Source organism: Oncorhynchus mykiss, chromosome 9 (assembly GCF_013265735.2).
Source record: "Oncorhynchus mykiss isolate Arlee chromosome 9, USDA_OmykA_1.1, whole genome shotgun sequence".
NCBI lineage: Eukaryota > Metazoa > Chordata > Actinopteri > Salmoniformes > Salmonidae > Oncorhynchus > Oncorhynchus mykiss.
In genome coordinates this window covers 8,538,877-8,656,376 of record NC_048573.1, presented here as the reverse complement: position 1 = coordinate 8,656,376, position 117,500 = coordinate 8,538,877, and the positions used below count along the sequence as shown (strand labels likewise).

General features: G+C 45.0%; 4 protein-coding genes across 7 annotated transcripts in view; 2 read left to right on the top strand and 2 right to left on the bottom strand.

Moving 5' to 3' along the window:
* Positions 1–16,878, top strand: part of LOC110532904 (meiosis 1 associated protein) — a 45,473-nt gene extending 28,595 nt beyond the window's left edge. For all 3 annotated transcript variants that reach the window (XM_036987252.1, XM_036987251.1, XM_036987250.1), the window contains 2 exons: positions 13,866–14,051; positions 16,596–16,878. In XM_036987252.1, coding sequence (XP_036843147.1) covers positions 13,866–14,051; positions 16,596–16,759 — 350 coding nt within the window. In that variant the 3' untranslated portion in view covers positions 16,760–16,878. The remainder of the gene's footprint in view (positions 1–13,865; positions 14,052–16,595) is intronic.
* A 26,298-nt stretch (positions 16,879–43,176) lies between these two features.
* On the bottom strand, positions 43,177–74,832 carry dok1b (docking protein 1b). The gene is made up of 7 exons (XM_036987249.1): positions 74,366–74,832; positions 59,151–59,276; positions 54,207–54,377; positions 53,211–53,304; positions 51,694–51,866; positions 45,053–45,494; positions 43,177–44,773 (listed from the first exon to the last, which is right to left on the bottom strand). Exons 1-7 carry the CDS (start codon positions 74,420–74,422, stop codon positions 43,839–43,841), a joined length of 1,998 nt encoding a protein of 665 aa, XP_036843144.1. The 5' UTR covers positions 74,423–74,832; the 3' UTR covers positions 43,177–43,838.
* Positions 74,833–75,800: 968 nt separating this feature from the next.
* Positions 75,801–89,821, top strand: nagk (N-acetylglucosamine kinase). The gene is made up of 10 exons (XM_036987248.1): positions 75,801–75,956; positions 76,283–76,367; positions 77,615–77,713; positions 81,222–81,363; positions 81,596–81,706; positions 81,919–82,031; positions 84,657–84,744; positions 86,151–86,248; positions 88,117–88,195; positions 89,246–89,821. The coding sequence occupies exons 1-10, from the start codon at positions 75,928–75,930 to the stop codon at positions 89,452–89,454; spliced, it is 1,053 nt and encodes a 350-aa protein (XP_036843143.1). The 5' UTR covers positions 75,801–75,927; the 3' UTR covers positions 89,455–89,821.
* A 13,847-nt stretch (positions 89,822–103,668) lies between these two features.
* Positions 103,669–111,950, bottom strand: LOC110531407 (polyadenylate-binding protein-interacting protein 2B). 2 transcript variants are annotated; one of them, XM_021614604.2, is made up of 4 exons: positions 111,696–111,950; positions 108,579–108,751; positions 107,054–107,230; positions 103,669–106,881 (listed from the first exon to the last, which is right to left on the bottom strand). In XM_021614604.2, exons 2-4 carry the CDS (start codon positions 108,738–108,740, stop codon positions 106,825–106,827), a joined length of 396 nt encoding a protein of 131 aa, XP_021470279.1. In that variant the 5' UTR covers positions 108,741–108,751; positions 111,696–111,950; the 3' UTR covers positions 103,669–106,824. The 2 variants fall into 2 exon arrangements, with proteins under 2 accessions (XP_021470279.1, XP_021470278.1); XM_021614603.2 differs by lacking the exon at positions 111,696–111,950 and adding an exon at positions 111,150–111,305.
* Between the last annotated feature and the right edge of the window lie 5,550 nt (positions 111,951–117,500).

The window sequence follows — 117,500 nt, the reverse complement described above, 5'->3', positions numbered from 1 at the left end:
TACCTCTCTTTCTACCTCTACCTCTCTCTCTACCTCTACCTCTCTCTCTCTACCTCTACCTCTCTCCCTAACTCTTTCTCTACCTCTCTCTCTACCTCTACCTCTCTCTACCTCTACCCCCCCCTCTCTCTCTCTCTCTTTCTACCTCTACCTCTCTTTCTACCTCTACCTCTCTCTCTACCTCTACCTCTCTCTCCCTAACTCTCTCTCTACCTCTCTCTCTACCTCTACCTCTCTCTACCTCTACCCCCCTCTCTCTCTTGCTCTCTCTCCCTCTCTCCCTCTCTACCTCTCTACCTCTCTACCTCTATTGTCATGGGAAATAGATATGAGAGAGAGAGGAGGGAGATGTGTGGAACCAGACCTCTCTCTCGACCTCTCCTTCTTTTTTGATAATTTTCCACCAGGCTCAGTGTGTGTAGAATAATAGGAAACACCACCCAAACTCAGGCCTCTCACAGTGTATGACGTACGGCAACAGATGTGGAACCAGACAGACAGGGCAGGTGACTGTCTCTCACTCACTCACAAACACACACACACACACACACACACGTCAGGTGACTATCACTCCACACAGTGTGATATGGAAACTGTATTAACATTTCACAGTACTGACAGACAAAGCACTTGTTCATTTGTTCCTACCGCACCTCTCTCACTCCCTCTCTTTCTCTCTCTTTCTCTCCCTCTCTCTCCTGTCTCTCTCTCTCGCTCTCTTTCTCTCTTCTCTTGCGCTTTTTCTCTCCCTCTCTCTCCTGTCTCTCTCTCCCTCTCTTTCTCTCTTCTCTCGCTCTCTTTCTCTCTTCTCTCGCTCTCTTTCTCTCCCTCTCTCTCTCTTTCTCCCTCTCTCCTGTCTCGCTTTCTCTCCCTCTCTCCTGTCTCTCTTCTCTTTCTCTCCCTCTCTCCTGTCTCTCTTTCTTTCCCTCTCTCCTGTCTCTCTTTCTTTCTCTCCCTCTCTCCTGTCTCTCTCTTCTCTCTTTCTCTCCCTCTCTCTCCTGTCTCTCTCTTTCTCTCCCTCTCTCTCCTGTCTCTATCTTTCTCTCCCTCTCTCCTGTCTGTCTCTTCTCTCTCTCTTTCTCTCCCTCTCTCTTTCTCTATCTTTCTCTCCCTCTCTCCTGTCTGTCTCTTCTCTCTCTCTCTTTCTCTCCCTCTCTATCCTGTCTCTCTCTCTCTCTCTCTCTCTCTCTCATTTTCTCCCTCTCCTTTTCTCTCTGGTTCCATCCATTTATCTCACTCTGTCCGCCCTCTCTCCTCTCTCTTTTTTGTCTGTCCATTTAAGTCACTCCTTTAGGCCGAGGTATGTATAGTTTTTGTGTGCTCTAGGGTAACGGTGTCTAGATGGAATTGATATACGTGGTCCTGGCGACTGGACCTTTATTTTGCTCTTACTGAGATTTACTGTCAGGGCCCAGGTCTGGCAGAATCTGTGCAGAAGATCTAGGTGCTGCTGTCGGCCCTCCTTGGTTGGGGACAGAAGCACTTTTTCATCAGCAAACAGTAGACATTTGATTTCAGATTCTAGTAGGGTGAGGCCGGGTGCTGCAGACTTTTCTAGTGCCCGCGCCAATTCGTTGATATATATGTTGAAGAGGGTGGGGCTTAAGCTGCATCCCTGTCTAACCCCACGGCCCCGTGGAAAGAAATGTGTGTGTTTTTTGCCAATTTTAATCACACACTTGTTGTTTGTGTACATGGATTTTATAATGTTGTATGTTTTTCCCCCAACACCACTTTCCATCAATTTGTATAGCAGACCCTCATGCCAAATTGAGTCGAATGCTTTGTTTGAAATCAACAAAGCATGAGAAGACTTTGCCTTTGTTTTGGTTTGTTTGTTTGTCAATTAGAGTGTGAAGGGTGAATACATGGTCTGTTGTACGGTCATTTGGAAGAAAGCCAATTTGACATTTGCTCACTAAATTGTTTTTACTGAGGAAATGTCTGCTGTTAATGATAATGCAGAGGATTTCCCCAAGGTTGCTGTTGATACATATCCTACGGTACTTATTGGGGTCAAATTTGTCTCCACTTTTGTGGATTGGGGTGATCAGTTCCTTGGTTCCAAATATTGGGGAAGATGCCAGAGCTGAGGATCATGTTAAATAGTTTAAGTATAGCCAATTGTAATTTATGGTCTGTATATTTTTATAATTTCATTGAGGATACCATCAACACCACAGGACTCTCTCTCTCCATCCTTGTCTCTCTCTCTCTCTCTTCCTGACTCTCCATCCTTGTCTCTCTCTCTCTCTCTCTTCCTGACTCTCCATCCTTGTCTCTCTCTCTCTCTCTTCCTGACTCTCTCCATCATTGTCTCTTCTCTCTCTGTCTCTCTCTCTTCCTGACTCTCTCCATCCTTGTCTCTCTCTCTCTCTTCCTGACTCTCTCCATCCTTGTCTCTTCTCTCTCTGTCTCTCTCTCTTCCTGACTCTCCATCCTTGTCTCTCTCTCTCTCTCTTCCTGACTCTCTCCATCCTTGTCTCTTCTCTCTCTCTCTTCCTGACTCTCTCTCCATCCTTGTCTCCTCTCTCTCTCCTAGTGTTGCACGGTATACCAGTACCACGGTAATATCATGGTATCAAAACATCATAATACTATGGAGCACTGTAGCACCATTTCATATGACACTACCAACTTTTTCAGCTCTACCGATCTAAAGAATCAGTTGAATTTAAGCAACCGCTTGTGTGTGTGTTGTGTGAGCCGGTCCAATGATATCCACTTCACATTCATATCATGTGTGGCAGCTGTAATCAGCCAGCCGCATCCCCTACCAGCCGTCACTCACCTGCTTCTCTCAGCATCTCCTACCAGCCCTCACTCACCTGCTTCTCTCAGCATCTCCTACCAGCCCTCACTCACCACATTCTCTCAGCATCTCCTACCAGCCCTCACTCACCTGCTTCTCTCAGCATCTCCTACCAGCCCTCACTCACCTGCTTCTCTCAGCACCTCCTACCAGCCTTCACTCACCTGCTTCTCTCAGCATCTCCTACCAGCCGTCACTCACCTGCTTCTCTCAGCATCTCCTACCAGCCCTCACTCACCTGCTTCTCTCAGCATCTCCTACCAGCCTTCACTCACCTGCTTCTCTCAGCACCTCCTACCAGCCTTCACTCACCTGCTTCTCTCAGCATCTCCTACCAGCCCTCACTCACCACATTCTCTCAGCATCTCCTACCAGCCCTCACTCACCACATTCTCTCAGCATCTCCTACCAGCCTTCACTCACCTGCTTCTCTCAGCATCTCCTACCAGCCCTCACTCACCACATTCTCTCAGCATCTCCTACCAGCCTTCACTCACCTGCTTCTCTCAGCATCTCCTACCAGCCTTCACTCACCTGCTTCTCTCAGCATCTCCTACCAGCCTTCACTCACCTGCTTCATACAGATCATTATGCAGTGTTTATTCCTTCCTCCCATTCCTCCAGTCAAAGTAGACCTTTTCAAATATTAGCGATATAAGCCATTTTATTTAGTATTCTATTCTATTATACTGTATTCTATTATACTGTATTCTATTATACTGTATTCTATTATACTGTATTCTATTATACTGTATTCTATTATACTGTATTCTATTATACTGTATTCTATTATACTGTATTCTATTATACTGTACACTGAACAATGTGAAGTTAAATTCAATGTGTTGTATTGAGTAGAAGTGTGAATTTCAGAGACAGGTTTTTGGAAATCGTGTCCGGGGGCGAACAGGATGCTAGGTGGGGATTTTAACAAGGCTAATCTGAAAACAAGACTCCCCAAATTTTATCAGCATATCGATTGCGCAACCAGGGGAGGAAAGACCTTGGACCATTGTTACTCTAACTTCCGCGACGCATATAAGGCCCTGCCCCGCCCCCCTTTCGGAAAAGCTGACCACGACTCCATTTTGTTGATCCCTGCCTACAGACAGAAACTAAAACAAGAGGCTCCCACGCTGAGGTCTGTCCAACGCTGGTCCGACCAAGCTGACTCCACACTCCAAGACTGCTTCCATCACGTGGACTGGGAGATGTTTCGTATTGCGTCAGATAACAACATTGACGAATACGCTGATTCGGTGTGCGAGTTCATTAGAACGTGCGTTGAAGATGTCGTTCCCATAGCAACGATTAAAACATTCCCTAACCAGAAACCGTGGATTGATGGCAGCATTCGTGTGAAACTGAAAGCGCGAACCACTGCTTTTAATCAGGGCAAGGTGTCTGGTAACATGACCGAATACAAACAGTGCAGCTATTCCCTCCGCAAGGCTATCAAACAAGCTAAGCGCCAGTACAGAGACAAAGTAGAATCTCAATTCAACGGCTCAGACACAAGAGGCATGTGGCAGGGTCTACAGTCAATCACGGACTACAGGAAGAAATCCAGCCCAGTCACGGACCAGGATGTCTTGCTCCCAGGCAGACTAAATAACTTTTTTGCCCGCTTTGAGGACAATACAGTGCCACTGACACGGCCTGCAACGAAAACATGCGGTCTCTCCTTCACTGCAGCCGAGGTGAGTAAGACATTTAAACGTGTTAACCCTCGCAAGGCTGCAGGCCCAGATGGCATCCCCAGCCGCGCCCTCAGAGCATGCGCAGACCAGTTGGCCGGTGTGTTTACGGATATATTCAATCAATCCCTATACCAGTCTGCTGTTTGCTGTCTGCTGTTCCCACATGCTTCAAGAGGGCCACCATTGTTCCTGTTCCCAAGAAAGCTAAGGTAACTGAGCTAAATGACTACCGCCCCGTAGCACTCACATCCGTCATCATGAAGTGCTTTGAGAGACTAGTCAAGGACCATATCACCTCCACCCTACCTGACACCCTAGACCCACTCCAATTTGCTTACCGCCCAAATAGGTCCACAGACGATGCAATCTCAACCACACTGCACACTGCCCTAACCCATCTGGACAAGAGGAATACCTATGTGAGAATGCTGTTCATCGACTACAGCTCGGCATTCAACACCATAGTACCCTCCAAGCTCGTCATCAAGCTCGAGACCCTGGGTCTCAACCCCGCCCTGTGCAACTGGGTACTGGACTTCCTGACGGGCCGCCCCCAGGTGGTGAGGGTAGGCAACAACATCTCCTCCCCGCTGATCCTCAACACTGGGGCCCCACAAGGTTGCGTTCTGAGCCCTCTCCTGTACTCCCTGTTCACCCACGACTGCGTGGCCACGCACGCCTCCAACTCAATCATCAAGTTTGCGGACGACACAACAGTGGTAGGCTTGATTACCAACAACGATGAGACGGCCTACAGGGAGGAGGTGAGGGCCCTCGGAGTGTGGTGTCAGGAAAACAACCTCACACTCAACGTCAACAAAACTAAGGAGATGATTGTGGACTTCAGGAAACAGCAGAGGGAACACCCCCCTATCCACATCGATGGAACAGTAGTGGAGAGGGTAGCAAGTTTTAAGTTCCTCGGCATACACATCACAGACAAACTGAATTGGTCCACTCACACAGATAGCATTGTGAAGAAGGCGCAGCAGCGCCTCTTCAACCTCAGGAGGCTGAAGAAATTCGGCTTGTCACCAAAAGCACTCACAAACTTCTACAGATGCACAATCGAGAGCATCCTGGCGGGCTGTATCACCGCCTGGTATGGCAACTGCACCGCCCTCAACCGTAAGGCTCTCCAGAGGGTAGTGAGGTCTGCACAACGCATCACCGGGGGCAAACTACCTGCCCTCCAGGACACCTACACCACCCGATGTTACAGGAAGGCCATAAAGATCATCAAGGACATCAACCACCCGAGCCACTGCCTGTTCACCCCGCTATCATCCAGAAGGCGAGGTCAGTACAGGTGCATCAAAGCTGGGACCGAGAGACTGAAAAACAGCTTCTATCTCAAGGCCATCAGACTGTTAAACAGCCACCACTAACACTGAGTGGCTGCTGCCAACACACTGACACTGACTCAACTCCAGCCACTTTAATAATGGGAATTGATGGGAAATGATGTAAATATATCACTAGCCACTTTAAACAATGCTACCTTATATAAATGTTACTTACCCTACATTATTCATCTCATATGCATACGTATATACTGTACTCTATATCATCGACGGTATCCTTATGTAATACATGTATCACTAGCCACTTTATACTATACTATGCCACTTTGTTTACATACTCATCTCATTTGTACATACTGTACCCGATACCATCTACTGTATCTTGCCTATGCTGCTCTGCACCATCACTCATTCATATATCCTTATGTACATATTCTTTATCCCCTTACACTGTGTACAAGACAGTAGTTTTGGAATTGTTAGTTAGATTACTTGTTATTACTGCATTGTCGGAACTAGAAGCACAAGCATTTCGCTACACTCGCATTAACATCTGCTAACCATGTGTATGTGACAAATAAAATTTGATTTGATTTGATTTAGTGGTATTGTATCCTTGGTAAAACGTTGATATCGTGACATTGTATCGTTGGTATCGTGATATTGTATGATACCGGTATTGTATCGTTGGTATCGTGATATTGTATGATAGTGGTATTGTATCCTTGGTAAAATGTTGGTATCGTGATATTGTACGATAGTGGTATTGTATCCTTGGTAAAACGTTGGTATCGTGATATTGGTATTGTATCGTTGGTAAAACGTTGGTATCGTGATAGTGGCATTGTATCGTTGATAAAACGTCGGTATCGTGATATTGTATGATAGTGGTATTGTATCCTTGGTAAAACGTTGGTATCGTGACATTGTATGATACCGGTAGTGTATCGTTGGTATCGTGATATTGTATGATACCGGTATTGTATCGTGATATTGTATTATAGTGGTACTGTATCGTTGGTAAAACGTTGGTATCGTGATATTGTATGATAGTGGTATTGTATCCTTGGTAAAACGTTGGTATCGTGATATTGTATGATACCGGTAGTGTATCGTTGGTATCGTGATATTGTATGATAGTGGTATTGTATCCTTGGTAAAACGTTGGTATCGTGACAACACTACTCTCTTTGCTCCAGCCCTCCTCTCTCTCACTCTCTCTCCAACAGAATTAACTAAATAACCCTACATGTTGACCCCTTGTTAAACGGCAGCCATTTTCCTGTTCAGTGTTATTATCCAGCCACTCTCTTCATGGCTCCTTTGTGCTATTAGCCCCAAGGCAAAAATTCACTCTGATGACTGTGAGGTTCTCTTTCCTGTCGCTGCCTCGTGTGGTGAATCTCTCAGTAAGAGGACTCAAAGGTTTCTTCTTAGAAACGATCAATGATCTATTCATCTTTTCAGAGAAGATTACCCCCTCCCTGCTTTTATGACATGCATGGACAAACACACACACACACACACACCTCTCATTCTTGTTGAGCAACCGGACAGTGTTGAGTGCTGTTCATCGATCACTCGATCGTATTTTCAAAAGGTTGAAAAGTCTACAGTTTTTAGTATGTGTTATTTTAGCGTGCATGCTGTTAGACAGTTGAGTCTACACGCACAACACACACACAACACGCATAACACACACACAACACACACATACACACTCACACACACACATACACAACACACACACAAAACACACATTCTGTTTGGTAGAGGAAGCTTTTGCATGTCATAAAAGCAGGCTGAGAGTCGTTCTTCCTCCTATCCAGACGGAGATGGGAGGATGTTGTGGTGGATGAGCACTTAAACTTCTCTAACGCAAAATAGAGAGGAAAGGACTGATGGCGGGGAGGGAGGGAGAGAGAGAGATGCTATTTAGAAAGGCCGCTGTAGGCAGACCTGGCTCTCAAGAGAAGACAGGCTATGTGCACACTGCCAACAAAATGAGGTGGAAACTGAGCTGCACTTCCTAACCTCTTTCCAAATGTATGACCATGTTTGAGACACATATTTCCCTCAGATTACACAGACCCACAACGATTTTGAAAACAAATCAATTTTTGATAAACTCCCATATCTACTGGGTGAAATACCACATTGTGCCATCACAGCAGCAAGATTTGTGACCTGTTGCCACGAGAAAAGGGTAACCAGTGAAGAACAAACAACATTGTAAATACAACATATATGTACAGTACATATATATGTGAAGTTTGGACACACCTACTCATTTAAGGGTTATTCTTCATTTTTGCTATTTTCTTCATAGAATAGAATAATAATACTTGTTTTGGTTACTGCATGATTCCATATATGTTATTTCATAGTTTTGTTGTCTTCACTCTTCTATTCATCCTCTCTACATCCTCTCTACATCCTCCACATCCTCTCTTCACCCTCTCTTCATCCTCTACATCCTCTCCACATCCTTTCTTCATCCTCTACATCTTCTACATCCTCTCTACATCCTCTCTACATCCTCTCTACATCCTCTACATCCTCTCTTCATCCTCTCTACATCCTCTACATCCTCTACATCCTCTCTACATCCTCTTCATCCTCTCTACACCATCTCTACATCCTCTACATCCTCTCTACATCTTCTACATCCTCTCTACATCCTCTACATTCTCTACATCCTCTACATCCTCTCTTCATCCTCTACATCCTCTCTTCATCCTCTACATCCTCTCTACATTCTCTACATCCTCTCTTCATCCTCTACATCCTCTCTTCATCCTCTACATCCTCTCTTCATCCTCTACATCCTCTCTACATCCTCTCTTCATCCTCTACATCCTTTCTTCATCCTCTCTACATTCTCTACATCCTCTTCATCCTCTCTACATCCTCTACACTTGCCATCACACACGCACACACACACACACACACACACACACACACACACACACACACACACACACACACACACACAAGTGTACTAATTGTAGATCATGCCTATTGATCTTTAACTGTATTGATTAGGCCTAGTACATAAACAGAAGTGATGACAGGCAGTATTGGGAACCTCCTGTTGTTATTGCGTCGTTGTGGTTCAATAAAGATGTTGCTTATCCAATCATCAATCAATCAGTTGTCGATACATTTATACAGCCCTTTTCACAGACATCTATTTGTTTGCGGTAGTGCCTGTTCAGCAATCTGGGCACAACCCATTTAACCCCTGAAGAGCAAACAGAGACAAATCAGATTCCTGTGATGTATCCCAGCTGGCGCTCTACCCTTCTATAAAGGACACTTCTTTTTGACCACAGCCCAATAGACCTTGCTTGTGCAGGAATCGGGTGCCATTTGGGACGTAGCCCGTCAGACGTGTGGGTACATATAATATAGTATGTGTGTGTCCTCCAGTCAGCACCTCTGTCACGGTCGATCCTGACAAGAGGAGCGCTTTCGAAGGGATATCCGACGTGTGTGAATCCGTAGGGAGGGTCAACGACATAGGCTTGCATCTCAAAGGGCACCTTGCTCGTGTCCCAAATCTGGCACCCTGTTCCCTATTTATGACACCTTGCTCGTGTCCCAAATCTGGCACCCTGTTCCCTATTTATGACACCATGCTCGTGTCCCAAATCTGGCACCCTGTTCCCTATTTATGACACCTTGCTCGTGTCCCAAATCTGGCACCCTGTTCCCTATTTATGACATCTTGCTCGTGTCCCAAATCTGGTACCCTGTTCCCTATTTATGACACCTTGCTCGTGTCCCAAATCTGGCACCCTGTTCCCTATTTATGACACCCTGCTCGTGTCCCAAATCTGGCACCCTGTTCCCTATTTTTGGCACCCTATTCCCTATAGAGCCCCTGGTTAAAAGTAGTGCACTACTATAGGGTACTATTTAAGATTCCACCAGTATCCCCTATTCTATACATTAGGGCTCTCTAGACTAACATTAGAAGAGACACACACAGACGTTTCAGAAGGCTATTAGACTTGTCGATCGGGTAGGGAGAGTCACATTAGTCAATGACATCTTTTGGGCCAGAAACACGCATAGGGATTTCTCATATGATCTCTAGCCCATACTTTCCTGTTGCCCTGAGTAAGGTGTGTGTGTCTGTGTGTGTGTGTGTGTGTGTGTGTGTGTGGGGAGCACTGAGTGCAGATACATTATGGTAGCCCGTCAATCAGTGTCGTAGCAGGCTAAGTCCCTAACACACACACACACCTAAATATTGAATGCCTCTCTGTAGAGAATACATGGAAGAGAGAGAAGGGGGGGCAGAGATAGGGAGGGGGAGAGAGAGAAGGGGGGGGGGCAGAGATAGGGAGGGGGAGAGAGAGAAGGGGGGGCAGAGATAGGGGGGGGGGGCAGAGAGAGAAGGGGGGGAAGAGATAGGGAGGGGGAGAGAGAGAAGGGGGGGCAGAGATAGGGAGGGGGAGAGAGAGAAGGGGGGGCAGAGATAGGGAGGGGGAGAGAGAGAAGGGGGGGGCAGAGATGAGAAGGGGGGGGGCAGAGATAGGGGGGGGGGGGCAGAGATAGGGAGTGGGAGAGAGAGAAGGGGGGAGGCAGAGATAGGGAGGGGAGAGAGAGAAGGGGGGGCAGAGATAGGGAGGGGGAGAGAGAGAAGGGGGGGTCAGAGATAGGGGGGGGCAGAGAGAGAAGGGGGGGGCAGAGATAGGGAGGGGGAGAGAGAAGGGGGGGGGCGACAGGAAAAGAGAAACCAGAATGGAGAACTGAACGAGAGAAAAGGGAAATTGGACGGGAGAACTTACCAGTCAGACCTGAATGTACCTGGGTATTGCTCTCTACAGAATATCAGTCTCAAACTGCATCTTATGTCCTATGTAGTGCACTGCTTTCAGCCAGAGGAGCACAAAAAACTGGGTGGTTCGAGCCCTGAATGCTGATTGGCTGACAGCCGTGGTATATCAGAACGTATACCACGGGTATGACAAAACATGTATTTGTACTGTTCTGTTTACATTGGTAACAAGTTTATAATAGCAATAAGGCACCTCGGGAGGCTTGCGGTATATGGCCAATATACCCTGGCTAAGGGCTGTATCCAGGCACTCCGCGTTGTGTCGTGCTTACGTCGTGGTTTCTTGGCCATAATGTAAGTCAGCCTTTTGGAGACTCTTCAGTGTATGTCTGTTGGCCATTCTCTATAGTACACTATATCCTGTATGATCATCTCCATGGTGATCTCTGAACCCTCTGTTGGCCATTCTCTATAGTACACTATATCCTGTATGATCATCTCCATGGTGATCTCTGAACCCTCTGTTGGCTAACTCAACTCATGCTCTGTTGGCTAACTCAGCTCATGCTCTGTTGGCTAACTCAACTCATGCTCTGTTGGCTAACTCAACTCATGCTCTGTTGGCTAACTCAACCCATGATCTGTTGGCTAACTCAACCCATGATCTGTTGGCTAACTCAACTCGTGATCTGTTGGCTAACTCAGCTCATGCTCTGTTGGCTAACTCAGCTCATGCTCTGTTGGCTAACTCAGCTCATGCTCAGCTCAGCTCCCTCTGTTGGCTAACTCAACTCATGCTATGTTGGCTAACTCAACTCATGCTCTGTTGGCTAACTCAACTCATGCTCTGTTGGCTAACTCAACTCATGCTCTGTTGGCTAACTCAGCTCATGCTCTGTTGGCTAACTCAGCTCATGATCTGTTGGCTAACTCAACTCATGATCTGTTGGCTAACTCAGCTCATGTAATCCGGCTCAGGGTTGCGAAATTCCTGGAACTTTCAACAAATCCCTGTTTTGGCTGCAAAAGCTGGGTTTTACTGCCCTCTAGTTGTTAGGCGATGCAAATGCTAAATCTGTTTTAAACAGAGCCCTGAAAACGACCTGCAGGAGATACTGTTCTCTATCTATTGTTCTATTCATCCCTCCCCCTCTCTCTCTCTCTCTCTCTCTCTCCCCCCATCTCCATATTTCCCCCTCTCTCTCTTTCTCTCCCCCTGTCTCCATCCCTCTCTCTTTCTCTCCCCCGTCTCCATCCCTCTCTCTTTCTCTCCCCCTGTCTCCATCCCTCTCTCTCTTTCTCTCCCCCCATCTCCATATTCACCCCTCTCTCTCTTTCTCTCCCCCGTCTCCATCCCTCTCTCTCTTTCTCTCCCCCTGTCTCCATCCCTCTCTCTCTTTCTCTCCCCGTCTCCATCCCTCTCTCTCTTTCTCTCCCCCATCTCCATCCCTCTCTCTTTCTCTCCCCCTGTCTCCATCCCTCTCTCTCTTTCTCTCCCCCTGTCTCCATCCCTCTCTCTCTTTCTCTCCCCCTGTCTCCATCCCTCTCTCTTTCTCTCCCCCGTCTCCATCCCTCTCTCTTTCTCTCCCCCTGTCTCCATCCCTCTCTCTTTCTCTCCCCCGTCTCCATATTCACCCCTCTCTCTCTCTCTCCCCCGTCTCCATCCCTCTCTCTCTTTCTCTCCCAGTCTCCACCCCTCTCTCTCTTTCTCTCCCCCATCTCCATATTTCCCCCTCTCTCTCTTTCTCTCCCCCATCTCCATCCCTCTCTCTTTCTCTCCCCCTGTCTCCATCCCTCTCTCCCCCTGTCTCCATCCCTCTCTCTCTTTCTCTCCCCCTGTCTCCATCCCTCTCTCTTTCTCTCCCCCGTCTCCATCCCTCTCTCTTTCTCTCCCCCTGTCTCCATCCCTCTCTCTCTTTCTCTCCCCCCATCTCCATATTCACCCCTCTCTCTCTTTCTCTCCCCCGTCTCCATCCCCCTCTCTCTTTCTCCCCCCATCTCCATATTTCCCCCTCTCTCTCTTTCTCTCCCCGTCTCCATCCCTCTCTCTCTTTCTCTCCCCCATCTCCATCCCTCTCTCTTTCTCTCCCCCTGTCTCCATCCCTCTCTCTCTTTCTCTCCCCCTGTCTCCATCCCTCTCTCTTTCTCTCCCCCTGTCTCCATCCCTCTCTCTTTCTCTCCCCCGTCTCCATCCCTCTCTCTTTCTCTCCCCCTGTCTCCATCCCTCTCTCTTTCTCTCCCCGTCTCCATCCCTCTCTCTTTCTCTCCCCCGTCTCCATATTCACCCCTCTCTCTCTTTCTCTCCCCCGTCTCCATCCCTCGCTCTCTTTCTCTCCCCATCTCCATATTTCCCCCTCTCTCTTTCTCTCCCCCTGTCTCCACCCCTCTCTCTCTTTCTCTCCCCCATCCTCATATTTCCCCCTCTCTCTTTCTCTCCCCCATCTCCATCCCTCTCTCTTTCTCTCCCCCGTCTCCATATTCACCCCCCTCTCTTTCTCTCCCCCATCTCCATATTCAACCCTCTCTCTCTTTCTCTCCCCCCATCCTCATATTCTCCCCTCTCTCTCTTTCTCTCCCCCGTCTCCATCCCTCTCTTTCTCTTTCTCCCCCATCTCCATATTCACCCCTCTCTCTCTTTCTCTCCCCCGTCTCCATCCCTCTCTCTCTTTCTCTCCCCCGTCTCCATCCCTCTCTCTCTTTCTCTCCCCCTGTCTCCATCCTTCTCTCTCTTTCGCTCCCCCATCTCCATCCCTCTCTTTCTCTTTCTCCCCATCTCCATATTTCCCCCTCTCTCTCTTTCTCTCCCCGTCTCCATCCCTCTCTCTCTTTCTCTCCCCCCATCCTCATATTCTCCCCTCTCTCTCTTTCTCTCCCCCCATCTCCATATTCACCCCTCTCTCTCTTTCTCTCCCCCGTCTCCATCCCTCTCTCTCTTTCTCTCCCCCTGTCTCCATCCCTCTCTCTCTTTCTCTCCCCCGTCTCCATCCCTCTCTCTCTTTCTCTCCCCCTGTCTCCATCCCTCTCTCTCTTTCTCTCCCCCTGTCTCCATCCCTCTCTCTCTTTCTCTCCCCCTGTCTCCATATTCACCTCTCTCTCTTTCTCTCCCCCTGTCTCCATCCCTCTCTCTTTCTCTCCCCCTGTCTCCATCCCTCTCTCTCTTTCTCTCCCCCTGTCTCCATCCCTCTCTCTTTCTCTCTCCCGTCTCCATATTCACCCCTCTCTCTCTCTCTCCCCACCGTCTCCCTCCCTCCCTCCCCCAGCCAGTCTGATGTTAGGTACAGAGATCGACCTGCAGCATGTAGAGAACAGTGTGATTGCCATGGAGATGGTGTTGAAGGCGTGGCTTCATGACCAGGGCGGGAAAAAGGAACAACTCCACCTGTTGTTACCACCTGGACTACAGGGAGAGATTACTACACCTAGTCATGGACAGAGAGCTAGTCCAGGTAGTAGTCTGTCTATTTCCTCTTGTCTCTCTGTCCGTTTCCTCTTGTCTCTGTCTGTTTCTCTCTGTCTATTTCCTCTTGTCTCTCTGTCTGTTTCCTCTTGTCTCTCTGTCTGTTTCCTCTTGTCTCTCTGTCTGTTTCCTCTTGTCTCTGTCTGTTTCTCTCTGTCTATTTCCTCTTGTCTCTCTGTCTGTTTCCTCTTGTCTCTCTGTCTGTTTCTCTCTGTCTATTTCCTCTTGTCTCTCTGTCTGTTTCCTCTTGTCTCTCTGTCTGTTTCCTCTTGTCTCTGTCTATTTCCTCTTGTCTCTGTCTGTTTCCTTGTGTCTCTCTGTCTGTTTCCTCTTGTCTCTGTCTATTTCCTCTTGTCTCTGTCTGTTTCCTTGTGTCTCTCTGTCTGTTTCCTCGTGTCTCTCTGTCTGTTTCCTTGTGTCTCTCTGTCTGTTTCCTCTTGTCTATGTCTGTTTCCTCTTGTCTCTGTCTGTTTCCTTTTGTCTCTCTGTCTGTTTCCTTTGGTCTCTCTGTCTGTTTCCTCATGTCTCTCTGTCTGTTTCCTCGTGTCTCTCTGTCTGTTTCCTCGTGTCTCTCTGTCTGTTTCCTCTTGTCCCTGTCTGTTTCCTCTTGTCTCTGTCTGTTTCCTTTTGTCTCTCTGTCTGTTTCCTCTTGTCTCTCTGTCTGTTTCCTCTTGTCTCTCTGTCTGTTTCATTTTGTATCTCTGTCTGTTTCCTCGTGTCTCTCTGTCTGTTTCCTTTTGTCTCTCTGTCTGTTTCCTTTGGTCTCTCTGTCTGTTTCCTTTGGTCTCTCTGTCTGTTTCCTTTTGTCTCTCTGTCTGTTTCCTCGTGTCTCTCTGTCTGTTTCCTCGTGTCTCTCTGTCTGTTTCCTCGTGTCTCTCTGTCTGTTTCCTCGTGTCTCTCTGTCTGTTTCCTCTTGTCTCTGTCTGTTTCCTCTTGTCTCTGTCTGTTTCCTTTTGTCTCTCTGTCTGTTTCCTTTTGTCTCTCTGTCTGTTTCCTTTGGTCTCTCTGTCTGTTTCCTTTTGTCTCTGTCTGTTTCCTCTTGTCTCTCTGTCTGTTTCATTTTGTATCTCTGTCTGTTTCCTCGTGTCTCTCTGTCTGTTTCCTTTTGTCTCTCTGTCTGTTTCCTTTTGTCTCTCTGTCTGTTTCCTTTGGTCTCTGTCTGTTTCCTTTTGTCTCTCTGTCTGTTTCCTCTTGTCTCGGTCTGTTTCCTCTTGTCTCTGTCTGTTTCCTCTTGTCTCTGTCTGTTTCCTTTTGTCTCTCTGTCAGTTTCCTTTGGTCTCTCTGTCTGTTTCCTCGTGTCTCTCTGTCTGTTTCCTCTTGTCTCTCTGTCTGTTTCATTTTGTATCTCTGTCTGTTTCCTCGTGTCTCTCTGTCTGTTTCCTTTTGTCTCTCTGTCTGTTTCCTTTGGTCTCTGTCTGTTTCCTCTTGTCTCTGTCTGTTTCCTTTGGTCTCTCTGTCTGTTTCCTCGTGTCTCTCTGTCTGTTTCCTCGTGTCTCTCTGTCTGTTTCCTCTTGTCTCTGTCTGTTTCCTTTTGTCTCTCTGTCTGTTTCCTCTTGTCTCTCTGTCTGTTTCCTTTTGTCTCTCTGTCTGTTTCCTCGTGTCTCTCTGTCTGTTTCCTATTGTCTCTGTCTGTTTCCTTTTGTCTCTCTGTCTGTTTCCTCTTGTCTCTCTGTCTGTTTCCTTTGGTCTCTCTGTCTGTTTCCTCTTGTCTCTCTGTCTGTTTCCTTGTGTCTCTCTGTCTGTTTCCTCTTGTCTCTCTGTCTGTTTCATTTTGTATCTCTGTCTGTTTCCTTGTGTCTCTCTGTCTGTTTCCTCTTGTCTCTGTCTGTTTCCTCTTGTCCCTGTCTGTTTCCTCGTGTCTCTCTGTCTGTTTCCTCTTGTCTCTCTGTCTGTGTCTCTCTGTCTGCTTCCTCTTGTCTTTCTGTCTGTTTCCTCTTGTCTCTGTCTCTCTGTCTGTTTCTTCTTGTCTCTGTCTGTTTCCTCTTCTCTCTGTCTGTTTCCTCTCTCTGTTTCTTCTTGTCTCTCTGTCTGTTTCCTCTTGTCTCTGCCGGTTTCTCTCTGTCTGTTCCCTCTTGGGTCTGTTTCCTCTTGTCTCTGCCTGTTTCTCTCTTGTCTCTCTGTCTGTTTCCTCTTGTCTTGCTGTCTGTTTCCTTTTGTCTCTCTGTCTGTTTCCTCTTGTCTCTCTGTCTGTTTCCTCATGTCTCTGTTTCCTCTTGTCTCTCTGTCTGTTTCCTTTTGTCTCTCTGTCTGTTTCCACTTGTCTCTCTGTCTGTTTCCTCTTGTCTCTCTGTCTGTTTCCTCTTGTCTCTCTGTCTGTTTCCTCTTGTCTCTGTTTCCTCTTGTCTCTCTGTCTGTTTCCTCTTGCTTCTCTCTGTTTCCTCTTGTCTCCCTCTGTTTCTCTCTGTCTTTCTTCTTCTGTCTCTATCCCCTCTTTTTCTCCACTTTCTCCCCATCACTCATACCTCTCTCTCTCTCTTCCCCCCCCCCCCCCCTCTCTCTCTTTCTCTCTCTGTCCATCTGTCCCTGTCTGCAGTGTGTGTGAAGTGTGACATGCAGGAGCGTCTCCTAAGCCCCGCCCTCTTACCTCTGACCCCTGACCTTGGGGTCAAGACGGAGAGCACCAAGGACTTCCTGGTGTCAGGCAAGGGCTTGGCCAATCAGAGCCCTCCGCCTCAGAGACTCAGAGTCATCAAGTAAGAGAGAGAGAGAGACTGACAGAGAGAGAGAGGGAGAGACAGAGAGAGAGGGAGAGACAGAGAGAGAGGGAGAGACAGAGAGAGAGGGAGAGACAGACAGAGAGGGAGAGAGAGACTGACAGAGAGGGAGAGACAGAGAGAGAGAGACACAGAGAGAGAGACACAGAGAGAGACACAGAGAGAGACACGGAGAGAGACACAGAGAGAGACACGGAGAGAGACAGGGGGAGAGACAGAGGGAGAGACAGAGGGAGAGACAGAGGGAGAGACAGAGGGAGAGACAGAGGGAGAGACACAGGGAGAGACAGAGGGAGGGATAGAGAGCGTTGCAGCCTAAAATCATGACACACACAGACATGTTAAAGTGTCCATTTCTGCCCCATTAAAACATAGCGATGAACACATCTCACTGTGTCTTCAGAACAAAGCAGACTTTGATGTGATTGGTCGGCCTGGGCATTCCAGAACTACAAAGAATGGACTCATTCATAACCAGACATGGATACATGGCCTAGGGCTGAGGGACACACACACACACTCACACAGCGAACACACTCATGCACACACACAGTTTTACTCGTTTTGAAATGTAATGCTTATCGCTATCCCAATGTAATTAAACCATTTAAATTTAGCCTCATTTGTAGAGTGGCTTTGAAATGTTTGGATCTATGTGGAACCATGCTCATTACTCACATAGAACACGCACACATTTCTATAACACACACAGACACACACATTGACACATAAACAGTTGGACTATTGTGAACAGAACCTGAATGCATCACGGATGGTTTCATGAAAGGTTGTTATTGAAACACACAGAGACCTGTTTACCTGAATGCCTGACGTAATTATATTACAAAGACACAGACGCACACACACAGACGCACACACACACAGAGTCCCAAGGTGAGCATGAGAGGATGTATTGTCCTAGGATGTCACCACTGGGGACGGTTGGCTCATCGCTATGTAAATTATAATCATTATTTTTCCAAAACCAAACACACACACACAAACACACACACACACACACAAAACCACACACACACACACACACACGTGTATGTAAATCAGATGCAAAACAACTATGGAGGATGTGTGTGTGTTGCAGGACACTGCGTCCAGACTGTGTCTACTGTATTAATGTGTGTGTTGCAGGACACTGCGTCCAGACTCTGTGTCTACTGTATTAATGTGTGTGTTGCAGGACACTGCGTCCAGACTGTGTGTCTACTGTATTAATGTGTGTGTTGCAGGACACTGTGTGTCTACTGTATTAATGTGTGTGTTGCAGGACACTGCGTCCAGACTGTGTCTACTGTATTAATGTGTGTGTTGCAGGACACTGCGTCCAGACTGTGTCTACTGTATTAATGTGTGTGTTGCAGGACACTGCGTCCAGACTGTGTCTATTGTATTAATGTGTGTGTTGCAGGACACTGTGTGTCCACTGTATTAATGTGTGTGTTGCAGGACACTGCGTCCAGACTGTGTCTACTGTATTAATGTGTGTGTTGCAGGACACTGTGTGTCTACTGTATTAATGTGTGTGTTGCAGGACACTGTGTGTCTACTGTATTAATGTGTGTGTTGCAGGACACTGCGTCCAGACTCTGTGTCTACTGTATTAATGTGTGTGTGTTGCAGGACACTGTGTGTCTACTGTATTAATGTGTGTGTTGCAGGATACTGCGTCCAGACTGTGTCTACTGTATTAATGTGTGTGTTGCAGGACACTGCGTCCAGACTGTGTCTACTGTATTAATGTGTGTGTGTTGCAGGACACTGTGTGTCTACTGTATTAATGTGTGTGTGTTGCAGGACACTGTGTGTCTACTGTATTAATGTGTGTGTTGCAGGACACTGCGTCCAGACTGTGTCTACTGTATTAATGTGTGTGTTGCAGGACACTGCGTCCAGACTGTGTCTACTGTATTAATGTGTGTGTTGCAGGACACTGCGTCCAGACTGTGTCTACTGTATTAATGTGTGTGTTGCAGGACACTCTGTGTCTACTGTATTAATGTGTGTGTTGCAGGACACTGCGTGCAGACTCTGTGTCTACTGTATTAATGTGTGTGTGTTGCAGGACACTCTGTGTCTACTGTATTAATGTGTGTGTTGCAGGACACTGCGTCCAGACTCTGTGTCTACTGTATTAATGTGTGTGTTGCAGGACACTGCGTCCAGACTCTGTGTCTACTGTATTAATGTGTGTGTTGCAGGACACTGCGTCCAGACTCTGTGTCTACTGTATTAATGTGTGTGTTGCAGGACACTGCGTCCAGACTCTGTGTCTACTGTTTTAATGTGTGTGTTGCAGGACACTGTGTGTCTACTGTATTAATGTGTGTGTTGCAGGACACTGTGTGTCTACTGTATTAATGTGTGTGTTGCAGGACACTGCGTGTAGACTGTATTAATGTGTGTGTTGCAGGACACTGTGTGTCTACTGTATTAATGTGTGTGTTGCAGGACACTGTGTGTCTACTGTATTAATGTGTGTGTTGCAGGACACTGTGTGTCTACTGTATTAATGTGTGTGTTGCAGGACACTGCGTGTAGACTGTATTAATGTGTGTGTTGCAGGACACTGCATGTAGAAGGCGTGTGTGAGAGTGTGTTGTACGGCCTGCCCCTCATCATCAGGTGAGATGGACAGACAGCACTGAGGTTTTTAGCCTTTATTCAATAATTTCATTAAATGTTTTATTTGTGTTTAATCTTCTTGTACTTATTATCGGCGTCTTTTCATTTTATTGTTTTACAGTAAAAATAAATGTTTTTTAAATAGTGTTTTGAAAATTGAAATGCACTTAAATAAGGTTTAATTTGATCCTCAGGCCTACCACCTGTTGGCAAATGGACTGGGATGAGATGGAGAGAAACCATCACCTCTTCCATGCTCTCTGTCACACACTCCGGGTCAGTAGGGGGGGGGAGGGAGGGAAAGTTAACGAGGGATGATGAGAGACAGAGAGTCAGAGACAGACAGAGACAGATATATATATATATATAGAGAAAGAGACAGAGTCAGAGACAGATATATATATATATATATATATATATATATATATATATATATATATATATATATATATATATATATATATATATATATATATATATATGGCGTTACAAAAAAGGTCCAGTCGCCAGGACCACAAATACAAATTCCATCTAGACACCGTGTCCCTAGAGCACACAAAAAACTATACATACCTTGGCCTAAACATCAGCACCACAGGTAACTTCCACAAAGCTGTGAACGATCTGAGAGACAAGACAAGAAGGGCATTCTATGCCATCAAAAGGAACATAAAATTCGACTTACCAATTAGGATCTGGCTAAAAATACTTGAATCAGTTATAGAACCCATTGTCCTTTATGGTCTGGGGTCCGCTCACCAACCAAGACTTCACAAAATGGGACAAACACCAAATTGAGACTCTGCATGCAGAATTCTGCAAAAATATCCTCTGTGTACAACGTAGAACACCAAATAATGCACGCAGAGCAGAATTAGGCCGATACCCACTAATTATCAAAATCCAGAAAAGAGACGTTAAATTCTATAACCACCTAAAAGGAAGCGATTCCCAAACCTTCCATAACAAAGCCATCACCTACAGAGAGATGAACCTGGAGAAGAGTCCCCTAAGCAAGCTGGTCCTGGGGCTCTGTTCACAAACACAAACACACCCTACAGAGCCCCAGGACAACAGCACAATTAGACCCAACCAAATCATGAGAAAACAAAAAGATAAGTACTTGACACATTGGAAAGAATTAACAAAAAAACAGAGCAAACTAGAATGCTATTTGGCCCTAAACAGAGAGTACACAGTGGCAGAATACCTGACCACTGTGACTGACCCAAAATTAAGGAAAGCTTTGACTATGTACAGACTCAGTGAGCATAGCCTTGCTATTGAGAGAGGCCACCGTAGGCAGACATGGCTCTCAAGAGAAGACAGGCTATGTGCACACTGCCCACAAAATGAGGTGGAAACTGAGCTGCACTTCCTAACCTCCTGCCAAATATATGACCATATTAGAGACACATATTTCCCTCAGATTACACAGACCCACAAAGAATTTGAAAACAAACACAATTTTGATAAACTCATATCTATTGGGTGAAATACCACAGTGTGCCATCACAGCAAGATTTCTAACTTGTTGCCACGAGAAAAGGTCAACCAGTGAAGAACAAACGACATTGTAAATACAACCCATATTTATGTTTATTTATTTTCCCTTGTGTACTATATTATATATTTCACTTGCTTTGGCAATGTTAACTCATGTTTCCCATGCCAATAAAGCCCCTTGAATTGAATTGAATTGAGACGGAGAGAGTGCGAGAGAGAGACAGAGAGAGTATGTGTGTTTGTGTGTTTTCAGGCTGGTTCCTGTTGGTGCCAATCAGAATTCTATTGGTTCTGGTGTTGTTGCCACTACAGCTGTCAGCCTCCCTATCCCTCCTCCTCAAATATTACACTAACAAAAGTTAATATGATGTGTAAATAGTTCAAGTACACAAGGGAAAATAAATAAACACAAATATGGGTTGTATTTACAATGGTGTTTGTTCTTCACTGGTTGCCCTTTTCTTGTGGCAACAGGTCACAAATCTTGATGCTGTGATGGCACACTCTGGAATTCCACCCAATAGATTTGAGTTGTCAGGAGGGCTATCAGGGTGGCTGACGAGGGGTTGTCAGGAGGCTATCAGGGTGGCTGACGAGGGGTTGTCAGGAGGCTATCAGGGTGGCTGACAGGGGGTTGTCAGGGTGGCTATCAGGGGGGGTTGTCAGGGTGGCTGACGGGGGGTTGTCAGGATGGCTGACGGGGGGTTGTCAGGGTAGCTATCAGGGTGGCTATCAGGGGGGGTTGTCAGGGTAGCTATCAGGGCGGCTATCAGAGGGGGTTGTCAGGGTGGCTGACGGGGGGTTGTCAGGAGGCTATCAGGGTGGCTGACAGGGTGGTTTGTCAGGAGGGCTATCAGGGTGGCTGACGGGGGTTGTCAGGAGGACTATCAGGGTGGCTGACAGGGGGGGTTGTCAGGAGGGCTATCAGGGTGGCTATCAGGGGGGGTTGTCAGGAGGGCTATCAGGGGTGGTTGTCAGGGTGGCTATCAGGGGGGGTTGTCAGGGTAGCTATCAGGGGGGGTTGTCAGGAGGGCTATCAGGGTGGCTGACAGGGGGGGTTGTCAGGAGAGCTATCAGAGGGGTTGTCAGGGTGGCTATCAGGGGGGGTTGTCAGGGTGGCTGACAGGGGGGGTTGTCAGGAGGGCTATCAGGGTGGCTGACGGGGGGTTGTCAGGAGGGCTATCAGGGTGGCTGACAGGGGGGGTTGTCAGGAAGGCTATCAGGGTGTCTGACAGGGGGGTTGTCAGGGTGGCTATCAGGGGGGGTTGTCAGGAGAGCTATCAGGGGGGGTTATCAGGATGGCTATCAGGGGGGGTCGTCAGGGTAGCTATCAGGGTGGCTATCGGGAGGTTGTCAGGAGAGCTATCAGGGGTGGTTGTCAGGGTGGCTATCAGGGGGGTGATCAGGGTGGCTATCAGGGGGGGTTGTTCAGGGTGGCTATCAGGGTGGCTGACAGGGGGGGTTGTCAGGAGGCTATCAGGGGGGGTTGTCAGGGTGGCTATCGGGGTGGCTGACGGGGTTGTCAGGAGTTCTATCAAGATGGCTATTAGGGGGGGTTGTCAGGGTGACTATCAGGGTGGCTGACGGGGGGTTGTCAGGAGGCTGTCAGGGTGGCTGACGGGGGGATTTCAGGGTGGCTATCAGGGGGGGTTGTCAGGGTGGCTATCAGGGGGGTTGTCAGGGTGGCTGACAGGGGGGGTTGTCAGGAGGCTATCAGGGGGGGGTTGTCAGGAGTTCTATCAGGGTGGCTATCAGGGGGGGTTGTCAGGGTGGCTATCAGGGTGGCTGACAGGGGGGGTTGTCAGGAGGCTATCAGGGGGGGTTGTCAGGAGGGTGGCTGACAGGGGGGGGTTGTCAGGAGGGTGGCTGACAGGGGGGGTTGTCAGGAGGGTGGCTGACGGGGGGTTGTCAGGAGGGTGGCTGACAGGGGGGGGGGGGGTTGTCAGGAGGGTGGCTGACAGGGGGGGGTTGTCAGGAGGGTGGCTGACAGGGGGGGTTGTCAGGAGGGTAGCTTACAGGGGGGGTTGTCAGGAGGGTGGCTGACAGGGGGGGTTGTCAGGAGGGTGGCTGACAGGGAGGGTGCTCAGAGAGGTGTTGATCCCCTGGGGTTCTTCAATTGTCTGCCCTGCTGTGATGTGGAGGCCATGGTCATTGTCTGGGGTGGTCTGTTCTGCTCTCTTTCTCTCTCTCTCTCCCTCCTCCTCAGTGCTCCCTCTCTCTTTCCAGGCTCGTGACTGGTTCCTACTGGTGCGTTCAGAGCCTATTGGTTCCAGTTCTATTGGTTCTGGTGTGTGTTGCCACTACCTCCTTCAGCCCTCTGCCTCTCTCAGCCTCCTCCTCAAACCTGTGGCAAACAGAGAGCTGCTGCTGCCCTGCCAACTGCCTGTCTCAAATCAGGACCCCCCACCTGATGCACTCACCACCATACAGGTACAGACTGTAGATAAATCACCTGTTTTACTATGACTAAATATACATACACACACTCTCTCTCTGTATGTCTCTCCTCTCTCTTTCTCTCTCTCAATTTCAATTAAATGTAAGGCTTTATTGTCATGGGAAACATACATTGCCAAAGCAAGTGAAATAGATAATAAACAAAAGTGAAAAAACATTAAAATGAACAGTAAACATTAAACTCACAGAAGTTCCAAAAGAATAAAGACATTACAAATGTCTCTCTCTATGTCTCTTTCTTGTGGAGGTCAACCCAGGCCCTGTGTGTCCCCAGGTACCCTCATTTGTTGACTTCTGTGATCAAAAAAGCCTTGGGTTTCATGCATGTCAACATCAGAAACCTCCCTAAGTTTGTTTTACTCACTGCTTTAGCACATTCCGCCAACCCTGATGTCCTTGCCTTGTCTGAATCCTGGCTTAGGAAGGCCACCAAAGATTCTGAGATTTCCATACCCAACTACAACATTTTCTGTCAAGATAGAACTGCCAAAGGGGGAGGAGTTGCAATCTACTGCAGAGAGAGCCTGCAAAGTTCTGTCATACTTTCCAGGTCTATGCCCAAACAGTTTGAACTTCTAATTTTAAAAATTAACCTCTCCAGAAATAAGTCTCTCACTGTTGCCGCCTGCTATCGACCCCCCCTCCGCTCCAAGCTGTGCCCTGGACACCATTTGTGAATTGATCACCCCCCATCTAGCTTCAGAGTTTGTTCTGTTAGGTGACCTAAACTGGGATATGCTTAACACCCCGGCAGTCCAACAATCTAAGCTAGATGCCCTCAATCTCACACAAATCATCAAGGAACCCATCAGGTATGACCCTAAATCTGTAAACATGGGCACCCTCATAGACATTATCCTGACCAACTTGCCCTCCAAATACACCTCCGCTGTTTACAATCAGGATCTCAGCGATCACTGCCTCATTGCCTGTATCCGCTACGGGTCCTCAGTCAAATGACAACCCCTCATCACTGTCAAACGCTCCCTAAAACACTTATGCGAGCAGGCCTTTCTAATCGACCTGGACTGGGTATCCTGGAAGGATATTGACCTTATCCCGTCAGCCTGGTCATTCTTTAAAAGTGATTTCCTCACCATCTTAGATAAGCATGCCGAACTAAGAACAGATGTAGCCCTTGGTTCTCTCCAGACCTGACTGCCCTCGACCAGCACAAAAACATCCTGTGGCGGACTGCAATAGCATCGAATAGTTCCTGCGATATGCAACTGTTCAGGGAAGTCAGGAACCAATACACGCAGGCAGTCAGGAAAGCAAAGGCCAGCTTTTTCAAGCAGAAATTTGCACCCTGTAGCTCTAACTCCAAAAAGTTCTGGGACACTGTAAAGTCCATGGAGAACAAGAGCATCTTCTCCAAGCTGCCCACTGCACTGAGGCTAGGTAACACGGTCACCACCGATAAATCCATGATAATGGAAAATTTCAATAAGCATTTCTCAACGGCTGGCCATGCCTTCGTCCTGGCTTCTCTAACCCCGGCCAACAGCTTCCCCCCCCCCGCAGCTACTCGCCAAGCCTCCCCAGCTTCTCCTTCACCCGAATCCAGCCTTGGTTTCTCTAATGACTGCCTCGCCTGGTTCACCAACTACTTTGCAGACAGAGTTCATTGTGTAAAATCGGAGGGTCTGTTGTCCGGACCTCTGGCAGTCTCTATGGGGGTACCACAGGGTTCAATTCTTGGGCTGACTCTTTTCACTGTATATATCAATGATGTCGCTCTTGCTGCGGGCGATTCCCTGATCCACCTCTACGCAGACGACACCATTCTGTATACTTCTGGCCCTTCTTTGGACACTGTGTTAACTAACCTCCAGACGAGCTTCAATGCCATACAACACTCCTTCCGTGGCCTCCAACTGCTCTTAAATGCTAATAAAACCAAATGCATGCTTTTCAACCGTTCACTGCCCGCACCCGCCCGCCCGACTAGCATCACCACCCTGGACGGTTCCGACCTAGAATATGTAGACAACTATAAATACCTAGGTGTCTGACTAGACTGTAAACTCTCCTTCCAGACTCATATTATACATCTCCAATCTAAAATCAAATCTATAATTGGCTTTCTATTTTGCAACAAAGCCTCCTTCACTCACGCCGCCAAACTTACCCTAGTAAAACTGATTATCCTACCGATCCTCAACTTCGGTAATGTCATCTACAAAATAGCTTCCAATACTCTACTCAGCAAACTGGATGCAGTCTAGTTTGATGGCACATCTGTTTTGTTACCAAATCACCTTATACCACCCACCACTGCGACCTGTATGCTCTAGTCGGCTGGCCCTCGCTACATATTCGTCGCCAGACCCACTGGCTCCAGGTCATCTATAAGTCTATGCTAGGTAAAGCTCCGACTTATCTCAGTTCACTAGTCACGATAACAACACCCACCCGTAGCACACGTTCCAGCAGGTATAATTCACTGATCATCCCCAAAGCTAACACCTCATTTGGCCGCCTTTCCTGCCAGTTCTCTGCTGCCAGTGACTGGAACAAATTGCAAAAATCGCTGAAGTTGGAGACTTTTATTTCCATCACCAACTTTAAACATCAACTATCTGAGCAGCTAACCGATCGCTGCAGCTGTACATAGTCCATCTGTAAATAGCCCACCCAATCTACCTACCTCATCCCCATAGTTTTTTTTTTCTGCTCTTTTGCACACCAGTATCTCTACTTGCACATCATCATCTGCTCATTTATCACTCCACTGTTAATCTGCTAAATTGTAATAATTCGCTCCTATGGCCTATTTATCGCCTACCTCCTCATGCCTTTTGCACACACTGTATATAGACTTTCTTTTTTCTACTGTGTCATTGACTTGTTTATTGTGTTATTGGCTTGTTTATTGTTTACTCCATGTGTAACTGTGTTGTTGTCTGTGTCACACTGCTTTGCCTTATCTTGGCCAGGTTGCAGTTGCAAATGAGAACTTGTTCTCAACTAGCCTACCTGGTTAAATAAAGGTAAAATAAAAAGATCTCTATGTCTCTCTTCTCTCTCTCTCTCTCCTCTCTCTCTTGTCAGAGTTGTGTGGGTCAGCTAGAAGAAGAGTCTCTCTTCAACCCTCTATCTCTGAGGAGTAACCTCTACCAGCACCTAAGGAGCAGGGGACTACTGTCACCACCCTCATATCCATACAGGTACCTGCTGTCACCACCCTCATATCCATACAGGTACCTACTGTCACCACCCTTACATCCATACAGGTACCTACTGTCACCACCCTCATATCCATACAGGTGACTGCTGTCACCACCCTCATATCCATACAGGTGACTGATGTCACCACCCTCATATCCATACAGGTACCTACTGTCACCACCCTTACATCCGGTACCTACTGTCACCACCCTCATATCCATACAGGTACCTACTGTCACCACCCTCATATCCATACAGGTGACTGCTGTCACCACCCTCATATCCATACAGGGGACTGCTGTCACCACCCTCATATCCATACAGGGGACTGCTGTCACCACCCTCATATCCATACAGGTGACTGCTGTCACCACCCTCATATCCATACAGGGGACTGCTGTCACCACCCTCATATCCATACAGGGGACTGCTGTCACCACCCTCATATCCATACAGGGGACTGCTGTCACCACCCTCATATCCATACAGGGGACTGCTGTCACCACCCTCATATCCATACAGGTGACTGCTGTCACCACCCTCATATCCATACAGGGGACTGCTGTCACCACCCTCATATCCATACAGGGGACTGCTGTCACCACCCTCATATCCATACAGGGGACTGCTGTCACCACCCTCATATCCATACAGGGGACTGCTGTCACCACCCTCATATCCATACAGGTACTTGCTGTCACCACCCTTACTACAATACAACAGTTGATCTGTCATTTCCCCTACAGACCCCAACAGACTCCCCGCAGGGACCAACCACGGCCAGCAGTGGGCCCGTCGACTACACCCGCTCGACAGCCAAGACAGGTTTGTTTGTCCCTGTTCAGTCTACTACTAACGATCCTTAACTCTGTTTCTCCGTTTCTATGACCACAGAACCATCTTTTTCTCTGCTTATGATGTGTTCCTGGTGAATGATTAGTTTAACCGTTGGACATTTATGACTGGGGTCAAAGTTCATGGTTATACTTGAGCTGTTTGTTCTGTTTCAACTTGATTGTAGTGGACTAACATTCACACGATATACTCAACACAAAAAATATAAACGAAACATGTAACGATTTTTTTCAAAGATTTTACTGAGTTACAGTTCATATAAGGAAATCAGTCAATTGAAATAATGAATTAGGCCCTAATCTATGGATTTCACATGACTGGGAATACAGATATGCTTCTGTTGGTCACAGACGCCTTTAAAAGAAGGAAGGGGATTGGATCAGAAAACCAGTCTGTATCTGGTCTCGCCACCATTTGCCTCATGCAGCGCGACACATCTCCTTCACATGGAGTTGATCGGGCTGTTAATTGTGGCTTGTAGAATGTTGTCCCACTTCTCTTCAATGGCTGTGCGAAGTTGCTGGATATTGGCGGGAAATGTAACACGCCGTCGTACACGTCGATCCAGAGCATCCCAAACATGCTTAATGGGCGACATGTCTGGTGAGGATGCAGGCCATGGAAGAACGGGGACAATTTCAGCTTCCAGGAATTGTGTACAGATCCTTGCAACATGGGGCTGTGCATTATCATGATGAAACATGAGGTGATGGCCGCGGATCTCGTCACGGTATCTCTGTGCAGTGGTGATTTTAGTATGTAAATCTTGGTGGGGCAACAAAAAAAATGTGCGATACATGCCAGCAAAGCAACAACACTAAACAACACATGAATTGAACTATAACGGTTCATTCAGCCTCATTTACTGCCTTTTAAAAAAACATAGCTGATATGGCTGACTTGCTTAAACAAATGTGGTTTCTACTGACAATTGAGATGTACTAACTATGGCATAAGGGGGACGACGAGCGGATAAGAGGCAATCCGTAATTTCGATGAAGACATTGAGGGAGGTAGGACGGACGTAGTCAATATAACTATTTGTTCAGCACTTTTGAAATGTACAGCAACAGAATTCAGAACATGGGCCGTTCTTACAGTGTTTTCCCTGTACACCAAGTCAGAACCGTAAGATAAATAATGGGGGCATAGAAGCAGACAATGAAAGCTCTTACAATATTCAATGATTATATTTCTCAAAAACAGGTTATAGGCTACATGTTCACCACCAAGTCAGAACAGTAGATGAAATTAAGAGGTGAAAATAGACCAATTTATTAGGGTGAGGCACATGGGCTACTAACAGCTTACTACACAACATACACTTAGTATTACTTCCTTGTTGTATTATGATATAGATTATATAAATTATAAAGATTATATAGATGTTGTATTATGATATGGATGATGTTGTATTATGATATAGATTATATAAATTATAAAGATTATATAGATGTTCTATTATGATATAGATTATATAGATGTTGTATTATGATATAGATTATATAAATGATATAGATTATATAGATGTTGTATTATGATATAGATTATGTTGTTTTATGATATAGATTATATAAATTATAAAGATTATATAGATGTTCTATTATGATATAGATTATATAGATGTTGTATTATGATATAGATTATATAAATGATATAGATTATATAGATGTTGTATTATGATATAGATTATGTTGTTTTATGATATAGATTATATAAATTATAAAGATTATATAGATGTTCTATTATGATATAGATTATATAGATGTTGTATTATGATATAGATTATATAGATGATATAGATTATATAAATTATATAGATTATATAAATGACATAGATTATATAAATTATATAGATGTTGTATTATATAGATCATTTAAATTATATAGATGTTGTATTATGATATAGATGTTATAGATTATATAAATGATATAGATGTTGTATTATGATATAGCTGATAATTTTACTTCTGAAAGTATGCACTAGATGGCAGTATTTTACTTCTTGACTTCAGAGACATATTTAGCAAAAGTTTCTCACACGCACACACGCACTCACTCACTCAAACATACAGTCACTCATACACACACACTCTGTCTCCAGGGTGATTTCATTGTATTAGAGGAGTGATTGAGCGAATCGAATCGCCCTGTCTCAATCTGGGTCAGAGAGACGAGAGAGAGCGGAACTGGAACTGTCACCCGGCCGTTACCGTGGAGACTTCTCTGTGTCTTCCAATGATTACCTCACAACCAATAGACTTCTTCTTTTTAGTAAATTCTTAGGTATTCTTTTAGCCTGAGTTGCCAGTCTGTTGGTGCTATGAACTCCTAGTCACTCATTATCATGCCATACATGTCGCTATCAGCTATTACTACAGCCCATAGTGTTTCCTGATCAGGTCATTTGGTTGTGTGTGTGTGTGTGTGTGTGTGAGCTTTATGGGTCATCTCTGATAAGGTCTCCTGCAATGCAAATAGATCATGTAATGTGACAGTGATTCGCTCTCTCCCCCTGACCTCTCTCAATTCAAAGGGCTTCATTGGCATGGGAAACATAAGTTTACATTGCCAAAGCAAGTGAAATAGATAATAAACTTAAGTGAAATAAACAAGAAAAAGTGAACAGTAAATATCACTCATAAAAGTTCCAAAAGAATAAAGACATTTCAAATGTCATATTATGTCTATATATAGTTTTGTAACAATGTGCAAATAGTTAAAAGTGCAAAAGGGAAAATAAATAAACATAAATATGGGTTGTGTTTACAATGGTGTTTGTTCTTCACTGGTTGACCTTTGCTTGTTGCAACAAGTCACAAATCTTGCTGTGATGGAACACTGTGGTATTTCACCCAATAGATATGGGAGTTAATCAAAATTGAATTAGTTTTCAAATTCTTTGTGGGTCTGTGTAATCTGAGGGAAATATGTGTCTCTAATATGGTCATACATTTGGCACGAAGTTAGGAAGTGCAGCTCAGTTTCCAACTCATTTTGTGGGCAGTGTGCACATAGCCTGTCGTCTCTTGACAGACAGGTCTGCCTCTCTCTCTCTCCCTCCTCCCCCTTAACAGTATCTCACCTCTCTCGTCTATTTCTGTCTTTCTCTCTGTCACTTTCTCTTTCCACTCCCTTTCTAGTAAATAACTAAATGCTTTGTAATGTGAAATACACAGTGACTTAGTCTTTGTCCCTTTCTCTCCCTCTCTCTGGCTTTAATGGCACGGGAAACATGTTAACATTGCCAGAGCAAGTGAACTAAACTCAGCAAAAAAATAAACGTCCTCTCACTGTCAACTGCGTTTGTTTTCAGCAAACTTAAGATGTGTAAATATTTGTATGAACATAACAAGCAAGATTCAACAACTGAGACATAAACTGAACAAGTTCCACAGACATGTGACTAACAGAAATGGAATAATGTGTCCCTGAACAAAGGGGGGGTCAAAATCAAAAGTAACAGTCAGTATCTGGTGTGGCCACCAGCTGCATTAAGTACTGCAGTGCATCTCCTCCTCATGGACTGCACCAGATTTGTCAGTTCTTGCTGTGAGATGTTACCCCACTCTTCCACCAAGGCACCTGCAAGTTCCCGGATATTTCTGGGGGGAGTGGCCCATCCCTCACCCTCCAATCCAACAGGTCCCAGACGTGCTCAATGGGATTGAGATCCGGGCTATTCGCTGGCCATGGCAGAACACTGACATTCCTGTCTTGCAGGAAATCACGCACAGAACGAGCAGTATGGCTGGTGGCATTGTCATGTTAGGATGAGCCTGCAGGAAGGGTACCACATGAGGGAGGAGGATGTCTTCCCTGTAACGCAGTGTTGAGATTGCCTGAAATGACAACAAGCTCAGTCTGATGATGCTGTGACACACCGCCCCAGACCATGACGGACCCTCCACCACCAAATCGATCCCGCTCCAGAGTACAGGCCTCGGTGTAACACTCATTCCTTCGACGGTAAACGTGAATCCGACCAGCACCCCTGGTGAGACAAAACCGCTACTCGTCAGTGAAGAGCACTTTTTACCAGTCCTGTCTGGTCCATAGACGGGGGGTTTGTGCCCATAGGCAACGTTGTTGCCGGTGATGTCTGGTGAGAACCTGCCTTACAACAGGCCTACAAGCCCTCAGTCCAGCCTCTCTCAACCTATTGCCAACAGTCTGAACACTGATGGAGGGATTGTGCGTTCCTGGTGTAACTCGGGACAGTTGTTGTTGCCATCCTGTACCTGTCCCGCAGGTGTAATGTTCGGATGTACCGATCCTGTGCAGGTGTTGTTACATGTGGTCTGCCACTGTGAGGATGATCAGCTGTCTGTCCTGTCGCCCTGTAGTCTTTGAAAAACAGGGTCCTGAAAAAGGGGACGTTACTTTTTTTTGCTAAATTTAGATAATCTACAAAAGTGTAACAAACAATAAAGATGTACATCCAAAGAATAAAGACATTATACATTTCATATTATGTGCAAATAGTTAAGGTACAAAAGGGAAAATAAATTAACATAAATATGAGTTGTATTTACAACGGTGTTTGTTCTCTCTCCCACACAATACGCAGGAACTTACTCCTTCTTCTCTATCTCCTCCCTCCATCCCCCTCAGCAGCAGCAGCAGCAGCAGGGTCGTCAGTTCCAGGGGGGTAACAGGAGAGTCAGGGCCACCGTGGCGCCCCTCCCCTCGGCCCCTCCTCCCTCTAAGATGTCTCGCCCAACCCTCACCATGACCCCAGACCCCCGGGTCACCACCACACCCCTCTGTTCCCACGACGACGATTTGCTGATGATGCTGTAAGACTATTATTGCACCTTTCTCCAGAGTGAAGTTTCCCCTGATAGATTGATAGTACTGATAGATTCATTTTGTTATTTTTTTACTGAACTTTTTATTTATTCACGGGATCCCAGTTGAGACCAGTGTCTCATTCACAATGGAGTCCTGAGAACAAACATCTCAAAAGATGATAGTTCAATAAAACAGCAAAAATGTACTACAGGAGATAGACCCACCACAGCTCAACAACACCAATAACAGCTCAACAACACTAATAACAACACTAATACCCCACCACAGCTCAACAACGCCAATAACAGCTCAACAACACTAATAACAGCTCAACAACACCAAAACAGCTCAACAACACTAATAACAACACTAATACCCCACCACAGCTCAACAACGCCAATAACAGCTCAACAACACTAATAACAGCTCAACAACGCTAATAACAGCTCAACAACACCAATAACAGCACTAATAACAACACTAATAACCCACCACAGCTCAACAACACTAATAACAGCTCAACAACGCTAATAACAGCTCAACAACACCAATAACAGCACTAATAACAACACTAATAACCCACCACAGCTCAACAACACCAATAACAGCTCAACAACGCTAATAACAGCTCAACAACACCAATAACAGCACTAATAACAACACTAATAACCCACCACAGCTCAACAACACTAATAACAGCTCAACAACACCAATAACAGCTCAGCTCAACAACACTAATAACAGCTCAACAACACCAATAACAGCTCAACAACACTAATAACAACACTAATAACCCACCACAGCTCAACAATACTAATAACAGCTCAACAACACTAATAACAACACTAATAACCCACCACAGCTCAACAATACTAATAACAGCTCAACAACACTAACAACACACCACAGCTCAACAACACTAATAACCCACCACAGCTCAACAACACCAATAACAGCTCAACAACACTAATAACAACACTAATACCCCACCACAGCTCAACAACACCAATAACAGCTCAACAACACCAATAACAGCTCAACAACACTAATAACAACACGAATAACCCACCACAGCTCAACAATACTAATAACAGCTCAACAACACTAATAACAACACTAATAACCCACCACAGCTCAACAATACTAATAACAGCTCAACAACACTAATAACCCACACAGCTCAACAACACTAATAACAGCTCAACAACACTAATAACCCACCACAGCTCAACAACACTAATAACCCACCACAGCTCAACAACACTAATAACCCACCACAGCTCAACAATACTAATAACAGCTCAACAACACTAATACCCCACCACAGCTCAACAACACTAATACCCCACCACAGCTCAACAATACTAATAACAGCTCAACACTAATACCCCACCACAGCTCAACAACACTAATACCCCACCACAGCTCAACAATACTAATAACAGCTCAACAACACTAATAACCCACCACAGCTCAACAACGCTAATAACCCACCACCGCTCAACAATGCTAACAGCTCAACAACACTAATAACAGCTCAACAACACTAATAACACACCACAGCTCAACAACGCTAATAACCCGGCACAGCTCAACAACACTAATAACAGCTCAACAACACTAATAACCCACTACAGCTCAACAACACGAATGACCAACAAGAGATCAGCAACAGTAAAAACAGCTCAACAACAAGAATAACCCACCAAAGCTCAACAACACTAATAACCCACCACAGTTCAACAACACTAATAACCCACCACAGCTCAACCATGCTAATAACCCACCACAGCTCAACAACACTAACACACCACAGCTCAACAACACTAATAACAGCTCAACAACACTAATAACCCACCACAGCTCAACAACACTAATAACACACCACAGCTCAACAATACTAATAACAGCTCAACAACACTAACACACCACAGCTCAACAATACTAATAACCCACCACAGCTCAACAACACTAACAGCTCAACAACACTAATAACACACCACAGCTCAACAACGCTAATAACCCACCACAGCTCAACAACACTAATAACAGCTCAACAACACTAAGAACCCACCACAGCTCAACAACACTAATAACAGCTCAACAACACTAATAACAGCACAACAACACTAATAATAGCTCAACAACACTAATAACAGCTCAACAACACTAATAACACACCACAGCTCAACAACACTAATAACACACCACAGCTCAACAACGCTAATAACCCACCACAGCTCAACAACACTAATAACAGCTCAACAACACTAATAACCCACCACAGCTCAACAACACTAATAACAGCACAACAACACTAATAATAGCTCAACAACACTAATAACAGCTCAACAACACTAATAACAGCTCAACAACACTAATAACACACCACAGCTCAACAACACTAATAACAGCTCAACAACACTAATAACACACCACAGCTCAACAACACTAATAACAGCTCAACAACACTAATAACCCACCAGAACACGAACAAACTACCACTATCAACCAAAGCCGATGCTGTTGAGACTGTTATTCCACCTCGCTCCAGGGTGAAGTTCCCCGGAGACACAGACCGGTGCTGTTGAGACTGTTATTCCACCTCGCTCCAGGGTGAAGTTTCTCCTAGACACAGACCGGTGCTGTTGAGACTGTTATTCCACCTCGCTCCAGGGTGAAGTTTCTCCTAGACACAGACCGATGCTGTTGAGACTGTTATTCCACCTCGCTCCAGGGTGAAGTTTCTCCTAGACACAGACCGATGCTGTTGAGACTGTTATTCCACCTCGCTCCAGGGTGAAGTTTCTCCTAGACACAGACCGGTGCTGTTGAGACTGTTATTCCACCTCGCTCCAGGGTGAAGTTCCCCCGAGACACAGACCGGTGCTGTTGAGACTGTTATTCCAACTCGCTCCAGGGTGAAGTTTCCCCCTAGACACAGACCGATGCTGTTGAGACTGTTGTTCCCCCGAGACACAGACCGATGCTGTTGAGACTGTTGTTCCCCCGAGACACAGACCGATGCTGTTGAGACTGTTATTCCACCTCGCTCCAGGGTGAAGTTCCCCCGAGACACAGACCGGTGCTGTTGAGACTGTTATTCCACCTTGCTCCAGGGTGAAGTTTCCTCCTAGACACAGACCGATGCTGTGAGACTGTTATTCCACCTCGCTCTAGGGTGAAGTTTCCTCCTAGACACAGACCGATGCTGTGAGACTGTTATTCCACCTCGCTCCAGGGTGAAGTTTCCTCCTAGACACAGACCGATGCTGTTGAGACTGTTATTCCACCTCGCTCCCGGGTGAAGTTTCCCCGAGACACAGACCGATGAACATCTACTGACGATGCCGTGTTAGACTGAACTCAACCAATAAGCTCAACATGCAAGTAGGCCCCCCCGATGTTATAGTCAAAGCACTTTAACATACAAGCAAGCAGGTTTCCCTTAGGTACAGATCTAGGATCATCTTTGCCTGCCCCAATCCTAACAAATAACCATTAGTGGGGGAAATGTAACATTGACCCAAGATCAGCGTCTAGGGGGCAACTTCACCCTACTCCCTCGAGCTCCAAGCAACTTCTACTGACCTCTTAAGGAAGAGACATGGCAAACACGCAAGTAGACTTACGAATGCTATACTCGAGGAACGAGCCAGTTCAACCCTTACCCTGAGGGACTGCAATTCTAGGCCACATCCAAAGTTTGTAAACAAGATGGACACCCTTCCAACTGTTCATATGGTAGAGTCATTTGTACAGTGAGTCGGTGAGGCCTCAAAAGAAGCTCAGTCAGCGTTAAACAGAGAAACACCGTAAAACAAACCCTGCAACCACACACACACACACACACACACACACACACTTCCTACAGTAACCCTGCAACCACACACACACACACACACTCTTCCTACAGTAACCCTGCAACCACACACATACACGCACTCTTCCTACAGTAACCCTGCAACCACACACACACACACACACTCTTCCAACAGTATGGTTAGAGCTATAGTTGTTTCATGGATTTAACACCCCTATTAAAAACCTTCTCACAATACTTAATTAGTTAGATTTCGTTTCCCTCGCTGCCGTGTCCAGAGTGCTGAGGCGGCATAAAAAGCAACCAATCAAAGACCAGAAAAAAAAATAAAGACTGATTTAAACAGGTTCGATGTGTAAAACGCAGGCATTGTCTGCATTGTCCCACCCCAGTAGTCAAACGCCTGCTGTGTACTGCTGAGACATAATAAACAGAGGGGGTCTCTCTCTCTCTCTCTCTCTCTCTCTTCAGTTCCAAAGGGCACCCTATTCTCTGCTTAGTGTACTACATCTGACCAGAGCCCTATGGACCAGCCCTGTCAGTCCTAGTCACAAGTACTGCACTATATAGGGAATAGGGTGCAGTTTGAGACGTAGACGAGGGCTGTAATCTAGGGGAAACGGAAGCTGGATCAGGGGGGTGACGGAGGGGGTAAAGGAAGCTGGATCGGGGTGGATGGACTGATGGAGGGGGTACTGGAGGAACAGGTCAGAGCGGGGTTGAGGCTAGAACTGAGGTTGTTGTGTGACGATGTCATTCAAGGAGTTCGGTCACACACTCATAATTACACACAGTCACATACACACACACACACACTTGAGTGGTTAAACAGGCTCCCGCCATTCCGCCCACCCACTGAACTCTACAACCCTGAAGAGTATGACACTGTGGCATCACGGCGTTGTGATGTCACACAAGACTTGGCACAAGACTTGAAACTGTCAGCCAATTGTTAAACAGGCTCCCGCCATTCCACCCACTCACAGTGTCCGGGTGATGTCATGGCATTGTGATGTCACACAAGACAGCCAATCGTTTAAAAGGCTCTCGCCATTCCACCCACTCACAGTGTCCGGGCGAGGTCATGGCATTGTGATGTCACAGAACAGAACCCCTCCACCCACTGAGAGATGAATTTCAGTCACTGACCAAGTTCAGGTGTTTTTTGTGTGTTCTTGCCTGACTTGTATATTTTATTGTTTATCTTTGTCAACAAAAAAAACAAACATCAATTTCATTCACTTGTGACATCACAGAGCTTTGATATGGAAACCTGTCTCTCATCTCAACTACTCTCTGATATAAACCACAACTCCCCATATTGAAACTTTGATAGAAGTTCTGTTTGACTGGCTGTGAATGTAGCCAGTGTTGTTCTTTTAAGTGTTCACAAAAATGTTAATGTTCTGTTGTGGTCCTCTGTTGTGTTAACCCTCATTTGCTCCATTGGGCGCCGTACTACTATGGCTGACCCTGTAAAGCAACACATTTCACTGAACCTATCCAGTGTACTGTATGTGATAATACTTTAACTGTACAGATCAACATATATTCAAATAAAACAAGTTCCTGCATGTGGAACCTGCTAGTTTCAGTTGTGATCAGCAGTTATCAACTGATTAGAAGTCCCTGTGGCCAAATAGTGACACACCCAAAACATACGCATCACACACACAAACTAAAACACAAGGGGGAAGATCTCAATTGCATACTTCTGGGCGTCATCTCCTTCTCAAAACCTACTGTATGAGAAAGCCAGAGGTCCCTCAACCTTGTCCTCCAATGTGTTTTGAGAAGGCTGCGGGTTAATGTTAGTTCAGAGGGCTGGTGTGCCCTTCATACTGGACTTCCTCTTTTCACAGCCGTTTCAGTTTCAGTTGTGTGTGTGTGTGTGTGTGTGTGTGTGTGTGTGTGTGTGTGTGTGTGTGTGTGTGTGTGTGTGTGTGTGTGTGTGTGTGTGTGTGTGTGTGAGTCAGAGAGAGGACAATCGAAGGAAAAAGCTGAGCAGGGGGCATATTTTTCTGCTGCGGTGCAGAGTTAGAGGAGAGGACAAGGAAATGAAACGCACAGACACAGGAAGTCAACGCGATGCTACTACCCTGAGTCAACCACTGAGATAGAAGTAGTTTAACAATGTACCGAATCACAAAATCTATGAATAAACTTCTGGGATGTCAAGCTAAGTTTAACGGAAGTCTACACAGGCGAGGAAGTCAAAGTAAATCTTCCCAATAAAGAGAAATGAAGGAAAATAAAGAGACAAACTAAAACTTCTTCAAACGAGGTTGTGTTTCCAAATGGCACCCTCAAGTCCCTCTTTACTTCTGACCAAATCAAATTATATTGGTCACATACACATGTTAAACAGATGTTATATGTACACATGTTTAACAGATGTTAATTGTGTTGCGAAATGCTTGCGTTTCTTGCTCCGACAAGTAAGTGACATCTAACAAGTAATATGTAACAATTTCACAACAATACACACAAATCTAAAGTAAAGGAATGTCATTAAGAATATATAAATATTTGGATGAGCAATGTCTGAGTGGCACTGACTAAAATACAGTAGAATATAATACAGTATATACACATGAGATGAGTAATGCAAAATATGTAAACATTATTAAAGTGACTAGTGTTCTATTATTAAAGTGGCCAGGGATTTCAAGTCTTATGTACAGTGGGGCAAAAAAGTATTTAGTCAGTAACAAAGGAACTAAGGTCAGAAGGTGACAATCAGACTGTTAAATAGCCACCACTAGCACCTTAGAGGCTGCTGCACTATATATAGTGGGGCAAAAAAAATAAAAATTGTCAGCCACCAATTGTGCAAGTTCTCCCACTTAAAAAGATGAGAGGCCTGTAATTTTAATCAGAGGTACACTTCAACTATGACAGACAAAATGAGAGAAAAAAATCCAGAAAATCACATTGTAGGATTTTTAATGTATTTATTTGCAAATTATGGTGGAAAATACATATTTGGTCAATAACAAAAGTTTATCTCAATACTTTATCTCGGACAGCCCGTCAGGAAGTCCAGAACCCAGTTGCACAGGGCGGGGTTCCAACCCAGGGCCCCGAGCTTAATGATGAGCTATGGTGTTGAATGCTGAGCTACAGTCAATGAACAGCATTCTTATATAGGTATTCCTCTTGTCCAGATGGGATAGGGCAGTGTGCAGTGCGATGGCGATTGCATCGTCTGTGGATCTATTGGGGCGATAAGCAAATTTAAGTGGGTCTAGAGTGACATGTAAGGTGGAGGTGATATGATCCTTGAATAGTCTCTCAAAGCACTTCATGATGACAGAAGTGAGTGCTACGGGCCGATAGTCATTTAGTTCAGTTACCTTTGCCTTCTTGGGTACAAGAACAATGGTGGCCATCTTGAAGCATGTGGGGACAGAAGACTGGGATAGCGAGAGATTGAATATGTCCGTAAACACTCCAGTCAGCTAGTCTGCACATGCTCTGAGGACGCGGCTAGTGATGCCGTCTGGGCCAGCAGCCTTGCGAGGGTTAACACGCTTAAATGTTGTACTCACAACAACCACGGAGAAGGAGAGCCCACAGTCCTTGGTAGCGGGCCGCGTCGGTGGCACTGTGTTATCCTCAAAGAGGTTGAAAAGGGTGTTAAGCTTGTCCACAAGCAAAACATCGGTGTCCGTGACATGGCTGGTGTTCTCTTTGTAATCTGTGATTTCCTGTAGACCCTGCCACATGTCTGAGCCATTGAATTGTGACTCCACTTTGTTTCTGTACTGAGGACTTGCTTGTTTTCCTTATGGAGGGAATTTTTATTTATTTTACCTTTATTTAACTAGGCAAGTCAGTTAAGAACAAATTCTTATTTTCAATGATGGCCTAGGAACAATGGGTTAACTGCCTTGTTCAGGGCCAGAATGACAGATTTTTTACCTTGTCAGCTCGCGGATTCGATCTTGCAACCTTTCGGTTACTAGTCCAACGTTCTAATCACTAGGCTACCTGCCGCCCTGGAATAACTACGCTGTTTGTATTTGGCCATTTTCCCAGTCACCTTGTTAATTGCGGTGGTTTGCGCTTTCAGTTTTGCGCGAATGCAAACAGTTTCTGGTTTGGGTAGGTTTTAATAGTCCCAGTGGGAACAACATCTACTATACATTTCCTAATAAACTCAGTCACCGTATCTGTGTATTCGTCAATGTTATTCTCAGAGGCTACTTGGAACATATCCCAGTCGGCGGGATCAAAACAATAGTGAAGCATGATTGGTCAGACCAGCATTGAATAGTCCATAGCACGGGTACTTCCTGTTTGAGTGTCCGTATATAGGCAGGGAGGAGCAAAATGGAGTCGTGATCAGATTTGCCGAAAGGAGGACAGAGGGCTTTGTAGGCATTTCGGAAAGCTGAGTAGAAGTGGTCCAATGTTGTACCAGAGCGAGTGCTACAGTCAATGGTGTTGGTAGAACTTTGGTAGCGTTTTTCTCAGATTAGCTTTGTTAAAATTCCCGGCTACAACAAATACAGCCTCAGGATATGTGGTTTCCAGTTTGCATAGAGTCCAGTGTAGTTCTTTTGAGGGCCGTCGTGGTATCGGCTTGAGGGAGAATATACACGGCTGTGACTATAACCGAAAATAATTATCTTGGGAGGTAATACGGTCAGCATTTGATTGTGTGGTATTCTAGGTCGGGTGAACGAAAGGACTTGAGTTCCTGTACGTTATCACTGTAACACCACGAGTCGTTTAATTATATAAACATACACCATCGCCCTTCTTCCCAGAGAGATATTTATTCCTGTCTGCGCAATGAACTGAGAACCTAACTGGCTGTACGGACTCAGACAGTATATCCCGAGAGCCATGTTTCCGTGAAACAGAATATGTTACAATCCCTGATGTCTCTCTGGAAGGAGATCCTCGCCCTGAGCTCGTCTACTTTATTAGCCAAAGACTGAACATTAGCAAGTAATATACTCGGAAGCGGTGGGTGGTGTGCGCGCCTCCTGAGTCGGGACTAGAAGTCCACGCCGAATACTTTTGGATCAGCCTCTGGAATAAGTTCAAATCCCAAGGGGGGTACGAAAAAAGGATCCAAATCGGGAAAGTCGTATTCCTGGTCGTATAGCTGGTAATGCTGGTGAGTTACCGCCACTCTGATATCCAAAAGTTATTTCCGGCTGTGTGTAATAACACAAGACATTTCCTGGGCTAATAATGTAAGAAATAACCATCTTGTGCCTCATGGATACAGATTGAAGAGATCTGAGTGATTCAGCTTCTTGAGTGCCTTGATGGCAGACGCGTGGGAGACCGGACAGCTGTAAACACACGGCGAGACAGGACAGCTGTAAACACACAGCGAGACACACACACAGTACAGACACAGTACACACGGTACACAGAGGTTAATAGAAAATACCTGCTGGCCGGATGTTATCAGGCATCCAGGCTGTAACACACACACACAGACACACACACACACACACAGTCAGACACAGAGAGAGTTACACACACAGTCAGACACTCAGGTTAAATTGAGTTATGGCGCAGATGAGATCCTTGGGACGCCCCTCCCCCCATTGGTTAAGGTTTAGGGTAGGGTCGTCCCAAGGAACCCCGGATAGCACTAACCATAACAGCTGTCTAAAAGGTCAGAGGGAAAGCACGGGAGGAGAGAAACATTTAGGCACTTCCTCACTGAATAAACTAAACCACTGGAGCTAGGCTGAAATATAGCAGACAGTCCCCACACACAATAACACAAAGTCAGACAATATATTTAAATAGATCATTCACACATTAAATGTAAGGTTAAAGGTGTGTGAGAGACAGAGAGAGAGAGAAGAGGTGGCTTGAGTGTTCATGCTCTCAACGATAGCATTATGACATCTTCTAGAATCCCCATTTTGTTTTGTTGTTTTCCTAACGACCGGCTGCTACCGAGGCCATTTGAAATTGACCTGAAAGATTCCTTTCTTTCTTTTCACCGAGGCGTTCTGTTGTCTGGTTGTTGTTAGCAACGTTCCAGGGACGCCAGCGCTAGCATGCCGTGAATCTTAACCAAGACCTCAGGAAAAAAAACAAATGAGAGAGAAAAAAAAAAAACTTTAAAAAAAACTAACTAAATTGAAGTGAATGAAAGAATGCTGGCTAAATTAACATAGTGTCTGGTTGGCTGTTATAGGCCTTTTCCCGTCTGTCTCTCTCTTCCCTCTTTCTCCTCTTTCTTTCACATACCTTCTCGTTCTCCCTTTTCCTCACTCGTCACCTCACACAAACACTTTCTCTGACTTCTTTTTAAAAATGTTTTATTGTCTCACCATTTTCTCTCTCAAACGTTCCTGTCTTTCTCTTCCCCTCCAGCTCCTTTACCTCGCGATTATATTTTAGATACACCTCCACCCCCCCATCTTTCTGAATCCCTGGTATGTCCATCACTTTGCCCTCCTCTCTCAACCTATACAGACCCACATACACACACCACACCACTCGCACAGTTTAACCTGTAGTTTCGAAACGAGGGAGCAGACATAAAAAACTTCTGTCTTCCTCATTAAACTCTGGTTCAACTCGTTACAAAACACACTCTGGTCCAATCCAAAAGGTCACATCTGTCAAAGAAATCAAAAATATTCCCCTTGAGTCTTATCTGACTATTCTATAGGGATAGTCCACACACACACACACACACACACACACAGCTGTTTTGAGTTTCTTTTGACCAATAGGTTTCTCAATTCAATCTGTGACACTGTAGTTGGAATGAATTTTGCTTTAGATGGTTAACACTAAATATAGTTATTTTTTTCTCCGATTTTTATTAATAGAATTTTTATCATATTTACAACACAGCACAGCTGTTTTTGACACACAGAAAGAAGCAAAAAAAACACACACCTGCATTACATGTTTAGTAGCTGGAGATAGGTACAACAACAAACAAAATGAAAAAAAGGGTGCCCTATTCCCTATGAAGTGCACTACTTTTGACCAGGACCCATAGGACTCTAGTCAAAAGTAATACACCAAATAGGGAACATAGTGCCACTTGGGACACAGACAAAACAATCACATGTTGTGTCCATTGAGGTCCCAATTCTGAAAGTCCCCCATTTCATAAGCTCTCGATCTCCCAACAGTTGAGTCTCCATAGTTTAGACGTGATGATGAAAAAAATAACAATCACAGTTTTTTTTTTGCTCTAAAATGTCTGTTTGAAGGTTACAGATTATGATGAGTGATTAGCATCATATCAGTTTACAAAGCAGAAACATGTTATAGTCTTTCCAGTAAGTGCATAGTCAACATTGACACAGCCACACACACACACACACACGTCTCCCGCTGACACGCAGAACACTCAACTTGCTGCAACCACATAAGTATTTCCCACTTCTGAGTGTGCGTCCCAAATGTGTGTCCTATTCTCTATTGAAGTACACTCTTTTTTAACCAGGGTCTATAGGGCCCTGGTCAAAAGTAGTGCACTATAATTAGGGAATAGGGTGCTCTTTGGGACACACCCTGTGTCTCTGTCTGCTTAGCCACATAGAGGTTTCTGTTGGCCAACTGTTGTGTTTGACCAAACATTCACACTCACGTCCCATGTCTTCTTGGTTAGCTTTTCTTGCAACCATGGTATGGTACGCGTCTTCCCTGAACTACATGTCCCAAGATGCAACAGGAGAAGATCGCGATCAAGCCACCACTTTTTAATCTGCTGGGTCGTGTTCAAAATGGAGTCCCAGGTTGTCCTCACTGTTTCAGTCCGTTTTCTTCCATTTTGGTGCCTCATGAATACAACCATCCAGTCCTGTTTAGGGGCTTAAATGTCTCCCAGATTGTCATAGATGATATCAGGGGATCGCAGGCCGGTGTGGGGGTACCAGGGATTGGGAGGGGGCTTGTGTCTCGACACTTTACTGTAGAGCTCTGTGTGCCTACCTTCCCCTCCTCCTTCCCCACCTACACCCCTGGCCCGGTCTCCCCCTCCCCCAACTACACCCCAGGCCCCTCCTCCGCTACTGTTATTATTGTTCAGGTTAGTTGGACCTCCAGGCCCAGCCTTCCCCAGGGGCAGAGGCACGGGATCCTTCCGAGGAAGAGCAGCCTTTTTGGGCTTGGGGGTGGTAGCAGGCTTGGGTGGCCACTTGGAGCCCCCTGGTCCTCTGATGACGAGGGGAGGCTGTGGTTGTTTTCCATAGGAGGGGACTGCGTAGTTGTCTGTAGGCAGGTTGTAGAGCCCCTCGTGGGGCTGAGGAGGAGGGCTGTCTTTTCCCAAAACACCACCTCCTGCTCGCCCCTCTGGTTCATCATAGATGTGTTCGGCGTCGGTGAGTGACGATGACCCTTCCGCCTGACCCCCGAGAGAACGCATGTTCCCCCCTCCTCCTCTCCCCCCTCCTCCTCTCCCTCCTCTCCCTCTCCCTCCTCCTCCTTCGTCCAGCCCCATAACACCCATATTCTGTATCAGATCCAAACTGATTCGATCATAGAGGTCCGAATAGAGGGGATCGGGCTGGTTGTTGCCATGGTTACGACCCCCAATCCCGAAGACCCCTCCCTCGTCGCCGAGGGGTCGGAGTCGGGGGGTGGGGATTGGAAGGTTTAGGGAGTTGGGGGTCTGTGTCTTGATTGTATCCACAGGGTCAGAGTAGAGACAGTCGCCGGCGGAGAGAGAGGAGAGACGGACAGAGTCAGCGGGTTCAGAGTACACACTCCCCTGTTCCTCTTGAGACGAGGTCGCTCCGACTCCTTTACCTAAGACAACAAATATTGTATTAATCAATATTAAAATTGGTTTGTCAGTCATCAGCATGTACACACAGTCTACGAAAAAAGACAACAATCAAAGTATTTAAAACGAAAAGAGAGAAAAAAACATCAAACGCTTACAATCTCAATACAATAAAATCACACCACAACTTCCTCCTCCTACTTACAATAAATAATACGTCTAATTTTAGGCACTTTTCAAAACCCCCAGTCACATTAAAATGAGTATGATTCTAAAAGTACACTAAACGTGATGAGACTAACCTCCTCGAGGCATGGGTGAGCGCGGGGGCGTCCCCCCCATTCCTATCACCAACGGCGGTGGCTCTGGTAAACTCCTCCCTTTTTGGTTCTGATTTTGGCTCTTCCCTCCATCTCCCTCCCTCCTCCCGAACACTCCATCGGCTGATCCGGGCTTACTCCCTCCGGAACTGGAATCGCCATCCAGATCCCGGTTAGTGGTGTTGCCGTCGACTACCAGGCCACCTCCCGTTGCCACGGAGCTGCGTTGCTGAATGAGGGCAGGGCCAGGGTCGGATTCCAGGCTGCTCAAATGGTAGCTGGAGTGGCACTCCTCGGCCAGGGCTTTCTGTGATTGGATGGCCTGCTCCACGATGAGGAAGATCTCGTTACCCTGTTTGGTCTCGAAGTTGAAGTTCCCCGGACCAGAATCGCAGCGCCGCCCCGCCTCGAACGAAAACATCACCTGAAAACAAAACAAACAAACAAACGAACAACAAAATTATACAACATAATCTACATTCTATAGGTCAGATAGCATATCCCCCGGAGAGAGGGACAAACAAGCTTTCATTTTATTCTGACTCTTATTTTGATGATAAATGTATAATAACTTAGTGTTATTGTCTCTAGTCTGTGAAATGTTATTGTGAAATTGATACGATTCATAAGACAAGACATCAGGCCGTATAAACAAAACAGCAGCTGACAACAAACACCCATCTCCTAAAAAAACATCTCTAAAGCCACTGACTGAAAGAAAGCAAGTCACCATCATGGTTATGAAGTAAAACCCACAGGTCAAATACACATACTTAGCAGATGTTAGTCAAATACACATGGTTAGCAGATGTTATTGGTCAAATACACATATTTAGCAGATGTTAGTCAAATACACATGGTTAGCAGATGTTATTGGTCAAATACACATGTTTAGCAGATGTTAGTCACATACACATGTTTAGCAGATGTTATTGGTCAAATACACATGGTTAGCAGATGTTATTGGTCAAATACACATGTTTAGCAGATGTTATTAGTCAAATACACATGTTTAGCAGATGTTATTAGTCAAATACACATGTTTAGCAGATGTTATTGGTCAAATACACATGTTTAGCAGATGTTATTGCGGGTGTAGCGAAATGCGTGTGTTTCTTGCTCCAACAGCGCAGTAGTATCTTAACAATTCACAACAATACTCACACATCTAAAAGTAAAATAATGAAATTAAGAAATATATAAAAACATTTGGAAGAGCAATGTCAGAGTGGCATTGACTAAAATACAGAAGAATATAATACAGTATAAACACATGAAATGAGTAAAACAGTATGTAAACACTATTAAAGTGACCAGTGATTCCATGTCTATGTTAATGGGGCAGCATCCTCTAAGGTGCAGGGTTGAGTAACCAGTGATTCCATGTCTATGTACACAGGGCAGCAGCCTCTAAGGTGCAGGGTTGAGTAACCAGTGATTCCATGTCTATGTATATAGGGCAGCAGCCTCTAAGGTGCAGGGTTGAGTAACCGGGTGGTAGCCGGCTAGTGATGGCTGTTTAACAGTCTGCTGGCTTTGAGATAGAAGATGTTTTTCAGTCTCTCGGTCCCAGCTTATATGCACCTGTACTGACCTCGCCTTCTGGATGATAGCGGGGTGAACAGGCCATGGACCGGGTGGTTGTTGTAGTGGTAATATTCATAACCCCAGGTAGTGGTAATATTAATAGGTAGTGGTAATATTAATAACCCCAGGTAGTGGTAATATTAATAGGTAGTGGTAATATTAATAACCCCAGGTAGTGGTAATAGTAATAGGTAGTGGTAATAGTAATAACCCCAGGTAGTGGTAATATTCATAACCCCAGGTAGTGGTAATATTAATAGGTAGTGGTAATAGTAATAACCCCAGGTAGTGGTAATATTAATAGGTAGTGGTAATAGTAATAACCACAGGTAGTGGTAATAGTAATAACCCCAGGTAGTGGTAGTGGTAATAGTAATAGGTAGTGGTAATAGTAATAACCCCAGGTAGTGGTAATAGTAATAACCCCAGGTAGTGGTAATAGTAATAACCCCAGGTAGTGGTAATAGTAATAACCCCAGGTAGTGGCAATAGTAATAACCCCAGGTAGTGGCAATAGTAATAACCCCAGGTAGTGGTAATAGTAATAACCCCAGGTAGTGGTAATAGTAATAGGTAGTGGTAATATTAATAACCTCAGGTAGTGGTAATAGTAATAGGTAGTGGTAATATTCATAACCCCAGGTAGTGGTAATATTAATAGGTAGTGGTAATAGTAATAACCCCAGGTAGTGGTAATAGTAATAACCCCAGGTAGTGGTAATATTAATAGGTAGTGGTAATAGTAATAACCACAGGTAGTGGTAATAGTAATAACCCCAGGTAGTGGTAGTGGTAATAGTAATAGGTAGTGGTAATAGTAATAACCCCAGGTAGTGGTAATATTAATAACCCCAGGTAGTGGTAATAGTAATAACCCCAGGTAGTGGTAATAGTAATAACCCCAGGTAGTGGTAATAGTAATAACCCCAGGTAGTGGTAATAGTAATAACCCCAGGTAGTGGTAATAGTAATAACCCCAGGTAGTGGTAATAGTAATAACCTTGGGTAGTGGTAATAGTAATAGGTAGTGGTAATAGTAATAACCCCAGGTAGTGGTAATAGTAATAACCCCAGGTAGTGGTAATAGTAATAGGTAGTGGTAATAGTAATAACCCCAGGTAGTGGTAATAGTAATAACCCCAGGTAGTGGTAATAGTAATAACCCCAGGTAGTGGTAATGGTAATAACCCCAGGTAGTGGTAATGGTAATAGGTAGTGGTAATAGTAATAACCCCAGGTAGTGGTAATAGTAATAACCGCAGGTAGTGGTCATAGGTAGTGGTAATAGTAATAACCCCAGGTAGTGGTAATAGTAATAACCCCAGGTAGTGGTAATAGTAATAGGTAGTGGTAATAGTAATAACCCCAGGTAGTGGTAATAGTAATAACCCCAGGTAGTGGTAATAGTAATAGGTAGTGGTAATAGTAATAACCCCAGGTAGTGGTAATAGTAATAACCCCAGGTAGTGGTAATAGTAATAACCCCAGGTAGTGGTAATGGTAATAACCCCAGGTAGTGGTAATGGTAATAGGTAGTGGTAATAGTAATAACCCCAGGTAGTGGTAATAGTAATAACCCCAGGTAGTGGTAATAGTAATAGGTAATGGTAATAGTAATAACCCCAGGTAGTGGTAATAGTAATAGGTAGTGGTAATATTAATAATCACAGGTAGTGGTAATAGTAATAACCTCAGGTAGTGGTAATAGTAATAACCCCAGGTAGTGGTAATAGTAATAACCTCAGGTAGTGGTAATAGTAATAACCTCAGGTAGCTGTATCTGTTCTAAAACCATAGACCTTACTTAGCACCCTGCTCTCTGGGCGCGTTCCAGTGGATCACTTTTGTCAATTCGGTGTACATCGTTGAATTCATGTCGTACTTTCTCTCCCCAATTGATAAAACAATACATTACAACATTTACAATATATTTACAGTTTGAGTGTGCGACTTGGGGGTTGGAAACATGTTTATTTCAACATTTCAACAAAAATGTCAAATCTAATTTATTTGTCACATGCACATGGTTAGCAGATGCGAGTGTAGTGAAATGTGTATAAACGATGGCGACACTGTCATGTTTCACTGCAAAAAAAATGACATCTAAGCAAGCTTAAATATCTTGCATTGATAAAATGACTTTTTAAATGTTTGACTTTGTATCCCTCATTTAGTTGGGTATCCTTTACATGAAATCAATCTGATTTTTATATGAATATAGGCTTGCTAAAGTGCCAGAATTCAGCAACCCTGTGTCACTTGTAGGAAGATGTGAACCCACTTAATCCCAACATTTCTCCAGCTTTTCACCATCATTGTAAAGCCCTAGTTATTATGTTGCTTTGACAAAGTCCTAAATTCCCAAGATTATTATATACTTTATTTAATTAGTGATTAAATGTACGTCTTTTTTTACATCTTTAACGTTACATGAACTGACCTCTCGTTTTTATATGGTGAAACTACTCCTTTAAAAAAAATGTTTTTACCATTGAACATTTAATATTCAAATATTCATAGAGTAAAAGCAGGGGAGCGGGTCGAGAAAAACACGTCCAACCTGTTATGCATAGACAGACAGGCTGGAAATGAATTAACAATGACTGAACAAAAGGATGAAGCTCGCATTCAAATGCAACTTCCTGTTGCAACACAACAAGCTTCCATTCCCCCTCACAAGGGGGTTTAAAGGCTCATTTAAGAAGAAATCGTTAACCCTCTTTACGGTCAACCCTGTTACTTTATTTTGCACTTGGCTATAGTTTTTAAAAAAATAACATAAAAACGTACCTCTTAAGACAGGAAAACATGTTTTTTTATGAAGTTGAACATGACAGAATGTTAAAATGAGTGCGTGCGTTCGGCATCCATACACCTGTGTGTCAGAGGTTCCGTTAGCCAATAAGGGCAGGCTTTTGGTCGGTACATTTTTTTTGAAAAAAGTCGATAAATAAAATTGTTACCGGCCAAATTGAATATGTTAGGCAGGCTGTCAGACGCTAAATGTCCCACCTATCCCAGAGAGGTTTTAAACAAGTGGATTCAGGGATCGAGCTGGAGCTGGAGCTGGAGCTAGAGCTGGAGCTAGAGCTGGAGCTGGGCCTGGAGCTGGGCCTGGAGCTGGGCCTGGAGCTGGAGCTGGGCCTGGAGCTGGGCCTGGAGCTGGAGCTGGAGCTAGAGCTGGACCTGGAGCTAGAGCTAGAGCTAGAGCTGGAGCTGGGCCTGGAGCTAGAGCTAGAGCTAGAGCTGGAGCTGGAGCTGGGCCTGGTTTAAGCTGGATGCCACCATAGACGTGAAAAGGAACACCACACACTTTCCCTCTTTCAATACAGTGGATAAAAAGGGGTTATCCCAGGTGTCCTCTCTGACTGAAAGTGATCATTTATGCCAACAAAGGGTATCATGCTCTGCTGGCACATTGTACAACAGACGGCCACAGGCAGAAAGTGTACAATGTAATAATGTGCCGTGTAGCCCAAAGATATTGCTTTAGTTGTGTTGAACTTGACAGTAACACTTGTGGTGTGAGTGAGGGGGAATTATAAAAAAAATGTACTCTGTGAACGTTATTTTTGCACACATGTAGCCTTGTGCACTTGATCGATGTCTACTGTAGTGGCCACTATAATGGAACAAAAATACAATGCCTGTTTGTTTCATTATATTTCTACTTTAAGATGTTGTTTTCCCAAGTGCAATATTTATGTGAGGTCACAAGCGTTCTATTATAAAGGCTGTCATGGTAACAAGCATTCTGTTATAACGGCTGTCATGGTAACAAGCATTCTGTTATAAAGGCTGTCATGGTAACAAGCATTCTGTTATAACGGCTGTCATGGTAACAAGCATTCTGTTATAAAGGCTGTCATGGTAACAAGCATTCTGTAATAAAGGCTGTCATGGTAACAAGCATTCTATTATAAAGGCTGTCATGGTAACAAGCATTCTGTTATAAAGGCTGTCATGGTAACAAGCATTCTGTTATAAAGGCTGTCATGGTAACAAGCGTTCTGTTATAAAGGCTGTCATGGCTAACTGCAATAGTAGTGTATTGTTTTTTTCTCAAGACATGAGTGTCATTTGCAGTAAAGTCTCGGCAACAAATAACATTGGATTGCTTTCTTTCCATGTTTTAGCTGTGAGTCAGGTTCACATCAACCACTTTTAATATCACACACAGAGACTTGATCATGTAGATCATCCTCATCTGTGTTGTTTAATTAGTTAAAACCTGCATTCCCTCCTATCTGGGATTAACTACATGTTTCAGTGCAACAACAAAAACACTGGCACCTTTTTGGGCCCAAATACAAATACAGACTCCTAAAGGAAACAATGAATGTTCAAAAATTAGCAGGAGACAGCTGAGTGGATTCTGGAGAGGGACACGGCTATAGGCTATCTTCACCACGGACTCCTCCTCGACATTTTAAAATGATACTCAAGACACATTATCTTCACGTATTTGAGATGTTTTGTCACTGACAGCCGCAACTCAATAATCAGCTAGTTGTTTTGTCACGCGCTGCCTGTGAAAGGACTTCCTCATACGCCATTTGTCTCCTGTTACATTGGTTTTTCACTTGAACTTACTTTCATTTATTGTCCAGAAGCCAAAAGCACAATCCTAGTCATATTTGCGACCGATCCTAGTTGTTGTATCTTCAGATTCATCGTCTTTCTACGTTTCTAAAGGAGATGTTCATCTCTGTCATATAATGCTGGCATCAGGTGCTCTGTTTAGAACGGTGATTTCCCACAAATTGTCTTTTGGCAAATGTTTGAAAATTACGTTTTATTGGCTGCTCCATTACAGGAGTTGTATGTTCTGTTAATATGAATTACCATAATCTACATGTGATTTGTGTCATTCTGAGCACCGTGGTTGGACCTCCCTAATAGGTTACTCACCCAATGCATATGGGTCTGGTGCATTTCTCAAATGACTGGGAAATTAAAATCTTCCTTGTCGGGCGCCACATTTTCCTAACGGAAAAAGCTGGTGTGTGTGTGTGTGTGTATATATATAAACCCACCTTGTCACGTCCATATCTCCTCAGTAGTTTGTAGGGCCAGATCAGTAGACTGCTCTTGGTCCTGGACTCCTTCAGTATAAGACTGTCATTGTCAGCCTTCAGCCAGTAGGTTCCCAACAGACCACAACGCTCTGAGGCCTCAGTCCTCTGCACACTTACCCAGAACTCATTCACTGTAGAGGGGGAGAGAGGGAGGGGTAAGGGACAAAACCATAAATCAAACCTTCATTTGAGAGAGAGAGACAGAGAGAGAGAGGGACAGAGAGAGAGAGAGGGACACAGAGACAGAGATACAGAGAGAGAGAGAGGGACAGAGAGAGAGAGATTCAGAGAGAGAGAGAGAGATTCAGAGAGAGAGAGAGAGGGACAGAGAGAGAGACACACACAGAGAGAGAGAGAGAGAGGGGGACAGAGAGAGAGAGAGAGATTCAGAGAAAGAGAGAGGGACAGAGAGAGGGACAGAGAGAGAGAGAGGGACAGAGAGAGAGAGACACACAGAGAGAGAGAGAGGGACAGAGAGAGAGAGAGGGACAGAGAGAGAGAGAGAGACACAGAGAGAGAGAGAGAGGGACAGAGAGACACAGAGAGAGAGAGGGACAGAGAGAGAGGAGAGAGGGACAGAGAGAGAGAGAGAGAGAGAGAGAGAGGGACAGAGAGAGAGGAGAGAGGGACAGAGAGAGAGAGAGAGAGAGAGAGAGAGAGAGAGAGAGAGGGACAGAGAGACACAGAGAGAGAGAGTGTTTTCTCTAGTTGTTTTCCCCAGTAGTCTCCACTTTCCTCTAGAGACAGTGATGAACCCAATGCCAGGGACTAGTCTACAAAGAACACAGACTGAGAAAGCAGGAGTGTCGTTCGGAAGACTTGCCTTCCATACTATTTTCACAATCTGTTTAGCAATTTAAATTGAAAGGGAAGTTAGAAGTAGAATTAAACCATTCTAGATTCAAATAAAACGGCAGGTCTTGTGGTTTAAAATGTGTGTTCTTTTTTTTAACCCTTGGCCTTTTCGTTTGTCAGTCAGCCTTTAACAGAAAGTGACAGTTTGTTGCATCACCATAGCGATGAACGCTGTACAACCCTGCTTTTCCCCCTCTCAACAGAACTTTAAGACTTCCATTCTCCATGTTTCTTCTTCTTTGTTTCTTGTCTGTATACTGCAATTCAGCTTTTAGCTGGGAACATTTACAAGACAGTCTAATTAATAATAATAATAATAATAAAACCTTGAAATGCTGTACCTTCCCCCAGCTTCTCCGTATAAATATATGTCAACAGACAGACTCTCACTGTCCAATGTCTGTGAAAGGGAGGGGCTGTGTTGACCATTTGGGACACTGAGGGTGATTTGATTAAGAAAGCTAATCTGGTCTCCACAGAGTCTTGTTGATATGAACGTTGCTAAGAAATGATTAGTCCATAACCACTGTTTGTGGAATACGTTTTTTTTTTTTTTTACAGGCTCAATGCACTCACAAAACTCACGGGGTATTAGTGGCTGTGTGTGTGTGTGTATTTACCCTCTTCTCGGCTGGAATAGATGAGATTCTCAGCCATCTGTAGATTAGTCTTTCCGTTAGAGTCAGACACGCTACTGCTGCTACCACTAACCCCCTGAGAGAGAGGGAGAGAGAGAGGGAGAGGGAGAGAAAAGAGTGCGGGGGAGAAAGAGAGAGGGCGAGAGGGAGGGTGGAGAGAGAGAGGTGGGATAGAGAAATTATTAATTGATTCAGTTATTGCTATAATTCAGACTCACATAAGAATCGTACTTTTCCACACATTTTACAACCTTACAGAGAGAGACAGAGGGAGAAAGAGAGAGACAGAGGGAGGGTGAGAAGGAGGGTGGAGAGAGAAACACTGAGTGAGCAAATCTAAACTCCCACGCTGTCTGAAGAGTATCTTCCCTTTTCTCCTTGTCAGTGCAGGTGAACATCTCTAACTGATATCCAGCCTACACCCTATACTCAAAGGACTGGAAGCATTACAATGCTAGAAGGCTAAACGGCTAGAAGATTAAAAGGCTAGAAGGCTAGAATATTAAAAGGCTAGACAGCTAGATGGCTAAACGGCTAGAAGGCTAGACGGCTAGACAGCTAAAAGACTAGACAGCTAAAAGGCTAGACGGCTAGAAGGCTAGACGGCTAGAAGGCTAAATGGCTAGAAGGCTAAACGGCTAGAAGGCTAAATGGCTAGAAGGCTAAACGGCTAGAAGGCTAGACAGCTAGAAGGCTAAACGGCTAGAAGGCTAAACGGCTAGAAGGCTAAACGGCTAGACAGCTAGAAGGCTAAACGGTTAGAAGGCTAAACGGCTAGAAGGCTAAACGGCTAGAAGGCTAGACAGCTAGAAGACCTAAGGAAGTTCCCTCAGTATCTGGTACTGAAAACCCACATAGCACAGAAACAGAGGGAGCGAGACAGAGGGAGCGAGACAGAGGGAGCGAGACAGAGGGAGAGAAAGACAGAGAGAAAGAATGAGGGAGAGAGAGAGATAGAGAGGTGTTTCTTCACTTTACCCCAAAGGCGATCTCACACATCTTCTCCACCCACTCTGTGCTGACGCTTCTCTCTGCGGCGAGCACATGAGTCTTGTCGTTGGTTTCCACACAAAAGGCGGACATATTGTCTTTGGGACAGGCTTCAGTGAGGGCAGGGAGGATAGAGATACAATCTGATAGACGGATAACCTGAGGAGGAGAGAGAGGGACAGAGCAGTAGAGGGGAGAGAGAGATAGAGATGATTATTCATTTTATATTGTCTTGGGACAGAAAAATTCATTCTTATTTTTGAACTTTCAACCCAACCCCTCAAGCCCCTCCCCCCCCTACCACATTTTCCCATCGATCCGGGGATTTGAACCAACAACTAGGCCTGGGAGATATGGCCTAAAAATCATATCTACAGTTTTTCAAATTTATGGGTGATTCAAGACATATATCTAAATAAACGTTGTATAATTAAAGGCCCAATACACTGCATTTCAATCAGTCAGCAATAATCTTGTGAATTCAGGGCTTGTGAAGATAAACCTAGGCTAAATATAAGCCTTGCTCAATCATAATTATTTTATCAAAGTAGTTGTACCTGTTTTTTGTGTGTTTTTTTTTGCAATAATCACTGATTTGGCTTTCAAGTCTGTTTTATAAAATTGCCTTTTTTGTTACAGATGTAACCAGAACCATGCAAAATGCACATTCACTAATAATGACCAACTTCTGGTAGCAGCCATTATAGAACATTAACACAGTTCTCTTAAAACAATCTGTCAAGCACAAGCCCACGTGCTAGTGAGTAGCTCATGTTTACATTTCAAGTTTAGGCAACTTGGATCTATTTGCTAGCTAACGAGGTTGAACAGTCTAATTATTATGAACACCCCATTCTGTCCGTCTCCAACTGTTTTAACAGCAGGCTAGCCCGTCCACTTGGTTCAGATGTTGAAATCAAGTGGCCAACCTTATTTCTCACAATGAGAACAGGTTATATAATTGTGTATTATGCTTATTTCACGTGTATTAAACACAGACTAGACAGCTAGTACAACAGTGTTGGACTGAAATGCTGCTAGCGGAACGTGGTTACCCCAATGCCGCCCGCTACAAACTGAGCATTCATTTTCCTGAATCAATGTTCATTGACACTCTCGTTTTACTAGTGTCTGTCTACTAGCGTCTGTCTACTAGCGTCTGTCTACTAGCGTCTGTCTACTAGCGTCTGTCTACTAGCGTCTGTCTACTAGCGTCTGTTTACTAGCGTCTGTCTACTAGCGTCTGTCTACTAGCGTCTGTCTACTAGCGTCTGTCTACTAGCGTCTGTCTACTAGCGTCTGTCTACTAGCGTCTGTCTACTAGCGTCTTTACTAGTGTCTGTCTACTAGTGTCTGTTTACTAGTGTCTGTCTACTAGTGTCTGTCTACTAGTGTCTGTCTACTAGTGTCTGTCTACTAGTGTCTGTCTACTAGTGTCTTTACTAGTGTCTTTACTAGTGTCTGTTTACTAGTGTCTGTCTACTAGTGTCTGTCTACTAGTGTCTGTTTACTAGTGTCTGTTTACTAGTGTCTGTCTACTAGTGTCTGTCTACTAGTGTCTGTCTACTAGTGTCTGTTTACTAGTGTCTGTTACTAGTGTCTGTCTCAATTGGAGTAGTTGAGACATAAAAATAGTATTGTTCGTATTGTTATCTTCTCCTCTATTACAGTGAAATACTGTCTCCAAGTGTTCTGGTGTCCATATGACCCATTCTGTTGGGTATCCCCATTCCCCTATTCTCCACACTGACTAGGTATCCCCATTCCCCTATTCTCCACACTGACTAGGTATCCCCATTCCCCTATTCTCCACACTGTCTAGGTATCCCCATTCCCCTATTCTCCACACTGTCTAGGTATCCCCATTCCCCTATTCTCCACACTGACTAGGTATCCCCTTTCCCCTCTCCTCAACACTGTCTAGGTATCCCCTTAACACTGTCTAGGTGTCCCCATTCCCCTATTTTCCACACTGACTAGGTATCCCCATTCCCCTCTCCTCAACACTGTCTAGGTATCCCCATTCCCCTATTCTCCACACTGTCTAGGTATCCCCTATTCCCCTCTCCTCAACACTGTCTAGGTATCCCATTTCCCCTCTCCTCAACACTGACTAGGTATCCCCTTTCCCCTCTCCTCAACACTGTCTAGGTATCGCCTTTCCCCTCTCCTCAACACTGACTAGGTATCCCCTTTCCCCTCTCCTCAACACTGACTAGGTATCCCCATTCCACTCTCCTCAACACTGACTAGGTATCCCCATTCCCCTCTCCTCAACACTGTCTAGGTATCCCCATTCCCCTCTCCTCAACACTGTCTAGGTATCCCCTTTCCCCTCTCCTCAACACTGTCTAGGTATCCCCTTTCCCCTCAACACTGACTAGGTATCCCCTTTCCCCTCAACACTGTCTAGGTATCCCCTTTCCCCTCAACACTGTCTAGGTATCCCCTTTCCCCTCTCCTCAACACTGTCTAGGTATCCCCTTTCCCCTCAACACTGTCTAGGTATCCCCTTTCCCCTCAACACTGTCTAGGTATCCCCTTTCCCCTCAACACTGACTAGGTATCCCCTTTCCCCTCAACACTGTCTAGGTATCCCCTTTTCCCTCTCCTCAACACTGTCTAGATATCCCCTTTCCCCTCTCCTCCACACTGACTAGGTATCCCCATTCCCCTCTCCTCAACACTGTCTAGGTATCCCCTTTCCCCTCTCCTCAACACTGTCTAGGTATCCCCTTTCCCCTCTCCTCAACACTGTCTAGGTATCCCCTTTCCCCTCTCCTCAACACTCTCTAGGTATCCCCTTTCCCCTCTCCTCAACACTGTCTAGGAATCCCCTTTCCCCTCAACACTGTCTAGGGATCCCCTTTCCCCTCAACACTGTCTAGGTATCCCCTTTCCCCTCAACACTGTCTGGGTATCCCCTTTCCCCTCAACACTGTCTGGGTATCCCCTTTCCCCTCAACACTGTCTAGGTATCCCCTTTCCCCTCCCCTCAACACTGTCTAGGTATCCCCTTTCCCCTCAACACTGTCTAGGTATCCCCTTTCCCCTCCCCTCAACACTGTCTAGGTATCCCCTTTCCCCTCAACACTGTCTAGGTATCCCCTTTCCCCTCAACACTGTCTAGGTATCCCCTTTCCCCTCAACACTGTCTAGGTATCCCCTTTCCCCTCAACACTGTCTAGGTATCCCCTTTCCCCTCCCCTCAACACTGTCTAGGTATCCCCTTTCCCCTCAACACTGTCTAGGTACCCCCTTTCCCCTCAACACTGTCTAGGCATCCACTTTCCCCTCAACACTGTCTAGGTATCCCCTTTCCCCTCAACACTGTCTAGGTATCCCCTTTCCCCTCCCCTCAACACTGTCTAGGTATCCCCTTTCCCCTCAACACTGTCTAGGTATCCCCTTTCCCCTCAACACTGTCTAGGTATCCCCTTTCCCCTCAACACTGTCTAGGTATCCCCTTTCCCCTCAACACTGTCTAGGTATCCCCTTTCCCCTCTCCTCAACACTGTCTAGGTATCCCCTTTCCCCTCCCCTCAACACTGTCTAGGTATCCCCTTTCCCCTCAACACTGTCTAGGTATCCCCTTTCCCCTCAACACTGTCTAGGTATACCCTTTCCCCTCTCCTCAACACTGTCTAGGTATCCCCTTTCCCCTCCCCTCAACACTGTCTAGGTATCCCCTTTCCCCTCAACACTGTCTAGGTATCCCCTTTCCCCTCAACACTGTCTAGGTATCCCCTTTCCCCTCAACACTGTCTAGGTATCCCCTTTCCCCTCAACACTGTCTAGGTATCCCCTTTCCCCTCAACACTGTCTAGGTATCCCCTTTCCCCTCAACACTGTCTAGGTATCCCCTTTCCCCTCTCCTCAACACTGTCTAGGTATCCCCTTTCCCCTCTCCTCAACACTGTCTAGGTATCCCCTTTCCCCTCCCCTCAACACTGTCTAGGTATCCCCTTTCCCCTCAACACTGTCTAGGTATCCCCTTTCCCCTCAACACTGTCTAGGTATACCCTTTCCCCTCTCCTCAACACTGTCTAGGTATCCCCTTTCCCCTCCCCTCAACACTGTCTAGGTATCCCCTTTCCCCTCAACACTGTCTAGGTATCCCCTTTCCCCTCAACACTGTCTAGGTATCCCCTTTCCCCTCAACACTGTCTAGGTATCCCCTTTCCCCTCCCCTCAACACTGTCTAGGTATCCCCTTTCCCCTCAACACTGTCTAGGTATACCCTTTCCCCTCTCCTCAACACTGTCTAGGTATCCCCTTTCCCCTCCCCTCAACACTGTCTAGGTATCCCCTTTCCCCTCAACACTGTCTAGGTATCCCCTTTCCCCTCAACACTGTCTAGGTATCCCCTTTCCCCTCAACACTGTCTAGGTATCCCCTTTCCCCTCAACACTGTCTAGGTATCCCCTTTCCCCTCTCCTCAACTTTGTTGGCGTGAGAGGCAGGGGGAGGGGCTTGGTGTGTGTGTGTGTGTGTGTGTGTGTGTGTGTGTGTGTGTGTGTGTGTGTGTAAACCATAGAGGAAGAGGCGAATCAAACCTCACCTAAATCTGTCCAAAATATGACCAATGTGTTTCTATGGGCTTATATTGGACCTAAACTTGTCGCCTGCCTTCCTGCCTTTGGGACAATGACTCTCATTGTTAGGACGGAGACGTGCATCTCTTCATTATATCCAGATCTCTGGTGTAAATGGGACACAGCACAGAAGGAGACGACCAAAAAGACAACATGAGAACAAGCGGACATAATCGCTCAGAAACAAAACCTTGATTCTTGCGATACAGGCATTTGGAATATCGCACAAAACCATAAATTGAAATGAATCTAATTAATTCGATATATCGCCCAGCCCTACGTCCGACCAAGGATTTGAACCTACAACCCTCTTGTCCAATCAGGGATTTGAACCTACCTTCTTGTCTAGTTTCTTGGTGTTGGGTTTGTCGCTGGACCCGCCCCCTGAGCAGTCAAAAAACTCTAAGCGAGCGATGCCGTTTTGACTGGCTGGGTAGAGGACAAACCAGTTCTTCTTCCATTTCTGATGTAGGGAGAGAGATGAGAGGGAGAGAGACGAGAGGGAGAAAGACTGATGTTACAAATGATCAGTTATTCAATCCAACTACTAAAATGGAAACAGCTTTTAGGAGAGTAAACCTGTTTGGTAACCACAGTCAGTACTAACCAAATGAATGTGTTCTTTAGTAAATAAAATTACTATAGTTAATTCTATCTAGATCACTAGGACACGAGGACACTAGATCACTAAGACACTAGGACACTAGATCACGAGGACACGAGGATATTAGGACACTAGTGATCTATATGAGAACACAGAACAACCCTTGAGGGGAAATAGGGGAAATCTGCAGAAGGCCTTAGTGGTATACAGGAAGTGGTATACTGGAAGTGGTATACAGGAAGTAGGAACGTTTAGAGGCCTGTACTCAAGTCCCTAAGAGAAAGTCTAATCAGTCATACACACACACAGTCTCTCAAAACAGGTGGTTGAAGACCTATTCAGAGAATGGAACCTCCAATTGGGCTATCTATAACAAGAGGAAGTACCAGCTAACATCACGGAGTCCCTTCCTGTTCAGAGACACAGTGTGTCCTCAGTAAACACAGGAGGTGACTAACTAGGAGTGTGTGTGTGTGTGTGTGTGTGTTTACATTCTGCCTAGAGTGTAAACAAATTAGGTGGCCCTATGTCATAATCTCATTGCCTTATTTACAAAATATTGAGCTAATGTTTAGACTCTTAACAAACAGGAATGGATGTGTGAGAGAACGGTCTGACAGAGGCATGACCTTTCTATAGACAGACTCAAGCTCTTTACATGATCAAATGTCACTGCTCACGCCATGCAAATAACACATCAACTCTAAGGCATAAGCCTGACAGAGAGAGAGAGAGAGAGAGAGAGAGAGAGAGGGAAGCGAGAGCGAGAGAGGAGGAAGAGAGAGAGGGAGAGGGGGAAGAGGGAGAGGAGGAAGAGAGAGAGAGGGGGAAGACAGAGAGGGGGAAGACAGAGAGGGGGAAGACAGAGAGGGGGAAGACAGAGAGGGGGAAGACAGAGAGAGGGGGAAGAGGGAGGGAGGAAGAGAGAGGGGGAAGAGAGAGAGGGAGAGGGGGAAGAGAGAGAGGGAGAGGGGGAAGAGAGAGGGAGAGGGGGAAGAGAGAGAGGGAGGGAGAGGAGGAAGAGAGAGAGGGAGGGAGAGGAGGAAGAGAGAGAGAGGGAGAGAGAGAAGGGGAAGACAGAAGGAGAGAGAGGGGGAAGAGGGAGGGAGGAAGAGGGAGAAGAGGAAGAGAGAGAGAGGGAAGACAGAGAAGGAGAGAGGGGGAAGAGATAGAGGGGGGAAAGAGGGGTCAAAGTGAATATGTTCGGGCCTAAATGACATCAGTGATGGAGAGTACACAGAGACACCCACACACACAGACACACTCACAGACACCCACACTCACACATAGACATACACACTAACACAGTGTTGTCTCACATAACAATCTTAAAATGAATGCAGTAATGTACAGTGTATTCTGAAAGTTTTCAGACCCCTTGACTTTTCCCACATTTTGTTACGTTTAAGCCTTATTCTAAAATGGATGAGGAAAAAAAATAACAATTTAATCAATCTACACACAATACCCCGCAATGACATCACAATATCCCATAATGACGTCACAGTACCCCATAATGACAAAGCAAAAACAGGTTTGGATATTTTCAGCAAATTTATTACAAATAAAAACTGAAATATCACATTTACATAAGTATTCAGACCCTGCACTCAGTACTTTGTTGAAGCACCTTTGACAGCGATTACAACCTCGGGTCTTCTTGGGTATGAAGCTACACGCATGGAACACCTGTATTTGGGGAGTTTCTCCCATTCTTCTCTGCAGATCCTCTCAAGCTCTGTCAGGTTGGATGGGGAGCAACACTGCACAGCTTCACCGTGACGCTTGGCATTCAAGCCAAAGAGTTCAATCTTGGTTTCATCAGTCCAGAGAATCTTGTTTCTCACTGCGCCACCCGGGAGGCTACCGACCAAGCCCTCCCTAACCCGGACGACGCTAGGCCAATTGTGCGTCGCCCCACGGACCTCCCGGTCGCGGCCGGTTACGACAGACCCTGGGCGCGAACCCAGGGACTCTGATGGCACAGCTGGCGCTGCAGTACAGCGCCCTTAACCACTGCGCCACCCGGGAGGCTCACTGTGTTCTTGGGGACCTTCAATGCTGTAGAAATATTTTAGTACCCTTCCCCAGATCTGTGCCTCGACACAATCCTGTCTCAGAGCTCTACAGATAATTCCTTCGACCTCATGGCTTTACAAATCATGTCCAATCAATTGAATTTACCACAGTTGGACTCCAATCAATTTGTAGAAACATCTCAAGGATGATCAATGGAAACAGGATGCACCAGAGCTCAATTTTGAGTCTCATAGCAAAAGGTTTGAATACTTTCCGAATGCTCCTGCAAGTGGCTCTGGGTAGAACGTCTGCTAAATGACTCAAATGTCAATATAACTGCCGCTGAGACAGAAACCAGGGGACAGGAAGTGTGTGGGATAATTACCCAGGAGCCTCTGCTTCCTCCTGCCTGCTATCTGCAGCTGTGTATCCCTTCTTCGCGCACGCGCACACACACACACACACACACACACACACGTGAGATCAGATCACTGTAACTGTATAAAAATTAAAAACGTAAATTATAATGTAATACCTGTATTATATAGCATTGGTGCATATAGCCTACTGTATAATCTATAGGTATAATCTGTAGGTAATCTTTAGGTAATCTGTAGGTATAATCTGTAGGTATAATCTGTAGGTAATCTGTAGGTATAATCTGTAGGTATAATCTGTAGGTAATCTGTAGGTATAATTTGTAGGTATAATCTGTAGGTAATCTTTAGGTATAATCTGTAGGTAATCTTTAGGTATAATCTGTAGGTAATCTTTAGGTAATCTGTAGGTATAATCTGTAGGTATAATCTGTAGGTAATCTTTAGGTATAATCTGTAGGTAATCTGTAGGTAATCTTTAGGTATAATTTGGTGTTTCTGCATGCAGTATCCTGGTATGTTGTGTTGACATGACGATACTAAATGAACGAGCCAGCAGCACCAAATAAGGCAATGGTACAAGCATCAACCGCTAATACTGAATGGAAATTATGCAAATGAACTGATAGAGAGAGAGCGATAGAGAGAGATAGAGAGACAGAGAGACAGAGAGACAGAGAGACAGAGAGACAGAGAGACAGAGAGAGAGAGACAGAGAGAGAGAGAGAGAGAGAGAGAGCGAGAGAGAGGGGACATGGACTTCCTCAAACCTGTGTCCTTTTAAAATAAATCATGTGTGTGTTTTCCGCTTTCTGCAGCTGCATTTACCTTTAACAAACTGGTGTTATAGTTATAGTGTAGAGTGGAGAGTGTTGTAGTGTAGAGTGTAGGGTGTTATAGTTATAGTGGAGAGTGTAGGGTGTTATAGTTATAGTGGAGAGTGGAGGGTGTTATAGTGTAGAGTGTTATAGTTATAGTGGAGAGTGGAGGGTGTTATAGTGTAGAGTGTAGGGTGTTATAGTTATAGTGGAGAGTGGAGGGTGTTATAGTGTAGAGTGTAGGGTGTTATAGTTATAGTGTAGAGTGGAGTGTGTTATAGTGTAGAGTGGAGGGTGTTATAGTTATAGTGGAGAGTGGAGGGTGTTATAGTGTAGAGTGGAGGGTGTTATAGTGTAGAGTGGAGGGTGTTATAGTTATAGTGTAGAGTGGAGGGTGTTATAGTGTAGAGTGGAGGGTGTTATAGTTATAGTGTAGAGTGGAGGGTGTTATAGTGTAGAGTGGAGGGTGTTATAGTGTAGAGTGGAGGGTGTTATAGTGGAGAGTGTAGGGTGTTATAGTTATAGTGTAGAGTGGAGGGTGTTATAGTGTAGAGTGTAGGGTGTTATAGTTATAGTGTAGAATGGAGGGTGTTATAGTGTAGAGTGGAGGGTGTTATAGTTATAGTGGAGAGTGGAGGGTGTTATAGTGTAGAGTGGAGGGTGTTATAGTTATGGTGTAGAGTGGAGGGTGTTATGGAGTGGAGGGTGTTATGGTGTAGAGTGGAGGGTGTTATAGTGTAGAGTGGAGGGTGTTATAGTGTAGAGTGGAGGGTGTTATAGTGTAGAGTGGAGGGTGTTATAGTGTAGAGTGGAGGGTGTTGTAGTGTAGAGTGGAGGGTGTTATAGTGTAGATTGGAGGGTGTTATAGTTATAGTGTAGAGTGGAGGGTGTTATAGAGTAGAGTGGAGGGTGTTATAGTGTAGAGTGGAGGGTGTTATAGTGTAGAGTGGAGGGTGTTATAGTGTAGAGTGGAGAGTGTTATAGAGTAGAGTGGAGGGTGGAGGGTGTTATAATGTAGAGTGGAGGGTGTTATAGTGTAGAGTGGAGGGTGTTATAGTGTAGAGTGGAGGGTGTTATAGTTATAGTGTAGAGTGGAGGGTGTTATAGTTATAGTGTAGAGTGGAGGGTGTTATAGAGTAGAGTGGAGGGTGTTATAGTGTAGCGTGGAGGGTGTTATAGTGGAGAGTGGAGGGTGTTATAGTTATAGTGTAGAGTGGAGGGTGTTATGGTGTAGAGTGGAGGGTGTTATAGTGTAGAGTGGAGGGTGTTATAGTGTAGAGTGGAGGGTGTTATAGTGTAGAGTGGAGGGTGTTATAGTTATAGTGTAGAGTGGAGGGTGTTATAGTGTAGAGTGGAGGGTGTTATAGTTATAGTGTAGAGTGGAAGGTGTTATGGTGTAGAGTGGAGGGTGTTATAGTGTAGAGTGGAGGTGTTATAGTGTAGAGTGGAGGGTGTTATAGAGTAGAGTGGAGGGTGTTATAGTGTAGAGTGGAGGGTGTTATAGTTATAGTGTAGAGTGGAGGGTGTTATGGTGTAGAGTGGAGGGTGTTATAGTGTAGAGTGGAGGGTGTTATAGTTATAGTGTAGAGTGGAGGGTGTTATAGTGTAGAGTGGAGGGTGTTATAGTTATAGTGTAGAGTGGAGGGTGTTATGGTGGAGAGTGGAGGGTGTTATAGTGTAGAGTGGAGGGTGTTATAGTGGAGAGTGTAGGGTGTTATAGTTATAGTGGAGAGTGGAGGGTGTTATAGTGGAGAGTGGAGGGTGTTATAGTGTAGAGTGGAGGGTGTTATAGTGTAGAGTGGAGGGTGTTATAGTGGAGAGTGGAGGGTGTTATAGTGGAGAGTGGAGGGTGTTATAGTGGAGAGTGGAGGGTGTTATAGTGTAGAGTGGAGGGTGTTATAGTGTAGAGTGGAGGGTGTTATAGTGGAGAGTGTAGGGTGTTATAGTTATAGTGTAGAGTGGAGGGTGTTATAGTGTAGAGTGGAGGGTGTTATGGTGTAGAGTGGAGGGTGTTATAGTGTAGAGTGGAGGGTGTTATAGTGTAGAGTGGAGGGTGTTATAGTGTAGAGTGGAGGGTGTTATAGTTATAGTGTAGAGTGGAGGGTGTTATAGTGTAGAGTGGAGGGTGTTATAGTGTAGAGTGGAGGGTGTTATAGTGTAGAGTGGAGGGTGTTATAGTGTAGAGTGGAGGGTGTTATAGTGTAGAGTGGAGGGTGTTATAGTGTAGAGTGGAGGGTGTTATAGTGTAGAGTGGAGGGTGTTATAGTGTAGAGTGGAGGGTGTTATAGTTATAGTGGAGAGTGGAGGGTGTTATAGTGTAGAGTGGAGGGTGTTTCTAGTGTAGAGTAGAGGGTGTTATAGTTATAGTGTAGAGTGGATGGTGTTATAGTGTAGAGTGGAAGGTGTTATAGTGTAGAGTGGAGGGTGTTATAGTGTAGAGTGTTATAGTGTAGAGTGGAGGGTGTTATAGTGTAGAGTGGAGGGTGTTATAGTTATAGTGTAGAGTGGAGGGTGTTATAGTGTAGAGTGGAGGGTTATAGTGTAGAGTGTTATAGTGGAGAGTGTAGGGTGTTATAGTGGAGAGTGTAGGGTGTTATAGTTATAGTGTAGAGTGGAGGGTGTTATAGTGGAGAGTGGAGGGTGTTATAGTGGAGAGTGGAGGGTGTTATAGTTATAGTGTAGAGTGGAGGGTGTTCTAGTGTAGAGTGGAGGGTGTTATAGTTATAGTGTAGAGTGGAGGGTGTTATAGTGTAGAGTGGAGGGTGTTGTAGTTATAGTGGAGAGTGGAGGGTGTTATAGTGGAGAGTGTAGGGTGTTATAGTTATAGTGTAGAGTGGAGGGTGTTATAGTGTAGAGTGGAGGGTGTTATAGTGGAGAGTGTAGGGTGTTATAGTGTAGAGTGGAGGGTGTTGTAGTGTAGAGTGTAGAGTGTTATAGTGTTATAGTGTTATAGTGTCATAGTGTCATAGTGTTATAGTTATAGTGTCATAGTGTTATAGTATTATAGTGTTATAGTGTCATAGTGTCATAGTGTTATAGTGTCATAGTGTCATAGTGTCATAGTGTTATAGTGTCATAGTGTCATAGTGTCATAGTGTTATAGTGTTATAGTGTAGGGTGTTATAGTGTTATAGTGTTATAGTGTTATAGTGTCATAGTGTAGGGTGTTATAGTTATAGTGTTATAGTGTTATAGTGTTATAGTGTAGGGTGTTATAGTTATAGTGTCATAGTGTTATAGTTATAGTGTCATAGTGTTATAGTATTATAGTGTTATAGTGTCATAGTGTCATAGTGTTATAGTGTCATAGTGTCATAGTGTCATAGTGTTATAGTGTCATAGTGTTATAATATTATAGTGTCATAGTGTCATAGTGTTATAGTGTCATAGTTATAGTGTCATAGTGTAGGGTGTTATAGTTATAGTGTTATAGTGTTATAGTGTCATAGTGTCATAGTGTTATAGTGTTATAGTGTTATAGTGTCATAGTGTTATAGTGTTATAGTGTTATAGTGTCATAGTGTAGGGTGTTATAGTTAGTGTTATAGTGTTATAGTGTTATAGTGTCATAGTGTCATAGTGGCATAGTGTTATAGTGTCATAGTGTTATAATATTATAGTGTCATAGTGTCATAGTGTTATAGTGTCATAGTTATAGTGTCATAGTGTAGGGTGTTATAGTTATAGTGTTATAGTGTTATAGTGTCATAGTGTCATAGTGTTATAGTGTTATAGTGTTATAGTGTCATAGTGTTATAGTGTTATAGTGTTATAGTGTCATAGTGTAGGGTGTTATAGTTAGTGTTATAGTGTTATAGTGTTATAGTGTCATAGTGTCATAGTGTTATAGTGTCATAGTGTTATAGTGTCATAGTGTCATAAGTGTTATAGTTATAGTGTTATAGTGTTATAGTTATAGTGTTATAGTGTAGAGTGTTATAGTTATAGTGTAGGGTGTTATAGTTATAGTGTAGAGTGTTATAGTTATAGTGTAGGGTGTTATAGTTATAGTGTAGGGTGTTATAGTTATAGTGTAGAGTGTTATAGTTATAGTGTAGGGTGTTATAGTTATAGTGTAGAGTGTTATAGTTATAGTGTAGAGTGTTATAGTTATAGTGTAGGGTATTATAGTTATAGTGTAGGGTGTTATAGTTATAGTGTTATAGTGTTATAGTTATAGTGTAGGGTGTTATAGTTATAGTGTAGAGTGTTATAGTTATAGTGTAGGGTGTTATAGTTATAGTGTAGGGTGTTATAGTTATAGTGTAGAGTGTTATAGTTATAGTGTAGGGTGTTATAGTTATAGTGTAGGGTATTATAGTTATAGTGTAGAGTGTTATAGTTATAGTGTAGGGTGTTATAGTTATAGTGTTATAGTGTTATAGTTATAGTGTAGGGTGTTATAGTTAGAGTGTAGGGTGTTATAGTTATAGTGTAGGGTGTTATAGTTATAGTGTAGGGTGTTATAGTTATAGTGTTATAGTGTTATAGTTATAGTGTAGGGTATTATAGTTATAGTGTAGGGTGTTATAGTTATAGTGTAGAGTGTTATAGTTATAGTGTAGGGTGTTATAGTTATAGTGTAGGGTGTTATAGTTATAGTGTAGAGTGTTATAGTTATAGTGTAGGGTATTATAGTTATAGTGTAGGGTGTTATAGTTATAGTGTAGGGTGTTATAGTTATAGTGTTGAGTGTTATAGTTATAGTGTAGGGTGTTATAGTTATAGTGTTATAGTGTAGAGTGTTATAGTTATAGTGTAGGGTGTTATAGTTATAGTGTAGGGTATTATAGTTATACTGTAGAGTGTTATAGTTATAGTGTAGGGTGTTATAGTTATAGTGTAGGGTGTTATAGTTATAGTGTAGGGTGTTATAGTTATAGTGTAGAGTGTTATAGTTATAGTGTAGGGTGTTATAGTTATAGTGTAGGGTGTTGTAGTTATAGTGTAGGGTGTTATAGTTATAGTGTAGGGTATTATAGTTATAGTGTAGAGTGTTATAGTTATAGTGTAGGGTGTTATAGTTATAGTGTTATAGTGTAGAGTGTTATAGTTATAGTGTAGGGTGTTATAGTTATAGTGTAGAGTGTTATAGTTATAGTGTAGGGTGTTATAGTTATAGTGTAGAGTGTTATAGTTATAGTGTAGAGTGTTATAGTTATAGTGTAGGGTATTATAGTTATAGTGTAGGGTGTTATAGTTATAGTGTAGGGTATTATAGTTATAGTGTAGGGTATTATAGTTATAGTGTAGAGTGTTATAGTTATAGTGTAGGGTGTTATAGTTATAGTGTAGAGTGTTATAGTTATAGTGTAGGGTGTTATAGTTATAGTGTAGGGTATTATAGTTATAGTGTAGGGTATTATAGTTATAGTGTAGGGTGTTATAGTTATAGTGTAGAGTGTTATAGTTATAGTGTAGGGTGTTATAGTTATAGTGTAGGGTGTTATAGTTATAGTGTTATAGTGTAGAGTGTTATAGTTATAGTGTAGGGTGTTATAGTTATAGTGTAGAGTGTTATAGTTATAGTGTAGGGTGTTATAGTTATAGTGTAGAGTGTTATAGTTATAGTGTAGAGTGTTATAGTTATAGTGTAGGGTATTATAGTTATAGTGTAGGGTGTTATAGTTATAGTGTAGGGTGTTATAGTTATAGTGTAGAGTGTTATAGTTATAGTGTAGGGTGTTATAGTTATAGTGTAGAGTGTTATAGTTATAGTATAGAGTGTTATAGTTATAGTGTAGAGTGTTATAGTTATAGTGTAGGGTGTTATAGTTATAGTGTAGAGTGTTATAGTTATAGTGTTATAGTGTAGAGTGTTATAGTTATAGTGTTATAGTGTAGAGTGTTATAGTTATAGTGTAGAGTGTAGAGTGTAGGGTGTTATAGTTATAGTGTAGAGTGTTATAGTTATAGTCCAGTACAGTGTTGTCTGACCAGATGAATAGACTGAGAACGTTGTTAGAGCATTACACACACTAACACACACACACACACACACACACTAACACACACAAACACACGCTAACACACACACACACACACACGCTAACACACACACACACCACACACGCTAACACACACACACACACACGCTAACACAGACACACACACACGCTAACACACACACACACACACACACGCTAACACACACACACACACACACACACACACACGCTAACACACACACACACACTAACACACACACACACGCACACACACGCGCACACGCTAACACACACACACGCTAACACACACACACACGCCAACACACACACACACACGCTAACACACACACACACACACGCTAACACACACACACGCTCGGGTCACTAGGAGAGATTAACAGGGAGTAGGTCACACATTCATCAGTGTTAGAGAACACAACACAACATGTCGTTCTACTCTGCATCGCCTTGCTTTCCACTGCCAGGAAGCAACATGTTCAGACACGGAGTCATTGTAACTCAGTCAACTCTTCACAGGAGACTATTTTAGGCCTCTCCATCTGGTACAGACACAGTCATTACAACTCAGTCAACTCCAGGAACTAGGGGGCACACACACACACACACACACACACACACACACAGACAGACAGACACCTACACAGACAGACACCCACACAGACAGACAGACACACAAACACAGACAGACAGGAGAGGCCCGTGACATCCTGGGGTACTGCAGGTCCTCAACCCACAGTTCCAACTGCTCCCCGTTGGACACCACCTGCTCGGTCTCAGGTGTTCCACCCAAAAGGCGCAAGGGCCTCGTTTGTGGCCTATGGCCATCTGCCTGGTTAACAGGACCATCAAGGATGACTATTCTAGAGATAGCTTAGCCATTAATTAACAACTTTTAGTTCAAATTTGAGTTTCTTTAGACGGAACCATGCACTTTTACCTTAATTTTTTATACGGTCTGTTTGTGCTGTCTGAAGCACCCTGACAGCCCCTCAGGGATTAATAAAGTTATATTGTATTCATGTCAGCCCTTCAGGGATTAATAAAGTTATATTGTATTCATGTCAGCCCTTCAGGGATTAATAAAGTTATATTGTATTAATGTCAACCCCTCAGGGATTAATACAGTTGTATTGTATTAATGTCAGCCCTTCAGGGATTAATAAAGTTGTATTGTATTAATGTCAGCCCCTCTGGGATTAATAAAGTTGTATTGTATTAATGTCAGCCCTTCAGGGATTAATAAAGTTGTATTGTATTAATGTCAGCCCCTCGGGATTAATAAAGTTGTATTGTATTAATGTCAGCCCCTCTGGATTAATAAAGTTATATTGTATTAATGTCAGCCCTTCAGGAATTAATAAAGTTGTATTGTATTAATGTCAGCCCCTCAGGGATTAATAAAGTTATATTGTATTAATGTCAGCCCCTCTGGGATTAATAAAGTTGTATTGTATTAATGTCAGCCCTTCAGGGATTAATAAAGTTGTATTGTATTAATGTCAGCCCCTCGGGATTAATAAAGTTGTATTGTATTAATGTCAGCCCTTCAGGAATTAATACAGTTGTATTGTATTAATGTCAGCCCCTCTGGATTAATAAAGTTATATTGTATTAATGTCAGCCCTTCAGGAATTAATACAGTTGTATTGTATTAATGTCAGCCCCTCAGGGATTAATAAAGTTGTATTGTATTAATGTCAGCCCCTCTGGGATTAATACAGTTGTATTGTATTAATGTCAGCCCCTCAGGGATTAATAAAGTTGTATTGTATTAATGTCAGCCCCTCGGGATTAATAAAGTTGTATTGTATTAATGTCAGCCCCTCTGGATTAATAAAGTTATATTGTATTAATGTCAGCCCTTCAGGAATTAATACAGTTGTATTGTATTAATGTCAGCCCCTCAGGGATTAATAAAGTTGTATTGTATTAATGTCAACCCCTCAGGGATTAATAAAGTTGTATTGTATTAATGTCAGCCCTTCAGGGATTAATAAAGTTGTATTGTATTAATGTCAACCCCTCTGGATTAATAAAGTTATATTGTATTAATGTCAGCCCTTCAGGAATTAATACAGTTGTATTGTATTAATGTCAGCCCCTCAGGGATTAATAAAGTTGTATTGTATTAATGTCAACCCCTCTGGATTAATAAAGTTATATTGTATTAATGTCAGCCCTTCAGGAATTAATACAGTTGTATTGTATTAATGTCAGCCCCTCTGGATTAATAAAGTTATATTGTATTAATGTCAGCCCTTCAGGAATTAATACAGTTGTATTGTATTAATGTCAGCCCCTCAGGGATTAATAAAGTTGTATTGTATTAATGTCAACCCCTCAGGGATTAATAAAGTTGTATTGTATTAATGTCAACCCCTCAGGGATTAATAAAGTTGTATTGTATTTATACTGTAATAGCTTCTCTGATTTCTACACCCTCCAGGCCCTTAATAACACAACATATCCTCCATCCATCCACCACACCGTCTAGAGTCTGTTGCTGCAGGGTGTAGACAAGCAGCTGCCTGTCTCTCAGTGTGTGTGGAGGCTGGTGGGAGGAGCTATTGGAGGACGGGCTCATTGTAATGTCTGGAAAGGTACAAATGGAACAGAGTCAAACATCTGGTTTCCATGTTTCATCAGTTTAATATCTCCCCAATTTCATGATATTCCCGTACAAACTGCTTGGCACACTGCCCACTGTTTCCACCAATGTGTTAGAGGAGACACCGTACAACTGGCGACCGAAAACAGCATGCAGGCGCCTGGCCCGCCACAAGGAGTCCCTAGAGCACGATGGGACAAGGACATCCCGGCCGGCCAAACCCTCTCCTAAACCGGACGATGCTGGGCCAATTGTGCGCCGCCTCATGGGTCTCCCCGGTCACAGCCTGGGATCGAAGTGACGCCTCAAGCACCTCGACGCCGTAGACCGCTGTGCCGTAGACCGCCGTGCCGTAGACCGCCGTGCCGTAGACCGCCGTGCCGTAGACCGCCGTGCCGTAGACCGCTGTGCCCCGTAGACCGCCGTGCCGTAGACCGCCGTGCCGTAGACCGCCGTGCCCCGTTTGATACCGTTCCATTAATGAGCCCAAACCTCCTTTTGCTTATCAGAAGGGCAGAGCTCATCCTCCTCTGACTGCATTAGTAATGAAGTTTCAACAATCATACATGCATAGATGCCTAGCTGACAAGACAAAAACAACACTAATAATTCAAATGAAGTAGGGTACAGTTAAGATCTATGGTAGGTGTCTCTGTATGATTTCAGAAACGGGAATTGAGCAGTGCCCTGCTATAAATGTACTTATGAAACCTTCAGACTTATTAGTGGTACACAGTTGTGTCACATTTTCCAACCTCAAGACATGGTTGTATCAAAGTGTGTGTTCTCACCAACGGAACGGATGCTTACACAATCCTCCCTGTTTAAAATCTACCACCATCTGACACGGTCTACCACCATCTGACATAATTTAACACCATCTGACACTGTCTGACACTTCTACCACCATCTGACACTGTCTGACCTGTCTAACACCATGTAACACTGTCTAACACTGTCTGACACGTCTAACACCATCTGACACTGTCTACCACCATCTGACACCGTCTGACACGTCTACCACCATCTGACACGGTCTACCACCACCATCTGACACCATTTAACACCGTCTGACACTCTCTGACACTTCTACCACCATCTGACACCGTCTGACACGTCTACCACCATCTGACACGGTCTACCACCATCTGACACCATTTAACACTGTCTGACACTGTCTGACACTTCTACCACCATCTACCATCATTTAACACCATCTGACACTGTCTGACCTGTCTAACACCATCTGACATCATGTTACACCGTCTGACACATCTAACACCGTCTGACACATCTAACACCGTCTGACACATCTAACACCGTCTGACACCGTCTACCACCATCTGACACTGTCTACCACCATCTGACACCATTTAACACATATACCGCCACCTGACACCGTCTGCCGCCATCTGACACCATCAGTCATAACCACATATAATAATAGACCATGGTACACTGATGGACCCACCAGAAAGAGAGAGATACAGAGAAACCTTTGACCATGTACAGACTCAGTGAGCATAGCCTTGCTATTGAGAAAGGCCGCTGTAGGCAGACCTGGCTCTCGAAAGAAGACAGGCTATGTGCACACTGCCAACAAAATGAGGTGGAAACTGAGCTGCACTTCCTAACCTCCTGCCAAATGTATGACCATATTAGAGACACATATTTCCCTCAGATTACACAGACCCACAAAGATTTTGAAAACAAATCCAATGTTGATAAACTCCCATATCTACTGGGTGCAATACCACAGTGTGCCATCACAGCAGCAAGATTTGTGACCTGTTGTCACAAGAAAAGGGCAACCAGTGAAGAACAAACACCATTGTAAATACATGTATTTTCCCCTTTGTACTCTAACTATTTACAAATTGTTACAACACTGTATATATACATAATATAACATTTGAAATGTCTTTATTCTTTTAGAACTTGTGTGAGTGTAATATTTACTGTTCACTTGTACTGTTTATTTCACTTTTGTTTATTATCTATTTCACTTGCTTTGTCAATGTAAACATATGTTTCCCATGCCAATAAAGCCCCTTGAATTGAATTGAGAGAGAAACAGAGAGACAGAGAGCGAGAGAAAGAGAAAGAAGACTCTTACAGACCAGTGACTAGTGACCGTGTGTTACTATTAATGTTCAGCCTGGGTGCTCTAGGGCAAGGTATTTTTATTTTTATTACCTTTATTTAACTAGGCAAGTCAGTTAAGTGTGTAGCGTGGGTTAACTGCCTGTTCAGAACGACAGATTTGTACCTTGTCAGCTCGGAGATTTGAACTTGCAACCTTTCGGTTACTAGTCCAACGCTCTAACCACTAGGCTATCCTGCCGCCTGTAAATAACCCTGCCGTTATATACAGGCCTGGGGGCTTTAGGGCAAGGTAGTTATATACAGGCCTGGGGGCTTTAGGGCAAGGTAGTTAAATACAGGCCCGGGGGCTTATAGGGGAACGTAGCAATATACAGACTGAAAGATATAACATGAATGTCCTCTATTGACTCTTATTAAATACTTAGTAATACTTGATAAGATTGTTTTATGGTTTCTTAATAAAAACGCACATGCATACACATTACACACAGTAATAGGCCAACTAAGTTGCAGCTGACACTGCAGAGAAAAAACAACTACTCCAATGTTGAAGCTGAAACAGACTGAATAAACACTGACAGTACTACTTACTATACATTCAGGTTTAGACTGCTCTAAACCTAGACCTATCCGTCAGCAAACAGTTGAAATGAGTTGATGGCTATAGGGCAATATCATGTCCAAACATTGATGCTGAGTTGCGATAGAGAGCTAAACTGGTCCCTTCTCTACTTCCCCTTGTTGTGGAACTCGTTCGACAATACGATTTTGCATAATATCAAAACTAAATCTTTGACATGGGATGTAAATTAGGCTACAATGGTTTGCGGGATGGTCGGGCCCGGCGTCTGAACTTAACTGGATACAATAGCTTACTTTAATTGGATCAATGTGTGCTCTATGACGTAGAAGAACGGTCCCAAGTCCAGTCCGCGACGGTTAACAACCGGATAGGGCCATTCTGTATTTTTCCTCTTCAACTTGAAAACACTTTTTTAGTGGGCTATGACAAGTTAGAATTACGTAGCTTTAAAATATTTTATTGTCTTACCTTGCCAAACTTCTGATGTTGAACGTAAAGTTGTCCCTCTTTTACGTGGGTATCCATCTCCAAAGTTCGGACCCCCCGTCCCAAGAACTAGGAATAGTCTCGAATTTGACACCACTTTTCGGTTACTTTTCCTTCTCTGTCTGAACTTCCTCCAACTCAAGTTTACTTACTTCCGCAAACAACGCGATTTTCTCAACATTCCGAGGCATTTAAAGTATTTTAATACAATTAATACATGTTTAAAACGGGGGGGGAAAGTACCCTCTAGTCTTGAAAAAGTTGTTATCTAACGTCCTGAAAACCTGACGGTAATGTTATTGTCTGTCGCTTGTCGCCACCCGCCGCTCCCTCTTCCTCCTTGTGCCCCCGCGTGCCGTGTGTCCGCGCAGTCTGGTGTGCATGATGAGTGCACTGCACCGCTCTCTCCTCTGTTCCTCTCTCTTCTCCTCCCACCTCCTCGTTTTGCACTCCGTCTGACAGCATGAGGACAACAGCAGAGCAGCATAGTTCAACAGCTGGCTCGCAGTGCCACACACACCTTTGACTTATGTTTATTTGTTAATGAATTATTTCGGGAAAGAAGTAGAATGTGCTTAACCAACGTGAGTAGAGGTGCAACCTAAAAATGTGTAGACATCATTGGACAGGGAAAGGCGCAATCCTCGCTCACCATGAAAAATAGGTCGTTTTATTAGATACGTTTTAAAGATTGACGTTTCAACTTTCAATAGCCTTCTTCAGAATAATTACAATGAGAATGGACAGGTTCATAACGGGCATTCTTTCAAAATAAAAAAAATAGCATTGCAACATTTTGTGCATACTGCATTTGAATTCAGTCCATTTATATAATTCATTGGAATCCAAATAATAGACCTGCATTGATCCTTCATGTGTTGACTTGGTTGTGCCCAGGTTTGCTCGACATATAGACAATGCCTTTTGCCAAGATGTCACACAGGAATTATGTGTGTTTGTATTCTTTGTGAAATTACATAATATCTCTACTTGACCTCTCTGGCTGACTCAACACACCTTGTCCCCAAGATCTTTATCACCAAAATAACAGCCACGCAATCTTTATAACTCGCTCGCTCGCTCTCTCTCTCACACACACACACACACACACACACAAATACACAGAATATTTTGTACTATTCTTGTGGGAACCTAAAATTGATTTCCATTCAAAATCCTATTTTCCCAGATCTAACCCCTAAGCCTAAAATACCCTTTGCACCCCCTCCCCTCCCCATTCTTCATTGGCATGGGAAACATGTATCCTTTCAATTTCAACTTGTGTAATTCCGCCCCCTGCTGGTTATTAGGCAATACTGCGACACTGAGCCCCAGAGTAGATACCAGAATAGCTCCTGAGTGAAACTGGGCGTTGAATGGAATTATTTACAAGGCATAGACATCATAAGATCCTCCCACAATAAAACTGATTATATAAAAGTTATTTTAAAAAATGTCAAAGTCTAAACTGTATAATGTGATCTGATTGGATCAGAAACTGAAGTGACGTGTCACATGATCGAAACAGGAAAAAGAGAGAAGTAATGGCTGCAGTGTTCGGTGGTGTTGAAGGGTGAGTCTCTAATAAACCATTTTTATCCGGTAATAATTTGAATGAAAACGTGTTATCAGGCAGATATAGCGCAGAACTGATTAGGGCAAAAGGCTGTGCTGTTGTTTGATTGTCACATAGAACATAAACCTGTCTGACTAAACTCTACACCAACGATTCATCAGACACTTCCTTTCACCAGGGGGTGGAGTTTAGTCAGTTAAAATTAAACATTCCTTTGTGACAATATCCATATTCTTAAGGAAAAGCTTCCTATTCATTTGATTTGATTTGTGTGTGCGTGGTGCTCCTGTCGGCCTGTCTGTGCGTGTCATCTATTGTAACAGTGGTGGGACCCACTCCAAGGCGGTATTGGTCTCTGAGACTGGGAAAATCCTTGCAGAGACAGACGGCCCCTCAACCAACCACTGGGTGAGATGACAGCTCTAGGATCAGTTTACCATATTCCATAGCCTGATGTTAACCGTTAGGTGGTTAAAGTAAAGCTGACCACAGATCAGCCGAAACACCTCAACCAACCACTGAATGAGACCACAGAACTGACAGTACACTTTTATTATGACAGCGAGTAGATTCCAATGTACAGGAAATTAGTTCTGGCACCTCAAATGTTCTACTGCTTGAGTTCCTGCCCCCCTTGTAGATTATTGGCTTAGAAATACTATCCGGCATCTAAATTAAAAACATAATCGGCATCTATTTCAGTCCAACCACTTGTAAGTGCTGATCTGAAGTCAGCTTTGTGTTTTCCCTCCTAATGGTTAAGGTCAGGATTTAGAGATGGTAAGCTGGTCTTAGATCTGTGCATAGAAGTGTGAAGGAAAAGGACATTATAAGCTTCTATTAAAGTCATGAGTGGTTCTTCTACATTATGAAACTTTTCATGAGTGATGACTATGTGTTGTCTTTCAGTTGGTGAGTGTTGACTGTATGTGTTGTCTTTCAGTTGGTGAGTGTTGACTGTATGTGTTGTCTTTCAGTTGGTGGGTGTTGACTATGTGTTGTCTTTCAGTTGGTGGGTGTTGACTGTATGTGTTGTCTTACAGTTGGTGGGTGTTGACTGTATGTGTTGTCTTTCAGTTGGTGGGTGTTGACTGTATGTGTTGTCTTTCAGTTGGTGGGTGTTGACTGTATGTGTTGTCTTTCAGTTGGTGGGTGTTGACTGTATGTGTTGTCTTTCAGTTGGTGGGTGTTGACTGTATGTGTTGTCTTTCAGTTGGTGGGTGTTGACTGTATGTGTTGTCTTTCAGTTGGTGGGTGTTGACTGTATGTGTTGTCTTTCAGTTTGTGGGTGTTGACTGTATGTGTTGTCTTTCAGTTTGTGGGTGTTGACTGTATGTGTTGTCTTTCAGTTGGTGGGTGTTGACTGTATGTGTTGTCTTTCAGTTGGTGGGTGTTGACTGTATGTGTTGTCTTTCAGTTGGTGGGTGTTGACTGTATGTGTTGTCTTTCAGTTGGTGGGTGTTGACTGTATGTGTTGTCTTTCAGTTGGTGGGTGTTGACTGTATGTGTTGTCTTTCAGTTGGTGGGTGTTGACTGTATGTGTTGTCTTTCAGTTGGTGGGTGTTGACTGTATGTGTTGTCTTTCAGTTGGTGGGTGTTGACTGTATGTGTTGTCTTTCAGTTGGTGGGTGTTGACCGTATGTGTTGTCTTACAGTTGGTGGGTGTTGACAAGTGTATCGAGGCCATCAACGACATGGTCCAGAAAGCCAAAATAGAAGCGGGGCTAGACCCAGACACACCTCTCCACTCTCTGGTGAATCAATTCATGATTTTAATGCAAAAATCTAATCTAAAGCCTAATATGCAAGCATTTTCCCTACATCTGCTAAATATGTGTATGTGACCAATCAAATTAGATTTGATTAGATTTTGATATTCTATTTAATAGCTCTGTTAGCTCCTCAAAATGGCGATCCTGAGCACTTGTATTGAGTGTGTAATTTGCGATGCATCTACACAGAATCACCTTTTTTTGTGTAGCTAATTGTAGTTCTTGGGTTGTGTATTGTGTAGGCTAATCGTTACTAAGGCTTGAGGTCAATTCCATGTATATATAAAATAAAATAAAGACCCATGAGCACCAACGTGCAATTCATAGGAGCATGTCAAATTGGGGGCAAATGAAAGCTAAGAGTTTATATGTTTTACAAATTAAGGAATATATATATTTTTTTTTTCAACCTAAAAATTGGGGGAAATCAAAGTCTTTGATTTCTTGTCAAGCAGATGGAAAAGGGATCTTTTTTTTTTACCAGAAAAAGTATCAAACGCATTAGAAATGCATGGAAACACAAGACCCGTGACAGCTAATATCAACACCTATATTTACTGGTGGATCACTTTTTCTCCCTTCTGTAACTTTAAGAAACATTTACCCCTCCGTAGGAACATTAAGGAACATTTCCCCTCCTGTAGTAACATTAAGGAACATTTCCCCTCCCGTAGTAACATTAAGGAACATTTCCCCTCATTAAGGAACATTTCCCCTCCTGTAGTAACATTAAGGAACATTTCCCCTCCCGTAGTAACATTAAGTAACATTTCCCCTTTCGTAGTAACATTAAGGAACATTTCCCCTCCTGTAGTAACATTTCCCCTTCCGTAGTAACATTAAGGAACATTTCCCCTCCTGTAGTAACATTAAGGAACATTTCCCCTCCTGTAGTAACATTAAGGAACATTTCCCCTCCTGTAGGAACATTTTCCCTCCTGTAGTAACATTAAGGAATCATTGCCTTGTGCCTTGAAATTCCGTTACCAAAAACCCAGATATCTTTAAGATATTTTCTAATTTCTCTCCTTCATGAGGAGGGAGGATTAATGAAAGTACACAGAAGTAACAAGTAAAAGTAGACCTACGAATTATTTAGTGTTTTTACTGATATACATTTTGTGTATGAATTACTAAATGATTCAAACTAAATTCTGTTTCCAAATCGGTAATTGAATTTCCTAATAATCAGTAACGGAATTTCTGCAAATGAATTGGCTACAGTGCGAAATGGCAGTAGTCACAAACCCCAGTTAGGTCACCTGATACTGTCCTTCCCTTCCACTGGCATGCTGTTCTGTTCAGGTGATAACGGTTTTCTTTCACTTTCTCAAAGATAGACATTCAGATCAAATCTGAACCAACTATGTTTCACAAGTTAGGACAGTACAGTAGTGCACAGTAAAGTAGAGTAGTAGATTATAGTTTAGTAGGGAACTAGAATTGAGTACTGTACTCTACTGAGCTCTACTCTACTGAGCTCTGCTGTGCTCTACTGTACTGTACTGAGCTCTACTGTACTGAGCTCTACTGTACTGAGCTCTACTGTACTGTACTCTACTGAGCTCTGCTGTACTGTACTGAGCTCTACTGTACTCGACTGAGCTCTACTGTACTGTACTCTACTGAGCTCTACTGTACTGAGCTCTACTGTACTCTACTGAGCTCTGCTGTACTGTACTATACTGAGCTCTACTCAGCTCCACTGTGCTCTACTGTACTCTACTTAGCTCTACTGTACTGAGCTCTACTGTACTGAGCTCTACTGTTCTGTACTGAGCTCTACTGAGCTCTACTGTACTGAGCTCTACTGAGCGCTAATGTACTGAGCTCTACTGAGCTCTACTGTACTCTACTGAGCTCAACTGTACTGAGCTCTACTGTACTCTACTGAGCTCTACTGAGCTTTGCTGTACTGAGCTCTACTATACTGAGCTCTACTATACTGAGCTTTGCTGTACTCTACTGAGCTTTGCTGTACTCTACTGAGTTCTACTGAACTGTACTCTACTGAGCTCTACTGTACTGTACTCTACTGAGCTCTGCTGTACTGTACTGAGCTCTACTCTACTGAGCTCTACTGAGCTCTACTGTGCTCTACTGAGCTCTACTGTACTTTGCTCTACTGAGCTCTACTGTACTGAGCTCTACTGAGCTCTACTGTTATGTACTGAGCTCTGCTGAGCTCTACTGTACTGAGCTCTACTGTTCTGTACTGAGCTCAACTGTACTGAGCTCTACTGTACTGAGCTCTACTGTACTGAGCTCTACTGTACTGAGCTCTACTGAGCTCTACTGTACTGGGCTCTACTGTACTCTACTGAGCTCTACTGTACTGAGCTTTGCTGTACTGAGCTCTACTGTACTGAGCTCTACTGTTCTGTACTGAGCTCTACTGAGCTTTACTGTACTGAGCTCTACTGAGCTCTACTGTACTGGGCTCTACTGTACTCTACTGAGCTCTACTGTACTGAGCTCTGCTGTACTGTACTGAGCTCTACTGTACTGAGCTCTACTGAGCTCTACTGTTATGTACTGAGCTCTGCTGAGCTCTACTGTACTGAGCTCTACTGTTCTGTACTGAGCTCTACTGTACTGAGCTCTACTGAGCTCTACTGTACTGAGCTCTACTGAGCTCTACTGTACTGGGCTCTACTGTACTCTACTGAGCTCTACTATACTGAGCTTTGCTGTACTCTACTGAGCTCTACTGAACTGTACTCTACTCTAATGAGCTCTACTGTACTCTACTGAGCTCTGCTGTACTCTACTGAGCTCTGCTGTACTGTGCTCTACTCTGATGTCCAAACTTGTGAAACATAGACGTCTATGATTGGTTCAGATTTGGTCCGGTCCAATCATATTTGGTCTTGTTTGGAGCTCATTAAAATAATAGCCAGTGTGTAGAATAATACCCAAATATGGAAAGGAGGATATTGGATATTTCTACCTTTGTACCTATTAGGATACATCACCATGAAGAGAATGACATTAATATCCATAATGATGTATTCCTGTGGAGTACAGATCAGGGAACCATGATGAAATTCCGTTACAGGGCGTTAATCCACTTCACTTATTGTAGTTCAGTAACCAAAAGAGATTTTTTTTCAAAACTCAAGGTGTGATGTCATAGCTGACACCCCATTCTTTCTGCAGATGTCTGGGATTCTTAATTCAGAGCAGATATTTTACAGTTTTTGGACACAAAAAAAAAAAAAAGATTTTACCATCATTATGTTACCAAACTTTCATCTGCACTGTTCTTCCAGTAAAATGTGTTTTTGTAAAATATTTGGTGTAAATTGTTTAAAGTAGTCCTTGTCCATAGAGTTATATGGTTTGTTAAAATTTGAAATCAATGGTTTTTGCTTGGCATACATTTTAAGTGAAGAGTCTGAGTCCCAGCGCAAATCTGTTACTGTGTAATTGCCCCTTTTTACCAAGTGGGCTAACTAGTATGATAACTTGTAATATCTCGCTCTCGCAGGGAATGTCTCTTAGCGGAGGGGAACAGAAGGATGCTATTGAGAAGATCATCTGTGAGATGAAGAACAGGTTTCCTAAACTCAGCATCAATTATTACATCACCACCGATGCCATCGGCGCCATGGCAACAGCCAGCGACCGGGGTAACGGAACCATCTTGTTAACATAACTTTTTTTTTATTGAAAGTGATAAATTAGGATTTGAAAGAATGATTTAATATGATCAATAGCCAGTATGAGAAGTGGATCTTGTAATCTGTGTGTGGTGTCCTTCGACTTAATTGTTGAAAGGAATGTTCACTGTCATCTTACAACTGTGTAGTATGACTTCACTCATCCCTCCATCTCTCTCTGCCCCTCTCACACTACATATAGGAGGTATAGTGTTGATCAGTGGGACTGGTTCTAACTGTAAGCTGGTGAACCCAGATGGAAGCCAGGTCGGCTGTGGAGGCTGGGGTCATATGATGGGGGACGAGGGGTCAGGTAGCCATGACGACAACAATCAACATAAACAGAAGTCCAATAAACTTGTCTTCTCTTATGATCACCTCTCTTTTCCTCCATTCATTTATTTTTTCATCCTACTGTTTCTCTCTTTCTCCTCCCCCATTTTACTTTCCATTCTCTTTCCCTCTTCTCCCCCCACCCCCCTCTTTTCTCCCCCCCCCTCCCCCTCTCTTTTCTCTCTCCATCAGCGTTCTGGATCTCCCACCTGGCAGTGAAGACGGTGTTTGATGCCAAAGACAACCTGGTCAAGCCCCATCATGATGTCGCTCACGTCAAGAAGGTCATTGAGAATTACTTCCAGGTGAGAGGTCAACCGAAAGTACAACAGGAAATGAAATTGAGTACAGGCTTAACTGAATGACAACCGAGACAGAATGCAATATGGGATTTCATTGAATAGTTTGGGCCGGGTGCTGCTGATTGGTTGCCCTAAACGATGACGGGTTTCAGTTGGTGGTGGAGGTGGAAGGTCGTTTGGTGGTGGTGGGGAGGTGGAAGGTCGTTTGGTGGTGGTGGAAGGTCATATGTTGGTGGTGGTGGGGAGGTGGAAGGTTGTTTGGTGGTGGTGGTGGGGAGGTGGAAGGTCGTTTGGTGGTGGTGGTGGGGAGGTGGAAGGTCGTTTGGTGGTGGTGGGGAGGTGGAAGGTTGTTTGGTGGTGGTGGGGAGGTGGAAGGTCATATGGTGGTGGAAGGTCGTTTGATGGTGGGGAGGTGGAAGGTCGTTTGGTGGTGGAAGGTCGTTTGGTGGTGGTGGGGAGGTGGAAGGTCGTTTGGTGGTGGAAGGTTGTTTGATGGTGGGGAGGTGGAAGGTCGTGTGGAGGTGGAAGGTCGTTTGGTGGTGGAAGGTCGTTTGGTGGTGGTGGGGAGGTGGAAGGTCGTTTGGTGGTGGTGGAAGGTCATATGTTGGTGGTGGTGGGGAGGTGGAAGGTCGTTTGGTGGTGGTGGGGAGGTGGAAGGTTGTTTGGTGGTGGTGGGGAGGTGGAAGGTCGTTTGGTGGTGGTGGGGAGGTGGAAGGTCGTTTGGTGGTGGTGGGGAGGTGGAAGGTCGTTTGGTGGGGAGGTGGAAGGTCGTTTGGTGGTGGTGGGGAGGGGAGGTGGAAGGTCATTTGGTGGTGGTGGGGAGGTGGAAGGTTGTTTGGTGGTGGTGGGGAGGTGGAAGGTCGTTTGGTGGGGAGGTGGAAGGTTGTTTGGTGGTGGTGGGGAGGTGGAAGGTCATATGGTGGTGGAAGGTCGTTTGATGGTGGGGAGGTGGAAGGTTGTTTGGTGGTGGAAGGTCGTTTGGTGGTGGTGGGGAGGTGGAAGGTTGTTTGGTGGTGGAAGGTTGTTTGATGGTGGGGAGGTGGAAGGTCGTGTGGAGGTGGAAGGTCGTTTGGTGGTGGAAGGTCGTTTGGTGGTGGGGAGTCGGGAGGTCGTGTGGTGGTGGAAGGTCGTTTGATGGTGGAATGTCGTTTGATGGTGGGGAGGTGGAAGGTCGTGTGGAGGTGGAAGGTCGTGTGGAGGTGGAAGGTCGTGTGGAGGTGGAAGGTCGTTTGGTGGTGGAAGGTCGTGTGGGGGTGGAAGGCTGTTTTGTGGTGGAGGTGGAAGGTCGTTTGGAGGTGGAAGGTCGTTTGGAGGTGGAAGTTCGTGTGGAGTCGGGAGGTCGTGTGGTGGTGGAAGGTCGTGTGGAGGTGGAAGGTCGTTTGGTGGTGGAAGTTCGTTGGAAGTCTGCTGCTGGGAAACAGCAAGTGGGAGAAACAATGTAGATTCATACCCATTGGTTGAAAGGAAGGAAACGGATTATTGCACCAGTGAGCTCATAGGTTAATCAGCAAGCGGGGTGCCATGCTCATAGACTGAAGTTAATAGGTGGAGGACATTCCCCTTGCTAATAGTGAAGGAGGAAGAAAGACATGACGTTATGCTGATGAGGTGATGTTATAAACACTACCCCATAAATGGCTGCTGTGCTGATGAGGTAAGACAGGAAGCAATGTGAATTATGTTATGTTTTCCCGATTCATTAAAAGTGCCAAGCCATTCAGGCCAGTCTTCCTGATTTTAATCAGGTGTGAATGGCTTGGCACTTTTAATTCATCAAGTAAACAACATATTTTACATCTACATTATGTTTGAGTTGTTCATCTAACCTCTCTCTCTCTCCTTCCCTCTCTCTCTCCCTCCCCTTCCCTCTCTCTCTCCCTTCCCTCTCCCTCCCCTTCCCTTCCCTCTCTCTCTCTCGCTTCCCTCTCTCTCTCTCGCTTCCCTTCCCTCTCTCTCTCTCCCTCCCCGTCCCTCTCTCTCTCCCTTCCCTTCCCTCTCCCTCCCCTCCCCTCCCCTTCCCTCTCCCTCCCCTCCCCTTCCCTCTCTCTCCCCTCCCCTTCCCTCTCTCTCTCTCCCTTCCCTTCCCTCTCCCTCCCCTTCCCTCTCTCTCTCTCTCTCCCTTCCCTCTCTCTCTCTCTCTCTCTCCCTTCCCTCTCTCTCTCTCCCTTCCCTTCCCTCTCTCTCCCTTCCCTCTCTCTCCCTTCCCTTCCCTCTCTCTCCCTCCCCTTCTCTCTCTCCCTCCCCTTCTCTCTCTCCCTCCCCTTCTCTCTCTCCCTCCCCTTCTCTCTCCCTTCCTCTCTCCCTCCCTCCCTTCCCCTCTCCCTCCCTCCCTTCCCCTCTCCCTCCCTCCCGTCCCCTCTCCCTCCCTCCCTTCCCCTCTCCCTCCCTCCCTTCCCCTCTCCCTCCCTCCCTTCCCCTCTTTCCCTCTCCCTCCCTTCCCCTCTCCCTCCCTCCCTTCCCCTCTTTCCCTCTCCCTCCCTTCCCCTCTTTCCCTCTCTTCCCCTCTTTCCCTCTCCCTCCCTTCCCCTCTTTCTCTCTCCCTCCCCTCTCTCTCTCTCCCCTCTCCCTCTTCTTCCCTCTCCTCTCTCTCCCCCCTCTCCCTTCCCTTCACGCTCTTTCTCCCTACAGGTATCAGACTTGATGGGGATGCTCCCTCATCTCTATAGAAACTTCCAGAAATCTCACTTTGCAGGACTCTGCCAGAAAATAGCTGAAGGTTAGTTATCCTCTTATTTTCACTCTCCCAACAGCGTAAGTGCGTTGGGACAGGACTCGTGTGTTGGGACAGGACTTGTGTGTTGGGACAGGACTCGTGTGTTGGGACAGGACTCGTGTGTTGGGACTGGACTCGTGTGTTGGGACAGGACTCGTGTGTTGGGACAGGACTCGTGTGTTGGGACAGGACTCGTGTGTTGGGACAGGACTCGTGTGTTGGGACTGGACTTGTGTGTTGGGACAGGACTCTTGTGTTGGGACTGGACTCGTGTGTTGGGACAGGACTCGTGTGTTGGGACTGGACTCGTGTGTTGGGACAGGACTCGTGTGTTGGGACTGGACTCGTGTGTTGGGTCTGGACTCGTGTGTTGGGACAGGACTCGTGTGTTGGGACTGGACTCGTGTGTTGGGACAGGACTCGTGTGTTGGGACTGGACTCGTGTGTTGGGACAGGACTCGTGTGTTGGGACTGGACTCGTGTGTTGGGACTGGACTCGTGTGTTGGGACAGGACTCGTGTGTTGGGACTGGACTCGTGTGTTGGGACTGGACTCGTGTGTTGGGACTGGACTCGTGTGTTGGGACAGGACTTGTGTGTTGGGACTGGACTCGTGTGTTGGGACTGGACTCGTGTGTTGGGACAGGACTTGTGTGTTGGGACTGGACTCGTGTGTTGGGACTGGACTCGTGTGTTGGGACTGGACTCGTGTGTTGGGACAGGACTCGTGTGTTGGGACAGGACTCGTGTGTTGGGACAGGACTTGTGTGTTGGGACTGGACTCGTGTGTTGGGACTGGACTCGTGTGTTGGGACTGGACTCGTGTGTTGGGACAGGACTCGTGTGTTGGGACTGGACTCGTGTGTTGGGACTGGACTCGTGTGTTGGGACTGGACTCGTGTGTTGGGACTGGACTCGTGTGTTGGGACAGGACTCGTGTGTTGGGACTGGACTCGTGTGTTGGGACTGGACTCGTGTGTTGGGACTGGACTCGTGTGTTGGGACAGGACTCGTGTGTTGGGACTGGACTCGTGTGTTGGGACTGGACTCGTGTGTTGGGACTGGACTCGTGTGTTGGGACAGGACTCGTGTGTTGGGACAGGACTCGTGTGTTGGGACAGGACTCGTGTGTTGGGACTGGACTCGTGTGTTGGGACTGGACTCGTGTGTTGGGACAGGACTCGTGTGTTGGGACTGGACTCGTGTGTTGGGACAGGACTCGTGTGTTGGGACTGGACTCGTGTGTTGGGACTGGACTCGTGTGTTGGGACAGGACTCGTGTGTTGGGACTGGACTCGTGTGTTGGGACTGGACTCGTGTGTTGGGACTGGACTCGTGTGTTGCATGGTTTTAATCAACCTCATACGATATTTTTATTGATCTATAAATGTGTACTATTGTGAGTTACAGGGGCTAAAGCTGGTGATGCTCTGTGTCAGTATCTGTTCACCCTGGCAGGCAGGGTCCTGGCCCAACACATAGTGGCTGTACTACCTAAAGCACAACAGGTGAGACACACACATTTTACCCACATACAGTGCAAAATTGGACTTTTTTACACATTTTGTTACGTTACAGCCTTATTCTAAAATTGATTTAAATGTTGTTTTTCCATCAATCTACACACAATACCCCATAATGACATCACAATACCCCATAATGACATCACAATACCCCATAATGACATCACAATACCCCATAATGACATCACAATACCCCATAATGACATTACTATACCCCATAATGACAAAGCAAAAACAGGTTTTAGGATTTTTTTTGCAAATGTATAGAAATTAAAAACTGAAATACAATTTCATAAGTATTCAGACCCTTTACTTTGTTGAAGCAGCGATTACAGTCTTGAGTCTTCTTGGGTGTGATGCTACAAGCTTGGCACACCTGTATTTGGGGAGTTTCTCCCATTCTTCTCAGCAGATCCTCTCAAGCTCTGTCAGGTTGGATGGGGAGCGTCGCTGCACAGCTATTTTCAGGTCTCTCCAGAGATGTTCAATCGGGTTCAAGTCCGGACTCTAGCTGGGCCACTCAATGACATTAAGAGACTTGTCCTGAAGCCACTCCTGTGTTGTCTTGACTGTGTGCTTAGGGTCGTTGTCCTGTTGGAAGGTGAACCTTTGCCCCAGTCTGAGGTCCTGAACGCTCTGGAGCAGGTTTTTATCAAGGATCTCTGTACTTTGCTCCGTTTATCTTTCCCTCAATCCTGACTAGTCTCCCAGTCCCTGCCACTGAAAAACAACCCCACAGCATGATGCTGCCACCACCATGCTTCACTGTAGGGATGGTGCCAGGTTTCCTTCAGACATGAAGCTTGGCATTCAGGCCAAAGAGTTAAATCCAGAGAACCTTGTTTCTCATGGTCTGAGAGTCTTTAGGTGCTTTTTGACAAACTTCAAGCTGTCTGTCATGTGCCTTTTATTGAGGAGTGGCTTCCGTCTGACAACTCTACCATAAAGGCCTGATTGGTGGAGTGCTACACAGATGGTTGTCCTTCTGGAAGGTTCTCCCATCTCCACAGCGGAACTCTAGAGCTCTGTCAGATTAACCATCAGGTTCTTGGTCACCTCCCTGACCAAAGCCCTTCTCCCCCGATTGCTCAGTTTGTCCGTTCGGCCAAATATAAGTCGTCTTGGTGGTTCCAAACTTCTTCAATTTAAGAATGATGGAGGCCACTGTGTTCTTGGGGACCTTCAATGCTGCAGACATGTTTTGGTACCCTTCCCCAGATCTGTGCTTCGACACAATCCTGTCTCTGAGCTCTATAGACAATTCCTTCAACCTCATGGCTTGGTTTTTGCTCTGACATGCACTGTCAACTGTGGGACCTTATACAGACAGGTGTGTGCCTTTCCAAATCATGTCCAATCAATTGAATTTACCACAGGTGGACTCCAAGTTGTAGAAACATCTCAAGGATGATCAATGGAAACAGGAAGCACCTGAGCTCAATTTTAAGTCTCATAGCAAAGGGTCTGGATAAGGTTTCAGTTTATTTTTTAATAAATGTGCAAACATTTCTAAAAACCTGTTTTTGCTTTGTCATTATGGGGTATTGTGATGTCGTTATGGGGTGTTGTGATGTCATTATGGGGTATTGTGATGTCATTATGGCGTATTGTGATGTCATTATAGCGTATTGTGATGTCATTATGGGGTATTGTGTGTAGATTGATGGGACTTTGTTTTAATCCATTTTAGAATAAGGCTGTAACATAACAAAATGTGGAAAAGGTCAAAGGGTCTGAATACTTTCAGAATGCACTGTACTTTCACCCTTTTCTGTGATGTCATATATAAGGTTCAACAGATTACACTGATATTGTACCCCCCTTATCTCCCTGTCTCTGTCTCTCTACATCAGGCTCTGTTGACAGGTGAACAGTGTCTACCCATCTTGTGTGTTGGATCAGTGTGGAAGAGCTGGGAGCTGCTGAAGCCAGGTGGGTTATAACTGACTGTTGTTGGATCAGTCCAGTCTGTTGTCAAAATGTCCTCTTATGGCAGGATTTCCTAGCCTGGGTACTAGTCTGTTTGTGCTAACATCCCACTCCTTGTTAAACATGTTTGGAATGGGATGATGGCACAAATAGATCTGGGACCAGGCTAAGGATTTCCCAGGTCAACATAAAGATTAGCTTTTTCAAGCCAACAGTCCACACTTGTTGTCAAAATGACACTAAGATCCCCATGCGCAATGCCAAGCGTCGGCTGGAGTGGTGTAAAGCGCGCCTCCATTGGACTCTGGAGCAGTGGAAACGCGTTCTCTGTCGTGATACATCACACTTTACAATCTGGCAGTCCGACTGACTAATTTGGGTTTGGCGGATGCCAGGAGAAACGCTACCTGCCCCAAATGCATAGTGCTAACTGTAAAGTTTGGTGGAGGAGGAATAATGCTCTGGGGCTGTTTTTCATGGTTCGGGCCCCTTAGTTCCAGTGAAGGGAGATCTTAACACTACAGCATACAGTGACATTCTAGATCATTCTGTGGTTCCAACTTTGTGGCAACAGTTTAGGGAAGGCCCTTTCCTGCTTCAGCGTGACAATGAGCCAGGCCTAATCGCCCAACCTCAGTAATGCTCTTGTGGCTGAATGGATGCAAGTCCCTGCATCAATGTTCCAACATCTAGTGGAAAGCCTTCCCAGAGGAGTGGAGGCTGTTATAGCAGCAAAGGGGGGGACCAACTCCATATTAATGCCCATGATTTTGGAATGAGATGTTCCCCCAAGCAGGTGTCCACATACGTTTGGTCATGTAGTGTGTTTTAATTTGTTTAGCTCACATAATATAATTTAACATTATGCATTAAAGTGTTTAATAGAACAAATGTAGACATTAATACATGCATTTCTATAGCTTCTAAAATATTTATTTAAATGTGGGAGAGTACCAAGATGGAGCAATGGCTTCCAAACAGCACCCCCTGTCAGTCATCTAGTGTATAAATAAATACTTGGGTTCAGCTAAGCTCTAACTGTCTCGTTGGCAGGTTTCACAGAGGTCCTGGCGGAGTTGGAGTCCACGCCTGCCTTCAAGGGTAATTTCTACGGTTACAACCTGCTGACCCTGAGGCAGTCATCGGGGTCGGCGCTAGGCGGCGCGGTTCTCGGCGCGAAGAGCGCGGGCGCCACGGTAACACTCAACTACGCCGACAACGCACAAGTCTTCTACAAACACTCCTTTCAAAGCAGTCAATGAGGAATCGCCTCTGAACCAATTCAAACTAAGCCTCACAAGCTTGACCAATCAGGACGCAGCTATAAGTAGGGCAACGTTTGGGATTGGACAAATAATTAAGTGCTTGGGATTTATTTGACCAATAATATGGCCTTGATTTGATTAGCTCTGGTTTCTTGTACTTCTAATAACTCTCCACAAGAGGGAGGTCTTTAGCTATCAAGCACACCGCAACTGTCCATCAATTGTACTGTGAATCTAAATATATCAGCAGGAAAGATGTATGTTTAATCATATTAAGAGAATATAGTCTGAGGTATGTTTTCTAATAACTGTAATGCAATTATGAAATATACACAACGTTTTGTAGTAAACATTTGTGAAAGCATTCGGTCGCTGTCTGTTATTTTTACCGATTCCTCTCTCACTTGCTGACAAGGCTACATAATTACCATGGCTTGGATTGGTCAGAACAGCCCGGCCATTGTGACATCATGGTTATGGATTGTTGTGATATGACGTTCTGAGTCACAACATTCTATTCCAAAGGACACAGCAGAGAGCGAGTTCTAACCAGTGTGACATCATAGTTCTAACATTCCATTTCTAATCCAGAGAGTGTAGAGGGACATTCTCCTGTAGAAGTTCACACTGGTAAAGTGATAGATTGAATGTGAGACTGTAAAAACCAGATGAATATTATGACAAGCCGGAAGGTAAAATCAGGCCTACCTAATTCAATACCACCAAACTAGTTTAAGTCAATGGTTCAGCTAATGCGCTGTTCACATACGACAGATTTGCCTGTACTCTTATATACACCGTTGAAAGGAATGACAGTGCCATGACATTGAGCCTTGATGTGTCACGTAAGAGTCTATTTTGTCCCCACTGTCTATGAACAACAGAGTGAGAGGAAGACATTGAGAAACAGTTGAACACTTAATCCAGATCCCCCCCCCCCCCCCCCCCCCCCCCCCTTCAGACCTACAGGACTGTCTTAATTGAGCCTCTACAGGTGCACCGCAAACTCATCACCCCACCCAACATGAGTGGGATGAGCTTTGAAGTGGCGTGTGTCTGAGTGATAAGACTTCTACAAATCTATCCATCATCCTCAGCTAACTATTGATGCGGTGGGTGGTTTCCCCCAGCACTGTTCCACGGCGGATTCTGCATGTCGGGGACTTAAAGTAACTATGGTGACCAACTGGAGGCTACACACAAGGCTGATTCTTTAAACATTTAAACTGATTCTTTGACCTTTCTGTGACCCCCAAGCCAGCACAGGCGGAGCAGAAGGTGAACGCCGAGGTAGAGAAGGAGGTGGTAGAGGGGGAAGAGAAGGAGGCGGGAGTAGAGGAGAAAGAGAAGAAAGAAGAAACAGCCGTTGCATTGGGCGGTTGGGTCGGCTTTAGTTGGAGATGTGTAGCGCTTTAGTCACCCGGGTACCCGCCTACTTAGCTGACACTCCACTCCTTGTGCTCCGTGTCATATGCCAAAGATTGTGTTGATGTTAAGCAAGACATGAGTGGCAAGGGGTGGAACGACAGCTAACTAACTGATACCCCCAGACCAGCACTTCAGAGAATCACGAATAGCACTACTGTCACCATCTGAATGACAGTGTTCCTGCGTCTCCGGTCTGTAGATTGACAGTGACACTGGGCCATGTTTAGGAGGTTCTGCTATAAGACCACCAACAGGCCGCTCTGGGGAGGACAGGCTCATGGTAACAGCTGGAACGTAGCGAATGGAATCAAACACATGGAAACCATGTGTTTGATATGAATTCCGCTCCAGCCGTTACCATGAGCCTGTCCTCCCCCAATTAAGGTGCCAGCCAACCTCCTGTGGTAGGTACACACACAGTCACAGATGTAAGTACACCAGACCTGACAATACTTTAATGGATGGGTCTATACTGGTGACTCAAAGACAACCTCTGCTGTACAAATTGTGTTTTGCATCTCTGCGTGGGGCGCTACCAGCCTAACTTTCAAACGAGAAAGGACGGCTCCTCCCATATTTCTGTCTTATCTTAGTCTGACCACTGGGGGGCGACCACTGACCAACCTAGACCTAATTATCTAACACAACTGACACTATTAACGAGACCAACATAGACCTAATTATCTAACACAACTGACACTATTAACGAGACCAACCTAGACCATAAGTCCACCTTGCACTTGACCCGTGTGTGTGTGGTTTGACTATGTTAAAACAAACATTTCACTAGTCCCCACAAGGAAAAAGGCTATTTTAGGCTTAAAGGTCAGGATTACAATTAGGGAAAATAGGATTTTAAATGTTATGGGTCCCCCCAAGTATAGTAAAACAGACACGCGTGTGTCTCTACCAACCACTCCCCCAGCTTCAGTTCAGCAGAGAAGAGCATCAAGCTACAAACAGCCCTGGTATGACTCTGAACGCTCACCTATACATCAATGACAAACAGCCCTGGTATGACTCTGAACGCTCACCTATACATCAATGACAAACAGCCCTGGTATGACTCTGAACGCTCACCTATACATCAATGACAAACAGCCCTGGTATGACTCTGAACGCTCACCTATACATCAATGACAAACAGCCCTGGTATGACTCTGAACGCTCACCTATACATCAATGACAAACAGCCCTGGTATGACTCTGAACGCTCACCTATACATCAATGACAAACAGCCCTGGTATGACTCTGAACGCTCACCTATATACATCAATGACAAACAGCCCTGGTATGACTCTGAACGCTCACCTATACATCAATGACAAACAGCCCTGGTATGACTCTGAACGCTCACCTATACATCAATGACAAACAGCCCTGGTATGACTCTGAACGCTCACCTATATACATCAATGACAAACAGCCCTGGTATGACTCTGAACGCTCACCTATACATCAATGACAAACAGCCCTGGTATGACTCTGAACGCTCACCTATACATCAATGACAAACAGCCCTGGTATGACTCTGAACGCTCACCTATACATCAATGACAAACAGCCCTGGTATGACTCTGAACGCTCACCTATACATCAATGACAAACAGCCCTGGTATGACTCTGAACGCTCACCTATACATCAATGACAAACAGCCCTGGTATGACTCTGAACGCTCACCTATACATCAATGACAAACAGCCCTGGTATGACTCTGAACGCTCACCTATATACATCAATGACAAACAGCCCTGGTATGACTCTGAACGCTCACCTATACATCAATGACAAACAGCCCTGGTATGACTCTGAACGCTCACCTATACATCAATGACAAACAGCCCTGGTATGACTCTGAACGCTCACCCATACATCAATGACAAACAGCCCTGGTATGACTCTGACGCTCACCTATACATCAATGACAAACAGCCCTGGTATGACTCTGAACGCTCACCTATATACATCAATGACAAACAGCCCTGGTATGACTCTGAACGCTCACCTATATACATCAATGACAAACAGCCCTGGTATGACTCTGAACGCTCACCTATACATCAATGACAAACAGCCCTGGTATGACTCTGAACGCTCACCCATACATCAATGACAAACAGCCCTGGTATGACTCTGACGCTCACCTATACATCAATGACAAACAGCCCTGGTATGACTCTGAACGCTCACCTATATACATCAATGACAAACAGCCCTGGTATGACTCTGAACGCTCACCTATATACATCAATGACAAACAGCCCTGGTATGACTCTGAACGCTCACCTATATACATCAATGACAAACAGCCCTGGTATGACTCTGAACGCTCACCTATATACATCAATGACAAACAGCCCTGGTATGACTCTGAACGCTCACCTATACATCAATGACAAACAGTTGTACAACACTGTGTTTTTTTGAACGCTTCCCTCACCCCAGTTTCAAACACAAACAGCCCTGGTAGGATCACCTTTGGCTTATGGGTCGTTCTGGCTCGGGACGAGGCTTACTTACTCACCTTTTGCCTAACACAATCACTGCTGCTGGATAACTACTGCGAAGAGTCCATCTATAGTCAGGCATAGATTTAAGGAAAGGGGAAAAGGATATGCCTTCAAACGAAATGTGTTTTCCGCATTTAACCAAAACTCTGAATTAGAGTGGTGCGGGTGGCTGCCTTAACTGCCTTACTCAAGGGAAGAACGTCAGATTTTTCCACCTTGCCAGCTCGGGGATTCAAACAAGCGTCCCTTCGGTTACCTGCTAGGCTACCTGCTGCTCTTAATCTGCAGTGAAGATCTGCGCAATAGTACGATTTAAATTTAAAGGCAAATGTTTCCACATTCGCAGAGATTGCATTCACGGTAAATGCTTCGTATGTCGGCGCAATCGGAGATCACCTTTAAATTTTACTTGCGATATAAAGTGGATCTTCAGCGCTGGGGATTCAATCTCGCCACGAGAACTTGTCTTCATATCTTTTTTTACATTTCAGATGTGTAAGTCGTTTTCTGACCCGGGCCTTCAGAGGAACCCAGCCCTCCACTACATGGTCCCTGGTGGGAAAACACAGTGAGAGAGAGTCATTTAGTTCAGTTACCTTAACTAGGGACCATCTCCCTGTAGGACTCACTTCTCTCATCATGAAGTGCTTTCAGAGGCTAGTTAAGGATCATATCATCTTACCTGAGACCCTAAACCCACTGCATTTCGCATACCGCCACAGCCGATCCACAGGCAACGCCATCGCACTACACACTGCCTTATCCCATCTGAACAAGATTAATACTTATGTAAGAATGCTGTTTGACTGTAGCTCAGCTTTCAACACCTCCAAGCTCATCATTAAGATCAGGACCCTGGGTCTGAACCCCGCCCTGTGCAACTGGGTTCTGGACTTCCTGACGGGCTGACCCCAGGTGGTGACGGTAGGCAACAACACCTCCACTACGCTGATCCTCAACACGAGGGTCCCACAGGGGTGCGTGCTCAGCTCCCTCTTGTACTCCCTGTTCACCCACATCTCCAACTCAATTATTAAGTTTGCAGATGACAACAGTGGTGGGCCTGATTACCAACCATGACGAAACCGCCTACAGGGAGGAGGTGAGGGCACTCAGTGTGGTATCAGGAAAACAACTTCTCACTCAACAACAAAACAAAAGGAGATTATCGTGGACTTCAGGAAACAGCAGACCCCTATTCACATCAAAGGGACAGCAGTGGAGAAGGTGGAAAGTTAAGTTCCTCGGAGTACACATCACAGACTAACTGAAATGGTCCACCCACACAGACAGCGTGGTGAAGAAGGAGCAACAGCAACTCTTCAACCTCAGGAGGCTGAAGAAATGTGGCTTGTCACATCATCAAGGACAACAACCACCCGGTCCATGGCCTGTTCACCCCGCTATCATCCAGAAGGTGAGGTCAGTACAGGTGCATCAAAGCAGGGACCGAGAGACTGAAAAACAGCTTCTATCTCAAGGCCATCAGACTGCTAAACAGCCATCACTAACATAAACAGCCATCACTAACATAGAGAGGCTGCTGCCAACATACTGACTCAAATCTCTGGCCACTTTAATAAATGGACATAATAAAACTAGTCACTTTAAATAACCCCACTTTAATAATATTTACATACCCTACATTACTCATCTCATATGTACAGTTGAAGTCAGAAGTTTACATACACTTAGGTTGGTGTCATTAAAACTTGTTTTTCAACCACTCCACAAATGTCTTAACAAACTATAGTTTTGGCAAATCTACTTTGTGCATGACACAAGTAATTTTTCCAACAATTGTTTACAGACAGATTATTTCACTGTATCACAATTCCAGTGGGTCAGAAGTTTACATACACTTAGTTGACTGTGCCTTTAAACAGCTTGGAAAATTCCAGAAAATGATGTCATGGCTTTAGAAGCTTCATGGCTTTAGAAGCTTCTGATAGGCTGATTTACATAATTTGAGTCAATTGGAGGTGTACCTGTGGATGTATTTCAAGGTCTACCTTCAAACCCAGTGTCTCTTTGCTTGACATCATGGGAAAATCAAAAGAAATCAGCAAAGACCTCAGAAAAAAATAACTGTAGACCTTCACAAGTCTGGTTCATCCTTGGGAGCAATTTCCAAACGCCTGAAGATACCATGTTCATCTGTACAAACAATAGTACGCAATAATAGTACGTATAAACCATGGGACCATCCAGCCGTCATACCGCTCAGAAAGGAGACATGTTCTGTACTTTGGTGCGAAAAGTGCAAATCAATCCCAGAACAACAGCAAAGGACCTTGTGAAGATGCTGGAGGAAACAGGTACAAAAGTATCTATATCCACAGTAAAACGAGTCCTATATCGACATAACCTGAAAGGCCACTCAGCAAGGAAGAGGCCACTGCTCTAAAACTGCCATAAAAAAGCCAGACTACGGTTTGCAACTGCACACGGGGACAAAGATCGTACTTATTTGAGAAATGTCCTCTGGTCTGATGAAACAAAAATTAAATATTTTGGCCATAATGACCATCGTTATGTTTGGAGGAAGAAGGGGGAGGCTTGCAAGCCCAAGAACACCATCCTAACCGTGAAGCACGGGGGTGGCAGCATCATGTTGTGAGGGTGCTTTGCTGCAGGAGGGACTGGTGCACTTCACAAAATAGATAGCATCATGAGGAAATAACATTATGTGGATAAATCTCAAGACATCAGTCAGGAAGTAAAAGCTTGGTCGCAAATGGGTCTTCCAAATGAACAATCACCCCAAGCATTACTTCCAAAATTGTGGCAAAATGGCTTAAGGACAACAAAGTCAAGGTATTGGTGTGGCCATCACAAAGCCCCGACCTCAATACCATAGAAGATTTGTGGGCAGAACTGAAGAAATGTGTTTGAGCAAGGAGGACTACAAACCTGACTCAGTTACACCAGCTCTGTCAGGAGGAATGGGCCAAAATTCACCCAACTTATTGTGGGAAGCTTGTGGAAGGCTACCCGAAACATTTGACCCAAGTTAAACAATTTAAAGGCAATGCTACCAAATACTTTGATGAATTAAATAAAAGCTGAAATAAATCACTCTACTATTATTCTGACATTTCACATTCTTAAAATAAAGTGGTGATCCTAACTGACCTAAGGGAATTTCTACTAGGATTAAATGTCAAGAATTGTGAAAAACAGTTTAAATTAATTTGGCTAAGGTGTATGTAAACTTCCGACTTCAACTGTACATACTGTATTCTATACCATCTATTGCATCTTGCCTTTGCAGCTCGGCCATCGCTCGTCCATACATTTATATGTACATATTCTTATTCACCCCTTTAGATATGTGTGTATAAGGTAGTTGTTGGGTAATTGTTAGATTACTTGTTAGATATTACTGCACGGTCGGAACTAGAACAAGCTACACTCGCATTAACATCTGCTAACCATGTGACCAATAATATTTGATTTGAAAACAAAGGTAATGGACTACAGGAGACAGCAGAGAGAGCACGCTCCCATCCACATCCACAGGGCTGCAGTGGAGGGTCAAGAGCTTCAAGTTCCTCAGCGTCCCTTCACACAGACTGTGTGGTGAAGGAGGCGGAAATAGCGCCTCTTCAACCATCAGGATGATGAAGAAATTCAGCTTGTTCCTTAAGACCCTCACAGACTTCTATATATGCAACATTGAGAGCATCCTGAGAAGTAGGAGACAGTATATATAGGTGCATAAAAGCTGGGACTGAGAGACTGATAAAACAGCTTCCATCTCCAGGCCATCAGACTTCACCCACTATCTGACCTCTGCCCAGTACCCTGTCCTGGGCTTTTTCACGTAGAAAATTCACTACCCTGGTTCGGTTTCCTGGAGCTTGTTTGTGAGAATAGAACAGAATAAGTTCATCTTTCACAAAACCTGAAAAACAACAGTTTCATGTTGCGATTAGCAAGATGCACATTCTACATGACATTAGCGAGCTAGCTATTTTTAGAACCTGGTACTCTGGTCCTGGACCAGTTACTCAAACAGGTTCAGGATTTGTTTCACACATGCTTTATAACGCAAATCAGAGTACCAAACACTCCACGATCCGGATCATAAAGGGATACGTGAAAGCATCCTCAGTCAATGTTACTCAGTCAATGGTACCTTAGAGACTGCTGCCCTATGTACATAGTCAATAAACACTGGTCACTTTGTTTAGATACTGTTTTACCCACTTCATATGTATATACTGTATTCTAGTCATGGCTCATCCTGCATAACGGCAGATAGCCTAGTGGTTAGAGAGTTGGGCCAGTAACCGAAAGCTAGATCGAATCCCTGAGCTGACAAGGTAAAACTCTGTCGTTCTGCCCCTGAACAAGTTGGGTTCCTAGACCCAACATTGTAAATAAGAATATGTTCTTAACTGACTTGCCACATAAAAGCTACTGCTGTACATACCTGTTTTATTCATATACTGTTTATAATAAACTTTGAGTGAGAGATTTGCATTGAGTATTGTAGCCCTTGACCATGACTCCATATAAGAGTCATTGGAAGAAGGTGTCTTCTGTATGGGTGGAGTTTATAGTTAAGAGCCCCGACGCTCGGTCTGAACATTGACACTCATCTCTTGCTGTACGGTTTTTGGACGCCTAATGTCCTTATTTCATAACCTCGAGAAATAATTGTCAAACAAAAAGGTTAAATTGATAGACACCTTTTATTGGGTTAGAGCTCCCACACGGCCATAACGCCATGTCACAACGCGTGTTTACAGAAGACCAACTGATGACGGGACTACCTGGGATAATTAGCACACTGCATCTCCCAACACCTGTGTGTAATCGGAAGGTGGACGCCACAAACATGTTGCTACTGAAAAATACTGGTCGGCTGCAATTGTGTTAAAACTGTTTAGAGGAAGTGTGATTTCTGTTTCTAGAACAGTACCGCAATTGAGAATCAATTCATGTTTAGATGGAGTATTTTAGCTTAATTTATAATTTTGCCATTTATCAGACGCTCTTATCCAGAGCAACTTACAGTAGTAGCAAGTGCAGACATTTTTTTTCCCGCACAACCTTAGCATTGCAAGTGCTAACTGAGCCACATGGCTTCCAGAGCCAATTCACCTTTAAACAGAACATGGAGTTAGGCTCCTTTCAGGCCATTATTGTGCTAGGACTACCAGTCACAGAAATAAGATACCAAAGGGACTGTGTATACACCCTGATACTGTGTACGAGGCGAACTATTGTGTGTAGGACCTGGATACTGTGTAAGAGGCGAACTATGGTATGAGTGTCTGTGTACGACCCTGATCTCTGAGGGGTCTTTGGGCTGGTTTGCTAACTACCTCTCTCAGAGTGCAATGTGTAAAGTCAGAAACTCTGCTGTCTCAGCCACTGCCTCTCGCCAAGGGAGTACCCCAAGGCTCGATCCTAGGCCCCACGCTCTTCTCAATTTACATCTTCATAGTGTCGGGCAGTAGGAAGCTCTCTCATCCATTTACATGCAGATACACTCTTATACTCAGCTGGCCCCTCCCCGGATTTTGTGTTAAATGCTCTACAACAAAGCTTTCTTAGTGTCCAACAAGCTCTCTACCCTTACCCTTGTTCTGAACACCTCCAAAATAAACAAAGGTCATGTGGTTTGGTAAAAAGAATGCCCCTCTCCCCACAGGTGTGATTACCTCTGAGGGTTTAGAGCTTGAGGTAGTCACCTCATACAAGTACTTGGGAGTATGGCTAGATGGTACACTGTCCTTCTTTCAGCACATATCAAAGCTGTAGGCTAAAGTTATTTTTAGACTTGGTTTCCTCTACCGTAATCGCTCCTCTTTCACTCCAGCTGTCAAACTAACCCTGATTCAGATGACCGTCCTACCCATGCTAGATTACGGAGACATAATTTATAGATCGGCAGGTAAGGGTGCTCTCGAGCAGCTAGATGTTCTTTACCATTCGGCCATCAGATTTGCCACGATGCTCCGTATAGGACACATCACTGCACTCTATACTCCTCTGTAAACTGGTCATCTCTCTATACCCGTCGCAACCCACTAGGTGATGCTTATTTATAAAACCCTCTTAGTCCTTACTCCCCCCTATCTGAGATATCTACTGCAGCCCTCATCCTCCACATACAACACTCGTTTTGCCAGTCACACTCTGTTAAAGGTACCCAAAGCACACATCCCTGGGTCGCTGCTCTTTTCAGTTCTCTGCAGATAGCGACTGGAACGAGCTGCAACAAACACTCAAACTGGACAGTTTTATCTCAATCTCTTCATTCAAAGACTCAATCATGGACACTCTTACTGACAGTTGTGGCTGCTTTGTGTAATGTATTTTCAGATGCAACACATCAGTTGCATCCTCCTCACCAGACTCCCATGTCCCACCTCAGGACCGGTCCAGAACACCAGCCACTGACCAACAGCCTTCATCCTCCTCACCAGACTCCCTTGTCCCACCTCAGGACCGGTCCAGAACACCAGCCACTGACCAACAGCCTTCATCCTCCTCACCAGACTCCCATGTCCCACCTCAGGACCGGTCCAGAACACCAGCCACTGACCAACAGCCTTCATCCTCCTCACCAGACTCCCATGTCCCACCTCAGGACCGGTCCAGAACACCAGCCACTGACCAACAGCCTTCATCCTCCTCACCAGACTCCCATGTCCCACCTCAGGACCGGTCCAGAACACCAGCCACTGACCAACAGCCTTCATCCTCCTCACCAGACTCCCATGTCCCACCTCAGGACCGGTCCAGAACACCAGCCACTGACCAACAGCCTTCATCCTCCTCACCAGACTCCCATGTCCCACCTCAGGACCGGTCCAGAACACCAGCCACTGACCAACAGCCTTCATCCTCCTCACCAGACTCCCATGTCCCACCTCAGGACCGGTCCAGAACACCAGCCACTGACCAACAGCCTTCATCCTCCTCACCAGACTCCCTTGTCCCACCTCAGGACCGGTCCAGAACACCAGCCACTGACCAACAGCCTTCATCCTCCTCACCAGACTCCCATGTCCCACCTCAGGACCGGTCCAGAACACCAGCCACTGACCAACAGCCTTCATCCTCCTCACCAGACTCCCATGTCCCACCTCAGGACCGGTCCAGAACACCAGCCACTGACCAACAGCCTTCATCCTCCTCACCAGACTCCCATGTCCCACCTCAGGACCGGTCCAGAACACCAGCCACTGACCAACAGCCTTCATCCTCCTCACCTCGATCTTCATAGAGTTTTTTTTTTTTTCCCCCTACAGCAAATTATCACAACAGTCAGGGAAAAAAACATCCCTTCATCTGAAATTCTGTTATTTTCCCGAAGTATGCTGAAGTTATATATGCAATACAAAAGAATCATGGCTGTTCCTCAATACATTTCTCCTTAAACCTTTGGAATAACACCTAAACCTATCGCCGTTATCTTTGAGCAGGTTGTGAAGGGAAGGTAAAGCCATGTACCTGGTCGCCCAATTTTTCAGTTTTTGATTTGTTAAAAAAAGTTTGAAATATCCAATAAATGTCGTTCCACTTCATGATTGTGTCCCACTAGTTGTTGATTCTTCACAAAAAAATACAGTTTTATATCTTTATGTTTGAAGCCTGAAATGTGGCAAAAGGTCGCAAAGTTCAAGGGGGCCGAATACTTTCGCAAGGCACTGTATAAGCCAACCTCGCTGGAAGTCTTCCCTCGGGGCGGTTATAAACCAACCTCGCTGGAAGTCTTCCCTCGGGGCGGTTATAAACCAACCTCGCTGGAAGTCTTCCCTCGGGGCGGTTATAAACCAACCTCGCTGGAAGTCTTCCCTCGGGGCGGTTATAAACCAACCTCGCTGGAAGTCTTCCCTCGGGGCGGTTATAAGCCAACCTCGCTGGAAGTCTTCCCTCGGGGCGGTTATAAACCAACCTCGCTGGAAGTCTTCCCTCGGGGCGGTTATAAACCAACCTCGCTGGAAGTCTTCCCTCGGGGCGGTTATAAACCAACCTCGCTGGAAGTCTTCCCTCGGGGCGGTTATAAACCAACCTCGCTGGAAGTCTTCCCTCGGGGCGGTTATAAGCCAACCTCGCTGGAAGTCTTCCCTCGGGGCGGTTATAAGCCAACCTCGCTGGAAGTCTTCCCTCGGGGCGGTTATAAGCCAACCTCGCTGGAAGTTTTCCCTCGGGGCGGTTATAAGCCACCTTCGCTGGAAGTCTTCCCTCGGGGCGGTTATAAGCCAACCTCGCTGGAAGTCTTCCCTCGGGGCGGTTATAAGCCAACCTCGCTGGAAGTCTTCCCTCGGGGCGGTTATAAGCCAACCTCGCTGGAAGTCTTCCCTCGGGGCGGTTATAAGCCAACCTCGCTGGAAGTCTTCCCTCGGGGCGGTTATAAGCCAACCTCGCTGGAAGTCTTCCCTCGGGGCGGTTATAAGCCAACCTCGCTGGAAGTCTTCCCTCGGGGCGGTTATAAGCCAACCTCGCTGGAAGTCTTCCCTCGGGGCGGTTATAAGCCAACCTCGCTGGAAGTCTTCCCTCGGGGCGGTTATAAGCCAACCTCGCTGGAAGTCTTCCCTCGGGGCGGTTATAAGCCAACCTCGCTGGAAGTCTTCCCTCGGGGCGGTTATAAGCCAACCTCGCTGGAAGTCTTCCCTCGGGGCGGTTATAAGCCAACCTCGCTGGAAGTCTTCCCTCGGGGCGGTTATAAGCCAACCTCGCTGGAAGTCTTCCCTCGGGGCGGTTATAAGCCAACCTCGCTGGAAGTCTTCCCTCGGGGCGGTTATAAGCCAACCTCGCTGGAAGTCTTCCCTCGGGGCGGTTATAAGCCAACCTCGCTGGAAGTCTTCCCTCGGGGCGGTTATAAGCCAACCTCGCTGGAAGTCTTCCCTCGGGGCGGTTATAAGCCAACCTCGCTGGAAGTCTTCCCTCGGGGCGGTTATAAGCCAACCTCGCTGGAAGTCTTCCCTCGGGGCGGTTATAAACCAACCTCGCTGGAAGTCTTCCCTCGGGGCGGTTATAAACCAACCTCGCTGGAAGTCTTCCCTCGGGGCGGTTATAAACCAACCTCGCTGGAAGTCTTCCCTCGGGGCGGTTATGAACCAACCTCGCTGGAAGTCTTCCCTCGGGGCGGTTATAAACCAACCTCGCTGGAAGTCTTCCCTCGGGGCGGTTATAAACCAACCTCGCTGGAAGTCTTCCCTCGGGGCGGTTATAAACCAACCTCGCTGGAAGTCTTCCCTCGGGGCGGTTATAAACCAACCTCGCTGGAAGTCTTCCCTCGGGGCGGTTATAAACCAACCTCGCTGGAAGTCTTCCCTCGGGGCGGTTATAAACCAACCTCGCTGGAAGTCTTCCCTCGGGGCGGTTATAAACCAACCTCGCTGGAAGTCTTCCCTCGGGGCGGTTATAAACCAACCTCGCTGGAAGTCTTCCCTCGGGGCGGTTATAAACCAACCTCGCTGGAAGTCTTCCCTCGGGGCGGTTATAAACCAACCTCGCTGGAAGTCTTCCCTCGGGGCGGTTATAAACCAACCTCGCTGGAAGTCTTCCCTCGGGGCGGTTATAAACCAACCTCGCTGGAAGTCTTCCCTCGGGGCGGTTATAAACCAACCTCGCTGGAAGTCTTCCCTCGGGGCGGTTATAAACCAACCTCGCTGGAAGTCTTCCCTCGGGGCGGTTATAAACCAACCTCGCTGGAAGTCTTCCCTCGGGGCGGTTATAAACCAACCTCGCTGGAAGTCTTCCCTCGGGGCGGTTATAAACCAACCTCGCTGGAAGTCTTCCCTCGGGGCGGTTATAAACCAACCTCGCTGGAAGTCTTCCCTCGGGGCGGTTATAAACCAACCTCGCTGGAAGTCTTCCCTCGGGGCGGTTATAAACCAACCTCGCTGGAAGTCTTCCCTCGGGGCGGTTATAAACCAACCTCGCTGGAAGTCTTCCCTCGGGGCGGTTATAAACCAACCTCGCTGGAAGTCTTCCCTCGGGGCGGTTATAAACCAACCTCGCTGGAAGTCTTCCCTCGGGGCGGTTATAAACCAACCTCGCTGGAAGTCTTCCCTCGGGGCGGTTATAAACCAACCTCGCTGGAAGTCTTCCCTCGGGGCGGTTATAAACCAACCTCGCTGGAAGTCTTCCCTCAGGGCGGTTATAAACCAACCTCGAAGTCTTCCAAGAGAAACGTTCCCTTTCTGTTTGTGCTCATCAACTGTAACATGACAATCTTTCCTTCCTCCTAACGTTGAGAAATAACTCCTAAACAAGTTGACAAAGACAACCAGCCGTTTACCTGCATTTTTTCATCTTTATTAATCTTTTTTTTTTTGTATTGAAATTCATACTTTGTGTTGTCAGGACTTTCCAACTCAAAAATCACAAAAAAGAAAATGATTTATGTAAATCCACTCGGCGGACAATTCTTATTGGTTGACCCAGCGTGCACGTGGCCTGTGATTAGTCAACTTGACCTCAAGTCCCGCCCATTCATTTGAACCTCCCCTAGACACTGAGCTAAAGACAGACAAGTATGAACCCCAAAATGGCACCCTATTGCCCATGTGGTGCACTACCACTGGGAGCCCCATGGGCCCTGATCAAAAGTAGGGCACTATACGAAGGAATATGGGTGCCATTTTGGAATTCATTTCCAATTCCCGTTTTGACCACAGGCTACGGCAACCCAAGAGAGACAAAACAACTTTGCTCCTCGAAAGACAAAATAAATGAGATTTAAATTTTAAAACAGAGCCTGATCAGGTGTTTATATAAACACGATTGAACCAACAAGAGTTCAACATGATGCTTCCATTCTTTCAGTACTGAGAGGTCGCGTCCCAAACAGGACCCTGTTCCTTATTTAGTGCACTACTTTTGACCTGAGCCCGTAGGGTTCTGGTTAAAAGTAGAACACTGTACGGGGGAACAGGGTGCCATTTGAGATGCAAGCCAGAGAGAATAGCCTCGTTCCAAACTCTAAAATACCCTAAACCCTACACCCTTGTTCACTTAGAACCATCAAAAGGGTTCAAATGCTCCCCATACAAGACCTACCTTTCAGATCCAGGTTCTGATATGGGGGCTAGAACCTCAATCTTTTCACCCACAAGGGGTTAGGGGATAGGAGAGAGGAGTAACTGGTTTGGAACCAGACCCATGAGGAATAAAAACCGCTCTACACAGAGAGTGTTTATGATGTCATAAGAGGAAATTTAGGCAGGTCTGTAGGTGGTTATCAATAAAAACGTCACAATACAGTGCAGAGTGTTCGAGTTGGCTGCTAGGGGGGCAAGGAGACCTCTAGCTCCGCTAAAACCATTGACAACTATGTGCCATTTTTAGGGATTGCTAAATAACTGTTTTCATCAACTCTTGAAGAGCACAGTCAAGAGATATACAGCAAGTAAACTGCATGCTTTCATGGTCAATAAACATCAATTGATCATGTATTTTTATTTTTTTTTAGATATGTGAGAGTAGCCTATTAATTTGGCATGTAGCAAAATAGATTTCCAGACAACATAATTTAGCTTGCTTCATCAGAGATTAGGCTTGTGGAAAGAGCTTCACATGGACAAGTCCTCATCTTGGTAAAATGGACTACGGTCACCTCCACTAGAGGACAAGCAAATCAAACAATATCTGGATATAGCAATCTAGTTTATACACTGAAAGTTAGCTAGCCACATTGAGGCAATCTGTCGTTAGCTAGCCACATTGAGGCAATCTGCCGTTAGCTAGCCACATTGAGGCAATCTGCCGTTAGCTAGCCACATTGAGGCAATCTGCCGTTAGCTAGCCACATTGAGGCAATCTGCCGTTAGCTAGACACATTGACGCAATCTGCCGTTAGCTAGCCACATTGACGCAATCTGCCGTTAGCTAGCCACATTGACGCAATCTGCCGTTAGCTAGCCACATTGACGCAATCTGCCGTTAGCTAGCCACATTGACGCAATCTGCCGTTAGCTAGCCACATTGAGGCAATCTGCCGTTAGCTAGCCACATTGACGTGTTACATCAATTTATTCTCTATCACATCTGTCAGCAGCAATAGGGATTAAAACACTGTTGTAAAGCGGATAATGTTAGCTAACGTTACTAGGTAGGCCTATGTTGGTTGGGAAAAAAGTACATTAGGTCTACTTACCACTATGGTTAGCCTACTGTACAACGTTTCTACCAGTAGCTAGCAAAGTAAACATTATCAACCAACAGTACATCTGCAAATGCCCCCTTCTGCTGCTTGACAGGCAGAGCCCACAACTGATGGGAAATTAACCTAAACCACTCATACTGGTCAGGTAATAGCTCTCCTTTCTATCACTCAAATATCCAATCAATGGTGGTCAATATTGAGCTATATCGTGAGGCTACCGTCGCGCATCTGAAATTCCATGATCGATTGATGTTTACTGATCACGGAAAGTATGCAGTTCATTTACAACTGATGATAAAGGCAAATGTGGAATAATCTGACGTTTGTATTTTTGACTCTGGGCTTCAAGAGGAGATGATATTACAACCAAATAGTTGACATTTGTTTGACAATCCCTTGAAAACGGCACGCAGTTGTCAACGGTTTAAGTGGAGCTAGGAGTCTCCTTGCCCCCTCAGCAGGCAATTCAAAACCTCTGCACTGTATTGTGACATTTTATTGATAACGACCTATTGAACAGAGTCATTATGATGTCATAGTGTAACCAGAGGTACGTAGATGTACAGAGTTCTAGAACGGACAACTGTCTGTCATCCATGTTGGCACCGGGTCATTCTATAGCAACAAGAACATTCTTAGTTGGATTCCAATTAGAATGGTAATGTTGTGGAACATTCCGGCACAAACATGGCAGCCATGAAAAGTATAAATGCAGATCTCAAAATGGCACCCTATTTCCTATGTAAGTGCACTACTTTGGACCAGGTAGTGCACAATGAAGGTGGAACGGGGTGTCATTTGCGATTTGCCTGTTGCAATATCATGGAGTTTTTAGGTGCCAACATGGCAACCGTGAAAAAGGTCGGTAAATCTCAGAGTTTCTCGTTACTCTGTATATGTACGTCTCGGTGTGCATCCGAAAAGGTACCCTGTTCCCTATGGACTCAAGCCCATGGGCCCTGGTCAAAAGTAGTGCACTACATAGGGAATAGCGTGCAATTTGAGACACTACCTTTACAGTGTACATGGAGCAGCAGCTCCCTCGATAGGGTTTTATTCATACTGACACCCCCCACCCTGTCCCTTAGTTAACCACCAAACAAACAGAAAATCAAAATAAAAGTCCCCCCCACCCTCCTATGGGTTTCTACCTACACGCCCTGGACCTGTGTGTGTTGTTCGGTGTGTGTGTGTGTGTGTGTGTTCCGGACGAGGCCGCCAGAGTCTCTGCGAGGGTGTGTGAGATCGTGCTTGTGTGTGCGTGGGCGCTCCCTGGGGGTGAGGGGGACTCCTAGTATTTCACTCCTGGAATGAACTCCTTCGCATCGGGGTTCAAGTTGCTCTTCCTCTGCAGGGAGACATGGAGTGGAGTGATGGCGAGATTTAAAAAAATATATAAAAAAAAGGAGAAGAGAAAGTGAGAACCATGCAATTGTACAAAACTCATTTTTACAAGATGGCGGTCTACTGTTGTACATGTGTGTTCTCTGATGCGTGTGTGTTCCGCTGTGTCTCCTCACCGCCATCTCCTCTGCGTTTCCTCCATCGCTGACTGACAGGCCGTTAAGCTGCTGCTGGATCTGACCCACCCCCGAGGGGAGGTCCCTGGCCGGAATGAACCAATCCTGGTCCTCCTCATCCAACATCTCCTGGAAACAACGCTCCAAGAACTCCTGCTCCAACAACTCCTCTTCAACCTGACAGAGAGACAGAGAGACATAGCTATCAGCCACAACCGTTGCTGACAGGTGTGTAAAATTGAGCACACTGCCATGCAATCTCCATAGACACACATTGGCAGTAGAATGGCCTTACTGAAGAGCTCAGTGACTTTCAACATGCCACCTTTCCAACAAGTCAGTTCGCCAAATTTCTGCCCTGCTAGAGCTGCCCCGGTCAACTGTAAGTGCTGTTATTGTGAAGTGGAAACGTGTAGGAGCAACAACAGCTCAAGTGCAAAGTGGTAGGCCACTCAAGCTCACAGAACAGGACCACCGAGTGCTGAAGCAAGGAAAAAAATAATCTGTCCTCGGTTGCAACATTCACTACGGAGTGCCAAACTGCCTTTGGAAGCAACGTCAGCACAAGAACTGTTCGTCGGGAGCTTCATGAAATGGGTTTCCATGGCTGAGCAGCCGCACACAAGCCTGAGATCAACATGTGCAACGCCAAGCGTCGGCTGAAGTGGTGTAAAGCAAGCCTCCATTTGACTCTGGAGCAGAGGAAACGCGTTCTCTGGAGTGATGATCACACTTCACCATCTGGCAGTCCGGACAAACGAATCTGGGTTTGGCGGATGCCAGGAGAACGCTACCTGCCCGAATGCATAGTGACAACTGTAAAGTTTAGTGGAGGAGGAATAATGGTCTGGGGCTATTTTTCATGGTTAGGGCTAGGTCCCTTGGTTCCACTGAAGGGAAATCTTAACGCTAAAATAACATTCTAGACAATTCTGAGCTTCCAAGTTTGGGGAAGGCCCTTTCCTGTTTCAGCATGACAATGCCCCCATGCACAAAGTGAGGTCCATAAAGAAATGGTTTTGTCGAGATCGGTGTGGAAGAACTTGACTGACCTGCAGAGCCCTGACCTCAACCCCATTGATTCTTTGGGATGAATTGGAACGCCGACTGCGAGCCAGCCCTAATCGCTCAACATCAGTACCTGACCTCACTAATGCTCTTGTGGCATTAGTCCCCACAGCAATGTGCCAGCATCTAGTGGAAAACCTTCCCAGAAGAGTGGAGACTTATAACAGCAAGGAGGGGGGTGATGGAATTGAGAGCGAAACAACGCACCAGGACCTCTTCAGACACTAGTAGTAGTTTATCAGTGAGCCAGGGTGAAATGATCTGTTCTCAGTGCCCAGTATAGAAAGGGAGGGAGAGAGAGATAGACGAAGGATGAAGGCTTGTCTTACTGTAATGAGATATCCTCATTACACTAAAAAACCCATTACACAACACACAGAGAGGGTTTCCTCTTGATAAGACAGACATCAAGCAGACACATCTGTGACTAACTGTCTGTGTGTGTGTGTACACCAACCTGTCTGTTGTAAACATCCTCGTTCTCCATCCACATGTACTCAGCAAAGGGATCGTCTCCTCCCTGATCCCCCTCTCCTGGATGCCCATTTGCTACAGGCTCCTTGCCTTCCTTCCCCGGAGCCCCACCCCCCGGCGTCTTCACTACCTCGGGACCACTCATCTCCGACGGCTCTGATGGGACCGGAGAGATGAAGAAGCATGGTTACACACACACACACACACACACGCTTCTTGTTGGATTTCTTTGGTATTTCTGAGTAATACTGGCATTGTGACAACCCTACCAGTGTTTCCACTGCAGTCATTAAGCTGTGCCGCTGCGCACAGGGCGGGAAATTAACACCAGCTAAATGCTTGTAGATGTCCTCATTGGCTGGTGGTCACAGATCATTTGGAAGCAGTTTTTTTTTGCTTGGCTATATGCATTGTATAAGCTCCATACGGATTTCAGTTCAATACAGCTGAAACAAGCTCCATACTGATTTCAATGATAGTTAAATAAGGCTGAATGTAACATTGAGATAAGCACTTATAATAAAGGAAAATAGTAAAGGGTCATTATACTTTGCATGCATTGATGGTAATAGGAATTGTATGAGGTATGATCGGATTGGGGATAGTAAATTGGCCATGTTCTGTTATGATCTCCACCCGGTACAACCAGATGAGGACTGGCCACCCCTCATTAGTTCCCGTCTAGGTTTCTTCCTAGATTTTGGCCTTTCTAGGGAGTTTTTCCTAGCCACCGTACTTCTACACCTGCATTGCTCTGCTGTTTGGAGTTTTAGGCTGGGTTTCTGTACAGCATTTTGAGATATCAGCTGATGTACAAATGGCTATATAAATTGATTTGATTTGATTCAATTAGAATTTGGACCAACGCCTGGCCTGTGTAGTCCATTGGTTAGTGACTCGGACCCCTGGCTCGAGACAACATGGCTACCTTTCCTTTCTCAATTAAATACAACGAATATATATATTATTTTTTTAAAGAATTTGCACCAGTGTCGTCAGAATACAGTTCAACCACAGGTGGCTGATGGAAAGTCTAGTAGAAGCTCCACACGGAGAAGCAATGTAATCGAACCGTTTCCTGTATTATATACACACACTTCTACTACGTTACACTCATTCCCTGTCATTCAGAGGGAGGAGAACAAAAGAACACATTGTGAATGAGGCAGCGACGCCTCTACTTGAGAGGGGAAAACACCGCGTTTTGAAAATATATATTTTTAAGGCGTCAATAAAAACGTGTACGGCCATGGACCGGTGCTTATGTAATACAGCTAGTCAGAGACCTGCGTGACATTGCAGAGGATTGCACTGCCTGCGTGAATGCTATAGCAAGCTATATCTGAAAGTTAAATACGTAGTAAGCTACAATAGCTAGCTGCTTTTCGAGACAGCAATCCTAACGTGGACAGCTAGCTACAGTGCCAGTCCTTGTACATTAGCGAGCTTGCTACTGCAGTGCAGGACAATTTGCTAACTTCACATGAAGCCACGTGTTCTTTATTTAGCGATCAACAGTGCCAAAATGGCACACCTGTGTATGGAATAGCTACTGCGCATTTCTAGCTGGTTAGCCATCACTGATAAATATAGTTAGTCTGATGCTATTTGTATTGGGGTCAACGTGTTGTTGTGTAACTTATTAACCACGCTGCATGCAGGGAGGGGCTTGCTCGTGTATGTATACAACGAGAAATGTAAACACGTTATTAACCATTGGTTATTTTCGGCCTCGTTAAAAGCTTAACTTAGTTATGCTAAGATAAGTCTAGCTATAGGTTTGTGGTGATGGATTTAACGATAGCTAACGACGCTACATCAACCTGCCTTCCATTGCCATCTGGCTAATAAACCAGTCTCGCACCTTACCAAAACACCTTCCTAGCTAAGAATGGGAAACAAATGGTGGCTAACATCGAGGTTGGCCGCACATGAAGTGACGACCAACAAAAACGACAACTACACATGAAATTAGCGCGCTATCTGTGAAAATGATTGTGAGGGCTTAGCTAGGCAATGCTAGCTACAACATGCTACCACCACCATGGGATGGGCCTGCATGGAAAACATAAAGAAACTGAAGGAGTTAGCTAGTTAAAGGAGTTAGCTAACTCCTTTAACTAGCTACCAGAGGCTAACGGTCACGAAAAAAAGAAAAAGTTTAACGGTAAACATATTTTGATACGGCTGATACTAGAACGTATTTCCCACAAACACACGTAACAATGGCAATGTCAGATCTTAGAACGGCAAAACGCAAGGCTAACAATGGCAATGTCAGATCTTAGAATGTCAGAACGCAAGGCTAACAATGGCAATGTCAGATCTTAGAACGGCAGAACGCAAGGCTAACAATAGGTTCGAGTTCCATTCCCATCTGGGTTGATGCGTCAGAGACGCAATTAGCTAAGCTAGGCTAGCTGGCATTTAGCTAGGTCAGTGCATGGCATTTCGCACGGAATCGGGCCAAGACGCAATATTTAGTTTTCAAATATTTGGCTGTGAAATCCACGTAAAAAATATATAACTAACGGCGGGTGTTCTAGAGTCATACCTGGCATCCCCTGCTTCAGTGTTTCCTCTTTTCTTTTTTTTTAAAGACAAAATAAAAAAACGTATTTCCAACACACTCGTAGGCTAGCTAACGTTAGTTAGCTAAATACATTAGGAACACGGTGGTCATGTGGTCTAGGCTTGGACAAACAGCCAACAAGCGCCCTCCCCTGCCTCTCATCAAAACACACACTTGCGTGGCTAACATTAAAACTAGTGGAGTGGTAAGAGAGACAAAGTCAGCGGGAGGTATATGTTGAACAATAAATAAATATTACCGTATAGCGGACACTATTAAAACGTTTAATGGTGACAAACATGTTATAGCTAGCTAGTAGCAGAGTAAACAATGCTTAACAGTCAAGTGCGAGTGTTTTGAGAAACTCGCCAACTACCTACATCCTTTATCGTTAGCTAGCTTTGTTTGGATATTCAACAGCCAAGCAAAGCGAACGATACGGGCTTGCCAAGTTAAGATTGAAAACACAGCCACAGCTGTTAGCAACCTACGATAGCCGCTAACCTATAAATAGGTACCGTTACTCACCAACCAAGTTGAAATGTGGTAAACAAACCCCGTAGTAAAAACTAAACGGCAGCTCCTATGAAAGCGGCTCCTCAGTTGCCGAAAGAACCCCCAGAACAAAACAATTTAACACATCCAATTTTAAGATTCGTAAATATGCGTCTTTGTCCGTTTTTCCCCGTTATAGTCCATAGAGAAAGAGCCTCGAAAAAAATCACGATTTGTGCCACAACCGCGAGCCAGGAAAACGGTCACGTGGTACCGATTGTACAACTGTACACACCGACTATTGGTGGGAACGGAAATCAGTCAACTCCTTTTACTGACATCACTGGTATGGAGTAAAACAAGAAACAGCCCCCTTTTCATTCACAGACGGAGTAAAAAACAATGTGCAATCTGATAAAGTAGGGCATATGTATATATATATTCATTGGGCGGGCTACACATTATTTCCTCCTTACCCTAATTGTATTCCTGGTGCCTTTATAATATGTGTCAAGTTAATTATTTCCTGGTCTAAACTGTGACGAATACCATATCAACAAGTACGGTCATTACTAATCCTTTCATATGTGATTGTCCAAGAGAGTAGAGGGAAAAAAGTCAATTCAAGACTATTGAGATTCTGCTAATGGCAATGGTTGAAATGCATTCTCTTTAACAGTCAGCAGAGGGCGCCACAAATACATATTTTAAGAGCATGGGATGTGTTTGTGAGAGAGAGAACACCTAATGGAACACAAAGCCTTCACTGTCTCATCCTGGAACATCCTAGGCCTGGAGTCCTCTGCCTTTTGCCTAAAGAGCAGGAACCTGGACTTCACCAAAGAAATCAGAAATGCAGGCAGGGTAGCCTAGTGGTTAGAGCGTTGGACTAGTAACCGGAAGGTTGCAAGTTCAAACCCCCGAGCTGACAAGGTTCAAATCTGTCGTTCTGCCCGGTTAACCCACTGTTCCTAGGCCGTCATTGAAAATAAGAATTTGTTCTTAACTGACTTGCCTAGAGGTCAAATTTTTAATCAAAAATCAAAAAAATGGTATAGCGGAGATGATCCCACTGGTTGCCCTCTGGGTTACAGAGAGCTGGTAGTCCCATCCACCAAACTACCAGGCGTGAAAAAGGGAAGGGACTCAGGGAGTATACTAATTCGGTATAGAGCAGACCTAACCCACTCAATGAAATTAATCAAAACAGGAACATTTTACATTTGGCTAGAAATTCAAAAGGAAATTACCACAACAGAGAAAAATGTCCTCCTGTGTGCTACCTATATCCCCCCACTAGAATCCCCATACTTTAATGAAGACAGCTTCTCCATCCTGGAGGGGGAAATCAATCATTTCCAGGCCCAGGGACATGTCTGTGGCGACCTAAATGCCAGAACCGGACAAGAACTTGACACCCTCAGCACACAGGGGGACAAACACCTACCTGGAGGTGACAGCATTCCCTCCCAAATATGCCCCCCTAGACACAACAATGACAAAACGTGTCACAACGTCTGCAACATAGTCAATGGTAGGCTTCAATGAGACTACCAGAACCCACTGGATTCTCCAATTACATTGAATGAACTACAGGACAAAATACAAACCCTCCAACCCAAAAAGGCCTGTGGTGTTGATGGTATCCTCAATGAAATGATCAAACATACAGACAACAAATTCCAATTGGCTATACTTACACTTTTTAACATCATCCTCAGCTCTGGCATCTTCCCCAATATTTGGAACCAAGGCCTGATCACCCCAATCCACAGAAGTGGAGACAAATTTACCCCAATAACTACTGTGGGATATGTGTCAACAGCGACCTTTGGAAAATCCCCTGCATTATCATTAACAGCAGACGTGTACATTTCCTCAGACTTATACATAAAATCAAAATCACCGAATACAACAAGTGTAGTAGACCTTACCGGGAAAAGCTTACTTACAAGCCCTTAACCAACAGTGCAGTTCAATGACTGGAACGAATTGCAAAAATCGCTGAAGTTGGAGACTTATAACTCCCTCACTAACTTTAAGCATCAGCAATCTGAGCAGCTTACTGATCGCTGCAGCTGTACACAGCCCATCTGTAAATAGCCCATCCAATCTACCTACCTCATCCCCATATTGTTTTTATTAACTTTTTTGCTCTTTTGCACAACAGTATTTCTCCTTGCACATCATCATCAGCACATCTATCACTCTAGTGTTAATTTGCTAAATTGTCATTACTTCGCTACTATGGCCTATTTATTGCCTTACCTCCTCACGCCATTTGCACACACTATATATAGACTTTTTCTATTGTGTTATTGACTGTACCCTTGTTTATTCCATGTGTAACTCTGTGTTGTTGTTTGTGTCGCACTGCTTTGCTTTATCTTGGCCAGGTTGCAGTTGTAAATGAGAACTTGTTCTCAACTGGCCTACCTGGTTAAATAAAGGTGTTCTCAATTGGCCTACTTGGTTAAATAAAGGTGAAATAGAAAGAAAAGTTAAGAAAATATTGACCAAATAAACTAAAGTAAAAAATAATAAAAAGTAGCACAATAACATAACGATAACGAGGCTATATACAGGGGGTACCGGTACAGAGTCAGTGTACGGTGGTTCAGGTTAGAGTTCATTTGTACATTTGTACTGTTTGCTAATGATCTTGTCAAGCCCTGACCGTAGAGATCCTTTTATTCTCTATGTTTGTTTGGTCAGGGTGTGACTCGGGTGGGAAAGTCTATGCTTTCTGGGTCTTTGTTTTTGGCCGGGTAATGACTCTCAATCAGGGACAGCTGTCTATCGTTGTCTCTGATTGGGAATCATACTTAGGTAGCCTTTTTTTTCCTTTTCTCATTTGTGGGTTGTTGTCTTCGTTTAATGCATGTATATAGCCTTACGGAGCTTCACGTTCGTTTTTGTTGTTTATTGTTTTGTTGTTGTTTATTGTTTTGTCGTTGTTTATTGTTTTGTTGTTGTTTATTGTTTTGTTGTTGTTTATTGTTTTGTTGTTGTTTATTGTTTTGTCGTTGTTTATTGTTTTGTTGTTGTTTATTGTTTTGTTGTTGTTTATTGTTTTGTTGTTGTTTATTGTTTTGTTGGCGACATTTAAAAATAAAGAAAAATGTACCACGCTGCACCTTGGTCCTTTTTCAAGACGACGTTCGTGACAGAACAACCCACCACAAACGGACCAAGCGGCGTGGCCGGGAGGAGCAGACAGAGTGGGCATGGGAAAACATTCTGGAAGGAAACGGATCCTGGATGTGGGAGGAGATCCTGGCTGGAAAGGATCGCCTGACGTGGAAGCAGGTGGAAGCAGCTGGGAAGGCGGAGGCAGCTAGTAAAGGGGCCCAGCGTTACACAGGGTCACGGCTGGCAAGGAAGACCGGGAGGCCACTCCAAAATGAAAAATGGGGGGGGGGGGTCAGACGGGGAGGTTGGCGGAGCTAACTGCCCGTGCTCATGGTAGGGAGCCGTGGTACTGGTCAGGCACCGTGTTATGCGGTGGTGAAGCGCACGGTGTCTCCAGTGCTCGTTCCCAGCCCGGTGCGCTACATTCCAGCTCCCCACATTGGACGGGCTAGAGGGGGCATCCAGCCAGGATGGATGGTGCCGGCTCTGCGCACTGTCTCCGGTGCGTCTGCACAGCCCAGTGCGTCCTGTGCTAGCGCCCCACATTTGCCGGGCGAAAGTAACCATCCAGCCAGGACGGGTTGTGCCAGCTCTACGCTTGAGACCTCCAGTGCGCCTCCACGGCCCAGTGTATCCGGTGCCTGCTCCAAGCACCAGGCCTCCAGTGCGTCTCCCAGGTCCAGTGAGACCTGTTCCGGCTCCACGTTCAAAGCCTCCAGTGATGATCCATGGCCCGAAGCCTCCAGTGGTGATCCATGGCCCGAAACCTCCAGTGATGATCCATGGCCCGAAACCTCCAGTGATGATCCATGGCACGGAGCCTCCAGTGATGATCCATGGCCCGAAGCCTCCAGTGGTGATCCATGGCACGGAGCCTCCACACACACACACACACACACACACCTCCAGTGATGATCCATGGCACAAAGTGTACTTTCTGTTTGGCCCTAAACAGAAAGTACACAGTGGCAGAATACCTGACCCCTGTGACTGACCCAAAATTAAGGATAGCATTGACTATGTATAGACTCAGCCTTGCTATTGAGAGAGGCCGCTGTAGGCAGAACTGTCTCTCAAGAGAAGACAGGCTATGTGCACACTGCCCACAAAATGAGGTGGAAACTGAGCTGCACTTCCTAACCTCCTGCAAAATGTATGACAAAATGTATGACCATATTAGAGACACATATTTCCCTCAGATTACACAGACCCACAAAGAATTTGAAAACAAACCCAATTTTGAAAAACTCCCATATCTACTGGGTGAAATACCACAGTGTGCTATCACAGCAGCAAGATGTGTGACCTGTTGTCACACGAATAGGGACAAACACAATTGTAAATACAACCCATGTTTGTTTGTGTTTTCATTTTCCCTTTTGACCTTTAACTATCTGCACGTTGTTTTAACACAGAGCCACAATGTGACATTTGATATGTCTCTATTCCTTTGAAACTTGTGTAATGTTTACTGTTAATTTTGTACTGTTTATTTCACTTTTGTTTATGATCTATTTCATTTGCTTTGGCAATGTAAACATATGTTTCTCATGCCAGAGAGATAGAGGGAGAGAGAGGGAGAGGGAGAGAGAGAGAGAGAGAGCATGAGATGTGTGTGAGACAATAAAATGAGTAGTAAAGTTGTAGAGCACCAGATGTTCCCAAGAGTGTGTGTGTCGGTGTGAGATTATACAGACTCTGTTGACCTCACATAAAACACTTGCAGTCTGTTACTCATAATCTGTCTCTCTCTCTCTCTCTCTCCTTTATTCTCTCTCCTTTATTCTCTCTCTCTCGCTCTCTCTCTAGACTCCGTCGGGCTCTCTGTTAGAGGGCAGTGGTTTGTTGGCGGGGGGGAGGCTTCAAACTCACCAACACTACCTGGGGTGGGGACCCATGGCTACAGGAAAGGCACACACACTTGTTTATACAACACACACACACACACACACACACACACACACACACACACACACACACACACACACACACACGCACGTGGAAAGGAAGCCACACATTAATACACACACAGGTAGTGAGAGTCAAAGCACTCCTTCTATTTGTGCAAACTTGATTAAAAACTCAAAACACAACAACACTGAAACACAACAGCACTAAAACACAACAACACTCAAAGCACAACAGCACTAAAACACAACAGCACTAAAACACAACAGCACTAAAACACAACAGCACTCAAAACACAACAACACTCAAAACACAACAGCACTGAAACACAACAGCACTAAAACACAACAGCACTCAAAACACAACAGCACTAAAACACAACAGCACTAAAACACAACAACACTCAAAATACAACAGCACTAAAACACAAAACACGCTTACACACACAGTAAACAGAAATTTCAAAGAGCTGTCATGGTCACTAGACAGAATTGGCAAAATATTTGAATGGGGGCAATTATTGTGTGTGTGTGTGTGTGTGTGTGTGGACTTATGTGTTCTCAAAGGTCAGGACTTTTTGCATGTCCTGAAAAGTAAAAATGCTATTTTAGGTTTAAGTGTTATGTTCAGGGTTTGGGGTTAAGGTTAGGGTTATAGTTAGGGTTTGGGGTTAAGGTTAGGGTTATAGTTAGGGTTTGGGGTTAAGGTTGGGGTTATAGTTAGGGTTTTGGGAAAACAGGATTTTGAATGGGAATACATTTTTACTTCCCAAAAAGTCCTGAGAAGTAATGAAAACAT

What these genes read in the sequence shown, in the direction of transcription:
- dok1b (XM_036987249.1), bottom strand. Translation starts at nt 74,422, where the DNA reads ATGGATACCCACGTAAAAGAGGGACAACTTTACGTTCAACATCAGAAG. An exon ending in AACATCAGAAGTTTGGCAAG is followed by an intron (nt 59,277 to 74,365) that starts GTAAGACAATAA and finishes TCCCTACATCAG; the next exon opens with AAATGGAAGAAGAACTGGTT. An exon ending in CTCACCCATGCCTCGAGGAG is followed by an intron (nt 44,774 to 45,052) that starts GTTAGTCTCATC and finishes TTGTTGTCTTAG; the next exon opens with GTAAAGGAGTCGGAGCGACC.
- nagk (XM_036987248.1), top strand. Translation starts at nt 75,928, where the DNA reads ATGGCTGCAGTGTTCGGTGGTGTTGAAGG. An exon ending in ACACACCTCTCCACTCTCTG is followed by an intron (nt 77,714 to 81,221) that starts GTGAATCAATTC and finishes TCGCTCTCGCAG; the next exon opens with GGAATGTCTCTTAGCGGAGG. An exon ending in TACTACCTAAAGCACAACAG is followed by an intron (nt 86,249 to 88,116) that starts GTGAGACACACA and finishes TCTCTACATCAG; the next exon opens with GCTCTGTTGACAGGTGAACA.
- LOC110531407 (XM_021614603.2), bottom strand. An exon ending in AGGATGTTTACAACAGACAG is followed by an intron (nt 107,231 to 108,578) that starts GTTGGTGTACAC and finishes TCTCTCTGTCAG; the next exon opens with GTTGAAGAGGAGTTGTTGGA. An exon ending in GAAACGCAGAGGAGATGGCG is followed by an intron (nt 106,882 to 107,053) that starts GTGAGGAGACAC and finishes GTCTCCCTGCAG; the next exon opens with AGGAAGAGCAACTTGAACCC.